Below are 135,770 nucleotides of genomic sequence, written 5' to 3'. Positions count from 1 at the left end.
CACAGCTTAACATCAAACCCAGTATGGTTCAATTTAAAGATACAAAGTTCTGCTTTCTAATTCATCATTAGCATCTCAGTGTGGGTGAGCAGCGGAATTTGTGGCAGAGTTCAGAGGCTTTACAGTGCACTTTGCAGAGCTGTGTTAGGACAAAGAACCCAGCATTCTGTAAGACTCCGAGCTCCTACAGCCTTGGACAGCTGTGGGGGTTTCTACCTGTACAATTCACCAAGTGCACACTTGTTGTTTTAAATACATTGCAAGTCCTGAAAGAAGCCTGGAAAATGCTCCAGGTCCATGCCTGTGTTTTATCACAGCTCTGGGGAAAAACAAAAACTAAACAGCATACAAGCAATCACTAGCAATCTTTTTTCTTCTCACATATCACATGATTAGTCTGCTTAATCATGTCTGATCTTTACCCACCTTCCCTGTGCAACACACACTCTCAAATGCAACAAGAAGTCCTTGCACTCAAAATGAAGCAGGAAAGCCAGAGGAATACTGCATGTGAAAATACAGATTTAGGATGACTAAAGAGTAATTAATAAAAATAACAACTACAAGTCTAACTTTTCTGTTCATTTTACAACACATTGACAGCCACAGATGTTCCCACTAATTTCAAGAGCCAGAAAGAAAACAGATATTGTTATTTGGAGATAATGGTGTCTCTAATTCCACCCCTCTCCTCACAGATCTTGGGAAGAGGAGTGAATGATGAGACACTCTATGCAAAACCAGGCATCAGACAAAACACAAGAATTAAGCTAACAAGGTTGATAGCTATTGCCAACACCACTTTGCTTTCAATCTGAATTTGAACTATCTGCTCAGAGAACAAAACTCTAATTTTAGGCTCTTGCAATCAGTAAATTCCCCATCCCAGAAACAAGCAGCCCGTCCTGGGAAACGGCAGTTTATAAAAGAAATGCTGACAGTGCCTCAGCCAGCCCAGCACAGGAATGCTGCTGGAATGAATTAACTGTGAACAGTTGGTTGATCCACGCGCCGCAGCTGACGCTGCCCCAGCAGCAGCCCCGTGCTGTGCAGCCAGGACGGGCAGGACACGGCACTGGAGGCTGGCAGGGAGGCAGTGCAGCCAGAAGCTGAACAGACTCTGGGGATGATGCTCTGCCTACTGCTGGAGCTGCTCTCTCTTTAGGATTCGAACACAAACAGGGAGCTACGCTCACCGGACAACCAGAGCGCTAGAAAAACACGCTGTGGAAGAACCGAGAATAAAGGAGTTACATTTGGTGTGTGCTACTAAACACTGTCTGCACTCAGGGCTGGAAATTGGAAGGAAGCCCCTATGCCAAGCTCCATTTGTTAAATTGTTTACTGTGTACACAAAAGTAAGTTTACTCAGGTCCTTGACCTTTTAACTAGAGGCCTTAAAAAAGAATACAGGATCTCTGCAAGTCAATCAGCAGTGGGCAGTTCCTGTAATAACACCTTTTCTAAGTAGCCAAAAGTCTCAGAAATCCTATCGAGTTGGGCTTTAACCAAACCTGTAAGTAAAACAAAATTTGGAATACAGATCAAGCCATGCCTGTATGCCCTACCTGTTCCCCAGCTTGTATTCAAGAAATAAACACCATCTTTTTCCTCTGGAAACCTCTCATGATCTTTTCCTTCTCTCCAAAACTTTCCTAAATACTTTTTCTACTTCTCCTTCTCTCCCCCAAAATGATCAGACAAATCTACACAGAGATAAACCACCAAGTTTACTTCCAGCAGTTCGATTTCCACTTAATTTTTGCTGGTGTTTTTAAACCAACTTAGCACAATCATAATTTATACTTAATTTTCGCTCCTAATTGACACAACCAGTCCTTAAAAATTATCTACTGGGGACGTTTTAACTGAAAGAAACACTTCCTTCACAACAAGGATAAAACCCGCAAAACACACCGAGGTTCCGGTACATGAACCAAATAAAGATGCCACACGCAACATGCCACATTTTAAGATCCACCTGGAAGCGACAGGCAACAACCGACACCCCGCGACACGGAGAGGGACAGCGGGCGCCGGACCGGCCCCTCCGCGGGATGGGACGCGGCGGGAAAGCCGACGGCTCCGGAACGCGCTCGGCGGGGTCCCGGGGACACTGACACGGTTCGAGGAGCTCGTCCCTGTCCCCGACACCCGCAGCTGCGGAGCACGGGCCCGGCCCGGCGCCTCCCGCCCGTCCCAGGACTCGGCGCGGCCCTGCGGGGCCCGGGGCGGTCTGACGGCCCCGCTGCCGCCGAGCCCGCGGCCCTAGGGGCAGAGGGGACGGGGACGCACCGCGCCGGGAGGGAGACACGGCGCCGGGGGCGAGGGAGGGACCCGGCGGCAGCGGAGCGCAGGACGGCCCCCAGCTCCCGCACACCGGGAGGGAGGGAGCGGCGGCGGGGCAGCGCCGCGGGGCCGGGCCGGGCGCGCCCCCGCGGCAGCGCGAGCCGCACCTACCCCGGCCGCCGCCGCCGCTCCCGGTGCCGGGCCTGGGCCGCCGCCGCCGCCGCCCCACGTGACCGGGCGGAGGGGCGGCCCCGCCGGTCCTTCCGGGCGCGGCTCTTCCGGCGGGCGGACAATGCGGTTCCGAGTCGCGGTGCTGGGCTGCGGTGGCGCCTGTAGGTCCCGGCGGGCCGGCGGGACGCGGGCGGCGGCCCCGGAGCGCGGCGCGGAGCGGCCCGCGGCTCCCGCTGCCCCCGCGGGCCGCGCTCGGAGGGCGGCCCGGCCCGGCCGGGGGCGCGGCGGGGCGCGGGGCCGCCCGGGGGGCGCGGCGGGCGGCCGGGCCCGGCCCGGCGCTGGGGCGGCGGCTCACGGCGGGTCTCCTCCCCTCTCTAGGTCCGTAGCCGGAGGCAGGAGCGGCCGCGGGTGCCAGCGCGGGGACGCGGCCCGACGCTACAGGTACCTGCCCTTCTCTCCCTCCCTCCCGCGGGGCCGGGCCTGGCGCGGACAGCGGCTTCCCCCGCTCTCGCAAAGGGCATCGCGTTTACATTGGTTTGGGATGCTGCGCGGGCTCCCGGCTGAGCTGTGCTGGAATATTCCTTTCCCGGACCCCGGGAAGTAGCCGTGAGGGGCCGGGGCGATTCGCGGTCCCTAAAGGCCGAGGAAGCACGTGTTGCCAGCGGGGAGCCCTGCACGTCCGACGGGAGCTTGCCTTGGTTTGCCACCCTCCCGACAGAGCGGGTTTGGGGTTGAGTTGATGCTCTTTTCTCTTGGAGATCAGTAGTAGTTGAAACTGAACGTGTGCCAAGGCAAGTCACAACTTTCCCATCTACAGTTTCTCACGGAGTGGTTCTTGTAGTCCGCCACAGACAAGGCTGAATGGCTGGAATAGCTGTGGTTAATAATGTAACTTTAGCGTGGGTGCTTTAACTGCATTCATATTGTATGAATTTCCAAGGTGGAAAAAACAGACTCACAACTGGACTTCCCTCATCACTGTCCAGAGAAAACACAAAAATAAACAGTTTGATAATGTCTAAAATTCACTGAAGATCTATCGGGATGATCTGTTCCTGTTTTTTATATTTGCCAGAGGCTGTTGCCTCTTAAAATTAAACTTTCAGCCCTAGAAACGGGGCCAGTCAGGCAGCACCGAAGGTGGCTGAGAGCCTGGGTTCTGCAGATTCAGCAGAACTGCTTGTACTGCAGAATGATGCCCCCCCTGTTTCCAAACTTTCCCTGGTCCCTGGTTTTTGAAGCCTTCTGAAATGCTTCCCTAATTCTTGCATGCTGTACACTGGAAGATGCGCTTGATGGGTGTGATCAATGAGGAGGTCATGTCTCCAAATGCTGTCTGAGCTGCAAACTGAAAAGACCCTGATTATTGACAGATGCTTCCAAAAATATTATTTGAACAGTTGTCTTGTGTGTTCATTCATTTCACTGGGCACGATGCCATTCCTGTGTGTACACCCAGCTGACACTTCATGCCCCAAGAGAGCAGTATCTGCTTTTATCTATAAACTTCAAAGCTTCCTTTTGAGCTTTATGTGGTGTTTGTAATAGTTGGGAGGTGTAAGTTCTGCTTTGGTTTGTAATTTTATCTAACCAAATCTTGCATCATTTAGCCTCCTGTTATTTCTTCACTTCCTGCAATCCCAGTGCTTTGGCAGGATTGTGTGAGCAGTGTTTCATACAGAATCAGTGTAGTCTTACAAATTCTTAAAGCAACTGTTGAAAGACAAAAGAACGGCACTTGGTTTATGGAAATCCACTGTTCTTCATTCCAAGTCCTATCAAAACAAGAACAAACTTCCTAGAGGAGAGATCTTGAAAGATCAAGACAAGAAGCAAGGCTTCCTTTATCCCCCAGATATTCAAAACAGGGAGCCAAGTGGAGGCCATGGTGAAGATTTTTTTCTGTAATCTTAGGAAAAGCCAAAACAACACACAGCAAACCAACTCCTGCAGAAAAACTTGAAAGACAATCTAATGCATTAAAGCCAGTGCTGCAAAACCCAAAGCTTGCTAAAAATACAGTTTCCCTTTACATCCTAACTCTTCAGGGTATTGCTTCAGGAGAATTTCTGTCATAATACCTCTACTTAATATTCAGGCTTCATTACATTAAAAAAAGGTAGAAGTTATTGTAATATGAGATGTAAACTTGAATTTGTTTTTACTTGTAATGGACTTCCGTGTGTATGTAGGATAAAAAGCATAACGGCTTTTTAAACGCCCACTTTATGTTACTACTTTAAAACTTTCTAACCTGCCTTTTAGAAAACAAAATGTACTCATTGTTTGGTTTTTCTTCCTGCTGCTTTTCCGTAGGTGTGCCAAAATGTCAGAAAGATCAGATATTCTTCATTTCAAGTTTGACAACTATGGAGATTCAATGTTACAGAAAATGAACAAACTGAGGGAAGAAAACAAATTTTGTGATGTCGTGGTCCATATAGACGATGTTGAAGTTCATGGGCATAAAATTGTCTTTGCTGCTGGCTCTCCTTTTTTAAGGGATCAGTTCCTATTGAACGACTCCAGAGATGTAAAAATCTCGATCCTGCAGAGTTCAGAAGTGGGGAGGCAGCTGCTGCTCTCCTGTTACAGTGGCACTCTGGAGTTCCCTGAAATGGAGCTGGTGAACTACCTGACTGCTGCGAGCTTTCTGCAGATGAGCCACATCGTGGAGCGCTGCACACAGGCCCTGTGGAAGTTCATCAAGCCCAAGCAGCCGCTGGACAGCAAAGAGTGCGAACAGCAGAGCGATTCTTCTGAGCTGAAGGAACATCAGGGAGACGATGACTCTCTGCAGCAAGACTCGCCGTGTATTCAGCCTTCAGAAGACAGCATGGACATGGAGGATAGTGATATTCAGATCATCAAGGTGGAGTCCATTGGGGAGGTAACAGAAGTTAGGAACAAGAAGGATCAGAACCAGTTTATTTCTTCTGAACAAACTGCGCTGCATTCCTCAGAGCCTCAACACTTTCTTATCAACTCCACTGTTGAGAACAGAGCAAGTGAAATAGAGCAAAACCACCTCCACAACTATGCCCTTTCCTATGCCGGCAGCGATAACATCATTCTGGCCTCTAAAGATATGTTTGGGCCTAACAACCGAGGGATAGACAAAGGCCTCCAGTGGCACCATCAGTGTCCAAAGTGCACGAGAGTATTTCGGCATCTGGAAAACTATGCTAACCACTTAAAGATGCATAAACTATTTATGTGTCTGCTCTGTGGCAAGACGTTCACTCAGAAGGGCAATCTCCACCGGCACATGAGAGTGCACGCAGGCATCAAACCATTCCAGTGTAAGATCTGTGGGAAAACGTTCTCTCAGAAATGTTCCCTACAGGACCACCTCAACCTGCACAGTGGGGACAAGCCCCACAAGTGTAACTACTGTGACATGGTCTTTGCTCATAAGCCCGTTCTGAGGAAACACCTGAAACAGCTGCATGGTAAAAATAGCTTTGACAATGCCAATGAAAGAAACGTGCAAGACATAACGGTGGACTTTGATTCATTCACATGTAGCGCTGCTACAGACAGTAAGGTCTGTCAGCAGGCTGATGCCAGCCAGGTACTGGATGCAGGGAAGCTGCCTCAGGCTGTGCTCAGTTTAAGAAATGATAGTACCTGCGTCAATTAAGCAATTAACACTCGCCCTGTGTAGGGATTGTGACTGAGAGGAGCAAACCGTTGGTTTGGCTTCTCCCCTAAACTAGCGGTGTACCCCAAAAGGCTACAGGTGGTTGGATTGCCAAACCTGGCAGGTCTTCAGCCATCACTGTTAGTCTTACTTGATATTTTCTGTGAATAGCAATCCTCCTTCAGGTTTCTGTCTATGTCTCTACTGTGGATTAAGGGGTTAATTGTTTCATTTCTCTCTGATTAGGAGACTCAAGACTAACACCTTTTGAAAGACTGTTGCTGTGGGCTGCAAGTAAACCATCTGCTGTGCAGTTAGAGGCCTCTCTGTCTGGGCAGATGGAGGAAAGCAAAGAGGACAAGAAATAACCCGATTTTTTTTTTTTAAAAGCACTGGATAACTGAAAACACTCCATATACTTAAATTTAAACTTACCTCTTAGAATTACCTTTCTCTGCTCTTACCCCTAGACTCCTACAGTTGAAATGAAGTATTTTTGTGTCACTTTTTTGCCCTTTCTCAACTTCTTTCAAGAAACTTCTGTTGCCAATCAATGCTCTCTTAAAAACTCTCAGGGTTTTAACCTCAACATGTATTATGAAAAGATGAAACCCTAAATGATTTGGCAGGGTTAGCTGATCATTGCATAGAGCTGTTCCAACTGAGGATAAATTGCAGCTCTGGAATGTGAGAGGCTGGTGCCTGGAGTGCAAATGTGACCTGTTCTTACGCTGGCATACCTGGGATTTTTAAAGGGCACTTACCAGTGCATGTACTGAGACAAGCTAAACACTTCAAAGCTAAAAGTTATCCTCCATCTTCCGTAAGTTTTGCATTACAAACCACAACAGTTGTTGGGTTTAGAGCAAAGCTGGAGTGGAGAAATACTGCTTTTTGACACTGTGAAAAGAATCTTTTTAAAGCTGCAATGTGTAACAACTCCATGACTTTTTTTTTTTGCTTTCCCCCCCTTAGTTCTTGTATGTCTCTCTTTGATAAGGGCCACATGTCACTTAACTTTAAACAAAAATACCTGCTATAAGGACTTAACATAAAGTTTTTTGCTTTCTTGAACTTTTTTGAAGTGACCATTAGCGTTTTACAGATCCTAGGATGAGGTATAGGTAGCACAATTTCTATAGGTTAATATATCAGCTATTGGCTGTACTCAGCAATACCTCTTTGTATACCGCCTTAAACATCAAATGTAGCGGGAATGGCATGTTAGTTGGGATTCTGGGATTATACCATACTGCTTCTCAAAAGTGCTGTGGAATTACCTGCATCCCAGTCAGGCTGAAAGAAGCTTAATTTATCTGAGGCACACCATTCCCAGTAGAACAGAATCTTAGTACTGAAGTGTAGCATAGACTAATAATCAAATGGCTGATCTTTGGCAGAGAACCGCTATTTGTGTTTGGAATAAGGATTTCTTCCAATGCAGCTCTTCTCCACAAGATTTGCCGTGAGGCTGAGATTATGCTTCCTACCTAAATGTAGTACTGTTGGTGTGTTTGAATGAGGGGTGGGGGTGAAAGGCTGCTATTGTATGGTTAAAAATGTTAAACAGGTATGACCAAAGGTGTGTTAGAGCAGCAAGTGTTGTGTATGTCATTATCAAAAGTTGGTCTTGCTCTTCAGTTCTGTGTGTGTAGAAGTCAGGATTTCCTTGCGCAGACATTACACTGATGGACGTTAAAACACGTTAATGTTGCAGAACGTTTTCAGAAATCCACGTACTTTGAAGTAGAAAAGAAGGTGATTCTGTGAATCAGTTTTTGCAATTGAGTTCTTGAACTACTGTACTTGACTGTTACATGAACTCTTACATGGACAGCTATGAAGTAAGCAATGGAAATTACATCAGGGCATTCATCTTGCAAGTTGTAGCAAATATATTTAGGCCTAAAGTCTAACTATTTGAAACTTTTTAAATTATTGTTCAGGTTGCTGGGGTAGAAGATAGGTTTGCATGGGAAGAACTGTTTTTCCTCTTGAGGCCACCCACTTTCAGAGATGTTTTGAACTAAATTTGACCATGACAGTTGCATCTGACACTTGCATTCTGTCTTCAGGCAGTATCTTCTGTATTGTTCAAATATTTTGATAATCCTTTATTCATTAAATGGAAATAAGTTATAGTGCTATGTCAAAATGAAGATAGGCATGGAGAACAAGAGCTTGCAGAGCCAGGTCAATGTGCTGTAAGGCACTAGTGAACAATCCAAGGCAATATGAATATGGACACAAAAAAAAAAATGGTCTTCTGCCACAGAAAGGAATAAAACTGCACAAATGCTAGAAAACGTGGCAGCAAAATGGACAGTATTGAAAGTTTTGTCTATCTGGAAAATTTGGGGTTTTGTGGGATTATGAAGCTGTAATGTTACTGTAAGGAGAATACAGCTTGTTGAAGTAGCTGTGGGGGACTTGAAGCTGATATGAAGAGACAAGGAGTTTCCTAAGAAACAAAAAAGATCATTTGGTGAAGATTCAGGTGTTCAGTCCAGCCTGGGCTGTGGTGATTTGGACGTCTGAGAAGGCCAAGACTGCTGGGCTGCACAGTTAAAGGCTGCTGTGGTAATTTGGCAAGAGCATGGCACAAATAAATAGGAAGAAGCAGAAATGCAGAAGACTTTCTTCACTGAAAATGGACACATCTGTTGGATGAAAAGTGACTTTTACTGATGTCTGTGCTTTTGGCCTGGCAAAAGGGTGCAGACCAAAAGATTTATGCAGGAGGTGGCTGCGTGACTCCAGAACCCTGGAGCTCTGAGGGCAACACGCCGATGCAAAGTGCACTGGTGGTAGAGTTCATCTGAAATTTGCCCCCATATGGAAGGACAAGTGAAGAGTATAGAAGAGGTATTAGAAAAGCAAAATCTGGCTAATGCTGCTTCTCTGAATTACAGATTTAAATGGAGTGAGAATGATGATAAATGGAATATGCAGAGGCAGCTCAATTATAGAATAAGATGAACTTAATTGTCCATGTATGTAAAATGTTGTCTTCATTGCAATGTCCCAAGTAGTGAAAGATAGATCCATTGGTTGTTGCTACTGATGCTGCATATTCAGATGAGGACTATGGCAGTTATCATAATGTGTGTTACTGTGTAGAATACCATTTGCTGGTAAGTGGATAGTCTCACAACTTAATGTGCTGTACAACTTCCTGCATATCCTAAAAATAACTGAAGTCTATTACAAAAGTATTTTAATAACTCCTCAATATATTAGGGTTTTTTTAATGTTGGCATTTTATTTATTTATATTATATAGAAGAAGGAATTTTTAGGATTTAGGTTTGCCAGAGGTTTGGGCTCACCACTTCTCTGCGTGTTGGTAGCTTGTGTAGCATGTGTTCGTGCAGCACATGCTGCAGCCTCCTGCATAGATCAGGGATGAGTCTTTCCTTAATTTATTTTTCTTTTAGAAGACATGTTTTGGAAGTTAGTAACTGATGAATTTGAAGTGTCAGTCTTTCTCTCCCCTAGCTTTTTGGCAAAACTTAGCTGCCGCTGAACTTTTGTTGAAATAACATAGAAATTAATTGTGTGGGGCTGATTATGGTTTTGGAGTCACTGGGAGGAATAAAAGTGAGGAGAGAGAATCAAAATGTGGTACAAACTTAAACTGTTGAGAGAACTGTAAAGTCATGTAAAATGTTAATTTTTTAAAACAAAGAGGGGGACATAGTGGTGCCTCCCGACTTGGTAAGGGGTGAGAAGGCAGGACGGACGCCTTTCCTTTGAGATTGTATAATCGATGGACTGAGCATTAGCTACCTCTTCACTGACTGGGCAAAAGTCTTACACTACGTGTGAACCAAAGCAGGCGGGTCGGTGGCTGCCGGGCGATGTCCCGTGGCCGTGAAGAAGCCAGCAGCTCGTCCCGGCGGCGTTCGGGGCCGCGGTTCGCCGTTCCCCCGGCGCGTCCCGGCTGATGGCGAGGAGGAGCCCCGGTAGCCGCTCCCCGGGATGCCTTACGGGGCCGGACACGTCGCTACCTCTACCGAACGGTGGGCGAGGCGCGCCCCGTGCCGGTGCGGTTTCCCCCAGCGGCAGCCGCTGTAGCAGTGCCAAGTCTTCTAATAAACGTGCTGCTAACTCTGTCTGCCGCCGCCTCTCATTTCCACCGCGGTCACGGCGCACCGGGGGCGGGCGGGCGGAAGGGGCGGGCGGGGAAGCGGTTCCGGGGCGCTGCGGCACCGGCGGCGGAGCGGCACCGCGGCGGGGAACGGCCCGGGAGCGGGGCGGAGCGGGATCGCGGCCGGCGGCGGGCAGCCCGGGAGCCCCGGGACAGCGGGTCCTGCCGGCGGCGGGGGTGGGCTGCGCCCGGCGAGACGCTCCGGCGGCGCCCGCGGGTCCCGCCATGGCGGCGGACTCGGAGGTGCTGCACTTCCAGTTCGAGCAGCAGGGCGATGCCGTGCTGCAAAAGATGAACCTCCTGCGGCAGCAGAACCTCTTCTGCGACGTGTCCATCTACATCAACGACACCGAGTTCCAGGGCCACAAGGTGATCTTCGCCGCCTGCTCCACCTTCATGCGGGACCAGTTCCTGCTCAACCAGTCCAGGCAGGTGCGGATCACCATCCTGCAGAGCGCCGAGGTGGGCAGGAAGCTGCTGCTGTCCTGCTACACGGGCGCGCTGGAAGTCAAGAGGAAGGAGCTGCTGAAGTACCTGACGGCCGCCAGTTACCTGCAGATGGTGCACATTGTGGAGAAGTGCACCGAGGCTTTGTCCAAGTACTTGGAGATCGACGCCTCCATGGAGAGCGGTGCCCAGGCTGCTGAGGGCTGCCATTCCTCGGATGCTGAACTAAGGAGCGGGGATGAGGTTTTAGATAAAGACTGTGAAATAATCGAGATCTCTGAGGACAGCCCAGAGAACGAAGAATACCCCGTGAAACAGGAGGATGGGGATGTCCCACACCCTGAAGCACAGAGCTTGGTGTCGGAAAGGAAGGACACAAAATCCCCAGAAATATCAACAGTGGAAATCGGGTATAAGGATGATGAAATTTGTATCTTCAGAATGGATTCCATGAATGTGGCGAATGTAGAAAATGATCATTTTCCTCAGCCTTGCACTTCCTCTAAAACAAATTTATATTTCCCAGAAACCCAGCACTCCTTGATAAACTCTACAGTTGAAAGCAGGAATACAGAAATGCCAGGAAATCACTTTCAGGCTTTTGTCGGTGACAATCCAGAAGGAACTTCTAGCGGGGTGAACAGTTTCCAGAGCCTGGAGGATTCTGGCAGCTCATGGCGGCACCAATGTCCAAAGTGTCCAAGGGGCTTTCTGCACCTCGAGAACTATCTCAGACATCTGAAAATGCACAAACTCTTCCTGTGTTTGCAATGTGGGAAAACATTTACGCAAAAAAAGAATCTCAACAGGCACATCCGGGGGCACATGGGGATCCGGCCCTTCCAGTGCATGGTGTGCCTGAAGACCTTCACGGCCAAGAGCACGCTCCAGGATCACCTCAACATCCACAGCGGGGACAGGCCCTACAAGTGCCACTGCTGTGACATGGACTTCAAACACAAGTCTGCTCTTAAAAAGCATTTGACTTCTGTTCATGGAAGGAGCAGCAGCGAGAAGCCAAACCTGAACGCTATTACAAAAGTTAAAATAGACTATGATTGATAGCTGGGCAATTGTGGAGACAGACTCCACAAAAAGCTTCTGGCTAGTGAAATTCTAGATGTAATTCCAGTTCCAGATCCCCATCTAAGAGAGAGAAGCACAAAGAGGTGGCTGGTGATCCAAGACAGGCCTTGGAGCAGGAAACCTACCTGCTCTGTTAAGGTTGCTATTGTTGTCAGTGAAAAAAGGTGTTTCCTAGTTGAAAGTAAACTGCAAAATATGGGAAATTATTTTATGCTTCTCTTCTATTATACTGAGCATATCCTGGTCCCCCAATGATGTTTTATATTCCTTGTTTCAAGAGCAGGCACTGCTGACTTTCAGAATTTTACTGATACTGCAATAAGCTGAAGCCTGAGCCGTGGTGTTGGTGGCAACAGCTGAGGGAAGGGGGTGTTTGTATTTATTCAGCAAGTCAGTTGTTCCCATCCAGTTCCTGGATCTGTCATGGTGAAATCATCTCCTTCCTTGCCCAAACTTTGCTAGATCTTGCAACAGAAAGAAGGTGTGTTTTTATACTCAAGTCTGTGACATGTAAGGACACACAACAAACTGAAACTAATCAAGGAACTTTTCAAATTGTGTCTTGCAAATTAAGAATTTGTAAAAGAGAAAGAAACAAACAGTATTGCCTTGCAGTTTATTTGTAACTGGACAGTCCCATGAAAAGGACTTGCTTTTAGTTTTATCAAGTTCTGAATTTTTATAAACTTCTTTCTTCTAATACTGGGGTTTTTTTCTGTCATACCAATGTTTTTGACCTGTATTTGATAAGTTTAATCCTATTTGTTGCATAATATTTGCCTTCATTTTTTTGCAGCTCTTAGCTATATGCACTCATGTAAATTCAGCTGTGTGCTGTTGGTTAATCACAGTTTCAATGCTGCTTTTGAAAAACAGGCATTTCTGTCTGACTAACAATGGCTTAGACATAGAGGTGTCATACCCTGATTCTGTGACACAGTAACACAGTAACGATGTGTGTTTGCAGAAGTGTGTTTGTGCTTTGTCAAAGGTCATTTTAGTTTCATCATGAGCATCGAGTGCCCTGTGATGCAGTCTGTGTCTTTGGCTGGTACATGTTTCTTCCACTTAACGTGATATGAATAAAGAGTCATTTTAGTTGTTAATATGAGACAATGGTACTTACAACTAGCAAAAAGCAGTAGTTCTTACTCCTGTCTGTATCACACTTTCCTTCGAGTTTCAGAAGTGCAGCTCCAAGTTCTCTGACTCCAGAAGTCTGGCCCAAATGCTTCAGAATCTGGCTGGCTCTAAAATCTAAGACAATAGTTTTTGATGTCAGTTCACTTTCCTTCCCTGTGTCTGTGAGTGCACCAGCCCGTTTGGGGTTTTATCGATCAGCTACGTGAGGGGTTGGGTGTGTACAATGTGTACCGTGCACTGTCCTGTTGCTACTTGTTACAGGCGTGGTCAGGTGTATGCGTGGGTATTTCCCTCATGAGCACTCCCCTGTGTGCCAAAGGGGAAACAGACTGATCTTTTCAAGTGTATCTTCTGTGGGAGGAGGTTCCGGGTTATTTTGGTCGTGCATGTAACCATGAGAGGGAGTTGTGTTGTGTGACAGGCCACCAGCATGTTCTGTTCAGTGGCTGCAGTGTCTCAGTAAGCTTTGTGAACAAACTCTGGTCTTGTGCACATGTTCACCGTAGAGGTGTTTCCTCTCCCCTGTCCCTACACGTAACCATGTCCTGTCATAACACAATAAATGAAATGCAAACAAGGCGTTATGTCAGAAACAAATCTCGTTTTTTCTAATCACAGTTAATAGTCTGTGCATACCTTAACAGTTAGTATTTTGGCTTGCTGTGTTGAGTAAACAAGATGTTGTAAGCAAAACACGGTGTTTCGGTGGCGGTCATTTAGTAACGCGTTTTTCTGTCCTTCAGAGGGGTCTGTCTGACCCACTCGTGCCATGAATTCTTCCCCCTCAGGAGTCCCAGCTCTGCCCCGCCGTGGCTAAGGCTGTGTTATTTCTGCGTGACCGGAGAAGCGGCTGCAGCTCCCGGTGTTGCTCCGGGTGCTGGGGCAGCAGCGCCAGCGCTCCCCACACCTCAGCGGGCCCCGCCGGCCCTCATGAGGCGGCTCCGGGACAGCCGACACGGGCCAGAGGGCGCCTCCAATCCCCTCTTCCTCCCCAGCACTAGCAATAAAAATGTCATCAATTGCAATTTGGAACGATAATAGATAATTGGCACTAGAGGTGAAAGTTACCGATTAAAATTCAAAAGGACAATTAATCTACGCCAGAGGCGAATGCTGCGCACCGAGGAATCGCTGAGGCGGCTCTGGCCGAGGCGCGCCACAAGGGGGCGCTGGTGGCGCTGGCGGCCGCTCTGTCACGCCGTCTCTATGATCCCCGCTTCCCCCTGGCGGCGAGGCCCGTGCGGCCCGCACCGCCGTCTCTATGGTAACTCCCTCCCGCCCGCCCGCCCTCCGCGCGGTCACGTGGGCGGGCGGCGCGCGGGTCTCGCGAGAGCGGCGTGGCGGGGCGTGGCGGCGGTGCCGCTGTCAGCGCGATGAGGCGGCGCCGCCGGGGCTCCCGCCGCTGCCTCCGCCGGGCCGCGCGCCCGCCCCATGGCGCGTGAGGCCGGCACCGCCCGACCGCGCTCCGGCCGCCGCCCCCGCCCAGCAGGTACGGACCGGACCGGACCGCACCGCTCGGGTCGGGCCGGGCTGCGCTGGGCGGGGGCGGCCGCCGCGGGGGACGCGCTGACCCGCCGGGGCCCCGCCCGCCCCCCCCCACATCCCCCACCCCGGTCCTTCCTCTGCCTCCCGGCGCTGCGGGAGCCGGGCGGGAGCGGTGTCGGGCTGAGCCCGTCCCTTGCGGCCCCTCGGGGACCGCAGGGGTGTCGGCGCCCGGCGGGCCCCGCCAGGCCGCGGGGCCGGCCCGGGGAGCCGGGCAGCCATTTGGTGGCGGCTCCGAAATGACGGCGGGAGCAGGGCCGGGCAGCGGGAGCGGGAAGCCAGGCCCGGGCCCGGGCCCGGGAGCTGGAGCCGGCCCGGGTGCGGGAGCCGGGCCCAGGAACGAGAGTCGGGCCCGGGCCTTGGAGCGGCGGCCGGGCCTGGTGCGGGCGCGGGGCCGGGCTCGGGTGCGGCTGACAGCGGCCTGCGGACGGGGCGAAGCCGCGGGGCACTGGCGGGGCCGCCCGGCGTTCCCGGCACCGGGGGAACGGGGCAGGAGCTCCCGGTCCCCTCCGCGGCAGCCCCTCGGGGAGCCGCAGCACCGAGCGGTCCGCGCTGAGCTGCCCCCGGCCCCGGGAGAGTCGCACCGGAGCCGTGGATGTTCTCCGTGTGGAATACTCATGGAGCTGTGCGTTCGGGTCATGGTGGAGGAGAGTCGTGGTGGGAGACAGGCCCTAGGACTGCACCCACCGTGTCGTGTTTTAAGTGTCTTAAACAAAAAAACACAGAGCAACTGAGCAGGAAAAGCGTGTCCCGGTTCTGCTGATGCTCGAGGTGCACGGAGGGTTTCCAGATAAGTGTAGGAGTCAGCACAAAGCACAGGAAGGGCAGCGGAGTGGTGGGAGAGTGATGAGTGCTCAGTTCATCTAGGGTTCAGAGCGGAATGGCATGGATCTGTAACGAGAGAAAATAATGGCAAAGTTTAATCAGGCAATCAGGAGAATTTCTGATCTAGACCTGTTTCATTTCCATGCAAACTTAGAATTTTGTTTGGGTTTAATTGTAGTTCTGTAGCTTCTCTTGTGGTTGTTCTCTCACGGCCATTATAGGTATATCTTAATGAAACTAAAATTAAAGACAGACCTGTGGATTACAAGGGTATAAATTTGCAATTGTGGCAGAAAAAAAATCTAATCTTAAATGAGAAGCAACAGTACAGCTGTATCCTTCTGAATTAAAATATTATTATTTGACCTTTGGTCTGTCTTAAACATCTGTGGAAATACTAGAAATTGAAACTTCTGTTGCTGGTATAAGTATTATTCCATGAAACACTGAAGTCCTCGTTTTTGTACTGAATCACTTTCCCAAGACCTTCGGGCCTTTTTAATAATTTTTTTCTTGTTCATGCATTGTAAGCAAAGCCTTCCCCAAGAAAAGCTGGTTTTATTAACTTGTATTTCTGTCTTGTTTTGAGGTTGTGGCCATTTCCCTCAAAAATACGAAATTCTAACAAACGTTGGTGTCAGTGCTTTAGGTATCTCAAAGTGAACTTCTGGGCTTGAGTGTTGATCTCGTTTATTTAAGGCTTTTTGCTTTAAAATAGATAAAATATTTACAATATCCAGATGGTAATAGCTGATTGCATTTGTTAGGAGTATGTTACATTTAGTTTGGTGATATTTTATATACCCTAATGAGATGAATGTACAGGGTCTCCCCTTGCTGACTGGACAACCCTAAGGAAAGGAAAAAATTGTCTGGGAGCATCTTAAGTCATTCTGTACAACCTTTAAAAAGGCTTTCCAGCTCCTATGGAGTCCTATGTTTTCTTGTCTACATCTCAGAATAGAATTGGTATTCATTAAAATTGTTTAAAAATATTAAAATACAGAATTTCTCATCTAAAAAAATGCAGTTTAAACGTGGAGGTCATGTAAAAAAAAAAAAAGAAAAAAGCTTGGAGAGCTAAACCATACATGGGAGTCCTTATTCACTGAAAACATTACCAAAAAGTTAGGAGTTCTACACTGTATCTCTTCTTGGAGTAACTGTGTCAAAGTAGATCTGCTTAGACATGGATTTCCTTTCTCTGCCTTCAGAGAGAGTTCAACTGATTTGGGTGGCAAAAAAAATGCATTTATTTGCCCTTCAGTTAGTCCTGAAAAGTCAATACTGTCACAGCAGCTGAGTTGGTATCGGGCTGGTGGCAAGGACAGGCTCTCCTTTCAGGGACACCTATGAAACACAAGGAAAAACCCACAGTGGCATTACATAAGGACTTAGGAAACTCTGAAAATCTGCTAACGTGATTTGTGGCGGCAAGGGTTGAGCAGGGAGGAGCAGGTGTGAAGTGCTGAGGATGCCCTGACTCTGGTGTTGCTTTGGGGAGGGTTAACCCTGAACTGAGTGAACTTTGGCAGGCACTGAGCAACCACGAGCATAAATTTATATTATACCCCTGTTGACAGGAGTTACTCTTCAGCCACGTTTTAAGGAGGCAGAGGGGATTCAAGCTTTGATTTTTTTAACCAGTTAACAAGAGAATCTCATAGGTGCTTCAGCAAAACGTAAATGTAAATGTTCAGATCTGTATTTAGGACACAGGAAATGGAGTGAAGCTATCGGGAAGTTCAGGTTGGACATTGGTACAAGGCTCTTCCCCCAGAGGGCAGCCAGGCGTGGAACAGGCTCCCCAGGGAAGTGGTAGTGGCACCAAGTGTGCCAGAGCTCCGGGAGTGTGTGCACAGTGCTCCTGGACTCCTGCGAGGAGCAGAGCTGGACACAATGTGTCCCTTCCTACCTGAGATTCTCTCTGGTTCTCAACGTCCCTAGGATTTATCGTGGTGACTTTCCTGGAACCTGAATTGGGCTGCAGAGACTTACAAGAGCATTAATGTTCAGTGAAAGAATTGTGTTGAAATACTGTATTTAATGGTCATTAAAGACTTTACATATAGAATTGTCACATGATGTAAAGAGATTTGCGTGTGACAGATATTCTGAAGTGTAGAAATAAGCAAGTGTGCTCAGTGAAGAGGATTTACTTTAATTTCAAGCCATCATAGCTGAATGATGCAAAGCTGTTACGGGGATGGCTCTTCCCTAAGCCTTTAATGAAGCCAGTTTTTTAGATCTCTGGATGATGGCTGTTAAAGAGCAATTAAATAAAAGATTGTAGCCCTTCCAAAGAATACGTTAATACTGATAATTATATTATGTGATATGTAAGTTTTTGACCCAGTCAGGATGCTTTCAGGAGCTACATAACTTAGGAAGGAAAGCTTGAAAAAGCTGCCTCCTTGTAGTGCAAACCAACCACTAATCTGCATAAATGAAAAATTTTAATGGAGGTCACTTTTAAAAAGGAAAGGAAATACCGTGATCTCTGCAGTAAGCATTAAGAGCAGTTCAATATCAAGAACTCCTTAATTTAGTGATTAAAAATCAGTTGAATTCTAGGATTTAGGCTTAAATCCACAGTAGGATTGTAATTGAACCTCAGTTGTGAAAATGCCGTATAATTTCACAAGTTTTCCAAGTGTTTCCTTCATCTGTAAGAAGCCTTCCCTTTGTTCAGCACTGACAGAATTATTCCATGTCTCATTCTCACCCAAGCTCTGCTTATTTGTCTTTGCCTACGGCCCACAAGGGACCTGATGGAGTCAGCCTGAGCAGAGCTGATGCTGTGGGGGAACTGAATTAAGCCTTCAACCTTTATTTGAATAAGGGGTGAAACTTGCCTTCCACCCCACCTTCCAATTTCATCAGACATTCTGGTCTAAAATGAGAAAATCAGTCAGTTATCATTGTTACTCTGATCCATTGCAGCCATTACTGCAATAGGAAAATACTTCCATTTTAAAAACACAAAATTACTCAGCTGTACTGGTTTTTGTTATTACATGATTTCTGAACTTAGTCCTCCTGTACGTTTTTCAGTTTGTCATCTGAAGTATTGCTCCTGGTAGTAATGCTACAACACTGATTGTAACTTCACTATGTAATGATCTTTTAAGTAGCAACTGGCACGACTTTTCAGACTGCTAACTCGTATGTTTGGCCAGTTTCTGTATCAGCCATTTCTTTGGGATTTTTTCAGGGTGTTTCTTCTTTTCCAGGGAAGAGGAACCCTGTGTAATGCAGAGAGAGCTAGCACATCTGCCAGAATGAGCAGACACAACAAGGGTAGTTGTTCTAATGGAGTGTACTGCCTGTTGAAAACAATCCAAAGGATTTCTGGTTTACCTTCTCCTTTGTTTGCTCAGTTTAGAGTGCTGGAGCAATTTGTTGTTCAAGAGGACATCCCTGAAGTACATTGTTTCTGACAAGGAGCAAGAATCTATTAAACATTTGTCTTATGTTTTTGTAGGAGTTGACATGGTAATTAGGAGATGTGAGATTGTTTTCCTACACACTGGGGTGCAAGAGTGGCAGGAGAACTGGCAGGCTCAATAAAGTATGGAGATTCCTCCCTGTATGGCTGCTTGAAGTTTTGGGAGTCGAGAGCTTTTCCCAGCTGTTTGCTGGCTTAATTAGATTTTTTTTCCTGTCAAGAAATCTGAAGGTCAACACATGCTTAGTAGAATCTGTCATTTGGGATGATTAAACACCCAGAGACAGATCTTTAAAAACCAGTGGTGTACACTTGAAGAATCTGTTGTGTTCATTTCTATGCTGGTCAGGGAAACAACTGTATTTTAAAAGCTCGTAAACACAGAGGTGGTTTCTTGCAAGTCTCTGAAGCACCTGTGGAAACCGAACGTGGGTATTGTCTCACAAGAGATCCCAGAGATAATTAATGAGCAGTGTGGACATAGGGACTGTTTGTTAGGAGCTCGTTAGTGACCAGCAGTTGAGTTCTCTGTGCACCAGCTCTGCTTAAACTTTTCCCCGGGTGAGTCATGACAGTCACACCTCCCAGCGTGGTCTGGTTTGTGCTGTTACCTGTGTCGTGCAGTCAGGTGAAGAGGCACCACTGTCAGCCCTAGGTCAGCAGTAATGTTGGTGTTGGTATTTTAATGTTTCTAGTAGCTGCAAAAAGCTTTAAGGAAAGTGTTTACGGACAGGCTTTGCAGTTCTGTGCATCTCTTGTCCAGCTCTTTTGGAGGGGAAGCAGATGTGCTAAAGGAAATTGTGGGATTCTTAACAGAGGAATCAAAAATCTTTTGGGGCCCGCTGGCTCAGTGTTTGGCTTTATTCTTATTTGCGTTGCTTTTAAATTTGCTTGGTTAAAAGCCATGTGTAGTAATAGCATGTTAAAGATGACTGGGTTTGTTCATCCCTGCTAGAGCTTGGACTGTGCTTTCGTAGAAGCCAGAGGAAAATCTGATTTGTCCAATACATGGGAATTTTCTGGCTTATGTTGGAAGTGTAACCTCAGCAGTCTGGTTTTGAGAGTTTCAGCTTCCAGTTTGGTGTGGTTTACTATGGGAATTCGTTTGAGGCAAAAATTGCTGCATAATATTGAAAAGCTCACTGAGATAAGGACATCTTGTACAAGTATCCTGTTACTTAAAGGGCACTGAATGTTCATAGTACTAAATAGGGTTTCTAAACAGATGGTCATAATTAACATAAAATACATCCACAGATAGGAGTCTATTTAGTCTTGTAGTAATTCTTTCAATGGTCTGGTACTTCAGCATTAATTAAACCATAGCACAGCCAACAGTGGAACCACAGTAAGGGGTGTCTGCATTTGAGCACAGAGGGGAGATCTCAGCTTCCTCAGAACAATTACCTTTTTTCTGTCATCAGAGTAAAAAAATAGAATGCCGAACATGTAATTAAAACATTTTTGTATTTGCATTTGTAACAAGCTGCTCATAGCCTTGAAGTGACCCAACTGGTCTGTGGGTTGCCTAGGGAGCCAACACTGGCACATCACAGCCCAGGGTGGGGCCGTTCCCTCGGGGTGGAGCTCCGAATGTAAATCGTGATGACAAAGCTTGGATGAGCGATTTCGATGAACTTCCTAGGCCCGGTGCCTTTTCCAGGAATGTGACTTACATAAGATACAGCAACAATCTCCATAAAGCCATATTTTCTTTGAAATATACTTACATAAACAATTGGTTTGGTACTACTGCACAGAGTGAGACATTTCAAGAGATAAGGAAGCCATCTGAAGTTATTGCTTCCTTTGTCATAGGTTTTGTCCTAAATACCTGGGTTTTACATACATCAAAGATTTTCTTGCTGTGTGTTCATGGACATAGTTATATATAAGGCAGAGACATGAAAAGCAAAATTGCACACATCAATCACTGCCCTTGAGTGCTCCAGTTCTTGCAAGAAAAGGTGGAAGTAACACGAGAATCATAAAACTAAAACCTAGTCTCTCCTTCTTTTAGTGTTTTCTTATAGCTCTTGATGTTTGTTAGTTGATTTGTATTTTACAGAAAGAGAAAATGTGTTTTTTAAAAAAGCAAAGCGCAGTTTAGTTTGGTGTCTGATTAAGTCTGAGTAAGATCTGCAGAAGGAAGGTGTTGTTTTATGTCATTTCAAATAAAAAAAACATTTCAAACCACCCTCCTCAAAAAACAAAAGCCATTTATTGGGAATAAGTTAAACTTATGGTAGTCTGCATTAATTTAGTTCATAAGCCTTTTTTGGTACAGTTGTTAAACTAACACAGAGTTGGGGTTTTTGAGTACTTCAGCATAAGCATTTGTTTTTGTTCTTTGTAATATTGAAAATGTGGTCTGTTTTTTTAATTAAAAATTATTGTAAATTGCCGGAAAGCATGTTTTAAATACTCTGTTATTCACTTACAGCTGCCAAAACATAGTACAGTGAAATAATGGTCTGCTAGCCTGCTAAACAAGTGTCCAGCTTCCACAATGCCTGTGCAGGCAGCTCAGTGGACAGAATTTCTGTCCTGCCCAATCTGCTACAATGAGTTTGATGAGAATGTGCACAAACCCATCAGCTTAGGTTGCTCCCACACCGTGTGCAAGACCTGCCTGAACAAGCTCCATCGCAAGGCGTGTCCTTTTGACCAGACTGCCATCAACACAGACATCGACGTGCTTCCTGTAAACTTTGCACTCCTCCAGCTGGTTGGAGCCCAGGTAGGGCTGAAGCAGCTCTTTGTTTTGCCACTTTGTGTTGTTAGCAGTTGCAGTGTGTGTGTGCTGCTCTTTCTTCCTCATTTTAGCCCAGATAAATAGTATAGCTTAACTTTGGACTCTCTAGGAATCCATACGTACTCTAACAGCAACTGCACCATTTCAGGGCTGTCTTTATCTTCATCAGGGCAGTGAAAATAAATGTGTTCTAGTTGTAACCTGAATTCTGATTTAAAAAGGCTCTTGAACTGTGACTGGAGAAAAATCCCCACTGGGAAACAGCCAATAGTCTGTCCCAATTGTCAGTAGAATGAGTGAACCTGCAGACTGCACTCGTTCATCTTACCTTGGGAGACATCTCCTTCCTAAATGCTGTATGTTTAGAAGTGGCTTTTTAACCAAGTTCCAGAAGTGTGTGTGTATAATGTTTTTTATGCCTGATGATGGCTTTTCAGCTGGGTTTGCAGACGTTGGCTGATCAGGCCAGGAATGTTCCCTGTGCTGTCTCGTAGCAGTGGCAAAACAGTGATTATATAATCAGTACTGCACTTTATGGGGATTGAATAAGTCTGTTCCCCTTGTGCTGATTCATGTGCTTTTTCATCTTACTCTCTCTCTAACACCTTGGTGAGGCAGTAAAAGGACGTTACTTCACTTTTTAGTGTCCCATCCCATGCCTTGACACAGCTATTGGCAATGACACTGAGTGGTTTTGTTTATCAAGTTCACGTGTTTCTTTCATTTTTTTATGTGTCAGATCACTGTCTTGATCTTACAACCATTATTTTCATGCTCTCCTAACTTCTTGCAATGTATTTCAAACAATTAATTTATTATGACTAACACTCCCCCTGTTTTCCTTATCTGACCTTGTTACTCTACTTTGGGTTTTTTCCACCAAGTTAAGTTTCCTGCTTCTTCTCTTGGAAGATTTCAGCATGCCCAAATGACACTTAAATAATTTTTTAACTTTGCTTTATTACATTCTTGCTAGTTCATTTTATCCTATAGCTTCTTTTGTGTGTCTGTAGTAAATCATGCTGATCTGGTACACTGATCACCTTCTCACATCTTGTGTTCTTCATCTTTTAGACCTTGGTTATTGTTTTCTACCCTACTTTTGTTTTTAAAGTGTTGAGTAATAACAAAAACCATCTTTGATCACCCTAATACTCATCTTGGGCCCTTTTTGTTGTTCCTTATTCCACGCACATGCCCTGTGTCAGTCCCGTGTTTCCCTGCTCTCAGAGCAGGGCACATCTGCAGTGTTATGTAATTAATGGTGATGTGGGTACCACCAGAGAGGTCAGCCAGGTGGATGTAATTCTTCTCCCCCTCCCTCCCCCTTGCATTTTTTTAGGTACCTGATCATCAGACAGTAAAGTTGAGTAATGTAGGAGAGAACAAACATTATGAAGTAGCAAAGAAATGCGTTGAGGATTTGGCACTCTACTTAAAGCCATTAAGTGGAGGAAAAGGTGAGTGCTGAACAGTGGGATTTTGATGTAGCTTGCTTTTAACAGCATTGGGTTTTCAGTACTGATTGTAAATGTCAGGGAGATAATACTCTCATTTTTCTAATAAAATTGCCTTGTGTCTTTACAAGCTTATTCACGCTTGTGACACTTGTTTGTGGTTTTTTATTTTGCGTTTACAAAATACTCTATTTAATAATACTGCCTTGGGGCTAACTTTGTACTAAAGCTGACCTTTCCCCAAAGGATGGCTTTGATGTCAGTTTAAGATTTTAATTAAAGTTCTTTTTGATAAAGAATTACCCAGAGTTGCCTAAGAGAAGGGAAGGTACCTGTGACTGATATCCAAGTCTTAGAGAAAGGCATACACTGTTAGGCATTTTTTTTACCTCACTTGGATGAATTTGGTAAGAAGCACTGCTTTGCCTTTTCTCCCTTTCTCTGCAGGTGTTGCAAGCTTGAATCAGAGTGCCCTGAGCCGTCCCATGCAGAGGAAGCTTGTGACCCTGGTGAACTGTCAGCTGGTGGAGGAGGAGGGCCGCGTCCGAGCCATGAGGGCAGCTCGGTCACTGGGAGAGAGAACTGTCACAGAACTCATCCTGCAGCACCAGAATCCTCAGCAGCTTTCTGCCAATCTTTGGGCTGCTGTCAGGGCACGAGGGTGCCAGTTTCTAGGACCAGGTAAGGGACCTGGACACCTGCAACAGAATGTATTTAGCTTTACCTTTTCTTTACAAAAATGGTTTGAAATTTCTTCTGTCCAGTTGGGGATGGTCTGCCAGGAAGAGAGGAGAAGTGGGGGGGAAAAAAACCCCAAATAGTAGTAAAATCTTCTGGCTTAAAGTATTTGGTTGTTTCCCCTGCTGCTCCATTAAATGTTCTTTGAAATTGGGAGGAAGTATTTCAAAGATCCTGGCAAAGGGGAGTCAATAAGCACACGCTGTGCACAGTTTGTAGTGGAGTGTGGCAGGCTGGCTGTTCTGCTGCCTGTGATTGGAATTGAATAGCTGTCAATACAATCAGCCTAACCCCAGCATACTTTTGAAATTTATAATGATTTATATCTCTGATAGAAAACAAATCCATATTTAAGAGTGCAGCTAAAGCAAGCACAGAAACAAGGAACTTCTCTTTAGAACAGAAGTTGTCCTCTCCTGATTCCAGTAACTGTTGACAGCATTTCAGTACCATTCTAAGTTTGCTGTGCTTAGAGTAGTTCTAAATATTTCTTTTAAAAAATGTTGCTAGTTTAGAAGCTTTTTTTAGTAAAGTAAAAAGCAGTAAGGAATTCAAGATGATTTAGATGCTCCTGCTTATCTGTTCAAATACAGTAGCCTTGCGGTTTTCTGGAATCTATTTAACTTTCATTTTTGTGTGTTAAAGCTATGCAAGAGGAGGCACTGAAACTCGTATTACTGGCACTGGAAGATGGCTCTGCACTCTCAAGAAAAGTTCTGGTACTTTTTGTTGTGCAAAGGCTGGAACCAAGATTTCCTCAGGCCTCTAAAACAAGCATTGGTCACGTTGTGCAGCTACTGTATAGAGCATCATGCTTTAAGGTAAAACACCACTATTGTGGTTTGTGCTGTGCAACTGGTTTTTGTGATGGACATGGACATTTTTGGTTAAAGAAGGAATGTTTATCCATCGCTATTAGGTCTATTATAAACTACTATTTATTTATTAGGTCACTAAAAGGGATGAAGATTCTTCTCTGATGCAACTTAAAGAAGAGTTCCGGAGTTACGAGGCCTTGCGGAGAGAGCACGATGCCCAAATTGTTCACATTGCCATGGAAGCAGGACTTAGGATATCACCAGAACAGTGGTCTTCCCTTCTTTATGGAGACCTGGCACATAAATCACACATGCAATCCATTATTGACAAGGTTTGTCAAAGGGATGATTTTAGTATCTTTGTAGGATTCGTTTTGACTATTAAATGTTACAATAAAAATCAAGGAACTCCATGAATTAACTTTTTGTTCGTAGTCCCATCAAATATTAATTAAAACTAGATTGAATTTTTTCCCTGATGTAGCATATTCATCATATGAAGTACTTTAATTAAATTCTTGGTGTCTTATGATGAAGCTTCATAGGGCAGATTCTGAGTTGAGAAATCAAATTTCTCTCCACTGATCCTCTCTATATGCCATCTGAAGACACTATATATTGCATTTAGGAATCAATGTCATGAATATCATTTTAAGATTAGTAATTGACAGTTGTAAGATGCAGCACACTAATGTTCCCTTTATTTTCAGCTTCAATCCCCAGAGTCTTTTGCTAAGAGTGTACAAGAATTGACAATTGTCTTGCAGCGCACGGGGGATCCTGCAAACTTAAACAGGCTGAGGCCTCATTTAGAGCTGCTGGCAAACATAGATCCAAATCCAGGTATGCAAATCAAGCTTCTTAAACTTTCCTTGGTGTTCCTCATATCTAGCAAAAGAAATTATTGAGATGATAACCTCCATTCCTGGTTTTGAAATTCCCATTAATTAACATAGTTAACTCTTCTTCAGGGCTCTCCGAGATTTGTCCTAGTACTTGGTGTTGTAAAGTAATAGAAGACATGCCTCTTATTTATGATACTGGAATTACTGAGACAGTGACAACCCTGCTTTTCATCATTTTAGATGCAGCATCTCCGACATGGGAGCAGCTGGAAAATGCAATGGTTGCTGTAAAGACTGTGGTCCATGGGCTGGTGGATTTCATTCAGAATTACAGTAGAAAAGGCCATGAAACTCCACAGGTAACCAGACTTTTATCATTGCGTTATGTCTTAATGTGCATTTACTGGGAGATGCAATTGTGAAAAATTACAGTTGGTTTGAAATATTTATGGCCTTTCCTGTGGGATAATTGATGATACTGTTATTTACTGCATTCAGAGTTTAAGAACCTGACATTTGTGAATATGGAATGCAGCAGAGCTGGCCATAGTGAAATCCATACAAGGACAACTTAGCCCCTTAACAAGGAGTGTCCTTGTTTTTCTGATTAAGAATGCAAAAACATACCATGGATGTATTTTCTGTATTTTAAGCCTACTTTTATGTGAATGTCTCATAGATGGTGAGAGGAATGTCTTGGGTTTTTTTGTTTTTCTTTTTTAAGCCACAACCAAATAGCAAATACAAAACAAGTATGTGCCGAGACCTTCGACAGCAAGGGGGGTGTCCAAGAGGAACAAACTGTACATTTGCTCATTCTCAGGAAGAGCTTGAAAAGTGAGTGTGGCAGACTTTTTTCCTCTTTTTTTCTCCTTTTAATTTAAATCCAAGTAATCTACAGAGACTTTTGAAAACTTTCGCTTCCATCCATTCATTCATTTGGAGGGTTTTGTGACTCTTGACATGATAGTTCTTTATACGAAACGAAAGATACAGCAAAGCAATGTCTGCAGACTAATTCCAGTTTTATTTTTTTATTTTACCCCATATGAGGTCAAATTTCCTGCAACTGAGTCTAAGCTCAGTGTCTTTCAAAGACTGGTTGCATTACATACAACAGAGAATGCTAATTACATATTAATTGATTAAGGAGTGAACTGAATTACTGAACAGAATGCAGCTCTGCCTTCTTGAAGCTGTTTTCACTCAAATGCATTTTCAAAAAAACTGCAGAATGAGTCTTACAAGAGGAGAGATGATTTTGGGTTCCAATCATTGAAAATAAGTCTGTAATTTTTTGGTGTCATATTCCTCTCAATCCCTTCTTTTTGCTAGTTTTGCAAATCCATTAAACTTCACAATAAGCACTTTTTATACCACCCTGTCTTTGGTGTGTTTGTAGATATCGCTTAAGGAACAAAAAAATCAGCGCGACAGTGAGGACCTTCCCCCTTCTGAACAAAGTGGGCGTGAACAGCACCGTCTCAACCACGGCAGGGAACGTCATCTCTGTCATAGGCAGCCCTGAGGCAACGGGCAAGATGGTGCCAAGCACCAATGGAATAGCCAGCCTAGAGCCTGGGGTTCCCCAGCTGATCCCCCGCTGCACAGACACCTCCCTGAGAGCGCTGGACAACACCAAGAAGGGAGGCAAGGCTGGCGCCAACGGCCAGAACGCCTCTGGCTCCCCCACAGAATCACTTCCTGAAAGGTGGGGGACTGTTTTACATCACAACAATTAACCAGAATATTCTGCTTTTGGATTATCTGAAATAATAAATGGAGTTTGTGGGTGGCCAGCAGGTGGTTCTGGCTTGCAGTAATTGGTGGTGCTCAGTGGCTGCAGAGCTGTGTGAGGTCCTGCACTGCAGTGCAGGTACAGTCACACAGAGCCTGTGGGTTCAGGGTGTCACAGCCAGCACCTGTTGTTTCAGCTGTTTCATGTGCAATGTAGACAAAATGGTAAATCTCTCCCTTTAGCTCTGACTCAGTTGTTCTCAGCCTGGTATCTTAGTTATTGTTGGGTTATTACATAAAAATAAAAAATTAGGGCATACAAATAATTTATATACATATTGCATACTATTGGGTTATTACATGCAATATATTGTACTCAAAATTTGACTTTTCCTAAAACCAGGAAGGATGGACAGAGCATGCACTTCCTCAAAACCTTCTAGTTTTGGGGTTTTTACTTGGAACTTCTTAGATAATTTTGCAGGAAGCACTGAGTCTCTAAACAGCTTTTCAAAGTCTTTGTCTTTACCAGCATACACTCAAAAGGGTATCAAAATCTTTATGTCCACTTTTGAGTTCTCCTAGGAGAAAGTCAAAAATGTAGCATCAGTTTGGGGTATAAAAAACAAAATTCCAAAGGAAATAACAAGGCCCAAATTTCTATGTTACGTGAGAATGTGCATGAAGAGGTGACTGAGTGAAATAAGTGAAGATCTGCTTAATGATTTCTTGGTAATCCTTTTCAGTAAAATTGGTTCTCCACCCAAGACTCCCGTAAGCCAGGCAGCAGCTACCTCAGCTGGTCCTCCTAACATTGGAACAGAAGTTAATTCTGTGCCTCCAAAATCCAGCCCGTTTGTTCCCAGAGTACCCGTCTACCCTCCACATTCTGATAATGTTCAATATTTCCAAGATCCCAGGACTCAGCTGTCGTATGAAGTTCCACAGTACCCACAGACAGGTAAGACAAACACTGAAAAAAAATAGCTCTGAACTTCTCTCTGAAAAAATAACTTTTATGAGAAATAACTTTTATGTCTGTTTTGCTGATGTCTATTTTATTAAGTATCTGCTGAATCTTCACTTAATGGAATACTAATCTTGTTAATTGCTGTGTATGTGAGGGACTTGCAGTTTGCTCCCATTGTTGGTGGTTCTTGCCTTTGTGTGCTGTATGTTACGCAGCTTCAGCCTCCAGAAAAACTTGAACCTCAAGGTCTTTCATCTACTTTTTCCTTTGTTAGCATTTAATTGTTTTGATTTAGGCTTGCTCTTGCCATGGCCTCTCCGTGAGCGTATCCATGGGCAGGATTCAGAGGCACAGCCTGCTTCTGCTGGGAGGCTTACACGTCTTTGTGCTCACTCAAATGTTTTCAAAAGGTTCCAGTTATCTTTTTAGGTTCCACTCTGCATGTTTATATTCAGGCAAATAATTGTGGTTTACAGCACTGAGTCATTCACAAGTCTCAAAAGGTAAAGATGTTCAGGCAACCCTCTCAAAGAACATGAAGTCAATTGTGAAATGGTTATTCATATATTTTTTTATTTTTTAGCAGTATAGATTGTTATTTTAGAGAGAACAAGTTTAACTTCCTATATAAAGAATTGCTGAAGAACCTGTGTTTTCAGTTACGTAGTTACACCACAGCACATAGGAGCAATATTTTCCAAACTGGGTCCAGCTGGTGACGGGCCAGCACTGCATCTGCAAATGTGGTTGTTTTACATGCAATGGTACTTAAGAAACACGGTAGGGTCAGTAAGAGGTTTGTAAAGTGTGACTCCTCATTCTCTAAAGGTACTTATCAATGCTGTTTACAGTTGAAGAAGGTGTGAAGTTCTGGGTCATTTGTGGTTGCATTAAATGTGCCTTTTTTTGATTTTTAAGGGTATTATCCAGCACCTCCAACAGTCCCAGCTGGCGTGGCTCCGTGTGTTCCTCGCTTTGTGAGGTCCAATAACGTTCCAGAGTCCTCCCTCCCGCCTGCCTCCGTGCCATATGCCGACCATTACAGCACATTTCCCCCTCGGGACCGCCTGAACTCTCCCTACCAGCCTCCTCCTCCTCAGCCCTACGGGCCGGTCCCTCCTGTCCCCTCTGGAATGTACGCCCCAGTCTACGACAGCAGGCGCATCTGGCGCCCGCAGATGTACCCACGAGAGGATATTATCAGGAGCAATTCTTTACCTCCCATGGATGTGATGCACTCATCTGTCTATCAGACATCGTTGCGGGAGAGGTACAACTCTCTGGATGGGTATTACTCTGTGGCTTGTCAACCTCCAAACGAGCAGAGGACTGTGCCTTTACCAAGGGTAAGTGAGAGCCAGGGAGGGAAGGCTCTGTGCAGAGTTGGTTCTGAAGGTCATTACTGGAAAGTTGGTAAATAATTAGCATAGACCTGTTTATTACAGTGATCGGGACATGTGACTTGGACAAAGTTCTTGTTTTGTTTTTAACCTTAAAATGGGCTTACAAAACTGACCACTGTAATCTGCATCAGGACCAGATGGCCTTTGCTTCTTTAATGCCCATTTATGTTGCTTGAATTAATTGCATATCTAAGATTTGAGTTGTTATACATGGGCCTACAAATTCTTGTGAGATCCTTCAAGTGATGTCAGTGGAGGGTTACAGACCAAAGGAAATTTGGGGATCCAAGTGTGTCCCATGCAAGTCTTTGCCTTCTGATTAGAGTGTGATGGGATATCCAGTCTGTATTTATTCTTTCTAGGAGCCTTGTGGTCATTTGAAGACTGGTTATGATGAGCAGCTGAGACGGAAGCCGGAGCAGTGGGCACAGTACCACACACAGAAAACTCCTCTTGTATCATCAACCCTTCCTATGGCAACACCATCTCCAACACCACCTTCTCCTCTCTTCAGTGTAGATTTCAGCACAGAGGTGGGAAGCCAAAGAACCTCTTTGTTTTCCCTTCCTGTTTCTGTAAGATACCATTTAATATTTCTAGTAAAGTTTTTCTACCTACCATTTATTGTCCATAAAATTAATTTAATCGTCTAGAAAAAGGAAAGCAATATCTAATAATGTTGCAATTCAGTTGTACTTCTATTTACCACTGGCTAATACATGAAAGGAAAATGCGCAGCTTCCTCTCAGTTAAGTTACTGTAGATATTTGCTTGAAGAAACCTGACACTAACACAAATTCCAGTCCCTCATCTTGGCAGGCCAGGCAGTCATTTGTATGGCAGAGTTTGCCCTCTGACAGTGCCGGGGCACTGGTTTAAAATTTGACAAAACAGCTTATGCTTTCCCCAAGTCAGGTCTTGAATATGGCTGGAACTCCTTGATTGACTTCTGAGATACATTCACTGCTATTTAATTAAATTATCTTCTCATTTTAAAACTGAATTCCCTGTCTCTTTACTCACTGCTTATTTATTCCCTTTTCTGTAGTTCTCAGAGAGTGTCAGTGATTTGAGTGGAACTAAATTTGAGGAAGACCATCTCTCTCACTATTCGCCGTGGTCTTGTGGCACTATTGGCTCTTGTATAAATGCTATCGACTCAGAGCCCAAGGATGTGATTGCCAATTCCAATGCCGTGTTAATGGTAGGGGTTTTCTGCATGTTCTCTCATTAGTGTGATGATCCTTACATGCTGAAGTGTCTTCTGTTTGGTTAAACCAGCCTTTTTTTTTAAAAAAAAAGGGTGATAGCCTCCATTATTAGTATTTTAAAGTAGTTCTGCTCATTTGAAGTTGTTTGGAATATCCTTTCCCATTTTTCTAAATAGGCAACAATAATGAGAAAGTTACTGGTCAGCTGAAGAATGTACATAACCTCAAATGAGTCCCTGTATCTCGTGTCTCCTGAATGTGCAGGATTTGGACAGTGGGGATGTTAAAAGGAGAGTGCATTTGTTTGAAACGCAGAGAAGGGCAAAGGAGGAAGATCCGATAATCCCGTTCAGCGATGGCCCCATCATCTCCAAGTGGGGTGCAATCTCCAGGTCATCCCGCACAGGTTACCACACAACAGATCCAATCCAGGCCACTGCTTCCCAAGGAAGTGCTACTAAACCCATCAGTGTATCAGGTAAAAGTTCAGTGAGAGGAATTAGTGCTTTATACACACCACGAGCATTTCATGCCCTTTGTGCTTACTGCAGCTGTGAAATGCAAAGAGCTAAATAAAGAGTGTATATCCCACTGAGGAGCAGGGAAGATAGTGAATGCTGTCTTAATTCTTTTGCAGATTATGTCCCTTATGTCAATGCTGTAGACTCAAGATGGAGTGCCTATGGCTCAGATTCTGCCTCCTCAGCACGTTACGCAGAACGGTACGGGCTCCTTCCCAGCTCTGTTCACAGCTTTTTCTGTAGCTTGCAGTTCTTCAAAGTCCTCAGTGTGTGTGGGGGGAATCTGGGATGTCTATTAATAGACATTCTTAATTTTAAAGTAAAAGACTTTTTACCTATCCAGCATAAAACCTTGGAAAAAACTAGGTTAAAACTTGTGTAGTCTTTAATACTTAATGCAGTTAATAGTGCACAATTACTGGCAGTGTATCCCTTGAGAGACCTATCAAAGAACTGGAGTCAGGTACTGCCAAGCTGTCATGTCAAAATCTTGACTGGTTTCAGGGTTTTTTGCCACATATTACTCATGTGTAAAATAAGGATGTTTGCTTCATACAGTGCCTTGAAGTATTGCAAACCACAGTGAAGATGAAGAACACATTGTCTAAATCACATCCAGTTTCTGTCCAAAAATCTAGTTGATAGACTAATGAAGTTATGGGATGTTTGATTTAGAGAACTTGTTTTTGATTCCTGGTTTTGCCTTCTTTCTTTTAAAGGGACAGGTTCATAGTTACAGATTTGTCTGGTCACAGAAAGCATTCCAGCACTGGAGATCTACTGAGTATTGAATTACAGCAGGTAAGACCAGTTATTATACTGTGAGGTTTTTTAATTTAGAAGAAATTGTTTAGTAAAGTGCTTTTAAATAAATTTTCTTAGTGTAGCTGTCTGAGTGCACATGGTTTAGGTGTAATGTTTGGTAACTGAGCTGTTTCTTTCCATAGGCCAAAAGCAACTCCTTACTCCTTCAGAGAGAGGCAAACGCCCTTGCCATGCAGCAGAAGTGGAATTCTCTAGATGAAGGCAGTCGTCTTACCTTAAACCTTTTAAGCAAGGAAATTGATTTGAGGAATGGTGAGGTAAAGAAAGGGGTAATTGGGATGAAACAAATTTGGAGAGTGTTTATATATATATATATATATACAGAAGCGCATGAATTTTAACTAAGAGTTGAAACTTATTTTTAACACTCTCATATTTATAGCACATTCTGTGCAAGTTAAGTTGCCATTGTTGCATTCAGTTATTTCCCTGAGATTAGGCAGATGCACCTGCTATGCTGCTGCTCCAAACATGCATTTACAAAGTGGGAAGAATGTGACAATCATTTTCATGCAATCACTAGTTTTTGTCTATTTATATGTGTTATAAATCTAAACATTTTGTCAATGGACTCAAATTTCTTTAGTGTTCATTTTATCTCTCTGTTTCAGTACTCTGTGATTCGATTTAGCTTTGTATCCTATGTTGTCTGTGCTTGAAGTTCATTTTTGTCTGACTAGCTCTCTTGTATTGTAGAAATGTTGTGTGCTAGAAATGCGTCTTGTTTTCACTTTAATACTCCAGTGTTGTGTAAAGCCAATGAAAAGCCAACTTGATGTTTAGAGAACATATTAATTCTTTTTAGACTGATTATCCAGAAGACTGTGCAGACACAAAGCCAGACCGAGACATTGAACTGGAGCTGTCAGCCCTCGACACAGACGAACCTGATGGGCAAGGTGAACAGATAGAAGTGAGTACAAAAATCTGGGTCTAAAGAGGTCACTGGGCCTTTCCATGAGTCTTTGTAGATTAGCATGTTGTTAGCAAAGCTTTTGGATTTAGTCCTGATAATGGCATCCAGCATTTCCCTTATGTAGCACTTAGAGTCTTGTACTTCTCACTCAGATACCTGGCAGGTAATGCTAGTGAAGTTAAAAACAGCTCACAGTTTATGCTGCTCTTGTCATTCACAGCTATCTTTGAATAATTGGCTTTTCCTTTAGTGAAATGTGGCAGGCATTCCAATAGTATGGCATAAAATTAAGGAGTTTTATGACCAGACTCCCATTTCCATTAGCATAATGTAGTGAAACTTAATAGGAAAATGTAAAGCTGCTAGGGACAGAGTTGATGGGCATTTCTCCTTTTCTCTTGTAGGAGATTCTGGACATACAGCTAGGGATTAGCTCCCAAGAGGATCAGCTGCTCAATGGAACAACCGTGGAGAATGGGCATCTGCTAAAGCAGCACCAGAAAGAATCTCTGGAACAGAAGAGACAAAGTTTAGGTGAAGACCTTGTGATTCTGTGAGTGTTAGACAAAACAGCAGTGTCTGCCAGAGTTAGACAAACAGAAGCATCAGAATAGTGGAAGCATGATTGTGTAAGGATGAACTACGTACCTGCTCAGACTTGGATTAGACACCTGCATTGTTTGTACATGGTGGAGTGAGAAGAACCTGTTGAGAAATAGAATTAGGCCACAAAGCTGAAAGTCCCAGGCTGGTACCATTGTTCGTATGCATCGTTGTAATCGTACACACTGAAACGTGTCACAGCTGTTCAAAATACCTTTCACAGTCAGTAAGCAAAAAATGCAGAATATTTTTATAGTTAACAGAAATTAAGAGAAACTTCAAAAGGTTAAATGGCGGACTGTTTGCACAAATCTCCGTGGAGAGGTAGATTTTGAAATACACTAATTTAGGTTTATATGTTCTGTAGTCTTTAATGAGTAAAGCGGCCTTTGAAAATGAGGCAGACTACTTTAACACCTCGAGCGTACCATTCCAGAGGAAGATGTTTAGCCTGTTGCTAAAAATGAGTTTGTCAGTATTTATTTAATGCACACAATTCAGTTCCGGATACTTGTGCATGTCCTTGTTTAATATTTGTGTAACTTATTTTTCTCCTCAGGGAGGAGCAGAAAACAATCCTGCCCGTAACTTCTTGCTTCAGTCAGCCGATCACAACATCTGTTAGCAATGCAAGCTGCCTGCCCATCAGCACATCAGTCAGTGTTGGCAGCCTCATTTTGAAAACTGCTCACATTATGTCTGAGGATAAAAATGACTTTTTAAAGCCTGTTGCAAATGGCAGGATGGTTAACAGCTGAAAGGCATTCATCTTTCCAGCTTGTGACCACACCATGGAAGCATTTACACTAGCTTTTTATATATATAATATATATTATATAATGTATATTTTTTTTAAAAAAATAATATTGGGGTCATGCATTTCCTGTGGACTCTTTGATACTTCAAGCCCCTCTCGCATTAGCATTCTGAAGAAAAAAAAAACTTACTTTAGTAGGGTAAGGCGTTCACTTTCCACAAATGAATGGAATTTGGACATTGTTTTACTTAAGCTTAAAGCAGCTTTTTATGAGTTTGTAGCAATCCGGTGCGGTATCTGAGCCATTCTTGTTGAAAATGGCTTCTGTAGAAAACTAACAACTCAGTTACTTAAACTAGCAGGATCCTACGATGATACATCTAGTGAAAGGAAGACTAACTTATTTGTCTCTATTTTGTTTCACGAGAGAAGAACTTTTGTCTTGTTGCAGCTGCTTTTTCTTTAGTTGTGGAACTTTGCATGGAGTCTTGTTTCCTGTTGGAAGACTGAGAGGTGGAGATTTGGACTTGAGGCTTTTACAGGGTTCTCACGCCGTTAGCTTTGCACTGCTGCGTTATTTGCAGGTCTGTGGGGCAGTGCTTTGCTGCAGCTTTTGGTTTCCATTCCCCCCGTTGATGCTTTAGTGCTGTAGATGCACATACACAGGCTACTTGTCCAAGTAAAGTTATCAGAAGTAAATCAAGTGCCTAAGTCCTCCAGCTAATGTACTAGGTATTGATTTCCCCAAGCTATACATGAAACAATTTTCAACGATCTTGAGAGGTTATGCACTAATGTAACAGCAGTTTTAGGATTTTTTTTCTTCTTGTTCTTTTTTTCATTAATAGTTCTCAACTTGGAGATTATAGGATCCAGATGACTTGGCAAAAAGTATCAGGTGCTCTTGGCTTTCCTTTGAAAACCCTGTATCTAGTGTTTGCACTGACTAACAAGATGGTATTGCTGTTTTTTGTACTGTTTTGTTTTAATTTAAACTAAATATTGGGAATTTAAGGTGGTTGTAATTACCTTTGTTAAATGTTGTTAATCATGATCTTGTATTCAGGTTTAATTTTTGTTTATTCAGTGGCAACTTATATTCAAAGACCTTGAAAATACAATGAGATAGCATTATCTGACCTTCAGAGTGCTGAAAACTGTATGAATTTATGCCCTGTTAAGAGGTGACTGAGAATCATGTTAGACATGTCAACTGAAAATTGGTTTTCATAAATACACATGAACTAGAGCCCTGGGCATATTTTTTTGACAAGCTTAAAAATCCACTTTTTTTTTTTCTTTTAAGAAAGCAGGACTCTCCCTCCTGATGATTACTATCTTCTTGTTTGTCCTCTTACTTTTCTTTGTGACAAGTTTTACATTTTTTTATGTTTTTATTAACTTCTGTGAAGTTGTTTACTCTGAAAATTGTACTGGAATATTTTAAGCCAAGCTGATCTTTCACCAGGTGTACTGCATGTAAGGGCTTTTCCTGCTAGCAAAATGCTTAAAGAGGATCATGTTACTGGTCGTCTGAGTTGTTATTTTACAAAATCACAGCTATGTGGTCGGGTAAGATTTTGATAACTGTTTTGTGCACGCTTCTGGGGGGTGGGGGTTGGCATTTCCCTGAGGGTTACTGATTAGACTAAGTAAATATTGGTGTTTGATATCTCTCCTAACGAACCTGTCCATGAAATAATTATGTTGTAAATATACCTGCAAATCCAAGGGTTAGTTTTGATATTCTGGTGTCAGTATGGAAGATCTTACACATCTATTTAATACTCCAGTGTCAAGGAATGTATGTAGAAGAACAGTCAAGTAGTTTTTTCTTAGTTTCCTTTGGCTGTTGCTGTACCTTCTCCAGCCAGTGCCACCTCACTCTAGGGTTAGACTGACGCTTCTTTCACTCGCTACGTGAAGTGAATGGATACAAGAACCAGACCACCTTTGTCACCTTAACTTATTTCCTATTGATGTTAACTTTAACTTAGAATGTTAGACATAAATATGATTGTTGTATATTTTATACCAAGACCATTCTGTAAATATGAATTTATATTACTTTTGAAATGCTTCTGAGATACTATTATTTGCTGTACAATGTAATTCCAAAACAGATATGCAAACAAGTATGTCTCTTTCATGGATATTTAAACAGTGAGATCTTCCATGTTGAAGGTGATGTAATTTTTTTAAAAGATTTTTAAATTTTAAATTGCTATTTTGTTACAAAAATAGAGAAAATATAAAGGTTTGAGAAGTCCTTATTTGCCCTCAGGGAAAGAGCCCTCTGTGCACCAGAACTCCACAGAACATCTTCAGCATGATCTGAGGGTGAATATATACTACATAAATTGATTGTGTATTTACCTTAACTTTTTAATTTTAAAATGGCAATTTTAAAAACTTGGTTGTGCTCTGCTGGAGGGGGTTGGGATAAGCTGCTTACACACATTTGCCTGTTTGTCCAGTGAAATGACATAAGCCTGACATACTCCTGCCAAGCTCTTGGCATATTTAAGAACAAATGTATCTCTAGACTCTTGTCTGCAGCAGGAGGTCCCGTGATAGAGCAGTTCTCTAGGATGACCATACACTCGATATGGAAAGTTGATTCTCAACTGAGGCTAGGGTTTTCTAGTTGAATTTTTAACCTATTAATGACAGGCAAAAGAATCATTTGGGGGTTTAACAGCATGCCAGCTTTGTCTTACAGTTTTAACACTGACTGTGTGGTTTTGCCATGAAACTAATGCCCTCCAGTGCCCTGACAGGGAGAAGCAGCTGCAGGTGGGAACGCCTGGCTCTGGCTTCCTTCTTTGTTGAAGTTTCAGCCCTTGACCCTTTACAAACAAGTATGTATTCATTTGTTAGTTGTAAATCAGGTGCCTTTGGGCTATGGAAGGGCTTATTTTCTGACACTGAGAGAGTGACTTACTTTGTGTGTCAATAGCAGTGATGCCCATTTAGGTTTTGGCCTAATTTACTGTGCTGTCAGAAAAGAAGGCCCGGAGCAGATCGGGGAAAGAGATTGGCTCTTTTGCTTTGCTTGGACAAGCATTTTGGGTTAGTTTGGTTTGGTTTTTTGTTTTGGTTTATTTTTTTTCCCCGTTCGGGGTACAGCAGGGATTTCACATGCAAGAGAGACGGGAATTATTAGTATCTAAGTTAATTGTGTTGCCTCACTACCTGGATTCATTCCTTGGTTTGCCTCATTTCCCACATAGGTCTTAACAGAGACTAATGCTTGTGCTGGGAGAATGCTTGTGTGAGAAAGTGACTATCTGTACATTCTTAACATATACTTAGAGCAGAGTGATCGCCCTGCTACTGATACTTTGTTCCTGTAAACAGGTGACAAGAAATGAATCTTAGTGTTTATGCAGATTTTGCATTTTGTAGAATGTATACTAGACCCTTCAAAGGCAAGGTTAGACTCTTTGCAAAGCAAACTGGCGTTGGTTCTTGGTAGTCTAGTACAGGGACACTGAAGTTTGGCGTTTGATTTAGGAAAAAGAAAACAGCTGTACACAGCTGATTATGTTAAATAAGCTCTTAATTAAGCTATTTGTAGAAGTCTTAATTTGGAAGGTTTTAGTGCTTTGATAACTCAATTGAAATTTTCATTTCTCCTGTACTCAAGAGCTGAATGCTGTTCTTGTATAATAGTGTACTAGGCTGGATGAGGTACAAAATAATGCACAGTGGTCAGAAACAGCTGAGGAAAGAACGCTTAAAATAACTCAATCTAAACTCAGAATAGTTCCAAACATTGGTTTTGTTTGCTTTTTTAAAGCACAAGTTGTCAAGTTGTACCTGTTGCTGTACATAAACACTGTATGCCAGCAGCTCCTTGATCATATTCGTGAACAGACTTTTCATTAATTATTAGACTGGTATTAAAGGAAGGTGTTGAATTTGAGAGTGTAACAAAATGAGAAATGATCAGATGATCTGTAGGATGTAAAAGTCCATTTTTATGTTGTAGTTTAATCCCTTTGTTAGGAAATTCCCTCTCACTGAGGGACCTCTTCTGCAAGCAGAACACAATAAATGTGCTTTTTTAAATGACCCAATTTCCCAGTATAAACGAACAGCTGACTTTGGCAGTAGTCATCCCCCTGCATCTCTTTGCTGGCAAGGGAGCAGGACAAGGGGGTAAAAAAATCCCCAAAACTGTCACTGATGAGACAAAACAAATCTGAATAATCAAAGTGCCCAATGCCCAAACATAATTCTACACCCCATTATTTAAGGATGCTTGTGGAAGCTTTTAATCACTCAAGATTTTGCTGTAAAAGCTGAAATAAAGCAGAGCCTGGCTGCGTTTCTTACTGCCAAAAGCCAAGGTCATTTGCACATAGCCCATGGATTTCTCCAGAGTAGATCTCCGTTACCCAAGGCATGGGAATGCATGCGTTTTCTTAGCTGGGCAAACAAGTACATTATACAGTAGTTGTGATACAACACACGTGGCTTTGATTTGTACTGCACATACCCACTGTACAGCCACTCCGAAGTATTGTGGTTAGCTTGCAGCATCTGCTGTCGCATTGATACTGTTTACTGCGTATTCTTTTCCCTGGAAGTTTTAAAGAAAATTTTTTTTTCTTGTTGCATTGATTACATTTTATAAATTTGCTTAGCTGGAAAGTTTGGGAAAAGAGGCCTGTTTGTCAATTGTACAACCGATTGTGAAGCTCTAGTGTGAATATTTTTACGTCTGTATTAGACATTTTCTTTGCAAATCTATTGTTCGATTGAAATGTAAATGAAATAAAAGATGGTGTACACCCATCATGTATAAAGCAGGCACCATCGCTACGATGGATTTAATGCTCATTTTTATGGCGCATTCTCAGCTTCTATTTAAAACTATAATTTAAAGAAAAAAAAAATCTGTAAAATGAAATGGGGATATATGGGGGAGTAAATTCTATTCCGTTTATTTCGGTTTTGATTCCCAATGGTAATGTTTCCCTTCGTGTTAGAGTAGGGGGGCCCCGGCGGGGCCCGTGTGTCGCTGTAGCACTGACGTGCAGAGGTTGTAGCTTTGGCTGGGCACGGATAGAGCATCCCGGTTCGGTGTTTGAGAGACTCGATGGAAGAAGTTTGCAGTATTGACATGTATTTGCATGCACGAATAAAAATTATTTGTCCACCTTAACGGGCTGTTTGTCGTCAGCGGGGGCTGGGGAGGTCCAGGGGGAGCGGAGGGAACGGAGAAACGCCGGGGCGGGGGCAGCGGGGCCGGGAGCCGGTGCTGTTCCCTTTCCCGGGCGGACGGTCCCGCCCTGCCGGTGCCGGTGCCGTTCCCGGACCCCGGTCCCGCCCTGCCGGTGCCGTTCCCGGACCCCGGTCCCGCCCTGCCGGTGCCGGTGCCGTTCCCGGACCCCGGTCCCGCCCTGCCGGTGCCGGTGCCGTTCCCGGACCCCGGTCCCGCCCTGCCGGTGCCGGTGCCGTTCCCGGACCCCGGTCCCGCCCTGCCGGTGCCGGTGCCGTTCCCGGACCCCGGTCCCGCCCTGCCGGTGCCGGTGCCGTTCCCGTTGCGGGGCCGGGCCCGTCTCCGCCCCCGGCCGCCTCCTTCCCGCCGTGCCCCGCGCGGCGGCCCCGGAAGGCGGCGGGAGCGCTGAGGCGGCGGCCGGGCCAGGGGCGGTGAGGCGGCCGGGGTGGGAGCGTGAGGCGGCGGGGCCGGGCCGGGGGCAGTGGGAGCGCTGAGGCGGCGGGGCCGGGGGCAGTGGGAGCGGTGAGGCGGCCGGGCCGGGGGCAGTGGGAGCGGTGAGGCGGCCGGGCCGGGGGCAGTGGGAGCGCTGAGGCGGCAGGCTCGGGCCGGGGGTGGCGGGGGTCGAGCGCCGCTGGGGCCGGTGCTCCCGAGCCCCTCAGGATGTCGGGGCGCGGCCCGGGGAAGGCGCGGGGCGCTCGGCCGGGCCGGGCGGTGGGAGCTGCGCCGGTTCGCTCCGGGCCCGCGGGAATCACCGCCCCGGCCGAGCGTGTCCCACCCCAGGCCCGGCCCCGCTGCCCGGCGATGCCGGTAATCCCGGGCCATCTGGCGCTGTAATCCGCTGAATCCGGGGTTAGCTCCCGCGGAACCTGCAGCGTTCGGCTGGAAAACCGCGAGCCGGGTTGTGTCACACACATGGCCTGGGCTGCCTGGGAGACCCCTGCACAGTCAAGCGTCAGCCCAAATCAACTGATTTGATTAAAATTTCTTCTTCCAGGTCTTGGTAGAAGTTTGTCTCTGAAAGCCTGGAAGGGAATACAGGTCAGAACGCTTTAATTTGCTTCATTACATTGATAGTTTTTCAGCTCAAATAAATTGTTGTTAAATAATGCAAATAATACTCGGTAGCTGGGAATCAGCCTGCTGGAGCTGTCCAGTGAGGCTCTAAGGCTTTAAATTGAGTTTTAAATTGTGGCTTAAGATTTAACCCGGGTGCTGACTGCATCGAGGGCTGTTTGAGGATGGGCTGTGCTCTCCTGGGGTTAGAAACTGCCCTGAGGGAGTAAAGAACCATCATGATGCATGTCTGATCAGAAATGCATCCTCTCTTTTGTTAACTTCTTTTTAGAGCATAATGACTTCTACGGATGATAAGCTGCTGGGTGAGAAGCTGCAGTATTATTACAGCAGCAGTGAGGGTGAGGATGAAGACAGCGAGAAGGAGGATAAGGAGGGGGAGAGCAGCATTCCTGAAAGTGTGGGCGAGGTGGAGCTCAGCAGCGATGGCAGCGCTGTCAACACAGGTATCATCAGATCAATGCACTTCTGTAAATCCTTTGTTTGCTGGAAACTTTGTATGTTATTCTCAAATTCTTTTTTTGAAATTAAACTTCTGGGTTTATGCATATTTGAGTCAGAGGGTGATCAATTCCTGGCTGTTGTCTAACCTTTTTTTAATATCTGACTTCTCTGAGACAGTTCAAATTCAGCATTATGTCTGAAACAGTCAGGCTTTGGATAGAAAGCTGAGACAAGGCTGGCTTGTACAATTTGGTCGATAATATATCATTATTTTTGTTCTGATGAAAGCCATGCTAACAGTAGGGGAACTCTTGTAGACTGGTGGTTCTATTTCAAGAGCACAGTTATTAATCTTTGGGACAATTACAAGAGTAGCCTAGTTAAATAAACTGTAGCCTTCTTATTAAAAAAAATAGAAACTCAAAGACATGCAAATGGCAAATGCGTTTTTCACAGATACAAAAACATTTATGACAGGGTCGCTGTTTTACTGATTTATAAGTTATTCCTTGATAGTAAATGGTGGGTGAAGTTGTATTGCTTTTTTTATTTGAAATGTCTCCACCTTTAATGGCAGGTCCCAAGGGAGTCATTAATGACTGGAGGAGGTTTAAGCAGCTGGAGACGGAGCAGCGGCAGGAGCAGCGCAGGGAGATGGAGAGGCTCATCAAGAAGCTCTCCATGACCTGCAGGTCTCACCTGGATGACGAGGCTGAGAAGCAAAAACAGAAAGAGCTTCAGGAAAAAATCAATGGAAAGGTAGGATGGCACAAAGAATTTAAAAGGCCACTTAAGTGTTTAACAGTTTAGTTTGCCTGTGGTGACAAATAAGTGACTTGGCTGCTATACCAAAGAAGGCCAGAAGGTTTTCCCAGATTTCTCATCTGTTGATCAAGTAAGTCAACTTCAGGGGATTAATGTGAAGAGTTGTACAGCCAAAGTGTGAATGCTGCCTCCCCTGCCTGAAACTAGGAGCCCTTATTAATTTAGTATTTTGTAAGTGGGTGTTGAAAATTCAGCTCTGAGCTCCAGAAATTGAAGACGTTGGAGGTAGCGAATGGTTTTAATCAGCTGGGCTGTAAACTGGCCCTGAGCTGTAGTCAGAAAAGTTACTGATTTGCAGATGTGTTTGTGCCTTCAGATGGTGAGAGTTGGCTGTGCTCTCCTGTATCTTGAGTGATGCAGATGAGTTTAAAGAAGCAAGTGAACAGATATAAAATACATAAAATCCTGTTAATTTCAATTCTGCAGGCACAATGGTGCCACAGAATGTTAACTGCAAAGCTAAATGAAAAGCTGATAAGGAAAGAGCTCATCTTGGGTCAGGCACAGTTTCCAAATCAGCGCTCCCAGCGTGGTGAAAGCACATGGCCACCATTAACCTGGATTAAAGTGGGAGCACGGAGCAGCCACTTGTGTTATTAGTGCAGCTTGTGGAAACTGGAATACTCAGGGCTGAAATCGCTGTTCCCTCTAGACATGGTTTCTAATTAGAGGAGAATGGAGTGTAATGCACAGGGTGCTTGAGCCTTCATGGGTTGCACTTCACAGTTATTAAAGATGAGTGACCCACATTAATCCTCTCGATTCACATTCTCGTTATGTAAGTGACCCATATCGTGGTGCAGCAGTTTTTCAGGAATCTCTGTGTGTGTTTTCAGATGACTTTACAAGAATACAACATGATCCACAACGATGAGGACGACGAGGAGTTCCTGCAGCGCTACAGGAAGCAGCGGATGGAGGAGATGAGGCAGCAGTTGTACAGTGGGCAGCAGTTCAAGCAGGTGTTTGAGATCACCAGCGGAGAGGCTTTTCTGGACACCGTGGACAAAGAGCACAAGAGCACACTGATCATGATCCATATTTACGAGGATGACATCCCTGGCACTGAATCCCTGAATGGCTGCATGATCTGCCTGGCTGCTGAGTACCCAACAGTGAAATTCTGCAGAGTGAAGAGTTCCCTCATTGGTGCCAGCACTCGCTTCACTAACAATGCCCTGCCAGCCCTGCTGGTCTACAAGGCAGGGGAGCTCATTGGCAATTTCGTGCGCATCACTGACCAGCTTGGAGAAGATTTTTTTGCTGTAGACCTGGAGGCTTTTCTGCAGGAATGTGGTTTGCTGCCAGAAAAAGACGTACTGCTGCTGACTTCTATACATAACCCATCTGCGTGCTACAGTGAAGACAGTGATCTGGAAATAGACTGAGGCATTCGTGCCAAGGGCCCGTAGGTGTAGCTGTGTGTGGGATGTTCTTGTGCTAGGGATTGTTTCCTCTCCTCCATCGTGTGGGTATGTATTCCTCCCCTTCATGCACTTTGACTTCTGCTCATTAAAAATAACAACACATTCCTAACATTTTCTAAATTAATTCTGTATCTACAACTAAAACAGTCTAATTTCCATGCAATTCAAATGTGTTTTACTTACCACGAAGTTCTGACATAATTCAGTCAATTTGGGAAATTGTCTGTTGTCATGTCTCAGAGTCCTTGCACATTTCAGTTGAGATGTGGCCACCAACTCTCTAAGACAAGAACTGAGACCGCAAATAAGAGTTTTTAAAATTCAAGACTTACTAACCTGGTGCTGAACTGCTCCAGTTAAAAGTGTGAGGTCCCGTGTTCCATTCCACAATTTGCAATCTCCTTCCTGGGAGTATCTTGCTCTAACACTTGGCCTTAAATTTTCCTTCCTTTCTCGCTTACAAATAACAACAACCCCTGGCTTCATCCTGAAAATTGCTTTTCAGCCTGAAGAAAGTTCTTCTTCCCTTAACCTTCCCTGAGACTTAAATGCAATTACAGCTCTTTATACATTCCTGGGTTTTAAAATACCCATCCTTGGAGTTCATAGTAGTCACTTGATCAGAAAATGAGCCCTGCCTCTTCAGAGAGACTGTCTGCTACAAAGAGTTCCAACGTCTGCTGAGCAGCAGCAAGGAGAATTTTGTTGGCAAAATGCAAAATTAGGACTTGAATAACCTCAGAATTTCATCTCATGCTAAAATTATTAAATCAGTGCTAAAGTTCTTTTCTGTCTGCCTTCAGTAGTAGTGAGTAGACTATCATTACCTAAATACATGACCCAATGTAATGCCATGTTTAATGATTAAATTTAATTGCAATTTTTATGTAAAACACTTTGGAACACCAGGAAGAGTTGCACATGTGTCTGTGGATCTTAATAGGATCTTAGTAAGAATGGATCTTGGGCTACAAAAAGGAGAATTTCTAACTGTATCTATTTAAACTGTGTTTTAAAAAGTATGAGCAGAAAAATAAATAATCTGTAATTTAAAATGACTGAGTTGGCACAGATTGTAGCTGATTTAAGGAAATTGGCAAAAATCCAGGTTTTCAAATGTGGTGAGAGATTATTTCTTTTCATCTGAGAGTTGCAGAAAAAAACCCTATGTAAGTTATATGAAATTAAATCACTGAGTGTGGATATCAGCACATTTAAGGAACATATCAAAGTAACTGTAACTCATATCCAGGATGAGATTCAGTGAAGTCTGTTGTGCAGACAGGATGCATTTTAGCATCAGCATAAAACCTGTCTTGGAGAGGGGATCAAGGCAGAGCTGTCTGCTTGAGTTGCTTTGAAGTTTTATTTTTATAAAGTGCTTTTTTTTAATTTTTTGCCCCCTAGGCAGCAAAACTGTAACAGGATCAAACCCTCTCCTGCTGCTGTGTGTCCAGTGGCCAGCAGCAAGGTGACTCCTGGTGAGGAGCCTCCTGTGCTCAGGTGTGGGAGAGGTGGTTTGCAGAGCCAGTAGCAAAAAAGGAGAAGAAAAAAGGTCTGAATCCAATTAATCATTGATCTGGAAGAATATAACGAGCGCCAGGGAGTGAGGGGAGAGAAGCTGTGCCCTAACCCTGCTGCTCCTTCATGCACAGGCTGTGAGACAGAGAGGAGGCTGAGCTGGGAAAAAGCTGCTGCTGCTGCTTTTGCTCTTTCTTGAAGCTGAATTTTCAAGGAGTTCTATAAATAGGAGTTGAAAAAGCACTTGTCAGGTAGGTGTGTTCCCTCTGGGAAATGTTTTGTTTTGGAAGGAGCAGCGCAGTGCAGGGAGGCAGCCAGGAGTGACAGGTAATACAGGCCCTCGTGGCATCACAGTTAATGATGTTCCAATACCAACAGCAGAGTTTGGGCATGGAATGTGAGTGCACAAAGAAGCACAGAGGGTTGTTTGGCAAGGGCAGGAATGAAATCCCAGGGTGAGCTCAACATGGACATTTAGTCGTGGTGCCAGCATGGGTGCAGGACAAGATTTAGCAAGGAAAAGATTACACTGAGTTTTTCTGGCCTCCCATCTGCCTCTGCTTTGTAAAATGTTCAAAATACGCCTTTGCTGAAAATCCAAACAAGGTTTCCTGGAGACTCCCTCCAGCAGGGGATTGCTGTTCTCCTCCTGCTGTCATCGCCTCCAAGGCCACACAACCCACAAGGCTGTTTTCATTGTTGCTGCAGGAACCCAGGCAGCCCCATCCTCCTGTCCTGTCCATCCCTACCGCAGGCAAGCCACAGCTGGGCTCCTCAAGGCCTGCTTAAAAATACAGAGGGTGTCCTGCCAGCTGTGTTTGCCAAGACTCAAACAGAGGGTACTTCTGGCAGCGCTCTCTGCTCCAGCCCCACAGCACAGCAGAGCCCTTGGCGGGGTTGGGTGGTGCTGGTGGCCACACCAAACTCCACCATGGGAGGATGCAAACACTGCCATGGCTGGAAAACCAGCACAGGAAACAGGAGCTCAGCAGTGCTGGGCTGGGACAGGCTCTGTGTGCAGGGCTGTGGGTGCCCAGGCTCCTGAGGGGGAGTTCAGTGGCGTGCTGGGTGCTGTGCCTGGGGTTGGTACGTGTTGGTCCTTCAAAGAAACCATTTCAAAGCTTTTCCTGCTAGCAGGAGAGAGGTGCTTTGCTGTCCTGGGCTGGTCGGAAGGGGTGCCAGGTTTGCCAGTGGGGCTCAGCTGAGCTGGTTCCCAGTGGAACATTCCTGCCTGGTGGCAGAGAGCGCCCGGGCCGCTGTGGCTGTGCCCGGGGGGCTCTGGTGCGGTTATCGGCTGTCCCAAGGCCGCGCTGGCAGCCGGCGATAGCCACGAGCACACGCAGGATGTTTGTGGTTTAACTGAAACGAGCCGAGCTCGTGCCTCTCACCAGATGGATGGGAAGGATGCTCGGAGCAGCTCCTGCCGGGCAGGGCGGTCACACGCACAGCTGGGAGTGAGCTGGGCTGCCTGGAGGCGCGTGTGGGTGGGGAGGGACCCTGTCCTGCCCTTGGATTGCCGCCCACCACACGGTGGGGCTGGGAGCACTGCGCTGTCCAGGGGAGCACAGAGCAGGTGAGGCTGCCTGCTGTGCCCTCAGGGGTCCTGCTGGCCTCTCTGCCTCCCCACATCCCGATGGAGGAAACTAAAAACCAGACCATATCCTGGTAATGCCATTTCTGAAGGGCTAAAGAGAGTGAGTGACAAGGCTTGTGTCTTGGGAGTCTCTGCTTGCAGATGTTCCTGTGCTGTGATGTTCTCCTACCACATTCCTGCCAAGGCACCGGCCCTTTAAAACTCCCTAGTTTAAAATTCCTGTAACATCTCCCTGGGAATCCTGCCGGGATGGAGCAGAGGCTCAGGAGTGCTCCCCTCCTCCAGGACAGCACAGGAAGGAGCTGCAGCTGCATGTTCTCTTACAGACTGTGGCTATTTCATGTCTACAAAACACCCAGGCAGCCAGAGCTATTTGTGGATAGTTTTTATGTGATAGAAATACACAATGTTGGTCTAAGTGCTATGTCACCATGGAATTACAGAATATCCTGAATTGGAAGCGACCCACAAACATCATCACAGTCCAACTCCTGGCCCTGCCCAGGACAACCCCAGCAATCCCACCCTGTGCCTGAGAGCATTGTGCAAACACTCTGATCAGTGGCATTGCTGCAGCACGGGGCCGGGGCTGGAGGGGAGCAAAGTTCAACCCAGGACACTCAGAGACCCCCATGGAAGCATCTAAGGGAGGGTGATTGCTTCATTTATTGCTTAAGGTGCAGTCAGCAATGACCCAGCACAGTACTGGTGAGCACAGCCAGAAATAGAGGAGTTTTTTAAATTGTTTATTATTTTAAATACCTTTTTTTCCTGGAGCTTAACCAGGATCTGATGGGGATCAAGGCCGGTGACAGTGGCTGCCAGCTACCATGTGGCTGGGCTGGGCAAGGACTGAGGTGTGTTTTGGGAGGACAGAAGCAGGCTGTGTGTGCTGTGAGGATGTGTTTGCTGAGCTGTTAGTGCAGAGAAGGGTGATGGAAGAGACTCCATCCCTTTGTGGGCACAGAGGTAGCATCTCTCTCTGAGCAGCCCTGGGTTGGCAGCCAGTGGCACATGCCAGGGTCCAAGCCAGCATGACACAGGAGGTCTGGGGACCTGACCTCATGCTCCTCTCTGGTCTCCAGGAGAGTCAGTGCTTTGGTGCTGGGCAGGCTGTTGCAGGAGAATTGGATCAGAACAGGCTTCTACTGCAAGCTCAGCCACTACTGGGCACCACAAACCCTGTGTCCTCCCCATCCCTCTGCACCCCCTCTGCATCCCTCGGGCAGCTCACTGCTTCACCAGGTGCAGCAGGGGAGGAGGGAGTGCTCCCTGGGCTCTGGGCTCCTGTTCTGAGCAGGGAGGAGAGGCTACTGGAAATAGATGTGTGAAGAAAAATTGGACTCCTGGCGAGTAAGAATTAAGTCGGTGCTAACCAGTTAACTAAAATGAAATTTTTCCAGTCTTCACGAATTCTGAAAATGGTTTTCAGGCATAACATGGATATGACCCCTCTGGAAGAGGGGCTGCTGGTGGCCTGGTGCTGGGAGGCAGCAGGGATTGAAGGTGACAAAGCACTGGGGAGTCCAGAGTGTCGCTGGGGAACTTCAAAGCTGTTTTGTGCAAGGGATTCACTTTTGAGAGAACTCAGTCTGCTGAGGACAGAGCTGGCAGCCACACTCCCGGGGCACTCGAGCTTTTCAGAGGGCAGGGAGCAGCCTCTCCTCGAGGGCTGGCACAGAGGACAGCCAGGGTGGGACCATGCCCTGTCCTGGTTCTGTTCAGCACAGGGGTGGCAGGTTCCTGAATCCCCACCATTCACTGTAGGAAGGAACAGGACGCTCAGCACCAGGCTGGGAGCTCAGCTCAGCCTGCACCAGGGCAAGGACAGTCCCTACCTGGGCAGGTGATCCCTGCTAGAGCTCTGCAGAGGACCCACCAGCCCGAGGGCTGCCGTGTTCCGCAGCACCCGGCACGTGGAACGCCACGTACGGGCACTTCTTCACATTGAGGCACACGAGCTTCTCGAGGGACGCCGTCTTCACGATCTCAAAGCCAGCTGCTCCGCCAAATGTACTGGGTTTCCAGTACTCTGGGGAGCAGATGGGATTCCCAAAAAGCCCCTTCAGGGAAAATGGAGCTCCGATCTCCACCATGCTTTCCCCAAAAATGCCGTTGGGTTGGGGTTTCTCGAGCAGCAAGCCTGGGTAAAACTCCAGAGCGTCAATGTCTCCATACAGCTCTTGCAGCTCTGCTGCCTTCTCTTCCTCTCCTGCACCAAGTGAACATCAGAGTGCTTTAGCAAGGGAATCACACCTGGATTGGTTTGCAGTGGGCAAAGGGAGGGTGGGAGCCTCGCAGGCAGTGGCAAGCCTGAGTTCCAGGTCAGGGACTGTCCTCTGGACAGCCCCCAGGAGGAAGGACCCCTGCATCCCCTGCATCAGCCCAGTCTGCCCCACTGTGGGGCCATGAGCAGGCAGGGCAGGGATGGGCAGGAGCGGCTGCTGTGCTGGGCAAGCCCGGGGGCAGAGGGGCAGCTCATGGCCTCGTACTCACCCATGATACAGAGCACCTCCCCTGCCCCAGCAAAGCCCCAGGAGCAGCAGTGCAGCCCTACCTGTCAGCTCCTGGAAGGACTTGTAGGGCTTCATGCCAAACCTTTTCCGATACTCGTTGAAGGGCTGTAGCCTCAGCTGCCGGGACTCCTTGATGACCCCGACAGCCACGTGCAGGACATTGGCATTGATGGTCTGTCCCCCACCGATCTGCAGGGGAGAGCACAAGAACAGCACACATCAGGCACAAGGCAGCATCAGCTCCAGAAGGCCACCACACTAAAGCATGCATGCCCTGGGCTCGTGTTGTGGACACCAGCACACCCCTGCAGCAGCAAGAGGAGCGGCAGTGGGTGGACAGTGCAAAAGCAGCTGTAGAGCAGCTTGGGCAGGGCAGCTCTGTTCCCAGGGCAGGGGACAGGGCAGAAGTTCAGGAGGGACAGTCACCCAGTGACCTGGGAGGATGAGAGGGATTTCAGGCTCACTGGGAGATCCCAAAGGCCCAAAGGTGCCCAAAGGCTCAGCTGAGCTACTTGGCAGAAGAGGCTCAGGAATGGAGCCGCAGTCGCTCGGAAGAAAACATCCATGCGATGGCAGCAAAGAACAGTGCCAGACGCTGCTCCCCTGCCGGGCGGGGAGATCCCGGCTTCCACAGGCTCCTGGCACCACCGGAGTGTTTACTACAGAGCACCAAGGGCAACGGGGACTGCCAGGGCCGGCCTTGCTGCGGTGCTGCAGGAGAGGACTCCTGATGTGCCCGTCAGGAGCTGCCCTGGGCACACTCGGTGTGACGTGCCCCACTGCGTACGTGTCCCTCCTGGGGAGGGCAGAGCTGGACCTTACCCTTCCTGCCACCTGCTTGGAAAAGGACTCCACCAGTGCCTCCACGCCGTAGTCCATGAGCATGGAGGTGTTGTAGAGGAACTGCTTGTAGCTGTACTCCTGTCCCTGGATGACGAAGGAGTCGGGCATCAGCCCGTGCCAGTGGTAGAGCTGGTTGAACTCCACCGCGATGCGATTCCGGTACTGGAACTGTGACCCGAACAACAGCTCGGGGTCGAACTTGAGGCTCAGGTAGTACCCACTGAGGTGCTGGACGTAGTCTTCAACAACGATCTTGATGGTCTCCCCTGGGCAGGAGAAAAGAAGCAGCTGGCAGCAGCAGGAGCCACCAGCTCTGTGCCTGAGATGTCACCCACATCTCCCACAGCAGCCATCCACCTCCTCCTGACCATTTTTGATGGACCAGAACCAATTTTTTTGTTATATGATCCAAAACAAACGATTCCCAGAAGGATGCCAGGGGAACTGCCTCAAAGGCAGTGTGGCCATTACCCTCAAAAGGAGGCTGCCCAGCGTGTGAGCCCTTGGGGGCCGCCCAGGGGGGTGGGACAGGGCGGTGCCAGCTCCTCACCGATGAGGATGAGCCGCGCCGTCTGGAAGAGCTGCTCGTCGCTCCAGGTGGGGTGGTCCCGCTTGAGCAGGTCGCAGACGCGGTTGTGCTCTCGCAGCCAGAGCGTGGCGTACACGCAGAGCCCCGGCAGCAGCCCGAACACCTCCTGCCCCACCGCCAGCTGCTGCTCCCTGGGCACGCCCGACGGGTACACCATGTGCACCGGAGCCTCGGTGACCATGGGCGGGTACACCTCGCCATCCACCACCTGGGGGCACGACAACGACAGGGCAGAGAGGGCAGAGGGAACAAAAACATCCCAGTAAAAGCCTGCCCAGCCAGGAGCTGCCTCCCTGAGGGCACCACATCTGCTCTCCTGCAAGAGGTGAGTGGAGTGGAAACACCTCCCTCAGAGCCCCAAACGCCTGCTGCTGTCAGGGCAGCTGCACCCCAAAGATTGTCCCCCAGCCAGCAGCTACACAGGGCATCAGGACTGGGTCTCCCACAAGCTGCCAGAGGAACATGGGCTTCAAACAACCCTGGCTCACAGGGCTGGGGTGTGTTTCAGTTGTGCTGCGTGGTACCTGGAATTTCAGCTTCCCATCTCGGAAGAGGCGCAGCTGGTGCTGCCGCTGCAGGTTGTCCCCGTACAGATGTCCCAGGTCCACCTGTGGAGAGAGCAGGGCATCAAGGCTGCTCTGAGAGAGACAGGGACCCCAGCACCCCTCGCTCCTGCTGCCTCCGTGCCCTCACCCCGTGCCCCAGGGCCTTGGTGAAGCCGCGTCCCATCTTCCCAGATGTCTTGAAGAACTGGTGGGTGAAGTGCTGGGCGAAGAAGGCAAACATCATGTTGGTGCCGCGGGGATCAGCTTCAAACTTCTGCCGCAGCAGGAACCTCTCTGCCAGGAGCTGGGGGTCGGGGAGCTGCAGCTTCCCTGCAAAGGATGGAGGTTGAGGGCAGATGCCCAATGCCAACCCAGCTGGGTACTGGTGCTGTCTGCAGGGTTGCTGGTGGCATCTGCTGCAGCATCAGGCACAGACTCATCCTCACAGACACCTTGCAGCCCTCTCACACAGGCCATGACATGCCCCAGCAGCTCCGCCTGAGCTGTCCCAGCAGCAATCCAGATGCCATCAGGCTCCTCCTGCTGCAGGGCCAGCCTGGGCAGGACAGCAGTAGCACGTGGCACCGCCAGTGGTGCCTTGCAGATGTGTCCATGGCAGCAAAAGCCTGGCCCTGGCTGGGTGGGAAACACTGGCAGCATGTCCCTCGGCCCAGGCACATACCTTTGGTGCCCATGGGCGTGGGGCAGTCGTCCGGCACGGGCGGGAGCACGCGGGTGTAGTAGCTGACGTTGGCATAGGCCTCCCAGCTGATGTAGCCATAGTCAGAGTTGAACGTGGGGGGGCTGGGGATGAGATTGGCACGAACTGAAAGGAGAGAGGGGATTCACCACTGTGGGGCTTGGGCAGCAACCCACAGGCTCTGCCTCTGGTCCCTGCCTGCTCTGTGCTGCCAGACACGGCCCCCGGCACCCCAAAACCCGAAAGGTACCAGCAGTGGAGGCATGTGGATGTCCTGGGCTTTGCTGCAAGCCTTTTAAAGGCTGCAATTCCCTGCAGAAAAGGAGGGCTCATGCTGATGTGCTAAGTGTATTCTTGGATGATGAATGAGATGACAAACCCATAGAAATGGTGAAGCCAAGAGCCAGAGCCTTGTGAGCGTGTCGCTACGGCTCCAAGAGCTGGAACCTAAATATTTATGCAAAGTGATGAATATGGGGACATGAGTAACGAGGGCCATATTTCCACAGCCTGCTCTCTGTGCAGCTGTGGAAGAGCTCCTTGGCCTGGGGAGTGCAGCATGCCAAGAACTGCTCATGTTTTCCAGCCAGCTGGCAGCTTGGCACAGTGCTGGGGACCCACTGCAACCAGGCTGGGCAGCCCCCCCAGGCACAGTGACAGTGTGACAGGGTGATGGAGGGACAGGGTGACAACCTTCTGGGTCTCCTGGTGAGGTGACTCAAGCCTGATGCCCACCCTGCTGACAGGAGCTGCTCAGCATCGCTGCAGCCCTGCTGCCCCCAGCCCCACATCTGTCCATGCCAAGGGCTTCTCGAGTCCTGCTGAAGCCCCTCTCCAACCCCTCACCTGTCAGCACGAGCCTCATGAGCGTGTCCCTGATGAAGGTGCTGTTGATAATGTCCCAAAACCACTTGAAGTGGGTCAGGATGAAGTGGTAGAAGGCAGGACTGGGCTTCAGCAGGTTGTGGAGACGTGTCCAGAACTCGGCTGGGGGAGACAGACCAGTCACTGTCCGTGCTGAGGAGCCAGCCCAGCCACACCTGCTGCCAGTGCGCACTGTGGGCACGGTGCTGCCCTGGCACCCACGGGTGCAGACCCCGGGGAGAGGCACTTACGGGAGGTGCAGTTGACCCCGTAGTACCCCGTCCGCGTGCAGTCACACTCGTATCCTCTCAGGCCGACCCTCACACACACCCCTTGGTTCTGGCAGGGGAAATAGCAACAGGGGTTCACTGCAGGGAGAGAGAGAGACATCACCATCCAGCCACCACGTCACTGCCCCTGGTGGCTCCCTGCTCCTCAGGGGGGGACACAGCCCAGCTGGGCCCAGCTCAGGAGAGGAGGTGCTGTGCTGCAGGAGCCAAGCCCTGCCCTGTTGTGGTGCTCTCCCCCATGCCTGGGGGCGTAGCTGTGTGCCTGGGGGGCTGCTGTGCCCCCGGAGCCCCAGCACAGGATGAAGGCGTGCAAACAGCAGCGGTGTTAATAACAACAGCCATTGTCAGGGCAGTTTGCTTTGGCAGGGGCCCTGCACGGCCCCGAGCGGATGGAAAGGGCCTCTCCGGGCTCACTCCCGGCCCCCGCCCGGCCCCTTCCTCCACCACCTTCATGCCCAGCCTGCAGGGATGAGATAAGGGCCCCTTCCAGCCCTTCCCAGGGCGGTGGGATCACATGGCACAGGGAGACCCCCTGGCACAGAGCAGCTCCCAGGCTGAGGCAGCACCATCCACTCCAAGCCTCTCCGCTTTGTCCCAGAGCAGGAAGATCCTTGTAACTCCACCATCCACAGCCCCTCCAAGAGCAGCAGACCTCAGAGAAGCACAGTCCAGGGTAGCCAGAGACTCCTCTGCCTTCCGTCAGCCCAAGGAATGCTCTAGAATTTGGGATGTTCTCTGTCACAGCTGCCTCCTGAAATCCTCACCAGTGGCATCCTCAACTCACCAAGCCCGGTCTGTCCCCATAGACCCTGGACAGAGCCTTTGTGCCAGGAGGAGGGAAGTGCCTAAAGCCCAGACCCCTGGAGCACACTGGAAGCTGCCAGCCCCACCAGGACACACAGCACTCATGGACAAAGGTGCCACCAACACGATGCCCAGCTCTGGAGCTGCTGGCTGCAGGAACGGGGACAGGCAGCACACCCTGAGTGCTGCAGAGGCCAACAGCCACTGCCAGTGTGCCCAGTGTCACAGCTGGGGGAGGAAGGGCTCCCAAGTCCATCAGCTGCTCCATGGGGCTCGTGAGCTCACCAGGCCCCTGCCAGACCTGCTTCAGGTTCTTCTGGAATTTGGGAACAGGTTCCATTGCTGGGGCAGTGGGATGGGCATGCAGAACAGAAACCACATTTTTTCATAGGAAATTGCAGCTAAAAATTAACATCTTTGAAAAATAATGCTGATTTTGACCTCAGTTGCTTAGTCTCCCAACAGCCACATACACGGGGCAGGGCAGGGGCTCCCCAGGAGCCCAGGGCTCAGCCTTAGGGTTATATAAACCCTATCCCAAACCCCTAACCAAAACCCTAACCCAAATCTCTCACGGAACAGGGCCCAACTTGCAAAGACATGTTCAGCTCCCAGCACTTCCATCAGGCTCCCTTTCATGTCAGATCTTTTCATGTCTCCAGACGGGAGGCAGCAGGCAGGATCTTATTTATCTCAGACAAATTAAGGTCAGACCACCCGTTCAGAGTTTTGCAAGATGGAAATTTTTGGAAAGGGGGAGGTGTTGCAGCACAGCTGGAGCATCCTCTGGGCTATTCCCACGCCGGTAGCTCCACACTCGGCTCTGCTGCAGACCCGGCAAAGGCCCCGAAGAGCAGCCCCGTGCCGTGCCCAGGGGAAGCCGGGCTGCTGTGGGCGCCGCAGCCACAGGGCTGGGAGGATGCTCTGTGTCCTGCCCCGTCTCTCCAGCTGATCTGGGGTGTCAGGAGAAGCTAGCAGTGGCGGGGCCCTCCCCGGTGCGGGGCTCGATGGCACGTCGTGCCGAGCCCTCCTCCGAGGCGGGTCTGGCAGCGGGCCGGGCCGGGCCGGGCTGTCTCCTCCCACGGTTCACAGCCGTGTCAGTGCCGCGGGGTCCCGGAGGTGGGGTGGGAGCAGCATGTTCCAGCCAGAAGGGTGGGAAGGGGATGGAGCGTGTCCTGGCCCGCGACACCAACCCCTCAGATCCTGACGGAGCCTCCCTCCGCAGCAGCTCCGTGCCTCTCCACGCCCCGGCCAGGAATCCTGTGCCGGCCTTGCCAGCGCGGCTCCAGGTATGGGGAGAGCGCTCCACAGGGAGCGCGGCCCCTCCGTGCCGCCAGGGCTGGTGCACACGCTCCATCACCGCTGAAAAATGCCACATTTCGGGGACAACATCCGTTCTGCAAACCGCAGCCAAAGCAACCTGGGGTGAATCATGGCCGGGATGGAGCTGCGCTCGCTGGATGGGCCATGGCCCCGCTGCCGCAGCCTTTGAAGGCGATGGAGCACTTACGCACTTGTTTTTCTGACCCAGGAAGGTTCTCTCGGGCCCACGAACTATTCACAGCACACACACCACAGCCAGATTGTCATCTGCAACCACTTCTGGCAGCACCACGAGCAGGAGCAGCGTGCCAGGGCCACAGCTGTGCTCCACGTGGGCTCAGAGATCTTCCCCTGCACCTGAGCCAGGCTGCCTGCCCGGGACGGGCTGGAGGGGTGGCACAGCCCCAGGGCTCCCATGTGGTTTCACTCTGCAGACCAGGCTGACTCTGTGAGCCCCACTGCAGAGGGGATGTGCTGGGAGGAGCTGCAGACCACGGGCAATGTAAACAGACACGAACACAGAGCAGCTCTGCCAGGGGGCCCCACCGTGCTTCACACAGCGGGGCCTGTGCCCAGCCTGCCCCGTGCCTGGGGCTCGGGCACACGGTGATGCTGGGGTGCTGCCACTGCTCCCGTTTGGCAGAGTGGGTTGTGCAATGGCTGCTGAGAGGACGGTCGGGTTTACTTTGCAAGAACACTTAACAAAACTGCACCCCTGAAGGCAAGTTAGCAGCCAAGGGCAATATCTGCAGGGAAAACTGAGAAACACCTTGGGACCAGCCTGGCTCTGCTCACAGCCAGAGGAAAAGTCTACAGAGAACAAACACCATGGCTCAGGGCCAAGGCGCAGCCTGTGAGGAGTCAAGTGGAGTGCGCTGAGCAGCAAATATCAAGTGAGCAGGAGATCCCTCAGCCCAACATCCTGTTATTTGGTCTTTGAGAGCAGATCCGAGGACCAGATTAGGGCTTTGGTCCTCCTGGAGCAACAGGAGAGGGGAGAAGCAGAGCCCAGACGCTCTGCTGACAGCACCTCGGGGCACAGCACAGTTCCCCTAATTTCTCAATCAGATATCTCCCTCCCTAATTAAGGCTTGGACAAAAGCCGTCCTTTCATGTATATCATGTATCCCAGGTATTTTTTTCCCCACATAATGAAATGTCTTTGATTGTGCTGTGCAGCAGTCAGCTCCAGGGCTGCACCCTCCTCTGTCCCAGCTGCTTCAGGCACGTGGATCCCCAGCATGTCCCCAGGCCCTGTCCTGCACTCAGCTGGACACACAGATGCTGGCCCCAGGTGTCCTCAACTCTCAGAGGAACTCCTCAGGAAGATAAGACACGTGTAAAGAGATGGCCAAGCCAGAGAAGGAGCAGTGCAGAGGCTGTCCCTTGCCTGTCCCCACCACCTGTGTCCAGCCCAGCCGGTGACAGCCAGGTCTGTCCCCTGGGGGCCCTTCCTTCAGCAGATGTGGCTGACGTGCCCTGCAGTGCGGTGCCTGCCACCTCCCCAGCCAGCACCCAGCCCCGTTTCTGGTGGCTGGACTTGTCACATCCTGTGGGGTCACGCCCCAGCTCCTGGAGCCCCTGGGATGGCAGCCATGGGATCCATGCAGCCATGGCTCATGTTCCCTTTCTGGAACATTCACAGCCAAAACAGGAAAGTCTGCACCTTGAGGTCACTGGTTTTGCAGAGGCCCAGCTGCTCCAGCATGGAGAATTCCCTGCTCTCCTGGCAGGATGGGGTGGGAAGGGGTGCAGGCAGTGGGAAGGGCAACACGCCCTGCTCTGCGCCAGCTCTGCTCAGCCCAAACCCGCTTGGTTTGGGTCACTTCTGCCACGGTCCCGCTCCCCTGCCATGGGGGTGCCTGCTGCACTCCACATGCTCAGCCTGTGCACATTCTGGGGACTCTTGGGTGTGGGCACCTCACTCCCCACAGCGGAAGGTTGAGCTGGGCAGGCTGCTGGAGATGGGGTCACCGTTGGCACCAGCTGAACACAGCTGGCCAGAGACCCTTGAGAGATGCAGCCCCTGTGCCTGGGCTCATTTTGCTGAGAATGTTACTTTAGAGTGGAATTGTAAAATCTGACAAGGGCCTCAAGTCCATGCTGGTTTTCTTCAGGGAGTAAGGTGATTTCATAGAAGAGGGACTGGAATCAATGCCCTGGGTAAGGATCTGGAGGCATCTGCACAGTGGAGGCTGGGGATGGAGCTGATGGGGTTGGAGAAAAGGTTTTGTTTTTAGCCACATGCTCCATTGATGCCTGCCATATCAGCCTTATTCCTCGACATCTCTTGGTGTGCCTGAGGTTGGGCAGCACGTGGTGAATTCCTGCAGCACATGGTTATGGGAACAAAACTGTGGCTGAGGCCACCAGAGCCATCCCTGCTGCTCCCAGCCCTCCATCCCCACTCCGTCAGTGTCACCGGGAGTGTGTTTGGGGACAGCGGGAAGGGCCCTGGCTGCCAGCACGCACGGGGACTGTCCCCGTTTCCTTGGAGAAGCCCTGCCCTCAGCCCGGAGGTGGGGCCGGCCCGGGTGGCCGCGGTCCTGGCGGGGGTCCAGCCCTGCCGTGCGTCCCCGGCCGCCTCGGGCCAGCGATGTCTCCCCCGGGCCCTGCGTGTGGTCCCTGCGCGGCCGCTGCGGGAGGCGGAGGGGAAGTTTGTTCTACCCGGGCGCTTTCGCTCCCAGCCAGGCGTGACGGGCCAAAACCTGCGGCTCCGGGCACCCTGACCCGGGCGGGGGTCGTGGGGCTCCTGCCGGCCGCCCCTGCCCACCCTGCCTGCCCTCCGCCCCGGACGCGGAGGGCACCGGCGGGCGAGGATCAGCCGGGGGTGGCGAGTGCGATCCCGCCCGGGACCCGCCGGACCGCGGCCCGGTCCCGCAGCGCTCCCCGCTTCCCCGGGACTCCCGGTACCGGACCCTGCGGGACCAGCTCCCCTCGCGCCCCCCGGTGCCGAATGCCCCCTGTTCGGGATGTCGCCGCTCCACCGGTACCGACTCCCCCGCGTCTCCCTCCCTCCTCCCGGTGCGGTCCCGCCCCGCGTACCGGAGCCGGTGCCGGCGGCGCTCCCGGCGGCGCAGAACAGCACGGCGTGGGCGAGCAGCAGCCGCAGCCCCGCGGCCGGCGGGGCCCGGGCCCGGCACCCACCGCCCATGGCGAGAGGCAGCTCCGCCGCGTCCCGCCGTACACCCGGCACGGCCCCGCCGCCCCCGCCCCCGCCGCGCCGCCTCCCGCCCCCGACGGGACGGGACGGGGCCGCCTCCGACAGCCCGGCCCGCCGGGGGCTGCCCCGGCTGCGCTCCCCTCCCCTGGTCCCCTCGGCCACCCTTGCATCCCCAGCCGTGCCCCATCCGTGTCTGTCCCGCGAACCCCAAGTTCCGCCGTTTCCCTCGCAGTTTCCACCTATTTCCACACCCAGCTTCTGGTCCCCACGTCCCGCTGCATCCCCACGCCCGTGCCCTCGTTCCCACGTCCCCCCACATCCCTGGTCCACACCCTGATCCCAGGTGCCCCAGGTCTCCATGCCCATCCCCTGATCTCCCTGCCGTTGTGGTGCTGCCCGGCTGCGCCCGGAGCCCGGCTGCCCACAGCCGCCAGCGGCCAGAAAAGCTGAGTTTATCGCCGAAACCATCGCTGGGTGCTTCCTGCCGGATGCTTTGTTCCCAGCACCAACCGCTGGCAGCAGAGACAGGATCCAGCCAGCCCAGCCCGGGCAGGCTCCAGCCACCCCACAGGAATCGTGTGGGGCTGGGAGAGGCTCTGCATGGGGCTCTGGGGTAGGCGAGAGCGTGGTGGGCTGCAGACCTTGCTGGGATGTCCCCGCACTGTGGAACGCAGAGCTCAGAGCCTGCGGTTGCTGCCCCTCTCCTGTGCTGTGCTGTGGAAGTGGCAGAGACTCCAGCAGAGGGCTGGCTGAGGGTGAGGATTATCGCGGGTTTGCTGAGCTGCAGGAAGCCCTGGCAGGCAGGGGGAGCACAGTTCCTGCGTGGGTCCTGCTTGATTCCTCTGCAGGGTTTCAGCAGCAGGAAGGGAGTGTCCTCACAGGGCAAATGGCTTTCACAGGTGTCCAAAAATGAACAAGGGCCTCAGATCCAGCTTCAGCAGGCAAATGCACCAGCCATGACATAAACATGAGCTCAGTGGGTTCTCGATGCGCTCACACAGGGTGGGGACACTGTCTCTGCCTCCCACTGGCAAACTCACACAGGGAATTGGGGCAGGTTTTGCTGGATGTGTGCAGTTGGTGCAGTCAGCATGTGCCGGGGCCACTGCTGCTCCTGCCCCCTGCCCGCCTCCCCAGCGTGTCACAGCCTCAAGGAAGGCAGTGGTTCACCCTCTGGGTGGATTTCCCCTCCATTCCCTCCTGCAGCATCACCAGCCCCAGCTCTGGCCTGTCCCCCTCCCGTCCTGCACCCACTGCTTGACACTGTTGACCGCAGCACGTGTGACCTGGCACAGCCTGACCCCTTCCCCCTGCAGGCCAGCCCAGCAGCTCTTGGGGATGTCCTGCTCCAGCAGCCTTCCCATTCTCACTGCCTCCTCCTTCCCTCTCATCAGGTTTTAATAACCACCCTCTTGCACAATATAGGAAATGGTTGCAACAGCCCGGGGCCAGCTGTCTCGCCAGGGCTGCCGAGGGGCTGCCACAAAGGGGCTGTCCTGGCACTGCTGGGTGAGGGAGGGGCTCTGCTGCTGGCTGCAGGGTGTCCTGCAGACCCCCAGCACTCCTGGTGTCTCTCGAGTACCCAGACCCTCACTCCAGTGCTCAGCTGTAAAGCAGCAGCCACTGAAGTCCCTGGTGCCAGCCCCGGCTGCCAGCAGACCTCCCGTGACTGTCTGAGCTGCAGCCCACGGTGTCTGACCTCAAGGATGGCAGCCAGCCCTGGGTGCCCAGAGGAGCTCCTGTCCCCAGCCAGGGCAGAGGAGGGGGGTGCTGCTTGGGCGCTGTGTGAGACTGATCCTGCAGCCTTGGAGCAAGGCCAGGGCCACCTGAGGCACAGAGGGCACTGCGGGGATTGGCCACAGGCTTGGCTACCTGGGCACTGGGTCTGGCCAGCAAACGCCCTGACACCACTCCGGAGTAGAAAGGGGATCTCCGGTGCGGTGCTGCCAAATCCCACGTGTGCCTCACTGCATGGCCTGGGGGAAGGCAGGAGAGGAGCAGACCCCGCTCGGGCGTGGCCGTTTTGGGGCTGTTGGTGCTGCCCATGGGGTGGCCGCGGAATGGCTGCCGCCCTTCGGCTGCAGTGTGTGCCAGGAAGGAGAAGGCAAATTCGGAGCCGTGCTGGGATGCACAAGAGCCTCGCCTGAGGCACCAGTGAGAGGTCACCGCCCCGGTCACGGCACCGCGTGTGTGTTCCGGCGGGGACGGCGGGGCCCCGGTGCTGCGGGCGCGTCCTCCGTGGGGAGGCAGCAGAGCACCGCCGATGGCAGCGCGGCGGCGGCGGCGGGAGGCGCTGGGCGGCGCTGGGAGGCGCTGGGAGGCACGAAGCATCGCTGGTCCTATGCTGCTCCGCCTTGGGCCGCCCCGCATCTCCCCTTCGGTCCCCGGAGCCCCTCACTCCCCGTGTTTGGGGCCGTGCTGCCCCCGGAATCCGAAATGTAACTGGAACGGGAGAGCGGGACACAAGAACCCGTGGCGGGTCGGTACCCAAAATCCTTCCCCTCATCTTCTCAAGGATGCTGGAGCCATGGGAGCACCTGTGCCGTGGGGATGCCTGGTGCTGCGGCCCCACAGCCGTGAGAGAAGGGGCAAAGCAGCAGCTCAGGGAGACCACCCAGGCAGGGAGCAGAGCTGAGGGGCAGCCAGGCAGGGGCACCCCACAAGTCCCCAGTCCAGGCTGTCAGGACTCTGCTCCTCTGATCCCAGGGGATCTGCATGGCCGTGGAGCATCCCTGGGCTGACCCGTCCTTGTCCATCCCTGAGCAGCTCCTCTGTGGGCTGTGGTTCAGTGGGGCAGCGTTGACCGTGGGCTGCAGGGGATAGACAGAGAGCACAGAGGCTGAACCCCACATTTTTCTGCTGTGAGGTTAAGAGGGGACCGATGGCAGTCCTCGTGGGGAAGGTCCCCAAGAGCCACAGAAACACGGGCACAGCAGATGCTGATGGCTGGAGCCCCTCAGGGCATTGCTCAGTGCTAGTCCCCTCTGGCTGGCTCAGGGGGGCTGTGTGGGCACAGGGCCAAGCGGGGCTAGCAGCGGGGCAGCCCAGGGGGAGAAACCCTCCCCGATGGCTGGACAGGGCTGGCGGCCCCTTCCCCAGCTCCGCCGGGCACAGCAGCGGAGGACCCAGCATTTCCTCCGGCATGGGGAGCTGACAGACAGTTTGGGGGGCTACAAATCAGAATTGAAAAGCCCGAGCTGGACAGGCTGTCTGGGAACTCGTAACCTGAGCCCCAGGAAAGGAGGACTCAGGAAAGCGCTTTCAGCAATCATATTCATCATCTTCAGCTCAGCCCAGCCCCGCCACCGCCAACGCCTCCCGCACGCAGATAGAGCCGCCGGCTCAGACAAATAAATGCTTCCAGCTTCCCGGTGGATGCGGCAGGTCAGGGAGCATCTGATGCCAATTACCCGCGGTGTAGGGTTCCGCGGGCAGCCCGCGCAGAGAGGCGGCTCCGCGCCCCGACCCTCCCGCCCGCCTCTGCCCCGGCCACAGCCTGCGCGGACACCTACACGTCCCCTCGTGTGCGGGGTGGCCCACGGGTCACCCTCTGCTCCCAGTGCCAGGGGAGATGGGGGCAACCAAGGGGAGAGTTTCAGCCTTCTGCTACAGGGGAAGAACGGCCCTGTGGCCCCGCGCTTTGGGCTCCTCCTTCCCGGATCAGAGACCGGCCCTGGGACCACTCACCCGAGCTCCTCGGGGGATGGTTGAAGGCCACTTCACCATATGATCGTCCCCACCAGCGCTGGCCACCAGCGTGTCCCTGCTGCCACTCCCTCTCAGGCTGTCCCCACACACGCGCCCACAACAGGGACCCTGCTCCCCGGCACGGGGCAGAGGGTGGAGGGACGCCCCAGCTGGTACAGCAGGTTTGGAGCTGTCCTGCCGAGGGGCTGGCAGAGCCCCGAGCGCTGGCAGCCCTTCCCAAGCAGTGGGAGGTGTGTTGGGGCTGTGCACGGCCATGTGACAGCGCATGGGTGCCCTGCACCCACTGTGTCCCTGGGGCAGCTCACCCCCACCTCCGGCCCTGAGCAAAGGACAGCTGTGGGAGCCTCTGTCAGATTCAGGTCCAAAATCAAAAGGGAACATGGAAACCCCTGGACAGGGCTGGGAAGGGTCCAGGTGTCCATCCCGAGGGGTGATGGCAGCCAGGCGCAGAGGTGCACAGGTGGCTCTGGGGGACACTGCACGTTCCCACCTCCCCAGGCTCGGGCCAGCCTGGATGTCCGTAATTGCCCAAAGGTCAGTGTCCCCAAGCCCGGGGCCACGTGTCGGAGAGACTGCGGGCAGGAACCTGACACGGACACGAGTCACTCGGGATCAACGCCGGGGGTCAGGAAATTACAAGGGACACGAACCTAAATACTCTGCACGTCCCCCCAGGTAATCAGGGGCCGGGCCAGATTCCAGCTGACAGCTTAAATGCCTTAATTCCTCAGCCGCCGTGGCTCGAGGGGGTCCCGTGTGCCGTGGGCTTCTCCCAAATGGTCTCTGAGCTGGAGATTTGTCTGTAATTGGAGGCGTGTTGCATTCCCCTGAAAGTAGCCAGGTCCCGCTGGAGGGGGGCTGCGGGAAGGCAGCAATTTCCCTCATGGAATTATTTACCTGATTAGAGAGTTTATTTTATCAAAATTGCTTCAGAATGGAGCTGCTCAGTGTGTCCAGCGCAGGGAGCTCCCCGGTGGGGCTGGCGGCCTGGAGACAGGTAATTTGTGTGGTTAATGGGACTAATCCACCAGGCAATTACACCAATAGATTTCCAGGCTGCAAAGTGCTCTGTTCCCATTAATTAAAAATCTGTTAAGAAGATTAGCACGTAAAGGTATCAAAAGAAACCCACGAGTTTCTTTCCCCACAGGCCCCCCGAAGGCGAGTGTGGGAGTGCTGGATTGCTCACATTAGCACAAAAATGATTCTTTTAAAGGTAAGGGCTTCACATCCAAAGTAACCGCTGACAGTTTACCCCGACTTCTCTACCAAGAGGTCCTTTATTTTTAATTACAGTTTTTTAAAATTAGCCCTGATTGTTCGTGTGGAGTGTTAACTTAAATACATTTGGAACGTGTGGTTCCCCTGTGTGTGGTAGCACGGGGTGAGGAGGGCAGCCCCTGGCCCACCCAGTGCCCCCCCTGCCAGGCTGGGGCTCAGGAGGGCTCAGGGGTCCCAGGGCTCTGAACTCAGCATCCCACTGAGATGGCCCCACCAGGGCAGGAATGGGGATGGCAGTGCCACTGCTGGTAGAGCCACCAAACCCGGCTCTGCTGCAGGCACCATGGGCACCTCCCCACTGTGCTGGGGGCACAAGACTGCACCAGTGCCTTCTCTGTGGCAGGAGATGTGTGCCACCACTCCATGCACCCCACGGACACCCCAGAGCCATCCCCACACCATCTCTGCCACCCAGCCCAGCTCTGCCCAGCCCCTCGCTGGGCCACGGGTGCCACTCCTGGTCTTTGTCCACAGCCAGACACAGCAAAACAAAAGCAAATTCCCCAGCAGCTGAAGGTGCCATTTTTACGGCTGGGCTGAAGGAGGAAGTATTTTTTGATCTCTTAAAAATCCTGAATATTATCTGACAGTTTATCTTGTTTCTCGAATCCGTGTCTTTGCAGCAACGCCAGCTCATTTACATGTGTATTGCGCCTGCCTCCACGGGTGCTGAGGTCAATTGAAACTCAAGAAAAGAGGAGAAATTTATGCAAAACTGTTGATTGCATTTGTATGTAATGAAATCATCCAATATTCATCTGACTATAGACTCTAATCTGAAAGGAGAAGTGAAGGACATAAGAGTCACTGGAAAGCAATAATGAGCTTCTGTAGTGATTAAAAAAGCACTTGAGCTTTCTGAAAATCCAGCCAGAAATCGTGTCTAATCAACACGGAATATAGGAGGCAGAGATTACATTGATACATTTTGCAAAGCTCACTGTTGCAAATGTATGCGCGCTGTAAACTCTGACATGCCAGCCAGGGTCTGTTGGATACAAATCCGGGCGGCACAATCAGCGCCCGGCTCGTCCCTGGCACAAAGCAATCTTGGTGTCTCTGCTCGATGACTCACAAGGAGCGCAATCACATCTATTTTGAAGAGCAATGTTGTTTTTTAACTATGTCGAGAGCTTCCAGCTTCCTTGGAGTTTTTCCTTCCCTTGGCCTCCGTTTTATGTGTCCACGGGGCTGGGCCCAGGAGCTGGCAGGAGCCCAGTGTCTGCCCTGGTGCCGTCCAGCTGCCTGGAGCATTGGAACATCCTGGTGGAGCTCAGAGTGGCTCCTGGCAGGGCACAGGTCTGTCCTGAGCAGGGATGTGCACAGGGATGTATTCCTGTGTGGGGAGTGTGACCCCTTGGGACCCCCGCCCCTCCCACTGCCAGGTGGGAGCCTGCCCGTGCCCCAGGCTGGCAGGCACTGTTAGGAGAGGGGTCCCTGTGAGGGCAGCGGGGTGTGGAGAGCCCAGGGCACGGCAGAGGGTCCAGCCATGGCCCTCCCTCACCCTCTGTCCTGCCAAGGCCAAACCATTTGGTGGCAGATGTGGCGTCACTGACACCGACCCACATTGAAGCAGCCCAGCCGCTTCCTGGCACATCCCTTCCCCTCCTGGGTTATTTGGCACAGCTGGAGCTCCTCTCCCACCCGCCAACAGCATCAGCTGCAGCTTCTTATCAGCTCTGGGTGCAATCCAGGCTGGCACCAAGTGAGAGGTTCCTGCTGGTGCCAGTGGAGGAGTGTTTGGAGCAGGCAGACCTTGTGCTGCAGCTCCTGATGTGCACAGAGCAGCAGGTGATTTGTGCTGCAAAGTGGGACCTCTCCAGGGCTGCCCTGTGAGCCAGCTGGTGGTGAGTGCCCATCCTCTCTTTTCCTGGGTCTGTGTGACTGGGAGGTGCTGGGGCTGTGCTTTTTTTCTGCTTGTCCCATGAGCAGCAGGATGGACTGTGGGGGCACAGCTCCCCGGGTTCACATCCTATCTGCCCTGCTTTGGTGGCACCAGGGCTGGGAGCAGTTTCTGTGGGCCCTGTGGCTGCTCCTGGCTGTTGCAGGGCACAGGGTGAGGAGGGGCATGCAGGTTAATGGGCTCCCCAGCCCAGCACCGGGGTAGTTTTACCACAGGTTTTATTCCTTGCGTAGCAGTGGTAAATATTTGGGTACCTGCCTCCACGAGCAGCAGCAGTTCTCCACCTGCCCTGGCTCTGTGGAGCTCCCAGCCCAGCAGCTGCTGCTCCTGGGCAGGTATGAGGGAAACCCTTCCAGCCCAGGCTGCTGTGGGGATGCTGAGGCTGCAACAATGGGGAAAAAAAAAAAAAGCCCAGTTGATAAATGTCAAAAGAAATCCAGTAATCGGCTGAAAGCAATTTCCCGAGCTGTGGAACCGCCCTGGGCTCGCCATCTTCCTTTATTCATTTATCATGGTAAGGGCTTTGGCCAAAATACACAAAGCAGAGAAATTGTTGACATGTGGGGCCCTAGCAGAGCAAATCCTTCATCCTCCTCCCCCTCCCTGCGGCACACAAACTAACTTTTGGGGAGTTGTTTATTTAAGGAGTGCAGAGCACTTGGTGCTCTTTGAACCCAAATGCCTTGGGAGCAGGGCTGGGGGCTGCCACCACCTTCCTGCTCCTGCCACCACCTTCCTGCTCCTGCCACCGCCGAGCCCTCTGCTGCCCTCGGGAAGTACCTGCTCACAGTGGGGAGCTGAGCTGGGGGATGTGCTCAGGACCTGCTCTGCCTCTACCTCCTCCCACCCCTGAACTGTGGTGCCACAGACTCACAGGCGTTTTGTAAGTGGCTGGGGAGGCAGATGCTGCTTTGGGGAAGTTCCTGTGTTGGCTTTGGGTCTCGGTCCTGGCTAAAGCAGCTGTGCTGACAGCACTGGTTTCAGTTCTCTGCCCCCAGAGCTCCTGCCCACCCTGTGCTGAGCTCCCCCATCCCTTCCCACTCTGCTGGCAGCTGCCAGCCACAGAACGGGGCAAATGCCGCCTTTGGAACACATGAAGCCAAGGGAACACACCAACCAGGACCTGGCTGTCACCAGGCTGCTGCCCCACACCTCTTTTTGAGTTGATTTCAAGCAGAAATAAATGCTGAGGTTTGCACAGGACAGGCAGGTTCCTCTCATGGGTGATCCTGGCTCCAGGGGGCTGATGGTGCAGCGCAGAGATGGGGCAGAAAGTGAGCAGGGTAGTCCTTCCTCTGTGCCTCCAGCAGTTTCCAGTCCTCCTTCCTGATACTTTATTTTTGATCTCAGTTCATCAAATTCTGTTCCCACCCGGATAAAGGACAGCAAGGAGAGCTCCCCCCTCTCTTCAGCACCCCAAGGCAGGCAATGGGGGCAGCCAAGGCACAGGGCTGCCCCTGCCCATCCCTGAGGCTGCTGCCTCCGGGCAGGGCTGGGTGCCAGTCCATTCCTGCCCCAGGGGGAGGGTGCCCACGGGCATGGTGCTCATCCAAGCAGCTCCTTGGTCTTTGCTGCCAGCAGCTTGTCCATCTCTGTGGCAGCCTCGTCTGCCATTTGCTGGATCTGTTGTAAGACAGTACAAATCAGAGCTCTGTGTGAGGTGATGCCACAGTTTCAAGAGAAAGGAGTGACCAAATCACCTTGTGGAACAAAGCCTAAAGTGCCAATAAAATCCCAGTAGTGCTGGGGCAGTAACTGACCCCTCCTGGGGCTCCCAGCAGCCCCCAGGGAATCTGTGCCCACCTGGCACCCGGCCTGTGACAGCAGGGACTGTCAAAGGCTCTGGAAAGGAATCCCCACACAAACTCCTGCCTGAGCTGCACAAGTGGCTTGGTCAGGTTTAACAGGGAGACTCGGGGCAGAGACAGAGACCTGCTGGTGCTGGCACCAGGGAAGAGGGGCTGTTACCTCTGGCAGCACTGCAGGAACACACAGGTCGTGTCCTGGAATTCACACATCACATAAGAACCTGTTTATTTCTTGTAAAAATAAATAAAATGGCGATTGCTCAAGCCCTGCCCAGGGATCAGCTCTCTTGGTAACAAGAGATGGACGTGGCCAGTGTGCCAAAGGGATGAAAAGGAGCAGGCAGGCAAAGAGTGGAGCACCCTGTGTGTTGTGCACTGGTTTCACAGGATTAGGATCTGCTTGTCCGCCAGGTCTGGCAATGACCTTTGCTCATAATGAAAAATTTGGGTACAGCAAAAAGCTTCCACTGGAGATGGTACCTCTAGCAGTGCAGAACACCAGCTGTGTGCTCTGCTTCCCCACAGGATTTGGTTACCAGGGCATGGCCATTTGTCCTGCTTGCACAAACGCTCTGTGTACTGATGTTTATTTTTGTGAGCACACACAGAACTGTCCCAGAGCATTTGCAATGTATCTAACTTTAGCTGTTAATAAACAAACAGCTAAGAAGTAATGGCCTGCCTTCAGAGGCATCAATTCAGCAGAACACTTAGGCCGTGCCTGAGTTTATGCCCAAGTAATTGACTTTAGTGACATCTGCTCTTAGGGAATAAGGCATGTGCTTAAGTATTTTCCTGATTTAGAGCCAAAAACTCTGAACAGAGATAATCTTGCAAGCCTTTTCATTAACAGCAACTGGAGCAATGCTCATTAACACATTTGCAGTGGCCAGGCATAGCATGAGTGGTGGTACAGCCATGGTAATGGATTTTTTTGCTCCCTAAATTCTGCTGGTTTGTGCAACAATCCCTCGTAGTACAAAAGCCTTTGGGGAATTCTTTTTCCCTGTGTCAGCTCACAGTGGTTCATATCCCAAATCTGGCTTTGAGATCGAAGCCCCAAATCTCACAAAGAAAAAGCAGATACAGATGTCCCTGCCAGCTCCAAAAACTCAGCCCAGGGCTCTCCACTGCCCCTCTGGGCTCTCAGTGCTGAGGATTTGTCAGCAAGGGCTGGGACAAACCACTGAGCTGTGGGACACCATCACATGGCAGAAGGAAAGAAAAATTACCTGCTTTTCTAGCAGCCAGATGGTATCCTCTGACACCTTGTTCTTGAACTTCTTTACTTGGGTGATGCTTTTGCTTCTCACCTTTCTCAGGGCCTCTTTGGACTTGTTGGTGGACTGCTTGGCCAGCTTGGCCAGATTCTCCCTGTGCTCTCTCGTGACCCTAGGAGAGAGGGGAGAGGAAAAACACCAAAAGGAAAAGCAGTGTCATGTGTAGCACAGCCAGATTTATTTTCTGTGAAGGACTCTGGGTAAATGAGTGATCCTGTCCAACTGGTGCTGTCCTGCCCAGGGACACAAAAAAGCTGCTGCTTTTAGGGGGGGCTGGCTCTGTGTGGAGACACTGTGTCTCAGGGCAGAGGCACTGAACAGCTCAGGGCACGTTTTTATTCTGCTTTGGTCCACCTGAGAAAATCTGCCAGCTCTGCACAGCATCCCAGGGAAGCAAGTCTTGAGCCTAGAATGGAAAATTTCCAGCCCAGCCCTAAGCTGGGGATCTTGGACTGAATCTTGCTTTACAGTTGTTGCTGCAGTGCCTGAAAGTCATCTTGAAATGTTCAGACTTTCCTTGCTTCCTGCTGCCAAAGCATGTGTGGGAAAGAGGAAAAATCCAACTCCAGACTTGAAAGATGGAACTAAAAAGTGTCATCCTAAAAAGCACAGAACTGCAAAGCCAGGAGGAAATGTCTGCTCCTGAAACTTGGATTTGCCTCCCTGCAGCTGAAGAGCCTGAATTATGTACCTGGAAGCTAATGAGCTTATCTTCCACTCAGTCTTACTCCAGCTCACCAGGACTCCCCACCAAGAACACCTGGCTTGACAAGAGGATGCTGCTGGACATGGTAAGGCACAGGTAACTCAGCCCAGGAGAACTTCTGAACCTTCCCCCTGGTGTGGGGCCACCTACTGCTGTGGTGTCACCAAAAAATGTTCCACTTTCTGCCCCAGACTAAAAACTGGCGGTGAGGGGGCCATCAAAAAGGCTCAGGAATGGCTGATGTGTCCCCTTAGCTCGAGTCATGCTCCAGCACCTACAGCTGACCACTGTCAACTGCTAGTGCTTAACAATATTTTAATTATTTTCACAGCTCTTGGAGTCTCCAGACTGCCTGGAGAAGGAAAAACCTTGGTGCACTCCCTGAGACTGACCAGCAGGAGAATGCGTGGGGGTGATACTGCAAAATAAACATTTCACAGGAGTTTTAAAAATTGGCTGCAGCAGCCTGGGTCACCAAAACCCTGGGGCCAGGCCATTTCCACAGAGAGCTCAGGAAATGTGGGGTGGGAGTCCCTGGGCTCTGCCCTGCAGTGGGTGTGGGTTACAGGGGCTCTGGGGGCACAGCTGGACCCTCAGCCCATCCCCACAGCCAGGTTTCTGGCTGCCATCCCCATTTCAGTGCCAGAGGGAAGAGCCTTCCCAGAACCAGTCAGCATTTACAGGAATTTGGGATCGCCAGGAGAGCTGGCAGAGCCAGAGAGCAGCAGGCCTGTGCCCTCCCTGGGCAGGGACTTGGCCAGGGAATGTCACATGGAACCTCAGAACACCCAGATCTAGAAGAGTCCAACTCCTGGCCCTGCACAGGACAACCTCAAAACCCCACCCCGTGCCTGAGAGCACTGCCCAAAGGCTCCTGGAGCTCTGGCAGCCCTGGGGCTGTGCCCATTCCCTGGGAGCCTGGGCAGTGCCAGCACCTCTGGGGATGAACCTTCCCTGCTCTCCAGCCTGACTCACTACACGTGGCAGGAGGGTTCTGGCCAGCACAGGCTCCAGCCTGGCCCAAACGCCTGCCCAGGAGGGAGCAGGGACCCTCGGGGCTCCCTGCATCCCAACACCCACACCCTGGGGCTCCTCACACCCAGCCTCCCCTGCCAGAGCCCGTCTGGAACCCCCACAGGCAGCTCACAGGCAGCTTTTTGGGGGGAGCAGGGAGTCAATCCTGGCTGCTCAGCCTGGAGGAGGGAGCTGGGAGTGTCTCCATCTCCTGCCGGGTGGGACGGAGCCGCTCAGCTGCGGAGCCCCAGCGGTGCTGAGGGCATCACGCCCGCCCGGGGCTGCCGAGCCTGAAGGAAATGTTTTTGTTTATGCAGCGCTGCCAGATTTCCTCTGCTTCTTGGCACCGGGTCACAGCTTTCATGCCTCCCTGTCTGTCTTTATTAACACCAATTTCTTTTTATCACCGCGCAGTGCCGGGGAGTTTCTCAGCGGGTTTTATGTTCCAGCCAGGCCGTGTGTAAATTCTCAGCAATGCTACCAATAATGCCAGAAATGGACACTTTTCCAAGCAGATGCTGTTTCTGGTTAAGGAATCCATCAACACAAGCCAGGCCTGAGGTTTCTAAGGACAGTTGTTTTAATCCTGCCCCGAGATCTGGGACTTTTAAGCTCTTCTTAGGTATGTTTTCTTTTCTGTCTGGTAACCATCATCCCTACCCCCTTCTAAAGCCAAAACAAAGTGTGAAGTGAACTTGGGGAAGGGGGGTCAGATGGGGAATGAGGACAAGCCCATGGAGCAGCAGGGTCAGTCCCTGCCACTCCCCCAGGGACAGCCTTGTCCTGCCTGGGCCAGGGCAAAGCCTGGTGAGTGACATTGTCAGGGGAGGTCACTTCTTTTTATCTGAGGAACATTTCTGTTTCTGCCTTCTCCAGCCCCAGGGGTTAAAGCAGCCTTGGATGTGCCACCCCTGCGTGTGGCAGACCCTCAGAGAGGGTGACCCAGCTCGGCTCAGCACAAGAGATTTCTCTGGGTAAGAGTGACTTCTGTACCTCCAACACCAGGAATTTCCTGTGAGGAGAGGGATCAGTTAAAGGAGAGCAGGCTGAACTAAACACTCTGCATTCATAATTGCAGATAAACACAGGGTGCAACATCTATTGCTCAATAAAACGCACGCGAGAGGCTCCTGGTGAGGAGCAGGAGCAGCTCACTACAGCTCTGGGGTGTTTTCAAGTGAAATTGTTTGGTCCTTTCTGCCCATAGTAGGTATCTTTGCTTATTTCTTAAAGGGCAAAGGGAAAAAAAAAAAGGCTCGCAATGAGTCATTAAACTTTCAAATGAGTCATCTGGCTTTCAGTAAAGCATGTGTAAAAATATTACTGATTTACAAACAATATCCAGTGTAACACAATAGGTCCAAAAAAGATGAATCTAAAAATGAGGCAATACCATAAAAGACACAAGGTCAGGTCAAATTCGGCCAAGAGAGCAACCGATACAAATGTTCCCATGGATAGTTTTCTTTCTTTTTTCTTTTTTTTGTAATTTTTATTTTTAAACCCTCAGAGGCTACTTTTTCTACAAATAAATACTGCCTATGCAGTGCTAGCCACACAAACAGGAGAATGCCTTGGGGAGCAGAGGGATCCTGGCAGGCAGCAGAAGTAAACACCAATGGCATGAGTGTATTTTTTCTGTTAAAATTGCATTGCAAAAACTAAACTGATAGAATAAATACTGAGAAGCAAACTCCATTTTTAAATGTTGTTTTGAATCACTCTGGAGCACAGCTGGATCTGCACAAGGTAAAATATGACACGTGTGTGTCCTGCTGACAGGTCAGACTGAAGAGTGGTTGTAATAACAGGTAAGGACAACTTGGACTTGGTTTTATTTTTACTGTGCCTCCCTTCATGAAAGGACCAAAATCTGCAGAACCAATATTAATATTGTCTCTTCATTTCTGATTTGTAGCTTATTTTGCATACCTGACGTAATTCTGCAGTTTCACTGCATCTTCCATGAACTGCTGGGAATAACGCAAAACTTTTAAAAAAATTCAAAAGTAAATGAGGGACGTAATTATTTGTGCCCTGCCTTTTTCATTAGGGGGCTTTAAAAGGCTGGAAGTGTTTGTCTTTACATTAAGTGGCTGAAACTCCCACAGCCCCAGACACGGAGCTGGAGAGCAAAAGGGACTGGAGGTGCCAGTGAGGGCACAGCTCCCAAGCCAAAATCCTTAACTCAGGACTGCCCAGGCTCCAGGAGGGGACCAAAGCTGCAGCCTGAGCCTGAGAGGAACGCAGCAGCACACGAGGCAGGGCTTCCCTGGGAAGAGAAGCCTTGTTTCCACTCTGCAGCACCACCCAAGATAGTGCCAGACCGTACACATTTGTTTAAAAACACAGTATTTTGTTAAAGCTTGGGATTTGCAGTTTTGGAGTTTCCTCCCCTGCAATTCATATTCAAGGATGACCCAAGTGCCCATTAACAATCAAACCACTGTGCAGCAACCCGGGAGCCTCAGCAATTACAAAGATAATGGTGCCCTCCTCCTCCTCTGCCTCCTCTCCTGAGGAATGGGGGAAGGGCAGGGAGCACAGGGAAGGAAAATCAGCAAATAGAATGATAATGTCATTCCCTCTCACCGACAGCAACGGAAAGCTGCAATTAGACTTCTCTGATCAAAATGCTGGGTAAAATTCCACGGAATTTTTAAAGGAGATTCACAGCACAAGCAATACCTGGTTACCAAGAAGTCACCTGCCTGTGCAAGGCAGTGCACGTGCAAGGTTTGTGCACGCCCTGTGTGAGAGCTGTTTGTCTTCACCGTGGTGTAAAGCCACACCTGCCCGGGGTATTCAGATGCTCCATGAGGTCTGAGCACCCACAGGAACTCACGAATTTTCCTTGTGGCACCCAGCCCTGTGCCAGGCTCTGTGTGTGTGAGAGGTCTCTGATTTCATCTGAGTGGATTCCCAGGATCACTGCCAGGATCCAGACTGAAGCATGGATGCAGCAGCACCTCCTGCCTCGTCCAAGGTCTGGGAGATTCTTGTGTTGGGTGAGAGAAGAGAGGCTCAGCCCTCACCCAGGGCTAACCTGCTTTCCCAGCCCTACACCAAATTTTGCATACAGCCACCAGTTACTCACTGTGTATTGCACAAAAGAGTGAGCAGATTTTCCTGTCAAAGCTATAAATTTCCTTCCTGTCATCAGTTCCTTCTAGTGCTCTCTGCAGCAAGGTGGTCCTCTCCCCTAATGCTACTGGTTCAACACTGCTGTTCTGTGCTGGTGTAATTCCAGGAATTTAGAGCAGGGCAGCAAAGAATCAGCCCCTGAATTAGAGCAATATCCTTTCAAAAGCCTTTGGCTCTCTCTTTCAAAGTGCTGCAGCCAGCTAGGACCAAGCCTTCTCTGCAGAGGGCAGATGAAAAATCAGACCAACCACCAGATGCCAGGATGTGGTGACTTAGAGCTCAGACACTCCCAAGAGGTTTCACAGGACATTTGTTAGGCCTCAGATTTTCCCCCAAACCCGAACTGCAGCTCTTTGGAAAGCAGCTGCGTGGGGATGCACAGCAGTCACGCATGTTCACCCCCTGAAGGGCACTCACTGCAGCGCTGTGTGTTCTCCTGCACGCTGAGGAGCTCGGGCACCCACACTCACTTGGGAACTGGCACCCGGATCACCGCCCCGTCCACCTCCGGGCTCAGGTTCATGCCACTCTCCCTTATTGCCTTGGCAGCTGCAGCTGTGCTCTGTGGAACAGATCAAAAGGTAAAGGGAATTAGGAAATAATCATTCCCATATGCCAGAACTCTGTCAATAGTTGGCAATCCATCTCCATGGAACATGGAAACATTTACTTCTGTTACCAGCGAGATCAGGAAGTTACATTGGTGCAGAGAGCTTTGATCAACCCGAATGGGAAACTACGGCCGCTGTATTGGGGTAGGGGGCACGGAGGGACCAGAGGGGAAGGGAAGCAGCAACAAAAGAAAACTGTTTTGCTTCCCTGAAACTATTTGAATGGTTTGAGGCAACGCAGAGTGAAACCGCAATAAATTCCCAAGGCAGGGCCTGACTGTGGCAAAGGAGATGAAAGATTTTGAGCGTTTAAAAATTCCAGTTGCATGTTTCCCCCTAGAAATCACCCAGTGCCAGTTCTGAAACCTTAATGAACTTAACCACCTCAGCACTACAACCTGAACACAGGACAGCAGGGCAGTAGCAGATGGCTGAGGACCTGTGCTTGTGCCCAGCTCTGTTTATTTTACAGCTTATTACTGAGGATTAAATTCTCAGAACTCCCCTGCCGCTGGCTGACACTCTGCCCTGCTTAGAAGGTGGGGTGGCAGGTTTTCTTGGTGACTGCAAGGTGATTAAAAGGCTTCACCCCATCACAGGGTGTGGGTGCACCTCTACAGAGTGCCAGCTTTGGGGTTAAAGCAGAGCTTGGCCAAGAACACCCACAGGATTCTGCCAGGTCACTTCATTCTTGACTCTGACAAGCCCCAGGAGTCTTTTTTCCTGTGGCACTCACATTTCCTACCAGGCATGATGCTATTTCTGATACTCTTTGCCATTATTAACTTTAGCTCCAGGCTGCTGCAGTATTTATGTAGCTCAGACTATATTTATAAAGCTCAGCTTTTGCCAAACTGAGGCACAAACTAAAGCTCTGCAGATTTGTTCAGGTCCCTCATGTGTGACATCACTGCATGTTCAGGTGAGTGTGTGTGCAGCTCAGGTGAGTGTGTGCAGCTCAGGTGAGTGTGTGCAGCTCAGGTGAGTGTGTGTGCAGTTCAGGTGAGTGTGTGTGCAGTTCAGGTGAGTGTGTGTGCAGCTCAGGTGAGTGTGTGCAGCTCAGGTGAGTGTGTGCAGTTCAGGTGAGTGTGTGCAGCTCAGGTGAGTGTGTGTGCAGTTCAGGTGAGTGTGTGCAGCTCAGGTGAGTGTCTGTGTGCTCAGACTTCTCACAAATGCATGGGAAATGGGCAGGGAAGGAAGGGCACAGTGAATCCAGGCATCTGGCCCATGTCCCTTCGTGTTGTTTTGCAGATCCAGCTGAGGGAAAAGCGCCTGCAAAGCAAACCCCTGTAACTGTGGCACTCCTTGCCTACAACCCTGAGAGGAACCACAGCCCTCAGTAACTCTCCCCCGAGCCTGTGCTGCTGCAGGTGAGCTGCTCTGGGAGCCACGAGGGGCTGGGGAGCTGCTGTCAGCAGCAAACTGCCCCTCCTGCTCTGTGTCAGCACCAAGTGACACAGCCCAGCCCCAGCCTGCAGCACTGCCACGTCTGACTGATGTTGTCTGAACCCTCCTTTGCTCAGCATCAACCTGTTTGTTCCCGTGACAATCATCTCCCCTCCCAGCGAGTCCTCACCTCTGGAAAATTGGTCATGTTCACTATCATGAGCTGCGGTGACTTCTGTGAGATCTGCCCCAGCTGGTTCAGCGGAAACCTCCCATCCTTTGTCACCACAGTTATGTGATCCAGGGCCCCTCAAAAAACCAAACACAGGGGGGTCAGTGTGGTAAAACACTGTGCAGTGATGCTGGAGAAAAACGTGTCCACACTGTCCCACTGCCCTTCTGCCACGCAAAATACAGAGGTCACAAAGGAAAAAACGGTGTTTATGCAGGCTTCAGGTGCTGTTTGTGTTCAGGCACCCCCTGTGTATTCACAAGTTAAATATTTCAAAGCTGCTCTAAAGCACAAAAAACATGAAAACAGAACTCTTGTTTGTTTTTGCTACTAGAATAGCAAAACTAAGCAGGGTTGTTAAGGATTAAAGGGAAATGGTTATTTTTTAATTCTTACAACTTAAAGAAAATCAAAATGTTGCTATAAAAATCAAGCAACATTTTGTCTTTAACTTAGCAGTGCTGTCTTAAACCCCTCTTTTTTTTTTCCAGGCCCCAGAGGGATGTTGTACACTGCCTAATTTAAAGTATTCAGTTTCTCCCTGAGCTACTTTTAATCTCCTCTCTGCTTTCTGCTGCAAAATGTTAACAGGCCAACAGGCACATGGGACAGGAGGTACTTTATCAGTGCAATTAAAAAAAATACCTATGGTTAAAATAAATAGTTAAGAGCCTGAGCTACACTTTCCAGCTCCATTAAAGACAGAAGTGCCCCTGCCAGAGCTGGGGTGGTGAATGATTCAAATTTGGTCATTGTTTAATGTTAAATTTTATCCCTGAAACTTGATACACTTACAAATGTGTATGTTCAGAGTATATAGAGTTTATAGTAACTGTGGCTTAGCCAAACACATTCACATTTCTTCCTAAAACACAAAATCCATGAAGCGAATGAGGCTTGTACAAGTTACTACCCACAAAGATGCACAGCAGAAAGAAGTTTGTATATGCCAGACACCAGCCCAATGGCAATTTCCAAAAGGCTAATTTAATGGCAATTGGATTTTTCCTGCCCTACTGCACCATTAGCTGACAACCTGCTTCTCCATCACATCTGCAAACAGTTCAGTTAGACACTTTTGACATCTCCCACTTAAAAAAGCTATTTCCAGGAAGCTATTAACAAAAATGGATCCTTCCTGGTCAAGCTCAGGGTGAAGAAAGCCTCTAGCTGGGGATGTCAGGGCTGTAGGAATTGGATGCCCAATGGATAACTACAGGAAAAGAAAATCGATTTTGAAAAAAATTGAGTTGTCCATTACTAGGATTTGTGTCCTAATTGCAGGCTACAGAGCATCACACAAGGAAGTTACCAACCTGGTGAGGTTCTAATATTGAGATTTCTGCTGAAATCTTCTTTGAGAGCTTCTATGACTGCCTGCATATCTTCACTGGTTTCCTCCAAATTGATAATATCCTCAACTAGGGCAGCGCTGATATTCACTTTGGCTTGACTCTGCCCTTTACCTTTAGCTGGAGATTACACAAAAAAAAATTAGTTTCTACTTCTGACAAGTTAGTTGGAAAGTAGAAAGAAGATATTAAAGTCCTGCTCAGATTTAGAATCGAGTGTGAGATAAACTGAAATAAAACCAAAGTAACAGTATTTAATGATCAAAGAGCTCACTACTTCAGCACAACAGCTAAAATAAATAAATATATAAAAATATATAAATATTGAGACAGAGGTTGCAAACCCGTGGAAAAAGCTGCCATTTTTACCTTTTTTGGTAGCCAGCTGCCTGCTCAGCAGCATCTGCTGGACACACTGCCCGCAGCCCTGCAGGAGCGGGGCCGGGCAGCGCCGGGGAGCCGGGGGCAGCCCCCTGCCCGCGGCAAGGGCGGGACGGAGCAGCAGGGCCGGCACAGGGCGGAGGCAGCGCAGCGCCACAGCCATGGCTCAGGCTGCTCCTGATCCACCTGCAGGGCAGCAGGGCAGCTCGGCCTGCTAAAAACAAACAGACTCGGGTCACATTCAGGTCTGGGCATCTGCAGCGGCCACCGGGCAAATCAGCGGGAAGGGCTCGGTGGCTGCCAGCCCTGCCCACGGTACCAGCACGGCCTTCGCACCTCTGACACCAAACCCAGGGCCAGCTCGCCCCGGGATCGGGTGGGCGCACATCAGCTGGGCTGAAACTTTCATTTCTGTCTCACGAGCTCTGACACCCCCGTATTCCCAGGGTTTATTCCCGCCTGGGCCGTTCGAGGCTCCGGGGAGTTCGAGCAGCTGCGGATCTGCTGCGCTCAGAGCTGCGGCAACACAGACCGGGGAGCTGCTGCTGGCGGCCAGCGGGGGAACCGGCCCTCCCTGTGCCGGGGGCACCCGATTCCCTCCCCTGCTCCCCGGTCCCGGTCCCGGTCCCGATCCCGATCCCGATCCCGGTCCCGATCCCGGTCCCCGTTCCGGTCCCGGTCCCGGTCCCGGTGCCGATCCCGGTCCCGGTCCCGGTCCCGCCGGTGCCCAGACCCCGCGCAGGTGCGGACCGGCCCCACCCACCCAGACCCCGCCCTCGTCCTGCATAACCACGCCCCCGAATAGCCCCGCCCATCATAGCCCCGCCCCTCACACAGTCACGCCCTGCTCCTGGCCCCGCCCACGCCCCTCCCGCTTGTCGGGGCGCCCCGGTCCCGGCCCGCTGGCCCCGGTGCCCCGTGGAAAGCCGGGCCGAGGATCGGGGATCGGGGGCCGCGATCGGGGATCGGGGACAGGGATCGGGGATCGGGCGGCGAAGGGGAGGGGAGGGGAGGGGAAGGAAGGCGGGGGAGGGCGGGCGCCACCGCCTCGCTCACCGTGGCGCAGCCCCGCGCGTGCCGCAGAACGTCACCGGCGGCCGTGCGTGACGTCAGCGAGCGGCGCCAAGGGCGGGGCGCGGCCTGCACGGGCACGGAGCGGCCCCGGGCACGGTGAGCGCGGCCCGGCCGCCCCGCGCCGCCATGGAGCCGGGCCGCCAGGCACTGCCGCTGGAGAACGCCTCCATCCTCTCCGAGGGCGCGCTGCAGGACGGGCACCGCCTCTGGATCGGCAACCTGGACCCCAAGATCACGGAGTGAGTGACGGCGCGGCTCCGCGGCCACCCGCGCCCCGCGGAGCCCCCCGGGCCCCGCCCCGCGGCGGCGCCGCCCCGGACGGGGCCGTGTTCCCTCAGCGGCACCGAGCGCTCCCGGCCGGGCCGCATCGCCCCTCCCGGACCTGCCCTGCCCCTCCCCGGCCCTCCCGGGCCCGGCGCCGGCCCCAGCGCCGCCCCGCCTCCGGTGCCGGCGGTGCCCGCGGTGCCCCCGTGCCCGGCGGGCGGCACAGGCCGCGGGAGCGCTCCCGCCTCCTGCCCCTGCCCCGCAGCGAGGGGCGACAATCGCCCGCCGAGCAGATCTGCACTGTGAGGAGCAGCAGGCAGGGAATCGTCCGTGTGCGGGGTGTTGTGCACGGAGCCAGGGCTCAGGGACAGCTCTGAACTCCTGCGAACACCCCCTGAAACACCGCTCGGGCTGGGAGCCCCGGGCTGGAAACATCCCTGTCCTCCAAACCTGGGACATGTAGAGTATCAGGCTGGAGACTTGCAGGGTGCCAACAATGGTAAAGCAAGGCACAGCCCTGGAAACTGTACCCAGAGTGGCTGGGGTGTGTGGAGAAATGAGGGTGGGCAGGGGGGACCTGGCAGGCAGGCGTCTGTGTCAATCAACAGCTCCTTTTGGTGTTTTACTGGGGGTGATTTAAGCAGAGAGTGACTGCAGCAGTGGATGCTGAGGAGGTGGGAGTGGTGGGAATGGCTGCTGTGGTGGGTAAATGCAGGAATCAAACGTGTGTATGAGCATTTCGTGTTTTCTCCAGGCTATGGGTAATTATCTCCTGAGCAAACATAACATTTAAACAGCTAAATTGTCAAGGGAATATGATGTGCTGTCCAATATTTGGATAGGATGCTGTGAAATCACTAGGTTGTATAAAAAGAAAAGCAAACCAAAACAAATTGGGCTTTACACACTCATAACAAACAAGCATTTTTGATTAACTATTGTGTGTGCCTGTCGTGGAATACTTTTTCTTCCTGGTTCTTTTTGTGTGTGTGCAGGTGCTGGGGTTTTATTCTAAGTGTGGCTCATCTGAGCAGAGCGGCTCCCTAATAGCCTCTAAATGGGATCATTAATGCATTGTGATTTCAGCCATTCAGCTTGGGGAGGTTTCTGCCTTAATTACCACTTCCATCCCACAGCTCCGCTGCTGTGGTGTGTCCACATTCACTGACCACGTGAAATTAGATGTAGGAATTCTTGAGTGTTGTTTGCTGGGTCCTCAGGGATTCGGGAGCTGGGTTGGTGTGAGGACAGGAGTGGAGGGTGTGTGTGCATTGGATCCTTCGCTGCCCAGGGTGATCCTCTGTGGTGTTAAAGACCCTTTCAGTGTAGGCTGTTCATTTTAATCCTGGCCAGATAAGTAATAGATTTATATGGCAAAATTTACAGTTTTCATCAGCTGGATGAAGTGAGTATGGTGGTTTCTCCAGGGCTCTCAAGCCTGGAGTGCTTCCGTGCTCCTGAATGTTTAAAGTTTGCCTAGTGATGAGTGACAGTGCTTGCTGCTTATTTCAGGCTTTACAATTCTGTGCCTTGCTTTTTGTTTTGCTTTGAAATGGCTCTTCTCTCCTGCAAATGATGTATCTCCATTTCCCTGTGAACAAAAGAGGAGGAAGCTCCTTTTAGCACATTGTCAGTGTAGAGAAAGTGTGTGCTCAGTAAGTTTCTGTAAATCATCTTGACCCTTATTCTCTCATGCTAAGGGCTTGCATCTCTAGTTGTTCCTCTGAATTATTCCTGTTGAGGTTACTACTCACATGACTAAATCAAACCCCTGAAAACGAAATGTTTCTGCATTTGCTGCTTTTATCTGTTTTTTAAAGAGTTGCCTTTGCTGTTTCTATGTTGGATTTGTTTAAGACAGAGTAAGGTTGATTGAGTTGTTGGCAGAGTTAATAAGTGGTTGTGACACTCTCGAGCAGAATTGAGATCAGAAAGTCTTGAATCAATCCAAGACTTCCATTTAAAGAGCAAACTACAGCTGCAGTCAAGTGCTGGGGAGTTAATAGGTAATGTATACATTGGAGCACAAGCTGCAGGAGCAGGCGTTTATAAATGTAGGGCTGCCCACAAACTGCAGGCTGGGAGCTGCTGCTTTGGGAGGTTACTGCACACACCGAGCGTGCCTCGGCCGGGGGTGCTGGCGTGCCCTGTGCACGGGATGTGGTGGCTCTCCAGCTGGGCATTCCTCCTCGCTGGTGGTGTTTGTGGTGACTCCTTCCATCCAGCACCCTCTGGATGTTGTCAGCCTGTGGATGCAGGTGGTGCTGGGAGCTCCCAGCAGCTGGAGGGAGGACAGCTGGCACCAGGCACCTCACAGCTGCCTGTGGCACAGGATGGTGCCTGCAGGCGCTCTGGAAGCTGGGAGAGCCCTGCCCTGGGGTGGCAGCAGGTGGTTTGGTGTCACCACTGTCACCTGTCCCAGCTGCACCCAGGGCAGGGGATGTGCTGTGGCTCAGCTGTGTGATCTCATCACCCCTCAGTGCTCCCACCCCGTGGGGCAAACCCACGGTTCAGTTCCGTCTCGTGAGGCAGGTGGGGTAGAATTGCCCGTTCCTGTTGGTGAAGCCTTCTGAGACCTTGCAGCCTTTGGGACAGGCAGGGATTTCATTTTCAGCTCTGGTTTCCCGTGGCCTTTCAATGCCCATTCATTTTCCAGGGGTATGAAGTGGCGGGTGTTCGACTTCCTCAGCCTCTGTGCTGCCTGTGGAGGATCCCACCTCTATGAGTCTCACCTACAAAACAATGTGTGCACGAGTTGTTGTTGCAGCCCCCCGCTGGCTCCCGGTGGGGCAGAATTCCTTGCAATAATAGTTTTTGCATGTGGCCCGGTCCCCGCGCGGGATCCTTGGGACAGCATTGTTCAGAGGAAGCCTTGCCTGCGTCTGAATAGCGCTCGGGGTGCCAGGAGGAAGAGGGGAGGAAAAGGAAACGGGGGAGCTGCAGGTTTGTCTCGCATTCACATCAGATGACAGGAAGGGGAGATGGGGCTTGACCGTGCTGCCAGGGCCCCCAAACCCTGCATGAGCCACGGGGTTGCCATAGTAAAGCTTTTCACATCTTCTCACCTTTTTTTTTTAATAAGGCTTCAGGTTTTCCATGACAGTCTTCTTCTTCCATACCTCTTGTCTGGAAGAACTACTTGTCAAGTTACTGTTAATGCCCTCAGTATTTTAACAATAACAATCCATACTCACAGCCTAAACCATTAATTATACAGGATTTCATTAATTATACAGGATTTCTGAGCTGTTCCACGGAGAGGAGGTGACCTGCAGCTGTAAAATTACAGGCAGGGTTGAAAAAAGGATTCTAAACAAAATAGATAGCATAAGTTGCTTCTAGACTTAATAAAAATTGTTTTAGAGAAGCAATTATCACCTCACTGCTAAGAAAGTATTCTTTGAATGCAGATGCTCTGAGATAAAAAGAAAACCAAACCATCCCCAAAGGGTTCCTTTTGGAAAAGCAGGGTTTTAGTGCAGAACTCAGGAAGAATCCTCCTTGTCCTGCCCCTGCCTCTGTAATGGCCAGAAGGGGAACAGTCCTGGTGGTAAGGACTTTATTTCCACCCTGCTGAAATTCCAAGGGCTTTCTGTAGCACTGTGTTTACAGAAACAAACCTGAGGTGCGTTTACATATTTTGGAGGCTCTGGAAGGTCCAAGATGTGGAGTTTTTTATACATCACGTCTCCAAAGTCAATGTTTTCACTTGTACATCTGTGTCTGCTAGTTGGAAGTGTGAATGGTGAAATTTGGCTACTGTGTAATCAGCTCCTTTTCTTCACCCTGCTCTTTTCAGTCCCCCTTGCTTTCAGAGCAGAGTTTGAGGGCTCATAGGCTTCTTGGAAGACCGTGCAGTTCCTCTGTATTCCAAAGGATGTAGGAAGCCTTCCATAATCAATGACAATGTGTGTGTTCCCCTGGGGGTGACTTGGCCCTTGTGCACTGCTCGTCTGTGCACACGCTGCACCTTCACCTCTTTAAAAGTGCACATCCTGAATGTCCACCGTGACCCATCCTGTGGGATGACTCACGTTCCTGGAACTTTCTTGCCTGGCTTCTGAAGCTTAACAAAGGGCTAAGGCCCTTTTCAGACATCCTATCAGGCTTTATTAGGAAAAATGTTGTCTGCCCTTCCCATCTGGACAGTCCCTGGTGCACTTGGCAGTCTTGGCCACTGCTGACCATCAATGTCTGGCCATGGGAGCTTTCAGCCAGTGCCTGGTGTTATCCTGGGGGCTCTCTGAGCACTGAGTGTTACCTTAAACACTGAAAATTTGGGTTAGGCTGCGTGGTTTGCTAACAAAAACTATACAGCTGCTCGAGAGATGAGTCCTGACTAAGACACTCTTATTAAACACTTAAATAATTCTTAAATGTCAGGTGTGGGGTCAGGCAGTGAAGGAGCAATGAGTGTCACTTTTCTCCCAGATCAGCCAGTGTTGTTAAACACTTCAATCCCAAGGAACCAAAAAAAGCTGCAGAGAACTTTCAGGATTAGATGTGGCCTGTACAGCATATGTGCTCCTTGTTTTAAGTTGCTAAATGCACCAGATACTAAGCAGACAGATTTACTCTGACTTTCCCCAGTTTTATTGGAAACAGCACACTCCCCACTGGATGGCAGGAAGATAATTGGCTAAAAAAGTGTCTGACTTCCATGAGCATGTCCCTGAAAAGTGTCTGAGGCAGAAGCACTGGCAGATCTAGGCTGGGTGATACTGAGGGCTGGCTGGTGCCTTTTTTGTTGAGGTCTGCTGGCAGTTCCTGGTTGCAGGTTATTCTGTTTATTCTTCTTCCTTCCTGCATCCCCATCTTTTCCAGGCAGGTGTCTGTGTGCCCTGGGGGGTCCTTGCCAGAGCCCTGGCACTGGTTGGCACAGGGAGGGGAGGGTTTGTCCTGGGAGAGGGAGGGCAGCAGGAGGAGCAGGATCCCGGGGGATCCCTGCTTGTGCTGGGAGAGGAGTGCAGGGGATGAGCTCCAGGTGCTCACATCAGGGCCAGAGAGGGGGAGACAGGAGGGCCATGCTTAAAAGCAGGAGTGATTTAGTGAGGCAGGAGGCAAAGCCCTCCCAAACCCCTTGGGAGCCGTTGCATAATTGTCCAAAAGGTAGCTATTAATAGGTGTGTGTGCCCTTCAGCTGGCACTGCTGGGAGGGAGCTTTGTGCCTTGGGGGTTTGGAATGTCACTGGTGATGCTGCTCAGAGCTGTGGATGCTGAAGGGGAGCTGCACAGGGCACCCACCTCTGCAGGGATTTGGGAATCCATGTGTGACACGGCTGGATGTGAGCTCTGTGTGCGTGTCAGGGGTTCCTCTCTATCTCCTCACTGTCCGTGGGATGAAACATGTCATAAATGTTTCCTCTTTCCTTCAGATACCACCTCCTCAAGCTCCTTCAGAAGTTTGGCAAAGTAAAGCAGTTTGACTTTCTCTTCCACAAGTCTGGTGCTCTGGAAGGGCAGCCCAGGGGTTACTGTTTTGTCAACTTTGAAACCAAACAGGTAAGTTGCTTTTTATCTAAAGTTCTGATATAAATGAATGACTTCATTCCCGTTTTTTAAATGCTAATTCAAAACTACAACAGAGAAGGATAAATTCAGTACTTTGTCTACACAAACCAACAGATTCTAAGAGCTCAGTTCTGTCACAGCCACTTTGTGACTGCTCCTGGAAGTGGCAGTAGTGATTCCCTTTCTCCTCTGCTGTCTTTTCCTGAATCCTGCTTTTTAATGCTAACCAGAAAGGGCCAGTTCTTTGCAGCTGGTGATGAGGATGTCAGAAGAGCCCTCAGACTATGCACTAGCTCTAGAAAATGATTCATAGCAAGGTGGAGCAAGGCAGATGAGTCTGGGTACTGGGAGTCTTTCAGAGGTGTCGCTGAATTGGGATCCAGTGGGATAAACCTTCTGTGCTGTCAGTGAGCTGTACTTACATTAAGCTAAATACCAGAATAAAAAGGGCTCTTTCCCTGTGAGTGGGTTTTGACTGAAGGCTTGGTTTGTTTATGGAGCTGTCTTCCTGTGCAGGAAGCAGAGAAGGCGATCCAGTGTCTCAATGGGAAGCTGGCCCTTTCCAAGAAGCTGGTGGTGCGGTGGGCACACGCACAGGTCAAGGTAAGCTGGCTGCTGGAAAGAGGGATTGCTTTTAGTCTGCAAAACTGAAAAACTCCAATAATAAAGCCTTCTTATCAGGGCAGCCTTGGCCTGGCAAGATAATTTCAGTTGTAGGAAATAGCTTGGAGAGTTGATGTTTACAATCTGCAGCTTCTCCTGTCTGCCCAAACCGTGCTGGGTTAGCTGTGAGTGAGGACAGGCCCTTTAACCTGGGCTTCTCTGGGAGGGGGTTTCTGCTCAGTGTGAACACATTACTTCTGTAAATGCCCATGTTTTAACTTTTCCCAAACTTAGTGAGTAATTGGCTGGAAGTTTGAATCCTTCCCCTTGTGGTTTTTTTGCATAGGAGAGGTATGGAAATTCCCAATTACCGGTTACTGTGTTACTTTGTTCCACTTCTGAAAGCACTTATGTGGCAGCAGCTCTAATTAGTTTTGACTTTAAAGTAACATACTCTGCATCTAAGCTAAATATCCTTTTATTCCATGCTCCATCACATAAACAATCAAGTTTTTAAGATTGACTTAGGCAGTACCTTCTGGAACATCCAACATCCTTATTTTAATTTTTTATAATTCTTCTCTTGTTTCTTCTACAGTTATTTACTATCTTGTATTTGATAAAGCAGTTTATTTTGAATTACTTTCTTTGCAGATAAACAGATTTTGGGGGAGGCAGAGGGGAGATGCTTGTTGCTATTTTCCCTTGGGTAGTTTTATTTTAGTTGATTATTCTCCCAGCAGCTTTCTGCTTTGTCTTATCAAATATGTTAGTGCATCTGTTTTGGATGCTTGAAAAACCAAACCAGGTATCTTCATTAAAGGAGACCACATTGTTTTAGCTGCTGACTTCAAGGGCTCAGCGCATCCAAGCTTGTGCAAATCCAGTCTCTATTTTCTGTACCTGGAGCTCCTGGGGTGCCACGTGCTCCTGGATGCCTGAGGAGTGATCAGAAGGGGCCTGAGTGAGGAGTGAGTGTCTGCCCAGCTGCTCCGGGGTCTGGGAGGAACTGCAGAAATGATCACCTCGCTGCTCATGGCATTTTCCAATCCCTGGAAAGGCTTAGCAGCACAAAGCTTTGGCTTATTGTAATGAGAGTTTGTTTTAGACAGGAGCAGCGTGGTGGGAAGCAGCTCTGAGATGAGTGGAGAGCTCACCAGGCACTGTCTGTTTGAGCTGGAAAACAAACCTGACTCTGTGCCAAGCGAAATAAGGAAGCAGAACTCTGCAAATAGTTCAGGAGGCCCGTTGCCCACAGAGATGACAGCCTCACAAGCTGCCTCCTACAGAAAGGAGGTGGCTCCTAGCTGATCTTTTTTTTTTTTCCCCATAATTTCTCCCAGCACTGCCCGGTTCTGTGCAGTCCTGTGCTTGAGTTACCTTCTGGCTCTGCACACAGAGAGCACAGCAAACAGCACAGTAGTTACCTTCAAATTTACCATCTGTGCTTCCTGCCTCGTGCAGAGGGGAACAAGAAGTGACAGGATAAGGTTTGAGGATCCACAGTACAATGCACATGACTGTTCAGTATCCAGCCTGCATTCCATGTTGGTACTAACCAAATATTGTGGTTGGGATTTGTTTCAGTGTTTGGCCACCAAAATCTTTCCTAGCAAAAGCTCCACAAAACCTGAGGCGATGTTAATCCAGCTTTAAAGTCCATCTGTGGGAAATGTTTCTTTGGTCCTAATTGCAGCTGACTCAGTCCTTGGTCTCTTGCTTGCAGAGATATGATCACAGTAAAAATGAGAAGATCCTTCCAATCAGCCTGGAGCCCTCTTCTAGCACGGAGCCACCCCAGTCCAACCTCAGGTAGGAGCTGGGTTGGGTGAGAGGTGACCCAGCTGTGGGACTGGCAGGGAACCAACTTCTTCCATGTCAGTAAGACTTAGGGTTGTTGGCATTGTTTGTGTTGAGAATCCAGCATGGCAAAAAAGCTGTTTTTGAAAGGGCAGTGCTTGTGAAATCATTCACTTGATGTGGGACACTTCAGACTGGAAGTTTATTTTCTAACATGCAAAGCCAATGGGTGGTAGGAAGGGAATGGGGGGAGGTGGGGAGTTGGGAATGTGTAGCACTCCAGCTCCTTTGGCCAGAATCTCTGCACTTCATGGGAATTGGGTTTTTACTGGACTCATTTTGCTCAGCAAAATGCTTATGAGCAAGAAGTTCTACAGTAGTGGCAGAAGATGAAAACAAAGTCACAGGTAGTACTCCACATAAAATGATTTTTTTTTCACCAGTGTTTTTTTGTCTGTAGGTCTTGTTTGTGGGCTGTGGTTAAATTCTCCAACCACTGCATTTACCTAAAGCACATAGCTGCTTTGCTAGTTCACAGTTTGTTTGAAAGGGTGTGTGGTTTTCCTCTGTGTTCTAACAGTGGAACCCTGTGAGGAGCCAGGACCAGATTAATGCATTTGCCCAGAGATAAAATGAGCTTGGAGTTCAGCAGGTACAGGCTGGGAGGTAAAGAGCAGAGGGGTTTGGGTCATGCAGAGTGTTAACTGCACCAGTGGCACGAAGGGGTTGTTCTGGTGAGGATGGATGGTGCAAGAAGCCACAGCGGGGAAGGGAACATTCCTCCCCGTCCATACCCAGTGGAGAATAGTGAATAGCAAAAGTCCTAGGAATTCGGGGTGTAACCTAGGGTAGCTTCTCCCTTTGGGATAAACCCTGCTAATGCTGAAATAATGTTTCTTCCTGACCTAATTAGAGTCTGGGGTTTTCCCATCCCGAGCGGGCTGTAGCTGGGAGGAAGTCTGGCTTTCATTTCCCTGCTGTTCCCAGCAGCCTGCTCCGAGCTGCACATGCTCAGACCTCCTGAAATGACATCATGAAATGAGGCAGGAAGCCTTGCCGTGTTCTTGTCTCGCTCAGTGTCCTCAGGAAAGCACTGAGTAGGTGCAGGGCCGTTGTTTTGGGGTGCTGAGGTGTCTCCAGGAGGGGCAGACCCGTGCAGAGGTTGCAGGGCAGAAGGGTGGGCTCTGGGCAGGGCGTTCTGCCTCGCTGTGGATGCAGCACTGGGGGCTGCCCGGCCCCTCCTCGTGCAGGGAGGATTCACAGAAGTCAGCAGAATCTCTGGATTTCTGTAGTTGGTTTCATGCTAAGATCAAGCTCAATTTCCCTTCTGCTTTTTCTCTTCCCAGTGTCAGTGCAAAAATAAAGGCCATTGAAGCCAAGCTGAAAATGATGGCAGAAAACCCAGACGCAGAATATCCTGCAGCACCCGTTTATTCTTACTTCAAACCACCGGATAAGAAAAGGACTACTCCTTACTCCAGAGCTGCCTGGAAATCCAGAAGATGATGCTTATGGATGGATGATGGTGGCAAGAAACTCTGCTTTGTGTACCTGGAGTCCTCCAATGCTTTTGTACTTTTGTAGAGTGGGAAGGACGATGCCACCTGAGCGGGCACGGCCAGCACAGCCCTCTGTCAGCCCTGAGGGTCTGTGCCTGTGCAGCTCACAGCTGAGGGCTGTGCAGAGAAATAGGTTCCCTTCCAAGCCTCTGATGAACACACAGGCAACCTCTCGTTAGTGTGCATTCATTAGCCAGATTAGAAACAGTGACCAGCCAGCGGAGTAAAGCACATCCCAAAATACTCCATTTAACTGATTACTTTTTAAAGTATTTTTGAACAAAATGTATTCCAATTCATGTTTTAATGGAAGGGGAAGCACTTGGTTTTGATTAACGTGCTGTAGTTATAATGGAAAAACTTTTTCATCTCAATAAAACTCAATTTAAATAGATCTTGCAACACCTTTAGTAACTGTGCATGCGATATTTTATGTGCACCAAAGCCAATTGATTCTGCATTTTGATTTGCACACTCCACAGAGTTACTTTATGACATGGTAATGACACAGCACAGGTATTTTCAGTGTGATTTAGGCTGTAGGGGTGTGCCTGCATGCAGGAATCTGTCTTTACACACACTGAGGTCTGTGCTGTGCCCTGAGCTTTGGCGTTTGTGATCCCTGACAGTGGCAGCTCCTCATGAGCCAGCTGTGGCAGTGTGAGAGGGACTGCAGCCTCTGAGACATCTGCCAAGCCATGGCCTTGGTGTTTGCCCCTGTCCTGCCCAGCTTTGGTTCCCATGGCTGGTAGAGGTGGTCAGCTGCCTCTTGGTGTGAGGTGGCACCAGTGTTCGTGGTGAACTGCTCTGCCCCAGGGCCAGATCCACAGATCTGATGGAAGGCATTGCTCTGAACCATCTGATCTGCAGCCCATTTCCCCCCTAAATGTCTGCAGAATAGAAATATGAGGAAAACGCTTTTTCTGGCAGCATTTTCTCCTTTGTGCACACAGTGCTGTGACTGCATGTGCCAAGGGGATGTCAGAGAGCTCACGTGCTTGGGTCCAGGTGACACTGGTCTGATTTTCCCTCCCCAGTCCTGTCAGACCTCATCGGACACTCTTGAGCTGCTCCCCCAGACTGGTTAGTGGTGTCTCAAACAGGAGGAGGAAAACAGTTTGGAGCCAGCTGTGGTTTGTGCAGGCAGGAGTTGACAGTGGCACAGCCCAGGGAGGTTTGCACTCCTGCAGCAGCAGCAGCAGCAGCAGCAGCAGCAGCAGCAGCAGCAGCAGCAGCAGCACACCTCCCTCAAGGCAGAGCTCGCTCCTGCTGCTGAACCGCGCACCTGGAGCGGAGCCCTGCCCGCCTGTGCCGCAGGACTGTTGAAAGCCTCAGTTGTTCTAAAGTAGGTCTTGTGCTGTTAATGTTTGTTTCCTAGTTTTTGGGCACCTGAGTAGAGGGAAAAGTGGTATTCCTGGGAGTTTGTACCTCTCTGGATGTCAGTGACCCCCGTTTGCATTCCTCTGTGAACAGCCTGTGTTTGTTTCCTGTGTGCTCTAACGTTTGTAGCTTTCCGGGTCTGTATCTGCGTTGTGTAGAACAGCTCTGAATCCTGTTCCCATTAGGAATTTGGAAGACACCTGGTTTCAGATGGGGGTGCGGCCGTGCTCCCACCAGAAACATACTTTGATATTTATTTGTATTTAAATACAATCTGTTGAAATTCTTACAGCTGTAAATAAACATTTAAAATGCATGTTTTCCTCCAGGAAAGCCGAGGGTGGCAAGCAGGAAGCGAGTGAGGGTGGTAAATGCTTGGCATCAGCTGAAGTCCACTGACAAGACCCGGGTACAATAGCATCAGTCTTTTTTTTTTTTTAATTATTTCTTTGCACTGCCACGGTCGCTGACAGAAGTGCCTTGTCTGACACAGACCTGGGGGAGCTTTGCTGCAGGTGGGTGCTTGTGTTGGTCCCTGCTCTGCCGCCGGCCTGGCAGGCGCCGGTGCTGCCCGGGAATGCCGAGAGCACAGCAAGCCCAGAGCTCCCAACCCTGGAGCTGGGAGGAGGGAAATGCTCAGAAATTGTTTGTTTCATGAGCATCAACCCTGGGACTTTGCATATAAGACCATTGTAAAGGAGATCTGAAGAGCCGTGGGGAGTGCGGCACCGCGGCGGCCGGGCTGGAGCTGTGAGCAGGGAGGTTGGCAGCTGGTGGTGGGAAGGAGAGATGGGTTTGTGCCCTGGCTCCCCTGAAGAGGAACTGGGCTGTTTCTCACCTGCAGCCTGCACTCCTGCCCTGCGAGGGGGTTCCTTGCTCCCCCTGTATTTCCAGCAGATCCATGGGAGCAAGGTGGGTTACTGAGGGCAACATTCACCATGGCCCCAGTGTGGGGTTTTCCCATTTGAGCCATTCTGTCTGTGGTGACAGTCCCTCACTTGGGACAGCCGTGGAATCTTCACTCTGGGAGTGTAGCACATTCCCAATCCCAAACTGGGATTGTGGCCGAGCTGCTGCTCGACACGCTGCCACCTTGGTGCTGCTAGTACAAGCTCCAGCAGCGGTGGAGGAGCACACGGGGGGTAGGAACAGGGATGGGCTCAGCGCTGGTACCTGTTAGCTCCAGTGCTTTGCATTCCCCAGTCACTGCCCAGGCCCTGCTCCTGGTGCAAGATGCACGTGTGAGATCTGTCTGCTCTCAGCAGGCACTGAGAGCAGGAGACCCTGCAGGGCCAAGGCTGGAGAAGGGCAGAAGCCGGGCTTAAGTCACCCTGAGCCTGTTCTGGCTTTAGGGGGGCCGGAGAGCCTGGTCTGTAATTACAAGAGCAGTGCAAGCATCTGCTTGGCTGCGTGGTGCTGAGCCCAGCATCACTCCGGGGATGCAAATCAACCCCACACGGCCGTGCCTGGGCCGGCGCTGCGTAGGGGGCAGACGGCTTTCATGGCTGTGGCCGTGAAAACTCCTACGGAGCAGCCAGGGCTCATTCAGACCCCAGCAGTGAGAACCAAGGCTTTAAATTTTCCTTTCTCAGCAGCTCGCCTCTGCACTTGTCCGTGTCCCCCCGCACTCTGTGGAGCTGGGGACAGAGGAGGACAAGCTGGCAGGCCTTGGGCTCTGTTTCCTGGGGGTTTCTCGGGCTTTCCTGCAAGCTCGATGTTTAAACCTAATGCCTTGTATTTATTCTAAAATGGCTTTCATCTGATTTCCCTCTCGGTTAACAATTTAGCTGTCACAATCAATAACGGCGAGGATCCATCCCCGGCCGCCATCAGCTCACGTTACCGTCCTGCAATTACCCGGCGGTGGCACCGCTGCCGGGGCTTTGCTGGAGAATTATCAGGTTACTAATGAAGCCCGGGCAGCGGCGGGCGGCCAGACGCCGCGGCGGTGGGCGCGATCCCCGCTGCAGCGATCCGAGGGGGGCTGCGGGGCCGGCCCGGCCCGTGCGCCCCGTCGGGGCGGGCAGCGGCGGGGGAGGACCGGGCCGAGCGGGACCGGGCCGCCCCCTCCCCGCCGCGCCCGCGGGCGGTGCCGCCGCCGGTGCCGCCGCCGCAGGTAGCGGGGCTCGGCGGGGCGGGCGGCCCCCGGGGCGCGGCGGGGGGGCGCCGCTTCCTGCCCGGCCCGCGGCCGCCCCCGGCGGGGGAGCGGGGCCGGCGCGGTTCCCCGCCCGGCTCCCCGCCCTTCCTGCCGCGGCCGCGGGACGCGCCGCCCGCGGGCACGGAGCGCGGCGGCGGCGGGCGGAGCGGGGCGCGCCCGCCCCATGCACCGGAGCCATGGGGGCGGGCAGCCCCGGGGCCCTGGCCGCCGCGCCCCGGCCGGCGCCCAGGCGGGCAAGGTGAGCGCTGCCGCCGCTGCCGTCGGGGCCGGGAGCGGGGCTGGAGCGGGGCCGGGCTCCCCGCGGCGGCCGGTACCGGGGCTGGGGCCGGGCCGGGGCAGGGGCCGCTCGCTGCTTCCCGCGCCAGAGGGGTGGATTTTTCCATCCCGGCGTTTTCTGGGGCGTTTTGTGCTCGGCGGAGGGAGAGGGGGAAGAATTTCGATTTTTAATTACTACCATTAAAAAAATCAAATTTGCAATTCTTTGGGTGGCCTGATGGATTCCCTGATTGACAGCCGGAATTGACACTCTGGTACCTCTTATCTCGGGCATTTACGGCAATTTCTAATTGCAGGTAGTTTGGGGGGTTTTTCAGCGCCTTGGCTCGCATGGGAACCGAGCGATTACTTCAAGAGGCCCGGGTTAAGTGCAGGCAGGGGGAGAATTCAATCCACATTCAAATTGCTTCATTAAAGAGACGCAGCTTTTGTTGCGAAGGATTTAAATGGCCACTAGAAAGTTCTTATTTATTGTTTTGAGGCGGTTTATATAGGGTGCCCCGCGCTCGCCCGGCGCATGGAGCCGCAGCCTCCCTCTCCCGCTCTCTCCATCAAGGTGATGCCGCCGGAGCCGCTGCCCAAGGGGAGCGCCCGCTGTCTCGACCCGCACTCCCGCGCCATGGTAAGCGGGGCCGGGGGCTGCGGGCTCCAGCCGGGACCCGCCGGGCCGGGAACGCGGGGCCGCGCTGGCCCGGGGGTGCCGGGGGCTGTGGGGACGCGTCGGACTGGAGATTACGGGGTGTCAGGGGTTTGTGCGTACCCCCGGGCCCGGGGTGCCGGGGGCTGCGGGGACCCGGCGGGACGCTGCGCTCCGGTGCTCCGGCTGACGGCCCCGCGGCCGCTGTGCCCGCAGTCGCAGCCCGACGGGGAGCCTCTGCCTGGAGCCCTGGAGAAGGAGGACGCCCGCTCAGCGCCCAGCACCCCTTCCACGCCGTCCGTCTGCTCTCCGCCATCCTCCTCCTCCTCCACGCCGTCGGCCGGCAAAAACGTCTGCTCCAGCTGCGGGCTGGAGATCCTCGACCGGTACCTGCTGAAGGTGAGCGGGGCGGAGGGCGGCGGGGGCGGCGGGGGCGGCGGGTGGCCCCGGGTCTGAGCCCCTTCTCTGCCGCAGGTGAACAACCTCATCTGGCACGTCCGGTGCCTGGAGTGCTCCGTGTGCCGCACCTCGCTGCGGCAGCAGCACAGCTGCTACATCAAGAACAAGGAGATCTTCTGCAAGATGGACTACTTCAGGTAGGGACCGGGCCGGGGCCGCGCCGGCGCTGCCGTGGGGAAGGTTTGGAAAACCCGCAGGGCTCTTGGAGCAGCCGCGTGGGAGGCGACCCTCGGGAAACGGGGAGAGAGGAAGGAAGGGAGTTTGGGGTGCAACTGCACAACTGCCCAGAGGGATTCCTGCCCCTGGCCGGGCTGTGCGGCCGCCCCGAGCCCCGGCTCCTCCCGGCTCGGCGGCGGCGGCGCCCGGCTCCGGGGCTGCGGCGTGGCGGGGACGGTCCCGCGGCCGGGACACGGGGCTCGCACGGCCTTGTCCCGGCTCCTGCCGGAGGGTAAATTGGTGCTGCAGTGCCCAGCGGCTTCCGAGGAGCCCGTGGCAGCGCTGAGGGCCCGCACTGGCCGGAGCGCGTTAGGGAACGGAAACGAACGGCGGGCAGCGGCGGCGGCCGCGGGGCTCTGTCCGGACCCGCACACCCGGGCAGCCTGTCCCTCAGCGGGGAAGCTCTGGCTTAGACAGTCTTTCTGTTCTAAACCTTAAACCACGAATTTTCCCTCTATTTGACTCGAACGAGGGGACTGAGTATTTTGAGCTCCTCGCCGGGGTTTAACTAAACATTGGAAGCCCCGCTCTGACTTTCCCCGTCCAGCCAGGATGAGGGAATGCTGACTGACCCGGGAGGAAGGGGAATGGCGGGCAGGAAATGGGAATGACCCCGGCGGGGCGCGGGGGGCTCGGAGCATCCTCCGGCCGCGGCAGAGCTCGGGGCCCCCGACGACAGCGGGCAGGGGAGCTCGGGGGCACTTCAGAGATTCCTCCGGTGTTTTTTATTGAAGCGTCTGCGATCGCTCGATTTTCCGCCGCTCAGCCCCTGCCCCCGCCGGGCTCGGTGCTGTGCCGTCGGCAGTGCGGGGCTCACGGAGGCGGGTGCGGGGCTCGGAGAACAGGGTCAGTCCCGAGGCTGCGGTGTCTCCGTCCTGCCCTGTGGTGGTTTTTGTTGTTGTTATTACTATTATTATTGTTGTTGTTATTGTTATTATTTTCAAACCGCAATTTTCGGTGATTTCAGCGAAATTTTCCCCACTCAGCACAGAAAGGTACAAAGGGGTCCCGCGGCCGCGGGGCTGTTTTGGGGCACTTTGAGCGTTTTCATTCATTTATCACCGTCTGGTGCCGTTGATGTTTGGTTTATTTTTGGTTTGTTTTTAAGAGCGGATCTTACCAAAGGAGGTTTTAAAGTAGCGCCGGAATCTCGAAATGACCTTCGAGCAAATGTGGCAAATAACAGTGTTAGAATAAATCTATTTCGCGACCCCCCGTCCGAGAAGTCCCGACCCCCGTCCCCGCTGGAGCAGCCAGGCTCTGCCCGCCGGTACCGGCGGGGCCAAGGGAAATAAAACGAAAATCGAGGAAGCAGCCGCAGGACGCTCCCGGTTCCTGCGGCACCCGCTCGGGGGGCGCGGGGGCTCCCAGCCCGCGCTCCGCACTTGTCTTTTGCAAAGAAAGGAGGGGATTTGGAGAGATTTTTTGTTTTCTTTTGGTGAATCTCTGAGCGGCGGCAGCGAGGGCGGCGGCGGCGCTCGGAGCCCGGCGGGTGCGGAGCAGCCTCGCTGCCCCGGCCCCGCCGGGATCGCTGCGGCCCCGGCCGAGCCCCGGGCCAGCCCCGCTGCGCTGCTCGGGGGGCGGGCGGGGGTCGCTCCCGTGGCAGAACCCGCCGGGCTGAGGAGCGCCGCCGGTGCCGGTGCGCGGCCGGGAGCCGCTCAGCAGGGCTGCGATCTCTCCCGCTGCCCCAAACTCCCCTCGTTGTCCACTCTCGGCCCCCTCCTGCACCCAGCCACCCCTGAGAGCACCCTGGCTGGCATCTTGTTGACTCCAGCCAGTGGAACCTGGTGCATGGCACGGGCTAAACCTGATCCTCGGGATGGATTTTGAAAATTTTATTTATTCTTTGAGGCACGTTAAATGCGTGGGGTTTTTTGAAAGCAGAGCAGAGCCCCCATCCTAACGCGTGTGGTCCTCGGAGCCAAGGCAGACGGAAGGGGCAGAGAGATGCTGTGCACGGGTCCCACGGACGCTCCCGTGCTGCAGTGCTGATTCCTCTGACACGGGGCTGGTGGGGACGCTGAGGATGGAGGCTGTCAGGCACGGGGCTGTCATGTCACAGCCCCTCTGCCCACGGGGAGCGGTTAGGCCTGCTCTGTGCAAGTGTCCCTTCTCTGTCCCCATGAGGGGCTGTGTAGGTGCTGGCTCTGCTGTGACTCCGTGGCCTCGTGTGCATTTTTAAGCAAATGCTGCTGTTTCCTGTGTCTTGTCAAATAATTACATTTGGCATCCAAGGCTTCAGCGCCTCAAGGAGAACCAAATTAAAACTGGAGCTCATTGAGCAGAACACTGTGTTCCCGGGCCATGCAAGGGCTGCTCACAGCCGAGCTCCCACGGCTCCGGTGGCCCCGGGGCCCGGCATGACCCTGCTGTGATTCCTGCTGTGCCCTGCTGTGATCCCGCTGGGCAGTCTGCAGGCAGGTGACCTCGGGGTCACTGGCCTGGCTGTGGCTCAGGTAGCCCTCAGCCCTTGCCACTCTGTCCCTCTGGGGTGATGCTGCTGGGGCACGGCAGCAGCAGTGTGAGGATCCTCGCTGAGGCTCCGCTGCGCTCTGGGGAGGTGTCAGCTGCAGCTGACTCTGAGATTTCCTGCAGAGTGGACCCAGGAGGGGACAGGAGTGTTTGGAGCTGTGTGTGGCCCCGGGCTGGGTGTCCCTTGCCCTGTCCCCACAGGCAGGGGTGGGCAGGAGGGCTGAGGGAGCTGCGGCACCTGGGCACGAGCAGCGTGGGAGAGGCAGGATGCACCAGGGCATCCTCCCGCCTCTGCTTTTCCCGTGCCCCAGATGATGCAGCCGCCCCTGGAGGAGGTGGGATGAGTCTTCCTGGGATGAGTCTCTCTGGGATGAGTCTTTCCTGGTAACGTTGGCAGTTTCCATCTCCCAGAGTTAACCTTGCAGGAGGGCGTCTGCTCACCTGACCACAAACCATGCATGCAGGGCATGAGCCCCTGCCTCTGGTAGTGTTTGGTGATCCTCCAGCTTGTGCTATGGTTCTGGGCTTGGGCAAATCCTCTGGCTCCGTGTCTCACTGCAGTGTGGCCCTGTCCCCATTCCTATCCCTGTCCCTGCCAGGCAGGTGACAGGAGTCCTGTGGAGCCCCTCTCCTGGTGCTCCACTGCCCCGAGCAGATGGGGCTCTTTGGGTCTTTGTGTTTGAGCTGTTATTTGCAGTGGTGATGAGTCGGGACAGATTTCTCGCAGGCATTTCTCTCCCCATTCCTGTGTCCCTGGCAGTGGTGGCCCCATGGTGGTGTCCCTGTGGTGGCAGTCTCTGTTGGGTGGCCCTGGGTGCTGTGCTGGCCCCAGCTCTGCTCTCTGCAGCGGTGCTGCAGACGGGAGCTGGCCGAGGGCTGCAGGCACAGCGTCAGTGCTGCAGGCTCTGCAGCCCCGTGGCTGCTGAGCCTCAGCCTCTCCGGGCTCTGCTCACGCCGTGGCTCTGCAGGGACAGCAGCATCAGCCCCTGCCTGTGCTCTGCCATGGCCGCACCACCCTGCGCCTTTCAGCAAACCCTGGCCGGCTCCCTGGGCACTGCTGCCAGCCTGGGGGTGCTGCCTGGCCCTCAGGAGATGCCTGGGTGTCTCCTCCAGATCCCAGCTGATGTGTGACCTTTTCTGAGTGGCGCCCGGTGCCTCAGTTTCCCTCTGCCTGGGCTGGGATCCGAGCAGGGAGCGGCGATCACCACGTGCCATTAGCTCCGTACGCCTGCCCCTCGCCTGATACCGTTCAGCAAGTACGACTGTTTACATAGCACATTGTTCAAAGTAATTCAATTTACAGGAATGATCTTTATTTCTAAATAAAAAATTAATACAGTTCTTTTGTTTGTGCGTTTATATAAACGAGCTGGCACAAAGTCAGTTTACAATGTTCCCATCTGAAGTAAATTAGTGAAGTCTCTTAGCTAAGTCTCTGTATAATTTCAGCACAGAAATGTCCTCTTTTTTTTTTCTTCTTTTTTGGTCAGCTATGGTCAGGCTGAAAAATTTAGACCCTTCTTTTCCTCCCAAATAGTTTTGCCATTAGTAATCCCAGCACAGGACAGTATTTCCACATCTTGCTGGGCCCATGGTGGGCAGCGGTTCCTTGGCTTGGGGTCAGGCATGGGCAGCACACTGGCCCTGGTGCCGGGCCTGAGCTCTGTCTCTGCCTGTCTGCAGAGCCTGGGGCTGCTCTGGCCCCTGAACCCAAGGGTTTGTGTGCGGGGTCTCTCCTGTCGCTCGCTGTGGTCGTTCCTTGTCGGTGTTTTGTGCCTGCACCGAGAGATGCTGGAGCTGCTCGGGCAGGGCTGCCAGGGGCTCCACTTCCCGCTGTGGTGAGGGGCTGGCAGGAGCCCTGGGGAGCTCGAGGTGGCAGTGCTGGGGCTGTGTGGGAGTGCAGTGGCTGTGCTGGAGCCAGTATCACCTCTGGGGTGCCAGAGGAGATGCTCTCTTCTCTCTTGATGCTCTCGCTGCTGCTCATTGCATTTATTATTTTAAGCAGCAGTAATACTGAAATGCAGATATCAAACCATGGCCATGCCTGCACCTCATGTCAGACACTGACCTGGGGGTTCAGGGCCGTGGGGACCACGTCGGCTGCTCCCTGTGAATCACCTGCCCTTGACCATCAGCATCCTGATGGGGGTTTCACACATTGCTGTGGGGATCCTGGCTGTCTTGTTGCCTCGTCACTGTGCTGAGCTACCTTCCAGCACAGCTCACTCCAGCACAGTCATCATCCTCTCACAGTGAGGAGACCTCCTCCACGGGGGAAAAAGCAGATGTGTGCGCCTGTACGTGTGAGGAGAACACACATGGTTTGATTTATGGCAGCGGGAGAGAACCAGCTCCGACACAGTTTCCACTCGAGTGTCACACTGGCTGTTATCAAAATAAAACCCCACGGCCTTGGAAGCTGATTCACGGTGCTGCGTCACCTCAGCCCCTCGGCCGCGTCTGGCGCTGCAGGGCTGCAATGAGTTACACCCCACTGCTGCCCACGCCTCTGCCACTGCCACGGCAAGGGCGCCGCTGGGGCAGCTCCACTGCATCCCTCCATGCATGGGTGTTGTGGGAGTTGGGGTGGTCGGGGTGAGCAACGGGGTCGGCAGCAGTGCCTGCAGCCTGGCATCGTGCTGTCTGCCTTCCCCTGCCTGCCCTCCCCTGCCTGCCCTCCCCTGCCTGCCCTCCCCTGCCTGTTCTCCCCTGCCTGTTCTCACCTGCCCTTCCCCTGCCTGCCCTCCCCTGCCCTCACCTGCCTGTTCTCCCCTGCCTGCCCTCACCTGCCTGCCCTCCCCTGCCCTCACCTGCCTGTTCTCCCCGCAGCCGGTTCGGTACGAAGTGTGCCCGCTGTGGCAGGCAGATCTACGCCAGTGACTGGGTGCGGCGGGCGCGGGGCAACGCCTACCACCTGGCCTGCTTCGCCTGCTTCTCCTGCAAGCGGCAGCTCTCCACCGGAGAGGAGTTCGGCCTGGTGGAGGAGAAGGTGCTGTGCCGGATCCACTACGACACCATGATAGAGAACCTCAAGCGAGCGGCAGAGAACGGTACGGAGCGCCCGCGGTCACGGCCTCGCCCTGCAGGGTGTCACTGTCCCCTGCGCTGACCCTAGCACAGGGTGTTGGGGTCCCTTCTGTCGTTGCCATAAAGGGGTGATGGGTGGCCCTGGGAGGGCTTGAGCACAAGGCCCTGGGCTGGCAGAGGGCTCATGGGGTGGCAGCACCTGCGGCTCTGGCAGACCTGTGTGCTCTGGGCAGTGCCAGGGACAAGTGCCCGGTCCTGCACAGCCCGGAGCGCAGAGCATGAGGAAGGCGCTGGAATTTTGAGGCGGTGAGTCATAAATGTGGAAGGTGGGATTGGCGATTCGGCAGAACCTTCCCATCATTTTCCACTCGCACTGCCCATCTGGGGTGGTGCCACCCCTGGCTCCTCCATGGCCAGCCAGCCTCCACTGTCCCGACCCAGCTGGTGACACCGAGGTCACAACAGCACTGCAGCTCCTGCCCCTTCCCCATCCTCCTGCATGGCAGTGCCCACAGACACCGGGGGAACAAATCTGTGGGGTCAGTCCAGAGGGGTGCACAGGGAGACCGGGCAGTGCCAGGGCCTGTCCTGTGGGGAAAGTACTTCAGCACATGGTGGGCACAGGGAGTGACACGCATGTCCTGGCCCATGCAGCATGTGGAAGCCATTAACAACCTGACAGGAAGATAATATGTTTCTGTTTACTGTGTTTGAGCATGAGGATGAAAACAGAGTGCCCAGTTGGGCTGGGAGGGTCCTGGCTCGGACGTGGCTCGCGGCGTGTTGGTCCATATGGTCAGCTGCTGCAGGGGTGTGAGGGGGGTGATGGGGAGCAAGGAGGGAGAGGGGAAGCCACGTGTCCTGGGGGAGCAGAAGAGTGTGAGGACAGCAGGATTTGGCTCTGAGGAGTTCTGCAGAGCTGTTGCCCCAGCGGGGGGCTGGGATGATGGGTTTGCTGCTGGTGCTCAGAACAACCTGCTGGTGTGAGCTGAGCACCATGTTAGGCAGTGCTGGGGCACCTGGTGAGTGTCAGGTGTCACTACCTGTGTCCAAGGGGTTTTGAGAAGGGGGTGGGATCACTTTGGAGAGCTGGAGTTGCTGTGGAGTTGGAGGGCCACGCTCCCCCCTCCAGTAATTACCCAGCAATTTCTTCTGCACATGAGGTTTTACATACAAGAAAAATAAACAGATGTTGCTGAAGTCAGAGTCCCATTCATCATCCGAAGAGAACAAGTCAAACTATATGAGAAAGTCCTTCAACTCCAGCCAAGACAATCACAGCCTGGTCCAGCTTGTGGAGCTCTCCCCGGGCTGTGCAGGCGCATCCTGGGAGCGGGGCGAGCGCCAGCCCTGCTCAGCTGCCCTCCCTCACCTCCCTCACCCACCCCAGCACTGCCTCACCTACGCTGGCAGGAGCAGCCAGGCGTGGCTCGGGCTGCAGCAGGGCCCTGGTGAGGGCTGGGGCTCTGGCCACCCTCTCTGGAGGCTGCACAGCAGCGTGAGCACGGCTGGGCTCACCCCAACCCTGTGCTGGGCAAGGGGCAGGTCAGTGTCCCCCTGGAGTGTCCCCATCCGTGTGGCTGCTGCTCAGGGCACGGCCACCCCAAGGCCGTGGGGACCTGCTGCTGCTCTGGGGCTCAGGAGGAAGAGGATGTCGGGGTGCTGGGACAGTTTGGGGCTGGGGAAAGCAGCAAAGAACGCACTGAAATGCTCTGAGCGAAGGAAAGGACTGATGGAGGCAGTGCCCATGAGGGAGAATGGGGTCACAGGGCGCAGCAAGGGGCAGGAATGATGGATGTTGGTGAGCCTGGCAGAGACAGGGTCCCTTCCAAACCACTCCCTGGAGAATGTGGCCAAGAGGTGACCCTGAGTCAGGGCCAGAGGGACATCAGTGCTTGCCCTCACACATCACCTTGACCCTCCTCCTCCTGCTGTCTCCCCTGTGGCTTCCACCACTTGCTGCATTTTTCTTAATTCCACAGTAAACTCTTGGGGAAGGGTTGTTTCTCCTTCCCTGTGTGTGGAGGGGTTCAGCAGCCCCGGGCAGCTCCCGAGTGGCCTCCACTCCTTCTGCTCCCACTGCAGAGGGGATGCTCTGGGGGTCCCAGCTCTGGTGTCCCCCCAGAGCTGCCCGTGCTGGGGGCAGGTGGGCAGGGGTGTTTCTGACCTGTGGCTCACAGGATTCCTCTCCTGCAGGCAACGGGATCACGCTGGAGGGGGCTGTGCCCTCGGAGCAGGACAGCCAGCCGAAGCCGGCCAAGAGAGCCCGCACCTCCTTCACCGCCGAGCAGCTGCAGGTGGGGCAGCGGGGCCGGGGGGCTGCGGGGCCGGGGGGCTGCAGGGCCGGGACTCCCCAGCCTCACCCCGGGCCCCTCTCCCCTCTCTCCGCAGGTCATGCAGGCACAGTTTGCTCAGGACAACAACCCCGACGCACAGACGCTGCAGAAACTGGCGGACATGACGGGGCTGAGCCGGAGAGTCATTCAGGTGAGCGCAGGGACGGGCGGGGGTGACACCACCCGGGCAGGGCGGGGAGGGGACACCTGAAGGCTGGCACCGGGCAGGGCGGGGAGGGGACACCTGAAGCCCGGCACCGGGCAGGGCTCACAGCCCCGCAGCCTCCAGCGCTGCCCGCCCTGCGCGTCGGCTCCTCGGCTCCCGCAGCGATGCCAGCACCGCTCTTTCTCTGTCTCGCTCGTGGGTTTTCTGTTTGTTTTTCCCTTTTATGATGCAATGAACCCAAACCCCAGCAGCCCCAGCCATTCGCAATAAATCACGGGGTGGGAAAGCTGCCCTCAGCACGAGGTCCTGGAGCGCTGCGCTCTGTCCCAGCCGCTGCCGGGAGTGTGGGAGCTCCCCCGGCAGCCGGCCCTGCCACCAGCAGGCGAGGCTCGCCAGGAAGCGCTGGGATCAGAAAATTAAAGAGAAAGGGGTTTCGCAGCCCCAGGGGACACAGTGGCAGGGAAGTCCCCGCGCCTGATCTGGGAGGGGAGAGCGAGTGGTGCCGTGAGGACTGAGAAATGTCCCCTGTGCGACTCCCAGCTCACAGACAGCCCAGCTCTGCCTCTCGGTGACATTTGTACCCATCGCTTTAGCGTTCTGCTCACATACTTTCTGCATACAATAAAAACACGGGTGATTGAAATAAATTTGGAGCTTTCATCCAAGATTGTTTTGCCAATGACACATTTAAATTTTGTGTGTGAAAATCTGGCTTGAGCCTCGGTTATTGAGATTCTTCATTCAGCTAAAGATCAAGCAGGCTGCACACTGGGTGATTTTTTATGTGGATATTTTTTAAAGGCTCTTTGAACAGGAAACAATTTGTCAAACGCTTGTGACTGTTTCCTTCTCTGTGCTGCAGTGTGCTCTGCCTTGGAGAGCTTCTTCACTCAGTCTTGGAGAAGGTTTTTACTCCCAGCTATCTTTCAAAAATTAAAGCATAAGAAACAGATCACCACTTTAGCATAAAAACCCCCTTCCATGCATATTTTAATTCTAGGATGGAATTCCCCAACTACTCCTTTAATTAGAAGCAGTGGGATGTGATCAGAGCTCTCATACCTGCTGCTCACACAGACCATGGTTGTATCCCACCACAGCACCCTCCTTTCTCAGCTTTAATATTCTGCTGATGGGGTTTTTGAATATGATAAACCACAAGTGATCAAAACAATATTGTTTTTATCATTCTTAAAGTCACAACTTATCCTATTTTAAGCTCCTACTCGTTTTTGTCTCCTCTTGTTTCTCTTTGCCAATGCTCAAGTGTCCCAACTGATCTCAGCTGTGCTTTTAGGCTGGGTGAATTGGGATTGCAGATTGAAATTTAAATAAGACTTTGAAAGGAGCTCCCACCATTTGCAGGGACAAAGCTTTGCATATGCAGCTTCACTCTTGCTCTGGTGAGTGTAACACAAACCCGTGGAAGCTGGTGAGGTGCAGATTTCTCTATTTCATTCCTTTTGTAAACACTTCGAAGAAACACTCATCCAAGGACCCTGGTGAAGGACCACACTTTAACCCATCCGCCCCTCAGCTGTCACAGCGCTGGCTGCTTTCGTTCCAGGTTTGGTTTCAAAACTGCAGAGCCCGCCATAAAAAACACACCCCGCAGCACTCGGTGCCGCCGTCGGGAGCGCCCCCGCCCCGCATCCCCTCCTCGCTGTCCGATGACATCCACTACTCGCCCTTCAGCAGCCCGGAGCGGGCCCGCATGGTGACGCTGCACGGATACATCGAAAGTAAGAGGGGCTGGGGCAGGGCAGGGGCCGCTCCAGGGACAGGGGGTGGCAAATCCCTCCTGGTAAAAAAAAAAAAAAATCCTTCCCGGGAGAGGCGGTGGTAAATCGCCTGCGGGTTTGGGGATGGTGCCTGTGCTGCTGCTCCTTCTCGTGTCTGGTAAACTTTGCCCTTGGGGTTAACTTGTCCCCAGTCAGCGCCTGGGTTTTATCTGCCTGGTCCTCGGCCCTCTTGTGCTCTCTGTGGAGAAGAGGTGTGAGTGTGCCCTGTGGGGCTCGGTGGCCAATGGTCTCCTTCCTGCTCAGGACACCAGAGTTGCTTTCTCTGGCAGTTCCCAGTGCCAGTGAACGATTTGTGAGCGAAGGGCAGCTTTGGTCATGCCCGGACAGAGGTTTTGGCTCTGTGGCTCTTGTGAGGCTTGTCCCCACGAGGGCTGTGGCTGTGCCCTGCCCTGTTCCCGCGTGTCCCGGTGCCAGCCTGGCCGGACGGAGGGCGTGTGTTGTTTGCAGTGACACAGGCTGAAGCCTCCTCTCATCCACAGGTCAGGTACAGTGTGGACAAGTGCACTGTAGACTTCCCTACACTGCTCCACCAGTGCACCTCAAAGCAGACATGGAAGGACCACTATCTAATAGGGGTGAGAAGGTAAATGTAGTCCCTGTCCCAGGCTCTGGGGCCAACCCCCCGCTCTAGCAAAGATTTGTGTGTGCCATCATTGCCACCGCCGTCTCTTGTCAGCATCACTGCTCCTCCATGACCTCTGGCAGCTGCCACCCACCCATGTGTCTTCCCTTGGTTTTGGGGGCCCTGAGGCTGATGTACCCACTGCTGGTCAAAGTGGCACCACTGTGTTTGTCACCGGCCACCCCTCGCTGCTGTGACGTGCTGGGACTCTGTGCCTGCACCCACTGAAGGCTCTCACATCCTCCTGCCTGGACCCTCCCTGCCTTCCCCTTCCCGGGTGCCCTGAGCTCTGTCCTGCTCCCCAGGCTCCTCCAGGTGTGGTGGGTGTGAGCAGACACTGGCTGCTAACAACGGAGCAGGGGGGACCTCCAGCATGTGCTAACTTCCCAGTTTTCCACGAGTTAACAAAAAAAGATTCATTTCTTGCAGATTGCAGTATTGCTTAAAAATAATAACAACTGGCTGTCACAATAGCTGAAGTAGGAATGTTATTTCACAACGTCTGGCCAGGAGACAATATTGCATGTTGATATTTTTCTGTTCAGCTCTTACAGTATCTGTTCTAACACACAGATTATTGGGGGCAGGACTTCTCAAACATGCTCACGTTTAGAAGGCGTTATTTAGGACCCGAGTTTCAGTGACTTCCTTTTGAGGTAACACTGAGCCTTTGGCAACTCTGAGTGGTTTTAGCTTTTGTCTTTACTGATAGAAGTCCTCAGCACCTCGCTTTTCAGATCTCTCTCTTCTCTGCAGAAGCAGCAGCTCACTGAGCTCTGTTTCAATGGGCAGAAGCAGGGGCACAGCAAAGATACTTTTTCAGTCTAAATTCTACCATTTTGTCATATCTGCCCAGCAAGCTGCAGAGTTTTCAGAGAATATTTTACAGTCCTGGTGCTGTTGTTAGAGAGGCTTCACTGCAAGAAGCAGCTCCTGATTTAAATGCAATTACTGGCTCACAGCTGTTGCAGAACAAGGTTCTCAGGACACGGAGCTGCCCCCCAACCAGCTCCTTTTCTAAACAATCACTTGCATGCTGAATTCCTGAAAACTGAAGTAGCTTTTTTTTCCCCCCACATCCATTTTTTTTTAAAAGCAGAGATAGCTGAGATCCTGGGAAAACACATTTAAACGCTGAGTGTGTGTTTCCCTCTGCGTGTGGGGCATTCCCCACCCTCCTCTCGGGATGCCCGGTGCAGTGGCTGGTGAGAACCGAGCTGTGCCCAGCTCCGGAGCTGCTTCCCCCCGCGAAGGCAGGGAAGGGGCTGCAGAGCAGCGAGGTGCAGAGTTTGAGGGGAGCCCGTTCTGGTCAGTGAGTGAGGTGCAGAGTTTGACGGGAGCCCGTTCTGGTCAGTGGGTGAGGTGCAGAGTTTGAGGGGAGCCCGTGCTGGTCAGTGAGTGAGGTGCAGAGTTTGAGGGGAGCCCGTTCTGGTCAGTGAGTGAGGTGCAGAGTTTGAGGGGAGCCCGTGCTGGTCAGTGAGTGAGGTGCACACTCAGGACCGCTGGTCATGGTCTTTGTCTCTCTTGGTAGCTGCTGTATGACAGAGCAGAGGGATGAACTGCTGGTTTTGGGGTGCTGCCCGGTTCTGTTTGGTGTGCTGCACCTCTGCCATCCGAGGCTCGTTCCCCGGTCAGGGCTGGCGCTCCTGGGCAGAGAGCGCTCCCAGCGAGGCTTTTCCTGCCGGGGAGCGGCTGCCCCGCAGGGGCCGCGTCCGCTCCGCCGCGGCGAGGGCTCTGTCCCTGGAAGGCGCTGACGCTCCCGTTCTCCCGCAGGTCATCCTCTTCCAGTACTGACTGCGCGGACTCTTCCTCACCTGCCCGTGGCCCTGGCAGCCCCGCTGCCCCTCAGCCGCTGACACAGCCCAGCCTCGGCAGCTCCCGCGGGAGAAGCTCAGACCCAGCACTCTCAGCTCTTCCCATTGACCAGCGCCTCACGCCCGCTCTGATTTCTCCAGCGACACTCTGTGTATGTGTGTGTTGAGTGCAGAGTTACATTTTACACTTGTTTCTTGTGGACTTGTAGAATGACCGTGAGTCTCTCCGAGGCAGTGCCAGACACAGTCAAAACTGGTGACTCTGCTGTGCTTGCAAGTCCTGCTCCCAGACCCTTGGGAATACGAACAACCCAGAACACGCTGAGTCTCGGGGGGGTCGATGATCACCCCTGAGCACAAAGGAAGGAGGAATTCACGTGGTTTGGCCTGATTCTCTCTTTGCACCAGTGAAGCAGTTCCTGGACACCCCTTCTTCTTGCCACTCGTGTTTGTGAAATCTGAAATTGGCTTTTTGGCTCAGCAACTCGATACATAGACAGACCTTCCTGAGCCAAACTCGCAGGTAGCTGAGACTCCACTGAGTGGAAAACACGATGCCAGCTGGAAATAGGCAGTTTTTCTTCCTCCTCAAAGTGCTTTAGAATCACATGTCCTTTGATCACTCAAAGGTAAGTAAATCTTAGTGTTTTTCCCCCCGTTTTATAGGAGGGGAAGCAGAGATGTCCTAACCTGAGAGGAACCACAAGGGTTGGTGGCAGAGCCAGGTTTAGCACCCTGAAGTTTTTGATTGCTGACTTGTTCTTAGAACACTGAATATCTCTCTCCTCTCACAGCCATCTGCCAAATCTTTTTTTTTTTTTTTAAGTTTTTTACTCTTGTTCTTTATTAACAAGCTACTTTATTTCCTTGGAGTCATATTGGATCACAAATGGGTGATTTCAGAATGTACCTACAGAAAACTCTCAGAAAATCCATACTCTGGGACTGGGAAATGCTCAATGGAAGGTGGCCATAAGGGTGTAGAAATGTTCTGCCCTGCTGTGGACTCAAGTTCAGTCAGTGGAAAGAGCTGGGTAGAAACTGGAGACCAGTTAAAAAGGTGAAAGGCACAGTAAGGCCAGCAGGAACCGTCGCTAGCCAAGTGGACAGCAAGGGGGTGGCATCTTCCTTTGGCTGGCAGCGTCACTCTGATCCCCTCTGCCCTCCCGCCCTCCCTGGCTGTCGGTCCTGCCAGGCCCTGGGATGAGGGTGCATCCCAGGAGAACGGCTGGGCTCACAGCAACAGCAAAGGAAATGCTCAGCAGTCTGGCCCCAAGTCAGGAAAAGGACTCCAAAATGATCCTTCATTGATGGGAATAACGAAAAGTAAACAAGTGACCTCTGCCAGCCCTTCTCAGTTTGCACGGAGCCAAGAGCAGGTCTGTAACCAAACCTCTCTCCACGCAAGCACACGGGTCTGTCCTGCTGTGAAGTGTCTGTGAGGCTGCTCTTCCGAGAATGTGAAAGCCTACCCTGAGCCACAGCCAGTGAGGGACGTGACTGAGCCGTGCCCAAGGAGCAGGAGATGGGAATCCACCCGTTACATAACTTGTTTTTACTTGGAGCTGTAGACACACGTGTTTTCCTCTCTGGGAGATCCTGGATCAATCCGTGGCATGGGCTGGGTGGACACCCACCCCACTGCCGTGGCCAGCCCGTGCTGCAGGCGTGGGGAGCCTTCTCCTGCCCGTGTCCCTGAGCTCCACGTGACACCAGCAGCCAGCCCAGCCACGAGGAACGCCCCGGGAGCGGCGTGGGGAGATGGGGATGTCTGCTGAAGTGGCCATCGAGATCTCTTGGCTTGAGAAGGAACTGAGCACAAGCACGCACTGATATTGGCTGGAACAAATCCATGCACGCACACTCTGCTGTGTGTGTACGTGTGTAAAGACAGTGATGGTACTACCTCGGACAGCTGGGCCAGTATCTGTCAAATTGCAGCCAGCAGCTCTGTTCCCAATCCAAAATAACATTTGAAAGGAGAGAGGGGGATTGAGTCCACAAAGTCTCATTGTCAGCTCCTGGTGTGTGAGTGACCCTTTCCAGAGTGTGAGCAGTGCCAAGGCGCTCCCGCACTGACCTGACTGGAACCACCTCTGCGGGGTGTCCCCTTGGGGAGGGGACAGTCACCAGCTGCTCCAGTGGCACCAGTGCAGTCCTTTTTGTCCTTGTCTGTAGCAATGAGGGCAGGGTGAGTGTCCCCCTGGCTGTTGGTGAGGTTTGTCATCCCAGGCTGAGGCTGTTGCTGTGTCCATGTGCCAGCCTTGAGATGCTCGTGGGGGCCGGGGGTCACTGGGGCCTGACTTGTTCTCCGTTTGTGCTTGCACCTCCTAATGACCATTAGTGCACATCGTTAGTTGTGGAATTAGTGCCATTAAGGAATGGGTAGTTATTCCATTTGACGCTGAAGGAGAGACTTCAGGCTGTAACTTGCCCTGACATCCCACAGTCTCTGAGGTTGCCACAACTGTTCTGTTGAGGGAGAAAAGGGTTTGGTGTGTTTCTCCCTTTTGTCTTGGCAATGCAATGAAAAAGAAACTATGAAATATGTGTCTGCTAAATACCATCTTGATCAGAAAAATCCCACTTGTGAAATGTCCTGGATATCCACGGCAGGGCCATAGTCCGAGGCAGGGCCCGAGGGAATGTAGGTGTTCCTCTCCAGGGACGTGGGCTCACCACAGACTGTGCTCGGGGCACTTCCCCCCATAAGTAGCCAGGAGCAGCTTTGCTAATTCAGAAATCAGGCTCTGTTTATATTAAGCCCAAATTGTTTGCAAAAACTGGAAGCAATTCAGCTTGTGCAGTTTTAGAGCTAATTATGTGTATGGAAAATACTCAACTGTACCAAGAATGTAAGAAATCTTCTAATTTATTCAATACATTGTTTCACAACATATTTCACACTGACTGTTGCCACTGAACCAAACCTTATCTCAGGTCATTTGCATTCATCTCCTGTCTGTGGATTAAAAAAAAAAATAAAATTGAAGTCATTCTGATTTTCTTAGTTTATTCAGTAATTGCCAGATGGGTTCTGGTGCAGCAATGCAGACTCCACGCACTAAACTTTTCCAGTTGCTATTTACAACCCCTTTTGCAGACAGAATCCACTGAAGACAGCCAGCGAAGGGCTCTTCACTCCAGCTGAACAAGGTGACTGGCAGAGCTCGGCTCTGGAGGTGGGATGGTTTCAGGTTTTATCACCAGGGATTTTTTCTGGCTCATGCTGGTTAACCCAATGCCCTAAAGGTGCTTACAGAACTCACTCGTTGGGACAGGGAGTGGGAACCAATCCTGCACTACTATCAGTGATTTATCTGTAGGATGCCAACTAAACACCAGTTTTATTTCATCTGCCAATCATTTTGTTGTAGCATGTTGCAATTCTGCATGTCTTGGCTACAATGGTTAAATTTTTTTTTCTCTGAATGAGTGGACAGTCAAGACTAATATTTATTTTAAAAAAGTAAAACAAAATTGTAAGCACTTTTTGTAAAACCAATGTCTGTTTTGTTACATACTTTTAATGTTGTGCTTTGTAAATGTCTTATTTGTGTAATAAATAAAGTTAATGCAAGTAGAAGTGCTGGCACTTACATCCAGAAAATGATGTAATTCCATTTTATTTTATTTTTAAATACTTTCTGGCTTACTAATCAAGCAGCAACCCACCCAGTTTTCCTCTTTTATTATTTTGTTAAACTCTGGCTTCAGGAGAGTTCAACAAACGTTCGTAGTAAATGGATATAATTTCCTAGTTAGCAAACCAGTCATTAAAGAATACCTCTGGTGTACATTATTACAATGATCAATCAATATCAAAGTACTGAGCAAAAAGAGAGGAAAGGAATTCACCAGGACAGCTAACTAAAATCTGGGAAAATAATGTTGATTAAGATGGATTTGAATGACTTCAACACCGAATCTGAGGCACTCTTTTTAACAAATTGTTTTCAGGCTTAATAATGTTTATACATACTACACTGCACACCTCTCAGGAATATTATTGTGAGTACAGTCGGCTTTTTTGCCGTGGCTTTTGCTCAGCATGACTGATTAAATGATTATTTCCATTTTTCTTTGAGCTGACAAAGATGACAGAAAGATTATATTCCTGTCGAGGGAAAGGGTGAGACAAATCCACGAGGACAAATTGCATTTATTGTGAATCAGATTGCTTGCTTTGCTGGAATATTGTCTAGGCAGAAGTGTTTTATGGTTTCGGTTTGTGCTCAGTTGTGATGTCCCAGGCTTTCCGGCAGGTCCGAAGGATCCACTCGTGCTCATCATCGTCTGAAAGGGAGAGAGAAATGTTAAATATCCCTGGTCAGATCTGCTCTTTGCATCCCTGGGGTCCAGCTCAAACATGCCATTTTTCCTTTGAAAAATAAATCCATTTTTTAGCTGTTGGCATCCCTTAGAACACTTTTATTTTTGTTGTTTGTTTAAAAGATCGTGTGCTGTTGTGTGGGAATTTGTCAAGGCAGGAGGTGATGGGTCTGTGGCAAAGATTTGTTATTCATCTGCTTGATAATCTTAGCTTGGGTGAACCACAAGATTTACATGTATAGATTTATATTTTTCCTTTTTGGGCAAAATATCCAGGAGAAATGTTGAAACTATCAGAAACTAAGACAGGCATTTTTTAAATACTCTGCCTGTGCTGCTTGTCGATCTATAAAAAGTGAAGGTAAAGAAAAATTCACAGTAAAATGCCTGGTTCTTGTCTTGGTGCTTTTCTTTCCATGCTGTTTTGGAGATGTGTGTTGTGGCAGGTATTGATAAGCTGATGTAGTGGCTGAGAGATATTTTAGACCAACTCCTGTGTCCCTTGTTAGTATTCATGTCTGTCGTATTTATTCTGAGAGCATAATGACAGTGTGGAGAGAAAATAAAAGCAAAGACAATGTAGGAAAAAACAACTGACCAGCAAAGTTTGAACAGCAATTTTCTGCATGATTTACAAAAAAATAGCTTGGTGAATGTTAAGTTGTGGCTTCTTAATTTCAGGGATTTAAATAGTCTTGTCTCCAAAAATTGTTCTGCAGCCTTTTCCTTTGTGTTTGTGTAGGAGAAAAGAGATCTGTCTAGTAGTAAACCAGAGAAATCAAACTTCAAAAAGCCTAGGGGAAAAAAATCAAAGTATTACTTACAACAATACCTGTATTTATTTTTATATAAATGAAATATATTCGAGCTGCTTCTTGTGTTTACCACTGTCTTAACAAATTCATATTAACTGCTTGTGACGTGTAAAAATCTAAATTTTGAGGGTTTGTGGCAGCCCTTGTTACGTAAAAAACCAGAGATTGGGAGGAGAGGAAGGTCTTGGGAATGAAGTGTTAAGCTAAGAAGTTCCCAGAGGGGTGTGTGACAAATTCTGCTGCACAAGTCCTCAAGCTTGGGGGTTAATCCAATTGACTGTGGTGGTTTGTGGATCAATCTTTGTTTTTTCTTTTTTTACCCTTTTTTTTTTTCATGCTGCCCTCCCTTTTCTCTCATTGGAGTCGGGTGCACACCCGTGAGGTGCTGCTCACACCCAGCTCTGCTGGCATCCTGGGGAGGGCAGGAAAGGGGCCAAGTTTCTTGCTGTAATGACTGCAAAATAGTCATAATTCAGATAAAATAGCTAAGTTCAGCCCTTTCTGTGTTTCACCAATCTTTTTTATTCCTTAGAGATCCACAGATCCATAACAAAATACCCTGTTAACGGCACATTTCTAACCTGGGTGTAAAGGAGAAAATAGATGCTGGAAAAATATGCTAAAAGGGAAATTAAAAACATGAGCACAGAATCTTGCTTAAAGACCATGCAATCCTCACAGGCAGATTCCACCGAGGGCTGCAACAGGAATGCAAATGTGGTCCCTAAGCTTTCTCAAAAACAACATCCAAGCCATAATCAATGTGCTGGCTTTTGTTCTGTGCTCTAGGTGTTGTGATCACGTGAGCCTCGCCTGGGACTGATATTGTCCAGTCTGTGGCTCTGTGGTTTTAGCTGGAATTGCCTCAGCTAAAAAAAAAAAAAAAAATACTTTATCTGAGCTTGTAATCGTTGCATGAAAAGGAAACTTTTGTCTGTTTCTGCCATGGTGAAGGAATAAGGAAACTTATTAATTAATTAAACTAATTAAGAGATGCTGTGAATCACCATGGCTGGCTGGGAGCTGGGCACACCTGGCTCACCTGAGTGCCAGAAATAACCAGGCCGAGTCTGTCTGAGCCTTTGGCAGTGCTCACTCCTCAGCTGAGCATCAAGGGTATAAGCACAAAGAAAGGAGATGCTAACTTGGCTTCACAGGTTTCCCACATGCTCTTGGTTTGCCCAGATTGTCTCATTCTGCACTCTGGGATTTCCTGGTGTCCCAGGAAAGCACCCAGGACAAGTCACCCCAGGGATCTCAGCCCTGCCAGAATGATTCCAAAATGTCTTGGTTTGTGCAGTGATCTGAGCCCATGCAAATTAAATATGTGTTCATAGGCCTTGCTTAACCTGCATGTGATTTAACCAGATGTAAAAACCGAATGAGCAGTGCAAATTTCAACTTTGTTGAAAAAACAGATGTAGTGACTCAACACGAGGTAAATCCCTGGAGCTGCCACCCAGCCCAGTGTGATGCACAACTGGTCCTTGGGTAGGCAAGGGGAAATGAAGAATTGATCCAGGATAGGAGGAGGAAACACAGAATGGCTCCAGGGCTGGCTATGGGAGAGGAGGCAGTTAAATATTAGAATGTAAAGAGTTAAGCTATGGTAAAACATACTTTTGCTACACTAAAGAAGACTGGTTGATAATTACTGTAGTTTTAGGGCTATTTGAATCAGTGCAGCTGCAACCTCTTCAGTAGTAACCCCTGAAACAAGACAAACTGGGTTTATTGTACTGAACAAGTCTTAAAGCTCCTCCCTGATTGTTAGTAATTGGCAGCAATGGACTTAACAGCCTCTTGACTACCCTTTTTACACTCTACCTGACTGTGCAGCTAACAATTTAAATCACAGATGCCGATCCTTCTTTGTGGCAGCTGCTTGTTAACTACACGTTCCTCTTTTTCTGCCACTGGCTGCTTCCATAACCCTGCAACACCAGGGTTAGATTGGAGAATCACATTTCATCAATATTTAAAATGGAATTAAACCTTGAGGTTTGATTAATGCTACCAGATAGTGAGTTGTAATTACTATTTTGCAAATTGCAATTGTTTGAATATGTTAATATGATTGTCTAAGCACATCTTCACCTTCAGAAGTAATTTTCCTTTTAAAAAAGATTTGAAAAAAAATACAAACTCTTTAATCAGTGCTAAATTATCACCCTGTGCACAATTAGGTAGAATGGGGTTCTTCGTGTGGTGTGCTGAATTTTGTGTCAGCATATTTATCTCTAAAAGTTTATCCATTTTTTTAGATTTTCCTCAGTAGAATAAACAGTGATGGAATAGACTTTGCTGAAAGAGGACTAACCACGCTGGTGTTGGAAGGTAAAGGAAAAAAGCTTTGTCTGGGCATTTCACTGCAGTCTGGTGTATCCCTGTGCAATTAGTAAATGGCACCCAGTGATTTCTTCCAAAGTCAGTGAAATATTAACATTATTATCATGATATATTATTGGGATCTTGAAACTGAAACAGCAAAAGATTGTAATGGATGAGCTCTTGAATGATTTCCTTGTGTCTCAATCAGAAATGAGATCAGTTTCTAGCACCCACTAAATATAACTTGAGTATTGTGGGTGAGATCCTCAGCCAGCCCAGACTGGGACAGCTCTCTGCTATTTTTGTGATTAATTCAGGCTGTTTTCATTGAGCAGGCAGAGGCCCACGGAGCCAACCCTGGCAGCCACCTGGTCCCCAGAAACAGCATCTGCCCACAGCAGATGATTTAGCAGGGGTGAAGTCCTGCTGATCCCCTGTGGGACACTGTCCACACAGCCACAGCTCAGTCTGGGGACTCAGTTCAGGTAAATAAGGTTCAGTTAAAGCTGTTGGCTGCAATGTGTTCCCATAATTAGCCCATTTCAAAATTGGTTCTTCTCACCAAATATCGCCTGGCAAGTTTCTGCCTTCTTTTGGGGGGCTTTAGGGGAAGTTCCAAATGTCAGCAAAGTCCAAACAGGTGTCACAACCACTGGGAGGAGTATTCCACAGCGAGTTCAAACTGCAGCCCACTTAAATCAGTGGATTTCTGCTCTCTGCAAAATGAAACCACTTGCCTCCTTTCCAATGGCTAAAAGTAGTGGCAGAAGAGATTTCCCCAAATACCACACTCCAGATTTATCTCTCATCTGGGATTAGAAACATCTGAAAATTCAGGGTGGCCTTGCTTCAGGGTGCTTCCAAGGGATGACATGAAAACACACTGTAATTTAGGTGCGTTTAATCTTGCTATATTAAATGCATATTGCAAAGTTTAGAATTATTTGCTTCTAACTATCGTGTTTCTGTGTTGCTTATGGAAACCCCAGCTGTGAGAGGCTTCTGAGGACTCTGCATGCTGAGGTGCCTGCCATGGCACAGGGCTGACACTGACAGCACTGGCAGAATTGTCACGGAGGCTCCTCTTAACTATTGCATTCCCAGGAAACCACCTAGAAGTTTGCTGAAATTAGAAAACCCAGTGGGTTGAACAGGGAAAAAAAACCCTAAACTGTTCACCTTAAAAACCTTGCCTGACTGTGTTAGGTCTTTGTAGCTGTGTGTGTTCCAGAGGCTGTGTCTGCACTGGAGGCTTGAAATTCAGGTCCATGGCTCTCTGCCCTGCCCAGGGGCAGGTTGGGGCCTGATGTGAGTGGGTGTCCCCCCTTTGTGTCCCTGGGATGTGTCACCACGAGGACAGGGAGCACTCGGAGCCCTGCCCAGGGCTCTCCATGCCCAGGGTTTGGAAGGGTGTGTGTTTCCAACACGCCATCCTCGAGCAGCAGCTGAGCTTCCTCCCCGCTTGCAGAGGGCCAGGCACACGAAGCCCATTGTAAACAACAATATCACTGAATTCTTTCACATCCCTGGCTCCTCCCAGCACCCGCAGCGCAGTTTATCACGTTCTTCCACTGCACAATCACAATGACAAGTGATAGCATCTCAGCCGTGGGCTCTGCCTGGCACACCCCTTCCATTTCCACTGCCCCCTCCGGGTCCCTACCACCCCTTTCCTTACTGCACCTGACCCCACCAACATCAAGGCTGGCAAGAAAATGGAAAATATGTTTTCAATTAACCTTTGCTTCCACCCACAAATTCTCACCCTTCCATTCTCTTTTAATTACTGTCATTCCAAAATGGCCCCCAAATGAACTTTCCATCTCTTGTAGAAGTTGTTTTCACATGAGCTGTATATTGGATGTAAGTGCCTATAAGACTTGTGTGTAACCTATTTAATGGATTCACAATGGGATGGTTAGCACCCAAACAAAGGTGTTATTCTTGGCATGCTCCTCTTTGGAACTGAAACTTCCACAGTTTTCAAAAAGATAAGGCCAGGAAACCAGAAGGAACAATATATCTGCAAAAGCTATAGCTACTGAAATTATCGTAGTAACTTACATCATGATGCAAATGTTAATATTATCACTGCTGGCTATAGTCTGGAATATAAATTATGTTGGTTCGTAATCTATTTTGCTGAATGAAGGATGTTTCAGATTAAAACATGTAAGCTAAATTTAATCTAAAAATGTTCTTGGCTGCTCAGATGAGAAGTCTCCAAGTCTCTCTGTCTGTCACCTGAGCAGACTTTGACACTGTGAAAGACATATGTATGAATTCTGCAATGCCATCCAAACTGTGCTTGATCTTCACACATTTCTATATAGACAAGATACAAAAAGAGCATATGATGGGTAGGAAAATTGGTCCAACATTTTAAAAAGTGTTTAGGGTAGAGTAAGAAAAAAAAAGGGTAAATCCCACTGTGATCCTTGCCAGGGTTCTGCCTCTCCTCCTGCTGAGATTTGGCTCCTCAATTAATTTATTTGTTAAGCATTTGGGATTATTTAGACCCAGAGCTCTGACACTGGGACAAAAGCTATCTAATTGAAAACCAGGAAGAGGTAGGTAAGGGACACTTTGGAGATCCAGGTCAAACAGTTACAATCTCTGACCTGCTTCTGGATGTAATATTTTTCAAAGCTTTTGACTACCACAGAGTCTGAAAAGCAAGTACCAGAAAACTGAATTTGTATGAATGTGGCTAAAAACCTATGTCCTGGAACTAAATGCAAGGGAAAAAAGCATGTGGGAGATGGAGGAGACAAGACCAGAGGGTGAATTTTTAGGTAGCTCTACAGAGCCATGTGGGCAAAGAGAAGAAGCTGAACGCCATGGCAAAGAGAGAAAACATTTTTTGTAGTACTATTTTGGAGGAATATGAATCAAGGAGGCCAGAAAGAGGAATTAGCAGTAAAAAGGACAAGCACCCCAGCTGCTGCAAGAAAAGCAAAGGGCTACTCGCACTCGTGTGCTCTACTTGTGTAAACGGAGAGCAGTATTGGCTCTCTGCTTTACAACCCTGCTTTCAGAAATAAGTTTGTCAGCCAAAGTAAAGAGAAAAAGATCAATGGATTGCAATAAACGGCATTTAACATAAAAATGAGTAAAATTTACAATCCAGTTAACTTGTTAAATGTTACAAAATCAGCAAACAATAGACACAATTTGTTTTGTTCAGAGCCCAGAGGTAGAGACCAAATCCTCTAAATTAATTTCTGCAAAAGCTGGGGTTTTTTTCCAAACAGGTCTGGATCCTATTCGTTGTAGAATATACTGATTACCAACTATTTTTAAGAGCTTTACACAAACATTATTTCTTTTGTTGTGTGAAATGCAGAATCAGCCATCTGGCAAATGCCCCAGAGCTAAAATCTTTTACATGACATATAATTCAAAATGATTAAATATACAACAGAAAATAGCTATAGCATTGCACTTAAAATAGCATGAACTTTTACTGCCGATCAAAACTGATTTCTTTAGCCTAACAAGTATCCAAAGAACAATTATTTGAAGAGCTTTTAAGAGTTTCAATATGTAGGAACTAAACCTCATCTAAATTCAGTATCTTAAGTCAAATAAAAAAGAAACAAATGTACAAAAGATTGAATGGTCCTGCCTTATAAGTAGACATTTAAATCTATGGGAAGCTAAATTCATTCGAACAAAAATGCTGTATTCCCTCTGTGTGTGTATTGCTGGGGCTTTCCTCTCCTTGCTCAGGGCATCTGCCAAAACAACTCCACATTCTTAGGCAATGACTAGGGGACTAGGCTGGAATCAGGCTGTTCATCCACTCCCTCCATCATCAGAACGGGCAATTTCAAAGAAGAACAGGGAATAAAGCTCCGTGCACGATCCCTCAGTGCAGTCAATCTTTTTGCCTGCACCACAGTCGACTCAAAGTTAAATTTGCTGTCTTTTTTCCAGAAATACTCCAGGCCTGAAAAATTGCCAGGTCCTCATCCCACACCCAATTCTCCAGTAGTTTCTGAGAAAGAGCACGCAAACATCTGCATGTATTTGGGGTGCATGAGGGTAGGTATAGAAATATTACCCTGAGCGATTATTGAGTGGTTATGGCTGTTTCTCAACTGCATTTTTCAGACAAGTCAAAGTCTACATTTCCCAAAAAGCACTTGGTGCAAGTCAGATCTGAGTTGTGAGGAAAAATAAAAGTCCAAATGTAGGAGATTTCCCCCATGGATTTGTGTACTTGGATAAACCTGAAATGGTGGAACGCATCGTTGCTGACTGCCCAAAATGTTTGTGCTTCTTTCAGACCAAGCATGAGAGCCTCCATCCCAAGGCAGCAACGTGAGGAAACTGTAACTCTGTGATTTTTAAGGCTTAGAATTAAAATGGCTTTGCCCCCTTGCCTGGGGAGTCAGGCCAGCCTCACAACCGAGGAACCTCAGATGTTCTAACCCCAGACTTCTCTAAACTATACGAAAATAATGTTCTTGAATCTTGACCTTTTCAGCTCATAATGATTCCTGAAGCAGCAGGATTTTTCCTGCTGCTTTTCACAAGACTTTCAGGCTTGTGGAAATGCTGATTGCTGGCTGGCTTGGGACTGCAGCAACACCAAACCTCCTCTTAATAAGACACTTGTCCTGGTCTTCTGGGCCTAATCCTGCTCTTAATTCAGTTCCCTGACTGAGCTACGAGTGAAAAGGCAGATTTTGTGTCTTTCTGCTCTTGATTTATAGGAAGAGGTACAAATATATTTCAGGTTATATTCACTGCACTACAGGAAGGTCTCATACTAATTAAACCTGAAGAAAAAAAAATGAAAATAGTAGAACAAATATTCTCATATTAGAATGAGGAAAAGCATGTTTTATATTATTGAACCCATCCCTGTGAAAACCACAGGAGAAACAAGGCAATTTTCATCAGAAATATCTTTGCTTTTCATCCAGACAGGTGACCCAGGCAATCTCCTGAGATCTTTTCCATCTCAGTATAAAATTTTCCTGGGTTTGATGGTATTTTCTATTTGAAAGTTATGGGGTGTTCTGATAGTCAGAGAGCCTCAAACCTGACAGTCCCAGCTCTTCTTATACTTCCCTGCTTTGCATTAAAAATAACATATTGTAGTTTCTAGTTTTCACTGAAAAACTGGGAAATCTTCCGATCTTTCTATTGACCAAACTCTTTTACAAAGGTGCCAGGAGTCCTATTTCTGGGGGAAAAAAAAAAAAGAGGAATACTCCTGGTGAAACAGGAGCCTGGTCCCGGTATCTATTAAAAATAAACAACGTATCCTTTTACAAATGAACCTTCCCATTCTTATTTATGTGCTCAATTTTGCGTACTTCGCAATACTGGAAAAAAGAGAAGCTTGAGGAACACATGGAGAACCAAGAGAAATTTGAGCATCCCCGAGGAAACAGAGGTTTAGGGACGGAGTAATAACCACAAGGCTGTAATGAGGGTTTGGAAAACTTTGCTAGATAAAAACGTATAACAAAGCTGTTGCTGTCATTTCGCTCCCCGGGCCTGATTACGTTTGCACGATGGGCCTGTGCTCTAGCAGCGATGGCTCTCGCAGTAAATGAGGCTCAGACCTCCGAGCTAGCGAGTGCAGGGCTGCCTCAGGAGCCTCCCTGCTGCTCCACATCCTCTCATCTCCATGAAGAAGAGCTGGGAGCAAACCCAGGAGCTTCAAATGGCGGCTGCTCTGCTCTGGAGCTGGACCTGGATGTGCCAAGGCTCAGGGATCCCTCGCTGTCTCCCACAAACAGCCCAGAAACAATTAGGAGTTGCTTCATAATAGGGCCGGGGTGAAAGGTGAGGGCTGGAGCATTCTGCAGCCCGCTGCCAGGGCTGAGGAAGATAGTGTCATTTTGGTAAACCTGTCAAGCTGTTGTAAGAACTTCCTGAATGCTTCCTACCATCTGCTTTTGATGCTTTCAAGACTTGGCTGGGAGCCTGGAGGTTTTCCTGCTCTTTCCTGCCCAACCTATAATGGAGTAATTCTGGATCTGTTCCCTGTCATCTCAGCCTCTTCCTCAGTTTCTTCTGCTTACAGCTGGGGTTTTTTTTTAATTTTTTTTTTTCTCTTTACTTCAGTGGCCTTGTGCCCTGAATCATCTCTCCTGGGGCGGCGAGAGTTCCTCTGATGTTGAACAAGTGCCGGGTTTTTCAATTGTGTTCATGCTCTTGAGAGGAAGGGTCTGGCCTACACGACACATTCCTTCTTCACACTCACATCAACAACTTCACCTTTGTGTGCAGGCCCTGCCTGGGAGGGCCACACAAAGCCCATCTCCACGGCACTGTCAGGCCGCACGCTGCGCCGCGCCAATATTGATTGATATAATTTGTAGGGTTTGAGATAAATGTCATAAAGGACAATGAGTTCAAAGAACAGATTAAAAAACAATAAATTGAATTCCAAGGCGTTCCCTCCTGTACTAATCTGTGTAGGTTCCTGTGTTTTTGGAAAGCATGTTGCTTATCTTCCTCATCAGTAGGCCCACTGCATTCCAGTATTTTGGATCAATGCCATTTGTAATAATCTAGATCAGTTTTTATTCAGCGTTTATAAAACAGGCCGTGTATCACAGGGTATATTTTATAGCAGATGGTATCTCCAATTCATTTAACCCCCCCCCACTTCCCTCCTCCAATATCGCAGTGCACACTCACAAAAGCTCTTGAAAGTAGAGCAGAGCAGAATTTTTTTACAACAAATAGTAAATTTGCTGAAAAATGGAGTTTCCAAGCAACAAAACTGTTAAACTGTAGCACACTGAAAATTAAATGTTATGTTTCCCAGGGCAAAAAAAAAAAGAGGTTTTGCAATTTGGACATCAGGGGAAAAAAAAAAAAAAAAAAAAAAAAAAAAAAAAAAAAAGCAGGGTGGGTGGTTGCTTTCAGAAATCAGTTTCATTTTAAAACCCTCTGCACTGAAAAAGTGATAAACACAAAGACTAAACAGCCAGAACAAAAAGTAGGGGTTTTCTTCAGGTCAGATTACATTTTTTTAGTTACCCCAGTGTCAACGGTTTGGGGATCTTTTGTGGCTTTTAATTTGAAAGGCTTCTCTTCTGGCTTGGTAAGAACTAACTTTCCCCAAGGTTTATTAATTTGGGGACATTTGCTAGACTCTACTCCAAACACAGGTCTCCAAAGTGAAGGTTTCCTGCTCAGGAAGGTAAGACCCAGACTCATTTTAATAAACGGGGCTATTCCAACGTGTAGAGATAAGCACACGCTCAGGCACTTTGCTGGTTCACAACATTTTCAGCTTTCAGGATCACTGATGTGCCCCTCACAACCACTCCCTTGCTTGAGATCATACCAGGAGAGACTGGAGATTTTTCTGAGATTAACATACTAAGCGGTAATAAAATATATTTGTTCATATGTGCTTGGGAATACTTCATTGTAATTTTGCAAAATATGATTTGTACAGCTCTGGGGATACATAAATCACTGATAAAATAAATAAGTTAAAGATATTTTAGCTCAGTGATGATAGAACCAAGTCATGGAGTTGTTCATATTTTGGCTTTAATCAGGCAACCTAGAAGGTATTAGAAATAAACTCTTCTTAATTTACCTTGCAGAAGAAGTTAAATCATACCTGCATTTCTCAGAAACTTGTGTTTGTAGTCAACAACTATTCTGGTTTGGGGGTTATAGAATCCATCACCACAGTCATAACAACCTTCGGGGATTATTTTGGGAGGATCCTGATTTGTAAGCTGAGGAATGCCTGAAGGGGAAAAAGAAGATTTGATTTTTAAAAAATTTATGTCTTTGATTAAGACAACTAACATACATCTCAATGGTGTTTGCTATAAAAATAACACAGTTAACTCACAATAAATTTTATAAAACATTTCATCAATTTTGCAGATGGGAAAAATGAAAACAGAAAAATGCACACAGGAAGATTGTGTGATAAAAAGCAATCACTTTGATTTCCTCATTCACAGTCCTGTGATTCAGCCCACCAAGTTAACATTACAAGTCCAACCCTAAACCCCAAAATGGGGCCAGGAGAGACTCGCTGGCTTCACAGAACTCCATGTCATCACTAAAATATTCTATGTATTGTGTGTATCATGTTACAGATTTCACTCTTTTTTTTTTTTTTTCTTATAAACCCACCTTTGACTACAATAAATACTAACATGATAAAAGTCTTTAGCAAAAGCATAGACTGAACACAAATGTCTACTAAAAAGCTACGTGGGGCAGATGCTTGAAACTTCATTTCATGTCTTGGATGCAAACTAATTGCTTTTGCTCAACTTCTCTGTATCAAAAGCAGCCTGCTGATGCAGTGGGGGTGAAAGGTAGAAAAGGGTTAATTAGGAAGTCAAAAGCTGCAGATAATGAAGCCCTGTGCTGCGGGTCATGGCTCCAGGAGACCGCTGTGGATGCCGGGCTGCATCCCCGGCTGTGCTGCTGGAAGGTGCTGTCCACATTCTTCTGGCAGCATCAGGGGGTTGTATGAAATTAGCCAGAGCATTTCTGCTCCTTGTTACTCATGTAGATGAATTAATCTTTCTTAAGCAAAGTTGTTAGTTTAATTCCTTCCAGACTCTCAGGATCGCAAACGCAATTTAGTACCTGGTGGTTTAAAACCAGAACAGATTTCTGTATAAAATCTTCTGTCGTAGCCATCGCAGTAACGCCATTTTTCCTCGTCGTATTCGAGACCATCTGCAAAAGCGAATTTCGCCTGCAAAACGCGTTTGAGTGCAGAGTTAATAAAGATGATGGATGGACGGAACGGCAGGGCCAGGCTGCACCGGCAGGGCCAGCGCGGCTCCGCTCGGCTTTTGCCGGGAACCCCGCCTGCGGTGCCCGGCAGCCACCCCGAGGGGTCAAACACCGGCTTGGCTCGGAAACCCACGGATTTCACCTCCAAGCCTCGCTGGCGGCGGGGTCTTTGCCAGCGGAGGGGTGAAGCCCCCCGGCCGTACCTGCGTGGCCACCCCGCGGTCCCACAGCGCCCGGTAGCTGCAGCCCGTGGGGAGCCGCAGCTCGCCCTTGCCGTGGAACATCCCGTCCCACAGCGAGCCCCGGTACTCGGCGCCCGTCGGCAGCGTGTAGTAGCCGTATCCTTCCATCCTGGAGGAGATGGCGGCCGTGGATGGCGGCAACCCCGCGGCCCCGGCGCCCTCCGGTCCCACCAGCCCCCCGCGACCTCCCCTTGTCCCCATGGCCCACCTGCCACACGCACCGCCCGCCGCTCCCCTGCCCTCCCGGTACCCCTCTGCCCGCCCCAGTCCCCTGTGTCCCCTGCGAACCCCGCTGTGCCCTCCGCGTCCCCGTGCTCCCTCCCGCCTCTTCCCGGACCCCCCGCTTCCAGCTACGCCCAGCACCCCCCGTGCCCCTTCCCGGTCCCCTGGTGTCCCCCGTTGTCCCCCGCTGTCCCCCGGCCCCACCTGCCGCGCATGATGCCCCCCAGGTACCGCTCCCCCGCCAGCTCCATGGCGGCCCCGACGGCGCGTCCCGGTCACCGCGGCAACGGCGCCGCCGTGGCCCCGCCCCTACCGGCATAACCCCGCCCCTACCGGCACAACCCCGCCCCTACCCGGCATGGCCCCGCCCCTGCCCGCCTGGCCCCGCCCCTGCCCGCCAGGCCCCGCCCCTGCGGCGGCGCGTGCGCGGGGCGGGGCGAGCGCTGAGGGCGCTCAAGGAGAGCCGCCATGCCCGGGGTGCTGCGGGTGCCCCCGCTCGAGGAGCTCGATGTTCCGGAGGTGAGTGCTTGAGGGCCGACGGTGCCTTTCTCACCCTGCCCTGCCTTCCCCTCCCGCCCGCCCTCACGGCCGCTGTGCCCCGCTGCAGGTGGCGGTGAGCTCGGCCGTGCTGAAGGCCGCGGCGCACCACTACGGCTCGCAGTGCGACCGGCCCAACAAGGAGTTCATGCTGTGCCGCTGGGAGGAGAAGGACCCGCGCAAGTGCCTGAGGGAGGGCCGGCAGGTGAATCAGTGCGCCCTGGACTTCTTCAGGTGAGCGCCCAGCGGCCGGGAGACGCCGCCGCAGCCCCACGGGCCCGGAGGTGACGGTGCTGCGGGGCCCGGCCGGAGGTGTCATTCGAGCGCTGGCGGTCACTCGTTCCAGCGGAGCAGCTCTGCTGTGGAGAGCTGCGGCTCCTCAGCCTGGGGAAGAGAAGGCTCCGGGGTGACCTTAGTGCAACTTTCAGTACCAGCAGGGGCTGCAGCAGGCCTGGAGAGGGACTTGTGACAAGGATATGGTGTGACAGAACAAGGCAGGTTGTTCTGTCACGTCTGACAGAGAGCAGGTTTAGATTAGGTATTAGCCCTGTGAGGGTGGTGAGGCCCTGGCACAGGGTGCCCAGAGAAGCTGTGGCTGCTCCATCCCTGGAAGTGTCCAAGGCCAGGCTGGATGGGGCTTGGAGCAGCCTGGGATAGAGGAAGATGGGCCCTGCCCATGGCAGGGGTTGGAATGAGATGAACTTTAAGGTTCCTGCCAACCCAAGCTATTCTGTACTTCCATTATTCTAATTAAAAATACTGCCGCCATCACCGCCTTCAAAACTTTTATACTTGCTTCTGAAACTTTAACTCCTAGGGATAGAGACCATGTGCTTTGTCTTGCTAATTTATTAATGAATTTATCCTGTCACTTGAAGCTGTTTTGCCTTTGTTCCAGAGCAAGCAGCCTGGGTTTTTGTTGGGAATTCAGGGCAGTGGTGTGAGGCTGCTGCACGTTGCAGCTGTGTGATGAACTCCAGGAAACCAACCTGAGCATTGCATTGTTTGTCCTCCCTGTCTCACAGGTGAACTGCTGAGAAAGCTTGAGCAGGTGCACCACCTGTCTCTCCTGGCAAACATGTAGATCCAAGGCATGTACCAGTAGTGTTTGTAAAGGATTAATTTAATTATCTCAAGGCATGTCCACCTCCAGTGCAGCAGCTGAAACCTCTGTTCTAAGCATGGCTTTTTGAGCTTTAGACACAAAATTATTTGGAGGGATTAGAGCACCATATAACGTAACTAAATTATTTGGTGAAACACAAGCATCCTGTGGAGGAGCTGTGAACATCTACCCAGCAAAAATCTCCTCCACGTATCAGTTAAGTTACTGCTGTCATTAATTGTAGCTGCGGCAATGGAAGTTTCACAGGTATTTGTACCAGATACTGACTTGGCTGAAGGTTTAGATGTTCCTGAGAGCTTCAAACCCCAGTTTATCCCGAGCTGAGGTTGGTGTGAGTGAGGGAGAGGAGGGTTGCTGAGGGTTCTGTGCCTGTGGTGTCCCCAGGAGCATCCGGACGCACTGCGCCGAGCCCTTCACCGCGTACTGGACGTGCATCGACCACACCAACCAGCACGAGCTGCGCCGCTGCCGCAAGCAGCAGGCGGCCTTCGACTCCTGCGTGCTGGACAAGCTGGGCTGGGTGAGGCCTGACCTGGGAGACCTCTCCAAGGTAAATTCTTACCCTTTGGGGCAGACAGGCACGTCCTGCTCTCCCTGCTTTATGCATGCTTTGTCCAGACCAGGTCTGTCTCCGGCATCTCTTGGGCTGATGGGATTCGTGAACTCGGCACTGGAAGTTTGTGGGATAGTGGAAGTCAAGGCTGGCAGCATTTTCCGGGGTTGCTTTTCCAGAGGATTTGTGCTTTTCCTCCACAATGAAATTCTTGCTTTTTGCTTTTCCTGGTCTAGAGGCTATTCCTTTAGGAATGAAGTTCATGCTCACGTGGAGCTACTCTGTTGTGATGAAACACTCCTCCCTTCCCTTCTCTTACACGTATTGAGGAGCTCTCATCAGCTGAACAATGTGTCCTTACTATTGTTTGGTTCTTCTTGGTAGTTCTCCCTTGACTCAGCCTGGCTATTAAATGCTGTGAGAAGTTGTATCACTTCTTTGCATTTCTTTCCAGGTTACCAAGGTGAAGACAGACCGTCCTCTGCCTGAGAATGCCTATCACTCTAGACCCAGACCAGAGCCAAACCCACCCACTGAAGGGGAGCTGAAGCCCTCTCCCTTTGGCAGCAGGCTCTTTTTCTGGTCCTGGTGAAGTGGGCAGGCTGTGCTGTGACTCAAGTGCACAGATGTGGCACTTGCACATGTAAATTGTGTGGTGTGTGCTGGGTGTTACCAATAATTAAAAAGCCCTGAACCATTACATGGCTGAGCAGACTTCTTTAAACTCATAACAACCAGAACAATGCATTTCCCTGTTTTGCTCAGAGCTCTGTGCAGTCACACAGCCCTTGGGACCCTCTGGGCACCAGTAACGTCAGCTGGTTGGTCATGATTACCAGGATTGTCTGTGATGTGTGCAGACGTAGTTCCAGTCTTTGACTGCTGTCCCATCAGTCACAAACTGGCGTGAGACTTGATTTACTTGCTGAGAACACTGCCTCATGTATCAAGGAAACTCTGGGAACAAACAAGTCATTAATGTCTTCCCTTAGTCTTGCAACTGATAATTGTGCATTCTTGCCAAGGGACTCCTGTAGAGGTTTAACCTCAAATCTGTCTTGGAGCAAGGGGTTAGTGGAATCTGGCATTTGCTAGCTGTTTCTGCCATAAAGATCCCTGTTGTTCTTCCCAGCTGCTCAACACTAGTTAGGGACTTCCACTTTTTGAACTGTTCTATTGGGGGAACACAAGCTACTTTATCAGAAAAATCATATTAAGTTTCCAACACCTTTCAGGAAAAACTTTCTCCTAAAGGATCTTGTGTCCCATTATGCAGTGTAGGAAAGGAGCTTGTATTCTGTCTCAAGGCTCTGGCTTACAGAGTTTGGGGCAAATCCTTCCCAATTTTTCACTGATGTTCTTTTTGATGGAGGAGTTAGCTTTTTAAAATTTCTTTTCTACAATATCTGAAAGTCATGTTCTTCATAGGAGTTGGATCTAGTCTTTCATTCACCTCCACCCAATAGCAAAAACCTTTTTTAAAAGGTCAGAAAAAAATCCAATGAACTTGTTTTTCCAAACCAATATGCAGTTTAACTTGCTCTGGGTGAGACTGGCTCACCTGAACCATGGTAAAGAGTGGAGCTGTGCTCTGCTCCTTGAGTAGCCTGCTGGTAGTAGGATCTGAAGATTTACCATCTCCTTGTTTGAGGTGGGATTAAACTGTAATGGTTGTATAGCTGCAGCATATGTTTCTGATCCATGGAGCTAGAGGGAAAATTGTATAACATTTATCTAAAAATAGCTTGTGCACTGTGTGGCTTCTGGATTCTTGCTACTTTCTGCTGGGGTGCATTGAGTGAAACTCAAAGCAGGTGCTGTGTTTGCATTTTAATGTACATACCAGGCTGTCTTAGCAGCTCCTTGCCTAAATCTGTGAGCTGGTGCTGCACCTTTGCAGTTTCTCCTTGCCGATCACTGCCACCATCTCAGAGCAGCACATCTTCCTGAAGGAAGATAATCCTCTGCAGAGACTGAAGTTAGGACAGACTTGGGTCTGGTTAAACTCAGCTGAGTGAGTGAAGTGAGGCTTGGCCAAGAAGAGGATAAATTGTCTGGGATGTTAACACATATCACATCAGATCTTTGCTGACCCACTCCAACAGTTAATCAGGAGTTTTTAGATCTTACCATGTTCTGTTATTAACTTACTATTGTCAGCATCTTGTATGAACCATTGCACTGCTGAACATCTGCCTTGGAATGAACAGGCATGGGCATTCCAGTAGTCAGCCCCTAATCACAATTAAAGAGGATTTTTTCCCGTTAGATTGCTTCTGAAAAGAAAGACGTTCATAAGTTGGGTGCAGGTTTTTTTTCAACAGCCTGATAGGAGCCCCACCCTTAAGCTGGCTAGTACTCTAAGCAAAAAAAAGAGGAAAAAAAAAAAAAGAGTTTATGCTGAAGCCTCAGAGGTTTAAGATCGTTTGTCTGTTTCTTGACAGTGGAATCTACAGCCCTTGGGTCAGAGCTGTGGGATCCAGTAATGATACACTGATTATGGTTTAAATTAGTCAGAATTAACTCTCTGCTGGCCTAGATTCCCTCTTCAGTTTCAAGCAGGAGTGGGCAGGTGAAAGTACAAAAGAGATCAGCAGAGGAGAACAATGAAATGATAAAGTCAAGTAGAATTCAGCTGTACTCTGAGCATTTCCTTCATTAACCTCTCTGTGATAATTGTTTCTTTATCTCTTGGCTGAATCTCTGGAAAAGTGTTGCCAGAGGCTTTTCACGGTGCTTTGGACAGTGCCTGAATGCAGCTATTTCTGCTCAAAATCCTGTGGCTTACTCTAACCTAGATGCCCCTTTGGAGCTGTAATGGAAACTAGAACAAGTGGATGTTGAGATTCAGTAAAGACCATAAAAGTATTTTTGAGGAATGCGTCTTGACAATTTTTTGGCAGATGTAGAGCAGACACAGATTCAACACAGATATTTCCCTGGCCCTGTGAGAAGTGTTGTGCTGTGGGCTCTCAGCTTTGCCAGAGTTTCTAATCACATGTTAAATTAACAAAATGTTAAGCCAGTGTTGTAGCTTGTTCCACTGTGGTCAGATTCGGCAGAAGCTGCTCCATTCTTTCACACTGAGGATGGGAAGAGTCAAATCTGAGTGTAATTTCAAATCTCAGTGAAGTGGGACTGTGCATTTCTGGTGCAGCAGACTTGCATGGCACTAGCACAACAGCATGTTTCTGAGGAGAGTGTCTCTCTCCAAAACGTCTGGCAGTTAGAGATGCCCTGGTTTCAAATGGCTCAATTCAGGACTGTACAATCCTTTTGAAGCTCTCTGTGCTTGTGTACTGGAGGAGTTTAGAAGCCAGAATCCATCTGGGCAGTAACAGATTTCAGACTCCCTCTTGTGGCTGCGTTAAGCTGATTTTGGGCATCTCCGTGAAGATTTTGCCATCATGAAAATCCAGAGACTACTTGAATACAGAAACTTGATTAGATCCTTTGTCTTTGCTATGAAATTCACGCTATCTCAACTTGATTTTTGCTACATATAAAAACTCTTGAGTATGAAGGGAGAAGAGGAAGAAAAATGGTTTGAAAACGATTGCCTCAATCAGATTTGATGTGGTTCAAGGAAATTAAGGTAGAGTCAAAGTAGATGGAGGTGGCTGGGGTGTCACAGTGTACATTGTAATTCCTTCCCTGAATCCAGAAAGGAGATGACCCTGGTGCTGCAGAGAGCAGGGTGGGTCTGCACCTCTGGGGCTGGTGTGAAATGAGTGGGACAGGCAAGGATGGGAGCAGGTTAATTGCAATATTTACCTTTGTATGAAAGCACATTATTTCTCTTTGTTAGGAACAGACAAGGCCTCACCAAATGGTCTTACTAGTGTTAATAACTCTGTTAATAATTTTCTGGTTTTTCATGTGAGCCCTTCTACCTGGGGGCTTGATCTGAATCTAAGGCACCACTCTGTGTGGCTGAATGTGGTGCAAATACTGCTTTGGCAAAGGGAGGAGGTCTGAGAAAACACAGCACAGCAAACTAGAAGCAAACAGCCCGTGGTGTGAGTTTGGCGTTAAAGCAGTAAATCAGCACTGCAAGCAGAAGCAGATGCTGGAGGAGGGGTGGCTCCCAGACCCCCAAGGCAGGTCAGTAACAGCTCACTTGCTGGTGCAGGAATTATCCTTGGGCTTGGTTTCTGCTTCAACAAATTTCTCCACTCCCACGTGCTGCCGGAGTCTTGGCAAGCCCCACACAGGCACGGTGCAGGTTCCTGTGTGCTTGGCAGGGGCAGGCAGTGAGGGAGGAGAGCCCCACTCCCCTGTGCCCCAGGCTGTGCCTGTCCATGGAGAGCTGCTCCAGGCTGTCCCAGGGCTGGGACACAAGCAGAAGCTGCTGGGGCATGAAGAGTTTTGCTATACCTTATACACCGAGGAACAGGGGCTTAAAGAAGAGAGCATTTCATGGGGTAAAAGCTCTTTTACCTTGCCTGCATCCCAAGCATCTCCTCATTGCTGCTGCCTGAGAAATATCTTGGATCACGTTTGTCTGTTGCTGGTACCTGAACAAAAGGATTCCAATCTGCAAGTTCCTGTGCTCTTGGCTGGGCTTGGCAAGTGCAGGTGGTTCAAGGGAGTGTTTGGTTCACACTGTGTTCTGCAGCACAAAATGGCAAACAGCTTCTGCACTTTTGATAGGGTTTAATTAATTTCTCCCTTCTCACCAGGGTAAATGAGGGCTGGGAAGAATGGCCATGCCTGTTGCTTTGTTAAGCTTGGCTTTGGCTCCAATTCTGGCACCGAGGAAGGAAATAAAATACAGGGAAGGGGAGCTGTATAAAAGAGCTGTGGATCTGCTCCTAAGTCGATAGGTTAAACCACAAAAAACCCCGAATCTGAGGCATTGCTCTAATATTTGTAAAATCAGCATGGCAGCTCTGTTAAGGGCTATGAGTCAGCCTGAGGGTGGTTCAGTTCTTTATAAGTAGTAGCACAGCCTTCTGCTTCCATGCAAACAGGAGCGAGGATTTTAATGGAGCCAGAATTACCCCTTTGGTTAGAGCACTGTCTGACCTCCGCTTTGTTCTCGCTGCCTCCCGTGTGCAGCTGTGCCGAACCTGACGCGGCTTTGGGAGAAAAGGGCTGCATGGAGCCCCTAAATGTGGGGTCAGTGCAGCCCTCTCTCCCCGCCTCCCCTCCCGTGCCCAGCCCGGGCTCTCTCCTGTCTCGGCTCCGGGTGCCGCTCCCGCGGGCCGGGGCGCTCAGGTGTGGCCGCCCGGGCTGTGGCTCTCGGGAAGGCGCTGACAGCGGGGCTGACCCGGCGCAGCGGGAGCCTCTGCCCGTCCCCCGGCGCGGCCTCCGGCGCTCGTGGCCAGCCTGCGCTCCAGCTTAAACAGAGGAAGGTGAGGGTCAGCCGCCGACAGCTCTGCCCAAGGCTCAAGAAGCACATTTTGGCAGAGGAAAGAAATACAATGCAAGCAGGGAGGGAAACTCGACTTTCATCCAACCCCCTCCAATAAGCTTTTGGCTCCCTACAGCTGCTGGAGTCTTTACCAGCAGTTACTGGACTCTTTATTTTTACAGGCTTTCATGTGTTTGTTTTCTGTCTCTCAGACCAGTGTTGCAGAGGGACAGAGCAGAGCAGAACAGGAGTAGCAGGGACTGGAGGGTACAGCCCTGCACAGGGGGACAGGCAACCCAGCTTCCCTTTCCTGCCTGTCACTATCTCATTGTGTGGCCTTGGGGCACTGTCACTTCCCTCTCTGCCCTGGCTCCTCTGCAGTGGGGTGGTTCCACCCAGCACAGCTCTCTGCTTGTTTACTGTCTTTGTCCTTGTGAAGTGCCTTGGAGGAGTCTTGGGGGAAGCTCTGCCTGGGCAGGGCAGGCACAGCCCAGGCCCTGTGCTGTTTTCCTTCCCCAGAGCAGCAGGAGCCACACGGTCACAGGGTGTGGTGGGCAGAGAAGTGGCTGTCACCTGCCCCGGAGCCTCTGCCCTCTGTGGGCGCCCAGCCCTGTGATCAGAGAGGGAGCTGCAGACCTCAGTGCGGGGTGGAAATGAGAAATGTCTCTCTCAGCACTCTTGGAGGGGTATTTCCCAATTCTGAGCTCCTCCTGCCTTTCAGAGAGCACGGTGGCAGCACCCTGCCTCCTGCTCAGAGTCCTCTGCCGGTGCTGGGAATGGCTGTGTGCAGGGAGCCAAGGAGCAGGGGAGGAGGTTATGGGAGAGACAATCCTCAGAACACGTGTAGCATCCAGCCCTTGCACAGCCCTCTCTGCTCTCCATCACTCCTTGCTCAGAGCCTTTGTTTCTTCTAACCATGAGTGAAACCAGTTGTGGGAGGTTGTGCTCAGGCATGACATAATCTGAGTCTGGGACTCCACTGGAGGAATCCTTTTGAAGATTTACTAGTCTGGCTAATTACAATAAAACTATGAAGGTGCTGGGCTCTCTAAATCATCAGAAATTAATAAGTGAAGGTTTCTGCTTTCTTCTGATTTTTGCTAGGACACAAACCAGAGCAATTCTGGCTACATCAGCAGTGTTTTCTTTCAGGAAGGTCTGTCACAGGCACATTAACATGTTCATAGAGCCATTGTCCATTTTTGGTTTTGGTAGCAGATAATTTGATTAAGAAGATGTCACTTCCTTGCTCCTTTCTCTGCCTTGCCTTTCTGTGTTTGTTTCAGCTTGAGCAGCAACAAAGGCCTACAGGATTTATCTGCTGTTTATTGACATTTTCCCTTTCTGAAGCGCATCCTTACGTTACCCCACAGAGTTCAGCTTGTGTCAGCCACAGACGGGTGATATAAGGAAAGGCAGCATCAGCTGGAAATGCCCCTTCCAGCCTCGTTCCCTCACAAAACACCCACATTAGCAATGCTCTTAAAACCTCTGAATTTGAATATCTACTTCCCTTTTAGCTGTTGCTGACCTTAAAATACATATTTTCTATCCATTTTCATCTGTGTCCTACTTTGGAGAGGATGTTTCATTCCTTGTCATCTGGAGTAAGCCCCTGGTGTCTCATTCTCTGCTGGGAACGAGTCTGATCCCCCTTGGTGTCCCTGCCAGCCTGTTCCTGCCTGGTCACTGCTATTTCCTCTTCTTTTTCACCCTGGGGTTGCAGCTGGGGTCACACACACTGGTATCTCACCTGGAGCTTTCGTATCCACATTCACAGGTGAAATCCTGTGTTACACCAAGACTCTGGAGCTGGGGAGAACCTCGGGGACTTCAAGCCCCATTTGGTGTTTCTTTTTGCCACCACAGGCCACCTGCCCTATGGATCTGGGGAAAGAAGAGAGCCCCACAGGCACTGCTGGAGTTCTGTGTCCACCTGTCTGCAGTGTTCCCAGAGCACCTGGAGCAGCCCAAGCTGGCGGGTCCTGGCGCCGGGCCGAGCGATGGGATGTGGGTGGCTGGGCCATGGTGGGCAGGCAAAGTGCTGTCGGAACAAAACTGAATTGAACTGATTCTTTTCCTCTCCCCTTGGCCTGCTAGGAAATCTTTTTCCATTTACTATAAAATATAGTCCTTAATAGTGCTGAAGTGTTCTACATATTTTAAATAAACATGAGTGGATTTGAGCCCAGGAGGACATGAAAGAATGCAGCATTTGCGGGGTACCGGCCCGGCACACATGTCAGCAATTTGGCTGCCTTGTGTACTTTGGCTTTTAAAAAAGCATTTAAAAGTAAACAAATGAAGGAAAATCTGGCAGCTGGATTTCAAAGTAAATTGCTTTCAGCTGATATACCCTGTTTCCAGCTTGCTTGGGTAGTATCAAGCCATACACATCCAGCAAGAAGAGCGAGCGGCCAAGGAGAAGAGCGGGGGCGGGAGAGAGAACAAAAGCAGGGAAGTTCTGTGGATTTAATTCTTCCATTTCCTTCCTTTGCACCAAACCCTCCCTGCCTGTCAGTGCCCTCTCATCAGCCAGGCAGGTTCATGCATCAGACAGCAAACTGCTCCATCTTCCCCTGGGCTCTGTTCTGCCAGGTTCTACCTCCCTTCCATCACTGCTGGAGCAGGAATGGGATGGTGTGGGATAGGATAGGAGCAGCATCCATAGAATGCTGCTCAGCTGTGGCCTGTAGTGCTGCTTGAACTGCTCTACCAAACCTTCACCCCAGCCACAGCCCCACCAAGCGTAGGGACAGCCCATCCCACAGCCCAGACCAGCGGGATGAATCCATCCATGAGGGATTTGGGAAGTACAGGATGGGATGCTGCTCCTTTGGGACTGCCAGGCAGGGGGTGGGGGGCATCTCCACTCTACCAGTGGAGGGAAACAGAGGTGGAAGTGACAGAGATAACAAAAGATAACAGAGTCATTAGAGGAGCAGGGCTGTGAGGAGACCCTGCTCCTACGGAAGGGCCTGGAGTGCCCCCAAAGGAGGAGATTCAGCAGATGCTGACAGATGACAGTGAGGTCCCGGGCTGGACAAAGGGAAGGTTGCTGAGGTCACACTTTGGCTCAGCTTTGGGCTCCTTCTGCTTTGACTTGTGTTTCCTCAAGTTTATAAAACTTTCCACGGGTTGGTTCAGTGGAAAGGGCAGAGGAAACCGGTGGGTCTGGAATCCCGGTGGTGTGGGGCCGGGGCAGGGCTGCTCCAAGCCCTCCAGCAGCCCCTGAATGCACAGCACTCCTTGCTGGGGCTGAGAGCTGGGCTGAGCCACCGAGTGTCCGCAGCGGCTCCCAGAGGTGACACCAGGAGGGTGTGAGGCTGTGGGCAGGAGCCCTGGCTCAGCAGCCTGCGGAGCCCCCGAGGGAGCACTGACACCTGGGGTGACCGCGGTGCAGGCGTGGTGGCTCCATGGGCAGAGTGTGGAGATGGGACCTGCTGTGCCTGCGTGAGGAGCTGTGCCATTTGTCAGTCCCTTGGGAACTGCAGCTGTGCCACAGGCCATGCCAGGCTGGCAGGTGATGACAGGGTCACAGGTGATGCCACGCTGCCAGTGTGGTGCTGCAGTGCCCCTGGAGCACCCAGGAGCCAGGGGAGAGCCAGCCAGAGCAGAGGGACAGTGTCCCTGCAGCTCCCTGAGGCAGCTGGCACAGTGATCCCCTTATGGCACCGGCTGCTCCACGGCAGCCTCTCACCAACATGGGTGCACCCCCAGGCTGGTGATGGGAGGAAACACCCTCACAGGAGGGATGTCCCTCAGGTCCCCTGCTCAGGTCTTGTCATCGAGCAGCAGAAATCTGAAGATGAGCATGGGAATGCCCAGTGTGCCCATGACCCTCCCACCCCAAGTACACAAACCCCCAGCCCACCTCCCACCAGGCCAAGGAGAAGGAGGCCCGCCCCAGCAGCTCGTTTTTGGCTGATTCCATAAAGCTGGGAGGGAAAAGGGTCTTCCCCTGTGTGGAGCACGTGGAGCCTCCCTGCCTGCAGCTCTGGTGAGTGCTGTGGGTGCAGGGTTTTGGTGGGGTAGGTTGTGCCATGGGTCAGGCTGTGTCACCCCCCAGGCTGTGGCTGTCACAGCTCCTGGCAGGAGCCCTTCTTGGGCATCTCAGCTGCTGTTGGGAAGTGCTGGCTGTGCATGAGCTCTGTCCCTGGAATGTGCCAGATGGCTGCAGCCAGAGTGGCAGGGTGAAACCTGCTGGTGTCCAAGTGCTCATAACCCAAAAGTTCCTGATGACCCATTGTGTGCCCATCTCCTCCCCTGTGGGATGGGCAAATGGGGTTTAAGGCTCTGTAAAAGAGACAAGTTGCTCCTATAAACCAAGAAATGCAGGAAGAAGGAGAACTGAGCCTCCTCTGGTGTCCCCTGGCTGGGGGCAGCACTGCCAGACCCAGCCCTTCTGGGTCCCCAGCTCCCTGGGGCACAGGGACCCCTGGTCCCACAGCCTCTCCCTGCCCATTCTGGGGTCTCTCCACTGTCTGAGGGCTCGGCGTGCATGGCCAGGCTCTGTCTGCTGTTTCCTTATAATTTAAAAGCCTTCCTCACATTAATCTTTTTATTTTTATTTTGACAAATGTATGTTTCCAGGAAGTTGCTGAGGTCAAAGCAGCATCTGTTGCTCGTTATTTTGGGGGATGCAGAGGGTCTTTGTGAGGGTTTCCAAAGCAACAAGGAATTAAGTGGTTTGTAAAGCGGAGAGCAGGAATGAGGAGCAGGCTGGGGCTTCCCGAAAGGCGGCTGAAGATGCTGATGAAAATCAGATCAACTCAGTTCTATTTTCTTGGAAACTTGATCTATTTTTCTTGTACAACTGTCAGCCTGACTCCCGTATTCCAAGTGCTTGGCCACTGCCAGCTCCACGTTTCAGCGCTGGGATTAGCGTGGCCCCGGTCAGACTCACTTTCCCCGGCTCGTGCCGGGCGCTGCGGGATGGGAGTGGAGCTTTAGGGAGTGGCAGTGCCTGTCCCCTGGTGTGGCCCTGACTGGGGACACGGGCCAGAGACCCCTGAGGTGGGCACCGGGCCACTGTCCCCTGCCCCAGGACTCTCCCTCACCCCCCAAACTCACACCGTGAATTGCCCAGTGCACCCCACAGGGGGCCTGTAGCCAAAGCGCTTTTTCTTTCAAAACAAGCTGAGGAGAGTCTGGTGCCAAGGCGAGGGCTGCAAGGAGCCCAGGAGATTTATCGCTGAGGAAATACTTTCTCCAGCGAGGGCTGACGGCCGCAGCAGGAACAATGGGAGATTCGCAACGTGAACAAAGCTGATTTCGTTCTTCTTTTTATCAATGCTTTTTCCTTGCGGATCCTCCCTTCCTGGAAGTGGGAGATGCAGCTTCCCCCGCGCGCCGGGCGTGTAATCAGCAGGAATGGCCATATCCTGGCTGGGAAGCGAGCTGTGAAACGCTGTCGCCCGCAGTGATTTATGAGCCCGTGGCAGCGGCCAGCGGCGGGGCTGGCCCGGGGACAAGGTGCCAGGGCGCGTGCAATATCCACGTATTCTTTCTGCTCCTCGCCGGGTCCCCGGGGAGCCGCCGGAGGAAGTTAATGGATTAGACACACACGTTCCACTTGATTTTTATTTTTTATTGCCGTGTCTCTCCAAATGCCTTTAGCAGATGCACGAGCACAATGGAGTCTGGCGATGAGCATCCCGGCCGGGCGGGCAGCGGGGCAGCGGCCAGGCTGGAAAGGTCAATGCGGAGAGTGCTTGCGTGGGGACACCGGGACAGCCTGTCCTGGCGGGTACACTCCTGCCCCACCGGGGCCTGCTCGGCACCGGCTCCTGCTGTGGAGAGCAGGGCTGGGGCGATTGAAAACAGCCCGAGCCCGCACAGCCCCTTGCCCGCAGGGTCACGGCCAAGGCGGAGGCAGCCGGTGCCGAGCGGGTCTCTCGCCGTGCCTGGAGCCGGGATGTCCTTCCCGGGGGGCTCACGCCTGTGGGGTGGATCGTTCCACTGCCGGGCTAACACTTGTGCCACATTATGCAATCTTCACCCGATACTGGGAATATGAAATAATTATTCCAAGTGATCAGATTTTAATTATGCAACACAGAGGATGATTATTGTACACCAAATTGGTGCCGAGTGCTTAGTTATGTATATGCCAAATTTAGTCTATACTATTATACCCAGTGGGTGGCCGTAGACAATCAGGAAGTAATTAGTTTTGCTGGAGGTTGTTCGCCTGCCTGGTTCGCTGTGCTGTCTGGGGAGCGTCTTGCTGCGCTCCGTGAATACCGCGGGCTCCGAGTTCAATACCGTCTTTTTGTGACAAGCTAATAAGCTGTCTGCATGGCGGCCTGTAATTAGCGCTGTCGATATTCATTTGGAAACGGAGACCGCGCTGAGCGGCTCCGCCGACGGCGCTTCCCTTTGTGGCGGCTCTGGGCTGGTCCCTCCTCACCTCCCGGGAGGGCGATGGGTGCGCGGGGATGGCGATGGCGATGGCGATGGGGATGGG

General features: G+C 50.5%; 11 protein-coding genes and 1 non-coding gene across 24 annotated transcripts in view; 8 read left to right on the top strand and 4 right to left on the bottom strand.

The window, feature by feature from the left end:
- Positions 1-2,553, bottom strand: part of RABGAP1 (RAB GTPase activating protein 1) — a 59,744-nt gene extending 57,191 nt beyond the window's left edge. Inside the window, exon 1 of the mRNA XM_063409879.1 lies at positions 2,461-2,553. The gene's annotated coding sequence lies outside the window, so the exon portion shown is untranslated. The remainder of the gene's footprint in view (positions 1-2,460) is intronic.
- Positions 2,541-9,327, top strand: ZBTB26 (zinc finger and BTB domain containing 26). Its single transcript, XM_063409897.1, has 3 exons — positions 2,541-2,621; positions 2,839-2,901; positions 4,777-9,327. The coding sequence occupies exon 3, from the start codon at positions 4,787-4,789 to the stop codon at positions 6,101-6,103; it is 1,317 nt and encodes a 438-aa protein (XP_063265967.1). The 5' UTR covers positions 2,541-2,621; positions 2,839-2,901; positions 4,777-4,786; the 3' UTR covers positions 6,104-9,327.
- A 938-nt stretch (positions 9,328-10,265) lies between these two features.
- ZBTB6 (zinc finger and BTB domain containing 6) lies at positions 10,266-13,505 on the top strand. Its single transcript, XM_063409895.1, has one exon. The coding sequence runs from the start codon at positions 10,478-10,480 to the stop codon at positions 11,759-11,761; it is 1,284 nt and encodes a 427-aa protein (XP_063265965.1). The 5' UTR covers positions 10,266-10,477; the 3' UTR covers positions 11,762-13,505.
- A 751-nt stretch (positions 13,506-14,256) lies between these two features.
- RC3H2 (ring finger and CCCH-type domains 2) lies at positions 14,257-39,472 on the top strand. 2 transcript variants are annotated; one of them, XM_063408879.1, is made up of 21 exons: positions 14,257-14,417; positions 21,187-21,483; positions 22,841-22,958; positions 23,403-23,636; positions 24,339-24,514; positions 24,643-24,843; positions 25,222-25,354; positions 25,597-25,715; positions 26,081-26,193; positions 26,759-27,067; positions 27,840-28,054; positions 28,982-29,409; positions 29,829-29,999; positions 30,515-30,670; positions 30,942-31,155; positions 31,315-31,399; positions 31,918-31,999; positions 32,146-32,280; positions 32,829-32,936; positions 33,344-33,492; positions 34,102-39,472. In XM_063408879.1, exons 2-21 carry the CDS (start codon positions 21,253-21,255, stop codon positions 34,298-34,300), a joined length of 3,576 nt encoding a protein of 1,191 aa, XP_063264949.1. In that variant the 5' UTR covers positions 14,257-14,417; positions 21,187-21,252; the 3' UTR covers positions 34,301-39,472. The 2 variants fall into 2 exon arrangements, with proteins under 2 accessions (XP_063264949.1, XP_063264950.1); XM_063408880.1 differs by having other exon boundaries at positions 33,344-33,473; positions 34,102-34,263.
- Positions 25,020-25,133, top strand: LOC134557368 (small nucleolar RNA SNORD90). The gene has a single exon (XR_010082038.1). It is a non-coding gene; the product is annotated as a small nucleolar RNA SNORD90 (small nucleolar RNA).
- Positions 39,473-39,847: 375 nt separating the features above from the next.
- On the top strand, positions 39,848-44,355 carry PDCL (phosducin like). The gene is made up of 5 exons (XM_063409623.1): positions 39,848-39,960; positions 40,524-40,567; positions 40,875-41,049; positions 41,625-41,806; positions 42,709-44,355. Exons 3-5 carry the CDS (start codon positions 40,881-40,883, stop codon positions 43,258-43,260), a joined length of 903 nt encoding a protein of 300 aa, XP_063265693.1. The 5' UTR covers positions 39,848-39,960; positions 40,524-40,567; positions 40,875-40,880; the 3' UTR covers positions 43,261-44,355.
- A 2,784-nt stretch (positions 44,356-47,139) lies between these two features.
- On the bottom strand, positions 47,140-58,236 carry PTGS1 (prostaglandin-endoperoxide synthase 1). 3 transcript variants are annotated; one of them, XM_063409621.1, is made up of 11 exons: positions 57,934-58,236; positions 52,723-52,810; positions 52,454-52,594; positions 51,590-51,733; positions 51,056-51,237; positions 50,887-50,970; positions 50,324-50,570; positions 49,753-50,039; positions 48,972-49,119; positions 48,253-48,626; positions 47,140-48,175 (listed from the first exon to the last, which is right to left on the bottom strand). In XM_063409621.1, the coding sequence occupies exons 1-10, from the start codon at positions 58,219-58,221 to the stop codon at positions 48,271-48,273; spliced, it is 1,965 nt and encodes a 654-aa protein (XP_063265691.1). In that variant the 5' UTR covers positions 58,222-58,236; the 3' UTR covers positions 47,140-48,175; positions 48,253-48,270. The 3 variants fall into 3 exon arrangements, with proteins under 3 accessions (XP_063265691.1, XP_063265690.1, XP_063265692.1); XM_063409620.1 differs by having other exon boundaries at positions 47,140-48,626; XM_063409622.1 differs by having other exon boundaries at positions 47,140-48,626; positions 52,723-52,839; positions 57,934-58,115.
- Positions 58,237-66,260: 8,024 nt separating this feature from the next.
- MRRF (mitochondrial ribosome recycling factor) lies at positions 66,261-78,052 on the bottom strand. Of its 3 annotated transcripts, none has more exons than XM_063409625.1 (7): positions 77,914-78,052; positions 76,846-77,071; positions 76,441-76,596; positions 75,083-75,201; positions 73,366-73,457; positions 67,984-68,143; positions 66,261-66,566 (listed from the first exon to the last, which is right to left on the bottom strand). In XM_063409625.1, the coding sequence occupies exons 2-7, from the start codon at positions 77,018-77,020 to the stop codon at positions 66,489-66,491; spliced, it is 780 nt and encodes a 259-aa protein (XP_063265695.1). In that variant the 5' UTR covers positions 77,021-77,071; positions 77,914-78,052; the 3' UTR covers positions 66,261-66,488. The 3 variants fall into 3 exon arrangements, with proteins under 3 accessions (XP_063265695.1, XP_063265696.1, XP_063265697.1); XM_063409626.1 differs by having other exon boundaries at positions 76,846-77,068; XM_063409627.1 differs by lacking the exon at positions 77,914-78,052 and adding an exon at positions 77,194-77,501.
- On the top strand, positions 78,037-88,062 carry RBM18 (RNA binding motif protein 18). Its single transcript, XM_063409628.1, has 5 exons — positions 78,037-78,170; positions 83,571-83,697; positions 84,223-84,309; positions 86,036-86,121; positions 87,456-88,062. The coding sequence occupies exons 1-5, from the start codon at positions 78,058-78,060 to the stop codon at positions 87,613-87,615; spliced, it is 573 nt and encodes a 190-aa protein (XP_063265698.1). The 5' UTR covers positions 78,037-78,057; the 3' UTR covers positions 87,616-88,062.
- Positions 88,063-91,189: 3,127 nt separating this feature from the next.
- On the top strand, positions 91,190-108,094 carry LHX6 (LIM homeobox 6). Of its 8 annotated transcripts, none has more exons than XM_063410184.1 (10): positions 91,190-91,444; positions 91,977-92,104; positions 92,336-92,518; positions 92,594-92,715; positions 98,096-98,316; positions 100,490-100,590; positions 100,685-100,780; positions 102,363-102,537; positions 103,077-103,180; positions 104,993-108,094. In XM_063410184.1, the coding sequence occupies exons 2-10, from the start codon at positions 92,000-92,002 to the stop codon at positions 105,011-105,013; spliced, it is 1,128 nt and encodes a 375-aa protein (XP_063266254.1). In that variant the 5' UTR covers positions 91,190-91,444; positions 91,977-91,999; the 3' UTR covers positions 105,014-108,094. The 8 variants fall into 8 exon arrangements, with proteins under 8 accessions (XP_063266254.1, XP_063266248.1, XP_063266249.1 ...); XM_063410179.1 differs by having other exon boundaries at positions 91,264-91,444; positions 92,039-92,104; XM_063410177.1 differs by having other exon boundaries at positions 91,265-91,444; positions 91,964-92,104.
- On the bottom strand, positions 107,888-122,045 carry MORN5 (MORN repeat containing 5). The gene is made up of 5 exons (XM_063410185.1): positions 121,934-122,045; positions 121,469-121,616; positions 121,113-121,224; positions 120,118-120,249; positions 107,888-109,329 (listed from the first exon to the last, which is right to left on the bottom strand). Exons 1-5 carry the CDS (start codon positions 121,978-121,980, stop codon positions 109,250-109,252), a joined length of 519 nt encoding a protein of 172 aa, XP_063266255.1. The 5' UTR covers positions 121,981-122,045; the 3' UTR covers positions 107,888-109,249.
- Positions 122,046-122,114: 69 nt separating this feature from the next.
- Positions 122,115-124,645, top strand: NDUFA8 (NADH:ubiquinone oxidoreductase subunit A8). Its single transcript, XM_063409672.1, has 4 exons — positions 122,115-122,248; positions 122,337-122,500; positions 123,777-123,942; positions 124,400-124,645. Exons 1-4 carry the CDS (start codon positions 122,198-122,200, stop codon positions 124,535-124,537), a joined length of 519 nt encoding a protein of 172 aa, XP_063265742.1. The 5' UTR covers positions 122,115-122,197; the 3' UTR covers positions 124,538-124,645.
- Positions 124,646-135,770: the final 11,125 nt, after the last annotated feature.

The sequence above is a fragment of the Prinia subflava genome, chromosome 12 (assembly GCF_021018805.1).
Source record: "Prinia subflava isolate CZ2003 ecotype Zambia chromosome 12, Cam_Psub_1.2, whole genome shotgun sequence".
Taxonomy (NCBI): Eukaryota; Metazoa; Chordata; class Aves; order Passeriformes; family Cisticolidae; genus Prinia; species Prinia subflava.
Note: the sequence above shows the minus strand (reverse complement) of the source record. Positions and strands in the feature narration are given on the sequence as shown.

What these genes read in the sequence shown, in the direction of transcription:
- ZBTB26 (XM_063409897.1), top strand. Translation starts at nt 4,787, where the DNA reads ATGTCAGAAAGATCAGATATTCTTCATTTCAAGTTTGACAACTATGGA.
- ZBTB6 (XM_063409895.1), top strand. Translation starts at nt 10,478, where the DNA reads ATGGCGGCGGACTCGGAGGTGCTGCACTTCCAGTTCGAGCAGCAGGGC.
- RC3H2 (XM_063408879.1), top strand. Translation starts at nt 21,253, where the DNA reads ATGCCTGTGCAGGCAGCTCAGTGGACAGAATTTCTGTCCTGCCCAATC. An exon ending in GTGCCAGTTTCTAGGACCAG is followed by an intron (nt 23,637 to 24,338) that starts GTAAGGGACCTG and finishes TGTGTGTTAAAG; the next exon opens with CTATGCAAGAGGAGGCACTG. An exon ending in GGCAAGGTGAACAGATAGAA is followed by an intron (nt 32,937 to 33,343) that starts GTGAGTACAAAA and finishes TTTCTCTTGTAG; the next exon opens with GAGATTCTGGACATACAGCT.
- PDCL (XM_063409623.1), top strand. Translation starts at nt 40,881, where the DNA reads ATGACTTCTACGGATGATAAGCTGCTGGGTGAGAAGCTGCAGTATTAT. An exon ending in TGGCAGCGCTGTCAACACAG is followed by an intron (nt 41,050 to 41,624) that starts GTATCATCAGAT and finishes CTTTAATGGCAG; the next exon opens with GTCCCAAGGGAGTCATTAAT. An exon ending in AGGAAAAAATCAATGGAAAG is followed by an intron (nt 41,807 to 42,708) that starts GTAGGATGGCAC and finishes GTGTGTTTTCAG; the next exon opens with ATGACTTTACAAGAATACAA.
- PTGS1 (XM_063409620.1), bottom strand. Translation starts at nt 58,221, where the DNA reads ATGCAAGGGTGGCCGAGGGGACCAGGGGAGGGGAGCGCAGCCGGGGCA. An exon ending in CACGCCCATGGGCACCAAAG is followed by an intron (nt 51,238 to 51,589) that starts GTATGTGCCTGG and finishes CATCCTTTGCAG; the next exon opens with GGAAGCTGCAGCTCCCCGAC. An exon ending in GTCCTTCCAGGAGCTGACAG is followed by an intron (nt 48,627 to 48,971) that starts GTAGGGCTGCAC and finishes CACTTGGTGCAG; the next exon opens with GAGAGGAAGAGAAGGCAGCA.
- MRRF (XM_063409625.1), bottom strand. Translation starts at nt 77,020, where the DNA reads ATGGCTGTGGCGCTGCGCTGCCTCCGCCCTGTGCCGGCCCTGCTGCTC. An exon ending in ACATGACCAATTTTCCAGAG is followed by an intron (nt 73,458 to 75,082) that starts GTGAGGACTCGC and finishes TCTGTTCCACAG; the next exon opens with AGCACAGCTGCAGCTGCCAA. An exon ending in TCTGGCTGCTAGAAAAGCAG is followed by an intron (nt 66,567 to 67,983) that starts GTAATTTTTCTT and finishes GTCTTACAACAG; the next exon opens with ATCCAGCAAATGGCAGACGA.
- RBM18 (XM_063409628.1), top strand. Translation starts at nt 78,058, where the DNA reads ATGGAGCCGGGCCGCCAGGCACTGCCGCTGGAGAACGCCTCCATCCTC. An exon ending in GGGCACACGCACAGGTCAAG is followed by an intron (nt 84,310 to 86,035) that starts GTAAGCTGGCTG and finishes TCTTGCTTGCAG; the next exon opens with AGATATGATCACAGTAAAAA. An exon ending in CCACCCCAGTCCAACCTCAG is followed by an intron (nt 86,122 to 87,455) that starts GTAGGAGCTGGG and finishes TTCTCTTCCCAG; the next exon opens with TGTCAGTGCAAAAATAAAGG.
- LHX6 (XM_063410177.1), top strand. Translation starts at nt 91,370, where the DNA reads ATGCACCGGAGCCATGGGGGCGGGCAGCCCCGGGGCCCTGGCCGCCGC. An exon ending in CCGGCGCCCAGGCGGGCAAG is followed by an intron (nt 91,445 to 91,963) that starts GTGAGCGCTGCC and finishes TATTGTTTTGAG; the next exon opens with GCGGTTTATATAGGGTGCCC. An exon ending in TCGACCGGTACCTGCTGAAG is followed by an intron (nt 92,519 to 92,593) that starts GTGAGCGGGGCG and finishes TCTCTGCCGCAG; the next exon opens with GTGAACAACCTCATCTGGCA.
- MORN5 (XM_063410185.1), bottom strand. Translation starts at nt 121,980, where the DNA reads ATGGAGCTGGCGGGGGAGCGGTACCTGGGGGGCATCATGCGCGGCAG. An exon ending in GGGGGCATCATGCGCGGCAG is followed by an intron (nt 121,617 to 121,933) that starts GTGGGGCCGGGG and finishes CATCTCCTCCAG; the next exon opens with GATGGAAGGATACGGCTACT. An exon ending in TTCTGGTTTTAAACCACCAG is followed by an intron (nt 120,250 to 121,112) that starts GTACTAAATTGC and finishes TTTCCCCTTCAG; the next exon opens with GCATTCCTCAGCTTACAAAT.
- NDUFA8 (XM_063409672.1), top strand. Translation starts at nt 122,198, where the DNA reads ATGCCCGGGGTGCTGCGGGTGCCCCCGCTCGAGGAGCTCGATGTTCCG. An exon ending in AGGAGCTCGATGTTCCGGAG is followed by an intron (nt 122,249 to 122,336) that starts GTGAGTGCTTGA and finishes GCCCCGCTGCAG; the next exon opens with GTGGCGGTGAGCTCGGCCGT. An exon ending in ACCTGGGAGACCTCTCCAAG is followed by an intron (nt 123,943 to 124,399) that starts GTAAATTCTTAC and finishes ATTTCTTTCCAG; the next exon opens with GTTACCAAGGTGAAGACAGA.